This window comes from Cryptomeria japonica, chromosome 3, assembly GCF_030272615.1.
Source record: "Cryptomeria japonica chromosome 3, Sugi_1.0, whole genome shotgun sequence".
Taxonomy (NCBI): Eukaryota; Viridiplantae; Streptophyta; class Pinopsida; order Cupressales; family Cupressaceae; genus Cryptomeria; species Cryptomeria japonica.
In genome coordinates this window covers 708,171,537-708,315,715 of record NC_081407.1, presented here as the reverse complement: position 1 = coordinate 708,315,715, position 144,179 = coordinate 708,171,537, and the positions used below count along the sequence as shown (strand labels likewise).

Here is a 144,179-nt window from a genome sequence, read left to right as displayed (position 1 = left end):
GAGCTTCCTTGGTTATTAACGGACCAGCAAAGCAATGCTATAAAAGAAGTCATACGAAAAATTCGATTTCCCATAGGATTTGCTGCAAACATAAACAATCTCATATCAAAGAAAAGTGAATTTGGGCTAGGGATGAAAACGCATGATTGGCATACCTTCATTAAGGTAATTCATGTTCTTGTATTTTTAGTATGTATTTACGTACTGAGCGTACGTGTACTTTTCATTATGTTACAAAAAAAGAAAAGATAATTTTATAATTGTTGCAGTACGCTCTATCTCTATCTCTCCCAGACGACTTCGACAATAATGTCAAGCAAGTCATATATGATCTTGGAAAATACATAAGGTAAGTAGTGATATTTGTTTAGTTCGTTGTATAGATATTATATTTGCGATTTGTTTTACTTCTTATGTAATATATTTTTTTGCATCTTGAATACCTTGTAGGTGGTTGTCATGTAAAGAAATCCATAAAGATGATATAAAATATTGGAAGAGAAAAATTCCTCATTTAATGTGTGAAATGCAAAAGTGTCTACCTCCAGCTTTTTTCAATGCACAAGAACACTACCTCATACACCAAGTTGAGGAGATTGAATTGTGTGGACCTGTACACAGTAGGTCAATGTGGATGGTTGAGAGGCACTTGAAATTTTTGAAGGCTTTGGTTCGACAAAGAGCACATCCTGAGGGTTCTATGGTGGAGGGATATATGGTATACCAGACTATGGTGTACATTTCTGAATATCTTCCTAAGTTTGTAGCAAAGATCCACGTGGATCGCATTTGGGATCCCAACACCATTAAAAAATTCGAAGGGGAGTACTTGATGGGGAAAGGTAGATTGAGGAAAGTGAGAGGTAATTATAAGATGTTATTATAGTTAATTAATTCTTAATCTTCAAAATAAATCAATTGTAAGACGTCTATTTATTTTTTGTACAGTTGGTTGAGAGTGGGATGCACTAAATTTGTATATTGCAAACAATATTGATTGGATGACAGTATGGATTGAACGTTGTCAACATTCTGGACACACGTTAACATGGGAAGGTGTGGATTCATTGGTTAAAGAGGCACATCGTAATGGAGATTCCAATGTTATGCAAAGGGAAATTGATTTAGCATATGGTTTAAGAGATAAACAGGTACGTATAAATTTATTAATCACCCATATGTTTATCAACTCACAATGCAATAAATTTTACATGTTTGACATATCGCAGGTCAAACACCACAACGCTATGTGCTGCAATGGTCATAAATTTTGCATAAAAAAGTTGGATGACACGAAAAGAACTTGTGATTCTGGCATCACTGCAGTCTTTGAGGTGACAAATATTTCATCGAGAAATGACATTCATCCTCAACAGTCTCAAAATCGATACTATGGCATTTTGGATGATATACTTGAGTGTGACTTTAATTCCTTCAAATTAGTTTTGTTTGTCGTCAAATGGTACAAGCTACGATTGAATAAAAATGATCTTGATAGAACTGTTATTGAACATGATAATGGTTTTATAATGCTAAATACAAGGTTATTTGAACTAGTTGGGGATGAGTCCTATGTTCTTCCAAACCAATGTGAGCAAGTATTTTACTCTGAGGTTCCACATAAACTGGGTTGGTCATTTGTTGTTAGACATGATCCAAGAGGAAGACCAATAAAGTATAATGTGATGGAAGAAGAAGATATCGAAGAAGTAGAAGATGAAGTGGATGATGATCATGATCGACAGTTTCACAATGATAATGAAGAAGAACAAGAAGAAGAAGAAGAAGAAGAAGAAGAAGAAGAAGATGATGATGATGATGATGATAATGATGATGACAGTGATGGTGATGATGGTGATGATGATGGCGAAGACGTTGATGATGATGATGACGACAGCGATGATGATGATGATGATGATGATGATGATGACCTTGATGTTCATGATGATGAGGAATGAAATGTATGAGGAATGCGATTAGTATATTATCTATTGAATATTGACTTCTTGATAGAATATTTTTTACATAATTAATTAATTCTGTTTTGAATTCTAATGCCATTACATAATTAATTCATGATGCACCTTTTAATATGGAGATGGAGATAGGGGGTGTGACTATTTATGTGACAATTTTTAAACTATGTTTATTTATGGAAATTGGATTGTTTATTAGCTATGTGACTATTTATGTGACCATTTAGTTGAGAATCCTGCATAGTCTACATAAAGTAAAGGTAAGGAATTAGAAAATTTACAATGATTTTGGTGACAACATCTTTTTATTATTTAATACTCTTTTTGTCTACAAAGTTCATGTTGTTCATGTTGTGTATGATGTAATTTCGCTAACGTTTTTTATATTTTTTCTTTGTCACAGACCAACATGGATCCATCACATATCACAGACTGAGATGTACCTTGCGACACTTCTACCGAGCAGGTAAACCTCATTGTAATTGTACAAATTAGGTAGAAGCAAACTGTTACATTATTATGTTTTTTTTTTTTAGTTATTTATACTAATTTTGTAATTGTTAATGATATTCTTGACACAGACAGATGTTCGGGGAAAGGGAAAGGGAGTTGCAGTACCTGAGCACCTTTCTATGGATGTGGAATCATTAGGGTTAAGCAATGATGACCCTGAAGATCCCATAGACCTTGTGAAATTCTTTAAAATGCCTCTTATAAAAATTAGAAAAGAGATTGTTGCTTTGACAGTCGTGCATCCTACCATTGATGAGATATGACAGAGGGTGGAATTATTGTATAAGACAGCAGAAAACTTGCAAGTAAGCAGTAATGAAAGCTTTAATTATAACAAAAGTTCAATAATGGTTTATATTTTATTCTCTTTTATGTCATTAACTAAAATATGTACGTATTGTTTTTACAATAATTTATCCGCCCTCATGAAAGTCGTTCCTACGATCAGGGTGTTGCAGGATCAGGTGATGATGATTTTCTTGTATTATCACTTGCTTGGCTTATCACTCTGAGTACCCAAAACACATCATACTTGATACTGTCAATTTTCAAAATAAAGGTTCATCCTTGTTTACAATTCTTGCACTTTTCATATATTTAATGTTTGATTTATTTAATGTATTATTCTTTAGGTGTTGTCAATGTTACTGTGCAACTGCCGACGCCGCCTCATCAGAGGTCACCCTCACCTGTATTGCCGACTGCAATGTCGGCAACACGTAGCATGCAGACATCCTCTAGTGCATATCATATTGGCCCGCCCACTATTGGCAGATCCCTCTTTTTCTCTATCTTCTGTCATGTGTTTATTTCCCTTCAAGCGTTCTTTCTTGAATTCTAATCCATTTCATAGTGGATTCATTTTTTGCAGGAGGAGATGCACATGAGGATGTGCCACGGGTGACTACTACTGATAACATAGCATTGTTTCCTGGATCTTCTTGTATTGCTAGTACGGGAACATTGCAGGCCACATTCATGGTGAGCGATGAAGAAATGCTTCCCTTAAAGATACAAAAGGTTCTAGGTACTTTAAAATTATTATTATATATACTCTAATTGTAATTTACTTTATGATCACTCATTTTGGACTAATATTGATCCCATGAATTTTTTGTAGGCAATGATATTTTCTATAAACATCTTAGTGACATTGCATTTCAGATATTTGGGCCCACCATATGTAAAAGGTGGTACATCATATGTGAACTAACCCTTATCCACTTTTGATTTTATATCATTGCTAGAATACTTTTCCTTTGATCCATTTCTTGAAGTGTAATAAATGTAGCTTCAGTTCATTTCTAAATCTAACAGGTTTGTTTTTGCTTTAAAAGGTGGAATGACCAAGAAAAAAGGTTAAAAGATGAATTGACAAACCAAATGGTTGAGTGGTTTGGAAATGACACCTTTGACAAAACCAAGCTCCTTGAAAAAGCTGGCACATATCTAAAGTATGTGAGGGACCAATATAGGACCCATTTGGAGAGGAACCTAAAGTATGAGCATCCCCCCATGATTCTAGAGAGGGAGTGGAAGGACCTGATTTTTAATGACAAGGAGAGAATTGAAAGGAAAAAAGGAAATACACCAATAGACGCCAGAAGAAGGTACGAGATACTATTAAGAATGTAATTATGTACTAATTAATTACTCTTTATATTTATATAATCTAACATATTTCAAACTTTTTATAGACTGAGTGACATGTCAAAGGCAACCAAGGCAAGGCAAGAAAAGCACAGGCAACACAAACTCAACTCTGGTGGTTACATGAAACTTGTTGCACGAATTGTAAGTATTTCATGTAAACTCCCATATTGTCTCAAAATATTAATAAATTGCAAATGTTTTTTTTAATCAAACAATGCAAGCAAAATTCACGATACCAAGCAAAAATGCAGGGCTCTGAATTCAATAGAGCGCCCACAGAAGATGACAAGAGAATTGCCTACCAGCAAGGCTATTCAGCCGTGGCTAATCGGCTATGAGAATTGAGTGGGCATACACAACATTCGAGTGCATCCGTCACACAGGTAAATATGGTAAATGGAAGTTGTTTCAAATTGAATACTTTACCAATAATCTAATTGATGTTGAGTTCCAACATAAAGTGACTATATTTGTTTTAAATAAGCAAGCAATGATAACAATGTGCATGTCATTGGAATGCAGCCTGCTAATTGTGAAACACCACCTGCACATGAAGGTCCGGATGTGCATCCCAATAGTGGAGGTATTCATTTGCTATTCAAATTTATTTATTTAGCTATTAATACAATTAAACATCTTAATTTGTAATTAGAGTAGTAATTAATGTAACCTTTCTTGTTAATATTTTAGAGCATGTAGTCGGTGGTGAGCAAGTGGAGCATGATCTGGGTACACAACCTCAAGAATGTGATGTTCCCCACTCAGGTGAAGAGGACCATGGTGTTCAGCATGTTGAGGTTGAGGCTACACAAAATGATGTGGCCCCATCAGGTAAAGAGCACAACAATTATGTTCTCTAAATTAATGAAATACTTGTAACAATAATTTTTTTTTTTTTGAATTTAACCCATTTCTTTGTTATTGCAGAGGACCCCCCTTCGCCTCAGTGTCCTCGTCCTCAATATAGGACTAGGCATACATTGAGATCACGAGCAGTTGGCGGAACATCTGCAGAGGGAGGAAATGATGAAGACACCGATGTTCCACTTAGTCTTTTCATAGCTTCAAAGAAAAAACAAAGAAAGAAATGATTGTAATCTAACTTATTTGATAATGATTGATTTTTATGTGTTAGTGAATGTAATTATGTGCTAATTAATGGTTATGGATGATATGTGTTAATTAATATTAATGAATGTTGTGTGTTAATTAATGTTAATCAATGTTATGTGTTAATGAACGTTATGTGATATTAATGAATGAATGCTATATTTTATTAATGGTAGAAAGAATTAATGAATGAATGTTATAAGATGTTAACGGGGAATTTAGAGTGATGTTAGGGGGGGGAAGGGGCCAAATGAGCTTCCACTTTCACATGGTTGGCCCTGTTAAGTAGAGAATATTAAACTATTCTCGAAACCAAGCGAAGCTCAACAAGGTAACACACTTTTCAATATTTCATTATGTTGTACAATTAATCTTATTGAATAATGTATATTGAATCTTAATTGTAGGGTCCAGCAGAGCGAACATGAACAACACCACAAGTTGCTAGGTATAATGAACTCCCATATTGTCTTGTCTTTACACAAACAATATGAGTTGCTTCTAGTGTTGATATCCAAGGTGGGACTGCAAAAGTTATGAATATGCCTCATCCTTGTAAGATTTTTTATTACAACTCCTAATTCTTGAGACTAAACTTTTTGTACTTGATGTTTTTCACTAGTTGTCATAACCTCTGACTTTGATGCTTGTGCCTTAATAGAACTAGATGTTTCTTGTATGCATACTTGGTCAAGGACTGCATTATGATGCTATAGGGCTACAAACTAAGATTATTTATTGTATTGAGTTGCACATTTGACATGAATTTCCCTATGACTGCTATGCACATTTATGTATATACACTATTTATAGTCTGTATATTGATATTAATTTGGAGAAAATATTACAAAACTCAGAGTATTCTCCATAAGACTAGAAAAAAGCTCAGATAAATTTCTGCAGCGTTTTCTTACAATTACTTGTGATCATTTTTTTAGGAGTCCTGGTATCCATTTATAATAGTATGGATGCATACAAGCTTTGGACCCTTCAAAAGAAAGTTTGTGACAAACAACCGGTCGTTTTCAAGAAGCTGTTATAAGTCCTTTTCAATATCTGCGGCTTCCTCTGCTTGTTGTTCTATTGCAACCTCCTGTAACTGCTCCTGAGTATCTTCTTTCTGTCCCATATACTTATCTTTCCACTCCTGATACACATTATCACTAGGCCAAGTAAAACTAGCAATCTTCTGTTTCATATCTTCTAGCCGCTTCCAAGTGACTTGTACATGCCTAATCTTTGTTTCTATGAAACCATAATGAGATTTCACTTTTTCAATTTCCTCAATTGTTTGGACAAATAAGGATGTGTCATCAGTACTAATAACCTGATTGATCCTTAGGGACAAATTGTGGTCCACCTCCTTTAACCAAGTCTTCTCTTCCTTTAGCTGGACAGGACCAATGAAACCTCCTGGAAACATTTCAAATTTATGATTTGCATATTCTTTCCTATAAAGTTGGGCTTTTCTTTTTATACCTGCTCCTTCCACTGAAAGAATATTCATCTCTTTTATAAACTCACATGTGGACCTTAGATTGTCATTCTCTTTTGCATCTGCATGGGAAGAACACATGAGCTCTATCTCTTTACCTCTAGTCACCCACTTATTCAGGATTGGTTCCAAAGTGGCTTCTTCTTCTCTCAATTTGATCAAAATTTCAAGAATCCTCTTCATATTTATGTATGCATTGGAGGTTTTGACTGAGTCAACAAACTTCAAGATGGTGGCTTTCACCTTCTCCTCATATTTGTTTGCATACAATGTCTGAGCTTGTTTCAATACATTTTCAGGTAATTGGGAACTAGAAGGCATAGGAGAAGGGGGATATTCAATGATGGGACTAGTAGGAGGGGGTCTTGCTAGAGAGGAGGCTATCATGAGTGTAGAAGATTCACCGGGATGATATTGACCTGCTAGTTGACTCTGGAGTCTAGCAATTATGCTGTCTCTGTTGGCTATTCCTTCTTTAGCATCATTGTAAGCTTTTAAAATAGTCTCCAACTTCAATTGGAGATTAGCCTTTTCTTGTGCCTCTTTCTCTGCCATCGAAACACTGAATTTTGTAGTCTCTAGGACTGTGCTTGTAGCTTCCACTACCCCTATGTCTTGGACTCTTTTAACTATCATGCCTCCTAAGAGGCTAGAATCTGATGCATCCTTCCTTCTTTTGTTTTCATCCTTCTTTAAAGACCACATGACAAGAGCAGCATTATCTTTGCTGAATGTCACTCCTTCCATAGGCTTTGTTTCTTTCCTCACTGCATCAAGCACTAAGGCATCAACTATATCCCATTCAGGGAGAATCAACACACCATCCTTTGCTACCATTTCTCTTCCTTTCTCAGGGGTGATTGCTTTGAACTCCTCCATCATTTCTTGCTTGACCTCTTCTTCTACCTGAGTTGTAATTTTAAGAGGCTTTTCACTTTTCCTCTGTTCACATCTAGTCTTGAATTGATCAATATTTTGCTTCCATAGAAACTGTATAAAAGCTCCTGATGTGACAAAATTAATGTTAGCTAGGAATTCTTCACTAGCTTACTTAACAGTAAGGTCCATTTCTTGGCCCTTTAACTCACCATCAGTCAAATCCATTTCAGCATTAGGTGGCTCTTTGGGCATCCCCTCTTGGGTCTCCTCATAGGTATAGGAAATCTCACCGAGACTCCCTAACTACAATAATTGGTCAGCCACAACTTGTTCATCTCCAATGTGGATAGGAGACTGAGATGGAGAATATTGAGGCTCATCAGTTTCAATTTCCTTTCCCACTCTCTGCTTCTTAGGGGAATCCTGGATGTCAATGACATCTTCAATTTTCCTCTTCCCTTTTGAAGTGGAAGGCTCACCTGTCACTAGCATTATCACAGTGTACTTTGACCTTTTGTGCATTACATAGTCACCATGTGGGATATCTCTAGCAAAGGCAGGCTTAGCCAATGCCATCTTAGCCTTATCAGGCTCATTTTGCATTGTGGCCTCCCTCTTTTCTTTAAAGGTCTACATGAGATCTTCAAAATAAAGAATCAGGAATTTTATTTTCTCCTCAAATGGATTGAAGCTAGAAAGGGGGTCATAGCCAGTGTCAAATTGATGGATAAAATCAAGGGCTTTCTTATATGCCACCCACTTCTCCTTCCTCAGTTCTTGCTCATCTAGGCTGAATTCATTTCTAATCAGATCTTCTAGGAACTGAAATTGATGTGGCCTACCTCTGCACACTACTCTTTTTCTGAACATGCCATTGAAAAAATCCTCTGTCATGCCCATCTTTTGGGCACGAACGGAATTTTTTTTTTTTAAATACTTAACTAAATACCGGCTAACTATACTAGTATAATCAACTAAGTGTGATTAATTTAAATAAAATAATGCATCTTGAGTTTGGCCTTAACTACGTTTGGTGTAAATCAGGCGATTAAATTCAGCTGGGTGACAAGGTTTACTCAGTCTTCTACGAGCTAAGATGTTTCCCAAAAGGATTAACACTAATCTACATTAATGATTAATTAAAATTTCCAGAATATTGATTAATCCCGAATTAGATGATCTAATTATTTTATTATCTTGCTTAACCACCTAGGTACTAGGATTTAGTTGACCAACCCATGGAAACACCTTATTAAAACAAATCCTTCAAGAAATAAAAATTACTTTATAACATTTGACTTAATTTGCCCTCTTGGCCCCACAATTAATTTGTATTTACACCCTCCTTCTTAAACCTAGGCTACTTAAATAAAAAAAAGTCTTCTTATGAAATTTCCTCTAATTCATTAGAAATTTAAAAGGATAAATAACATTACCTAAATTCAAACAATCAATTAGATGATTCTAGTTAAACGAAGAATTAAGCCCTCCTTGGAAATAAATCCTCTCTCGTAAAATTTATCTACATTTAGCCCATATTGAAGGGCTTGGTTTAACCATTAGCAAATTTAGTCCTTAATGAATACCAATTTAAGATTACTTATATATATATATATATATATATATATATATATATATATATATATATATATATATATATATATATATATATATATATATATATATGTATGTATGTATATATATATATATATGTATATGTATATAAGTTTACATATATATATATATAATTATATTTAATACATTTATTTATGCATTGTATATATATATATGTATATATATATATATATATTTAAGAATATATATATATATATACATATATATATATATTTGCGTTTTATATAATCATTTATAAGTCTAGCTATAACCTCATATAACCAAGAAATTCTCACATGTTTAATTAATTTGGGGGTGTTGCCCTAACCCGAACTAGGGTTAGGGCGAATAGATTAACTCCCCCTTTCCTTTTTTTTAATCCCGAGAATGGTGAAGCAGGCGCATTCGGCGGCCGAGACGGAAACGGCCCACGAAGCACGCGGTGGCCGAGGGTGTTTGAAGGGAAATGCAGCGTGGGGTTTGGCGGAGCGAAGTCTCAGACGCGGCCGAGAGCAGGGGTATTGGTGTGGCGTAGCAACCAGCGGGCGGGGGTTACCCCCGGGCGCCGCTGTGGTTGCCCACAGTGGCGGCCGAGCGCCGCTCACTGTGGGTAACCACAGTGGTGGCCGGGCCGCTCCCGCGCCCCCGCCAACCACTGTGTAAGTGGCTCGGCTCTTGCTCGCGCGTTACATGTTTTTTTTTTTGCGTTGGAATTTAAACGGGTTTCCAAGGTTTTTTAAAACCCGAGTTATGCAATCACGAAATATGGTTTTTTTTTGTTTAACATTTACTCTATAAATATATATATATATACATATGTATATATATATGTATATATATACATTTAAATAAAGATATATATATATTTTTTTGAAATGAAGAGCTCATCACATTCTGTTCTATGTTCAGGGAACTGGCAAAATTTCTTTTTTTTAGGGAATGAATATATATATATATATATATATATATATATATATTTTATTAAATCATTTTATCAGTTTTCCCTCTTTTTGTACACTGAAATAATTACCCATTTCTGATAATATATATCCCTGTTTCTCTTTTTTTTTTTTGGATCAGACATAAATATATATATATATATATATATTTTTAATAACAACATAACAGATTATCAGTTAATGAGATAAATATATTTAGATGAACATACATAAATGTATTTCTTTTTTTTTTTTGCTCTTTATAATTATATTTTATTTTCATATCTAACTATAACTCACATAACTCTTTTATGAGTGTGTTATTTTTATGAATAACAACATAATACATTTAAGGAGTTTTCCTTCATTCATTATTTTCTTGTCCCTAAATTAATAAACTAGAAGCTAAATATTCTTCTTTTCTTTTCTTTGCATAGAATAGACTATTATAACAATATGTTTCATTTCTGCAATAAACAGAAAAATACAAAAGACTGAATTTAAATAAATTTACAGCAGCAAGTTCAACTAAAAAGGAACATGGAATTTCAGCTAATTATAATTTTCAGGTTTCTCAAAAATACATACTTTTTTTTGCAAAACATTAAAAATCAAGATGCAAACTAACATTTTAATTCCTTTTTGCAAAACTACCAAGTAGGGAAAAGCAGGTTTATTCATTGACTAATATAAATACAAGGTTGATAAGGGTACAACATAAGTATTAATACAAATGGGATGAAATCCCAACAATACTTTTTTTAAAAAAAACATAATAACTTGGAAATAATACAACCCCCCTTTTTTTTTTTTTTAAAAGAATACTACAACATTGAATCCCTTCCATTTCTTCCCTATTTTTTTTTTTCAAACATTTCTTTTTCTGCAACACAAAAACAGCAACATAACCCTTTGATTCTTCCTTTCCCATTCCCATGCAACCTGCAAAAACAACACATTTTGACCATGGGAAGCTCACCTCCCAGCCTAGGCTTACTAGAAGCCACCCCCGAGCTTGGAGAACCAAGCACTAGACGGGTTACAAACATGCAAACCCCACAACAAACATAAAAACACATTTACATTCAAATATCCCTTCCCAAGCTACACATTCACCACTTTCATGGTGACTTTTCCATGGGTGGAAGTGGACCAAGTACCAATGGGGAGAATGCATGCCAAAAACAATACTACATTAGCCACCTCATGGCAACACAAATACGACCCAAATACTTTCACAAACCTTATGCCCCCCAAAAAGGCTCAAGGCCATATCTGCTCCCCTTATGACCCCCAAATGCATACACAAGGCTATGCATCAAGGGTCACCAAGGACTCCCTTGAGAACACTCTCCATAAGGAGAGCCTCTCACCCATGGCTGTCAAACTCCTTCCACCCCAAGATCTTCCTACCCTCCCAAGGATAGGAGATCTTGGACACTCCCAAAAACAACAAGAAAACACAAACAAACACATAGAAAAGAAAACTACTCATTTTAACTTCAACACAAAAACTTCATAAAACACAATCTTTCAAGCAACTCTTTTCTTTTACAAAACAACGTAAACTAACATTTACAACATAACAAGAAGAAGAAGAGAGTAACCAACCTTATTCTGCCAATAGGTTTGCTAATTTTAGTTGGGGATGAGCTGCCCAATTTCCACTATCTTTTCTCCCAAAATTCCCACCAAAAATGCTAAACTCCTACTAACTTTTTTTCAAACAAGCAAAATCTCCAAGAAAGGAGAGTGGGTGATTACTCACTAAGTTTGCAAAATCTTGCCTAAGAAGGCCTCTCACACAATTCCCAACCCCTTGGGTGAGGTGTGAGTTCCCATTGGTTGCCCTTCCCAAACTCTTGCACTTTACTAAAATTGGAAAGGGAAAAGGTGGAAGAGGATGGGGAAGAGAGTTTAACTCCTAAGGGGAAGGTTCTCTACCCTAGGAAGAACTTTCTAAGTTCAATTTTCGTGCATCTTGAAAACACCACTTTTTGAAGTGACTTCATAGGCACATGGGAGAAGCCACATGTTGCAAAACACCCCTAACCCATAGGTATACCCTTAGGACCTTTGGAAAAGCCTAAAAACTTACCCTAGGAGTCCATTAAACCCTTTGGAAACCCCACTGAAGTTTACCTACGGGTCAAGCTTGAGTTGACCACTCCCATGACTCCCTACCCAAGGCAGATTTGGGACCACACTCAAGTTTTTGAATTGGCTTTGGTAGAAACAAAACTCCCTCCAAGAGACAAGTCAAATCAATGACACTTAATCAGCACGTGTCAAGTGACACAACAAAAATACAATATAAAAATTACACATGGAAATTGTCCCTTGAAGGATTACACATTAACATATAAATTAAATTTTACACTCAAGCATTAAACACATCACAAATAAAATACATTACAAGGGGAGGGGTGTTGTCTCTCCAAATAGACAACTCCCGGCTTAACAAACGCACATTGGTCTAGGCTTGGTTCTCCATTAAATTCCATGGTCACATGGATAATTTTTCCTACGCATCTCAATTAACACATTAGGAACTCCAAATAATCACAATTGTACGTAATCAAATACATGGATTCCATTTCAAATCAAACACTCATACATTAGGCAACAATAATTCAATTTCTCATTTGTTTTCAAATTCAATTTCACATAAGCAATTAACATAATTTCCCAAAATTGAACCATTCATAATTAAGCATCATTTTTCTATCATCAAAATGAGATCCTGCAAATTTCCAATAACGACATTCACCATCATAATGTAATTCTATTCTAGAACATATCTAAAGTTTCATAATCATCATGCATGCAATAAAACATCAACAATGTCAGTGTGATCCAAATCATGGAATCATATAAGTTCTAAGTCCATAAAGCATAAAATAAAGCATCCATAATAGTCTCAATATGTAAATAACCGAAAATGTCAAACTGAATCGGGGTAGGGCCTCACATCCTCGGGGTCTGCACATCTTGACACTGCAGTAGACAGCCTATATGGCTTAAATAATTTTTAAAAAAATCTCCATCCACCCTTAGTGATCAAAAAATGGTGAGCCATGGTAATAGTTGGGAAAATAGTCCCTTTACCTCTATTGGTTAGCTCTGCTTCTTGTACTCCCCCAATTTGTCTCAAGACTTCTGCAATCCCTATCTTCAATGGGACCTGATAGGGTAGTAAAAAGGGGGTGCCTCTAAATCCAAACACTCTAAAAATAGTAGATATAGGGTACAAATATATGTCTCCCCAATTGTGAACAATCTTGATATCCTCTGCAAACTCCTTTGGTCTAAGAAACTCCAAAAGAGCCTTAGGAATTCTAGGATTTTCTCTGCATAGAAGAATCCTAATTTTAGATGCAAAGCATCTATCAAACTTTAAATAACTTGCATCTTCTCTATCCCAAGATAGAACAGTACTCCACAATTGCACTGGCATCTCCTCTTTATCCTTGGCCTTAATCAAGTCCATCTCCTTTCCAAAATAATCAGCTCCTTTGAACAGAAACATATGCATTAACATGGAGTACCATCCAAATAGCCTATCCACCTTAATTACCATTTTTGATTCCTACTAGCCCTTTATGAATTCCATTAGCAAGGTATGAGGCATAATCAAATGTTATTGCTAGGGAGGGGTTTAGAATTTGTGCAATCATTAACATATAATGGGTTGGCATATTCTTTTCAGCATCCTCTCCAAAAATCTGGCATAATGCCCAATACATACCCTTAGCTCTCAGAGTGAATAGGTTGAGAGAGAATGGTTCCATTGTGTTGGGGCCTACAACTGTTAACCCCCTTATCTATACAAATAATTCTTTCAATGGGCCACTTCTAAGATGATCCCTTTGTGTGTTGTAAACCTAGGCTAACGACTCAAAGTCAATAGGTTCTAACAAATTGGAGGACTCACTGAGTTTAAACACTTTCCTAAATTCATCTTCATTTATCTCAATCAAGACTGATCCCTTTATGTTCTTGATGCATCTTGCCATAGAGTCATAATTCTGTGCAATTAGGGCTAACAAATCTACATCCATAAAAACACCTGGGACCACAAGCTTTCCTACATCCTACTCCCATATGCCATTCAAAGGAGTTGGGGAATTCCTCTACCCAAAACCAACTTTGAAGAGTCCTAAGCCTGACAATCCTATTTCAGGGACCCTCAACCAATTACCCTTATCATAAAGGCCATCTCCAATTTTTAGATGAGGGTTCTTAGGTACTAGTTCTTTGGCCTTAGCCCCAGCATTGGTGGACATGGTTAATTGCTCTAAAAAATCATCACAGATATTTCGGTCCTGGTAATTCACTTTCCCTGTAAATTCTCTTTTGGGTGCCATTTTGGTCAAACAATTATACCACTAGAAGCTAGCACAGACCTCTAATGAAGTAATTCACACAACAGTATTTGAGAACAAACCAAGAGTTATCAAGAAAAGCACAAGAAACCTGATTATTCACCTAAATAAAATTGCTCTGCAACAATTCGCTCTGCAACAAACTTCGATGAAACAATACTTAGCAATCAAGTTGATGCGAATTGAAAAGGGCAAGTTGGCATTTAAGTTTTTAGAAATTAACTCCACATGCTTCGACTTTCTTTTTAGAATTAAATTCGCCAAATCAAATTCAAAACTAGCTCCAACGGGTCATAATTTCTCTAAGTCTTTCCTCTGTTTTGCTCTTTCGTTACTTCACAGAACATAAAACCCGTGCTCTTATCTTTCACGAAACAACGCTGGCCGTTGGATCTCGAGAAATTACATTGCCTTTATCTCTATTTAATATCTTTTCTTTAGTGTCAAGCCCTACCTCCTTTTCGCCACTTCACGGAGTTTAACTGTCATGCACTTTTCCTTCGTGAGGCCGTGCCAAGTGTTAGATCAAACTCAAATCACCCGGCCTTTAACTCCAACCGGGACCGTCAATCCTTTTAACTAACCACACCTCATCTTGATGGCTAACGGTTTTCGCCATTTCGTTGAGGTTAAGCTGCGGGCATCTTCGGGTCACGAAACAATGAGAAGCGTTGGATCAATCTTGAGATGAATGCCTTTTAAGTGGGCCCTTTATCCGGGAATTACTTACCCCACTTGTTATCCGGTTAATAAATGCCACATGGTAGTCGCCCATTAGCCCTGGAAACTCCTTTTGGTTCCACCCTTAATCCGCCACATGTTCCCTTTTACTATTCCCACATAACTGCCGGTTACACCTAGGCGGGCCCTCAACCACTTTTTTAAACCATGTGTTACGTCACTCCTCCATGTGATTTCCACTTGTCTTTCACGACTTCGCGAACATTATTCTTCATTTGGCTTGCAGCCACGAAACCACGAGAACTGTTAGATCAAAACAGATGTGATCTGCTTTTAACTTCATACCATGCCTATCCCTTGGGCCCATTGGCCTTTTCGCTACTTTGCAATGACTAACTTGCTAGCATCTTATCTTCATGAATTCAAGCGAGCCGTTAGATCTCAAGAACTTGCTCGTTGTTTACTCTTTTTATGACAACCTTGCTCGGACCCACTGCATACTGCCAACTTAGTGCCTTGTCACTGCCATGTCATCACCAATTGGGGTTACCACATTTAATACCACTCTTAGCGGGACCCTCCACCTTTTCGCTATTTCGCTTAAGGTATAGCTCGTTCATCTCCCAGCCACGAAAAAATGAGAAGCCATTGATCTTTTTCCAAGCTCTACAAAAAGTGGCAGCTGTTATTCCACGTCACTCCTCCGTGTGATTTCCACTTGTCTTTTGCGACTTCGCGAACATTATTCTTCGTTTGGCTTGCAGCCATGAAACCACGAGAACCGTTAGATCAAAACAAACCTGATCTGCTTTTAACTTCATGCCATGCCTGTCCCTTGGGCCCATCGACCTTTTTGCTACTTCGCAATGACTAACTTGCTAGCATCTTATCTTCGCGAATTCACGCAAGCCGTTAGATCTCAAGAACTTGCTCATTGTTTACTCTTTTTATGACAACCTTGCCTGGACCCATTGCATACCGCCAACTTAGTGCCTTGTCACCGCCAACTAGGGTTACCACATTTACTACCACTCTTAGCGGGACCCTCCACCTTTTCGCTATTTCGTTGAAGGTATAGCTCGTGCATCTCCCGGCCACGAAACAATGAGAAGCCATTGATCTTTTTCCAACCTGATCATTCTTTAACCAAAGAAGACCGCTTATCTCTGGGACCCGCCAAACCCTTCCGCCACTTACGAAGGTTAAAACACGTTCAGCTTGATCTCACGAAACCACGTTGTCCGTTTGATCAGATGAAACTTGATCAGTGTTTAGCTTTGGTCCAAACCTATATGCCGGGTCCACCTTCACCTTTCACTACTTCACGGAAACTAAGTTTCGAGCACTTTTTGGTCGTGAATCAACACGGGCTGTCAGATCAACAGAAAAACGCATGATACTTATAAGGCCCGACGGACATTAGAAAAGGCAGATTAAAAGCGAACAAGAATAAAATATTTAAAGGGACTGCCTAGGTAAATGACAAGGGGAGAACACTTTTATGATAAATGGACCCATCGCTTAAGTGAATAGTATAGTAACGCCAAATTAGAAACCAAAAGGGCTTTTCTCAGGTATTATTTTTTTTTATATCGATGATAAATTACTTTTTTTTAGAAAAATGATCATTGTTGGAATTACGACAAATACCAAGCTTTCGACCGCCGAATTCTTTGACCGTCGGCAGAGTCCATTGGATTGTCGAATTTACGATGGGCATGGCATCGTCGACCAATCCGACGTCGAGTTTTCGACGGTGGATTTTGTCGACACTCTGACGAAAATTCATCGAAAATATGACAAACGGCCGTCGAAAATCAGCTCCGAATGTACTAGTGAAAAAAACAAACCCCCTTTCATTTTTTTTTATAGTCTCATAATGAGACTTAAAATGAAAATTTCCAGCAAGAAGAGGTTTTCTAAAAATTGAAAGAATTTGTGGAAATACCATCCAAATAAATAATCTTTTTGGGCATGATAGAACTCATTTTTCAAACAAGATACAAGCAATAAGCCAATCTTAATTAATTTCCACTATAATTCTTAATCTTGAGGCAATCAATGGAGAATTTGAAACCCAAATTGCATGAAGAACATTCAAGCCCATTTTTTTTGTAAAATTTAAACAATAACTAATTGATAACCAGAATTCCTATCTCAATAAGCATTCCTGGAAAGGATCTAATGAAGAGCCCCAACCTGCAGCTCAAGAAATCCTTCTCCTTCCAAAATCCCCAAATCTTTCATCCAAAATATTTTCCAAAAATATATTTTTCTCCAAAAATTCAATCTCCCATATTTTCCAAAAGTCTAGGTTAAATGGGAAAGGTTTGACCAAAAATTTTATTTTTGGATTTAAAATTTTTATTTAAAATAATTCACAAAAATCATTCTTTTCCAACTATATCAATAAATTAAATTTGTTTTTCAATTAAAAAATTGATTTTCTCCAATAACTAAAATTAACCTTTCTATTTAAAAAATGCCAAAAGATTAAATTAATTCTATTTCAATTAAATTTAAATCTTTCTTTTCAATAACATATACATAATAAATTTAACATTACAATTAACCATTTAATTGAACTTGCTCCCAATTTAAATCGAGCAATTCAATTTAACAATAATTGCATAAAGAAGCCCTATTTAATTTAGTCCATTAATTTTTAATGCACAAACACATAACAAATTAAATACCAAGGACTAAGTGCTCAATTTAACCATACACACAAAAAACGCAACCCAAGAAGCCAAACAGATAGACGACCCACAAACCCAACCAAAGGGAATACTGACGATGACTGACGATGCTCACTTGAGCACGACTATGGTCAAACAAGGATATCACGACCACCTAATCCAACTCTAAGGATTAAAGAGGTACACTCAAACCTGCAAATTCAGGCGGAGACAAACCTCGCACCCATGTGACACTGTACCTGAAATCTCCTGCAACCAAGAGTCATACATGCATACATATATAAACTTAATGAAAGTGTTAGCCCAAGATAATAACACGAAATAGGAGAATTAATTAACTTGCTTACAAATTGGTGCAAAAACCACATTAATAGATATGCACTGAAATCAAAACATCTGACTATAACATTATATTATGATAAACTAACCAAGGTCAAACCGAGATTAGAAATTGATTAGGGTAGGGGTACTACAAGACATTTAATACATGTGTACATGCGATAGATAGACATATATGTGTGTGTTAGATAGATCTACATTTCATACTATTTTGCACGCGCACACACACACACACACACACACACACACATATAGATAGATTACATTTTTGAAAGTTAAGTGCTTAAATGATAGAATCTCTAAGTCATTTGAATTTAGTTAAGTGTTGTAGTTAATTGTATGTGTATGTGAAAGTTAAGTGTTTAAGTATATTTTAGTTTTTCATTGTTAAACAAATTTAGTCATTAAAATTTAATTTAGTTGTTCATTTTAGTTAAGTGTTTATGTACATGTTTAATGAACTTACTTCAAAAATTTAATGAACTTATATCCATGATGCAAATATCCCCTTAAATCCCCTTAAGACCACTTAAAACACCTTAGGACAACATAATTAGATGAATCCAAACAACATAATTAAATGAAACAATATATGTGTAAATATAAATTAAATGAATGTACATAGATGAATAAAATGAATCCATGCATGTGTAAAGATATAAAAGAATCAATGACAAAAATATCCCCTTAAATCCCCTTATGACCACTTAAAACACCTTACGATAACATAATTAGATGAATCCAAACAACATAATTAAATGAAACAATATATGTGTAAATATAAATTAAATGAATGTACATAGATGAATAAAATGAATCCATGCATGCGTAAAAATATAAAAGAATCAATGACGCAAATATCCCCTTAAATCCCCTTAAGACCACTTAAAACACCTTAAGACAACATAATTAGTTGTTCATTTTAGTTAAATCCGCTTAAATCCCCTTAAGCATACAAATTTAGTCGTTAAAATTTAATTTAGTTGTTCATTTTAGTTAAGCATTTATGTATGTTTAATGAACTTATATCTATATATTTAAATTTAATGAACTTATATCCATGATGCAAATATCCCCTTAAATCCCCTTAAGACCACTTAAAACACCTTACAACAACATAATTAAATGAATCCATACAAAATAATTAAATGAAACCATGCATGTGTAAATATAAATTAAATTAATTCATAGATGAATAAAATGAATGCATGCATGTGTAAAAATATAAATGAATCCATGACACAAATATCCCCTTAAGACCCCTTAAGAAAACATATATATAGAGATGATCTCTTGGATCATGCATATCTATAAAGGAATCGATACATGTATACATACATTTAAAAATGATTTAATAGGTGATTCACACATTGAAAATTCAAGCTACTTGTGTAACTATATATACATGCATAACTATATATACAACATAATTAAATGAAACTATACATGTGTAAATATAAATTAAATGAATACATAGATGAATAAAATGAATCCATGCATGTGTACAAATATAAATGAATCCATACATGTGTTTAAATGACCCCTTAAGACAACATGTAATGGAATGAATCCATACACATAAATAAAATTAAAAATTAAAATCAATATGTATACATGTTCAATGCATAGACACAAAATATTTAATTTAAGAATAAAACATGTAAAATCAACATAGAAAACGTAAAATAAATGCATCAACAAAACTAAATTTCCACAAGTTATCCAAATTGCTACACACACACACACACACACACACACACACACACATATATGAGTTTATCAAAATAAGACCTATCTAATATAATTTACTTGTTCAAACATGACAAGTGAACTTAAAGCTCGTGGTACATATAATCTGGATCCTCCCTATCTTTTATAATTTCTAAATTTTTTTCATGATCTTCAATAGGCAACCTCCACTTTTGGTTGCCACCTCCTCTTTTTGGCAATGTCTCCAACTGCAATCTTGTAGCTATTACTAAGTGACTGTAGTGTAGAACTTTTTGGCTAGGCATATAATCAATGAATGTTACACCATTTGTATCTATCTTTATTTATTGATAATAGGTGCCTTCAACAACAACTAAACCATGAGATATTGTTGCCCATCGTCATCACTGACTGATTCCAATAACTTGCATTTCGGTTGTGTGCATCTCAGTAGATAATAATCTACACTTTCAGTATTGTCAGGATCAACAATCATTGCAAAAATATCACCTATGAAAATAGACCACATGTATATATATTTCAAGCAATATTCGTTCATTACACATTTTTTAATTAATTTTGAACAATATTAAATTAAATAAGAATTAAATTTTTTCGTACATGTACAAAAATAATTTACAAAGTATGCATGCACGCACCTGTAACAACTAAATCAGAAACACGTTCATAATCAATTGAATATAGAGGATCATGAATATCAATAATGTCACTATCTTCATAAGGAGGCATTGTGTAAAATTCTTTCATTTTCCATTGTAAATCATATCCATTAGCAATATTTTGACAATGAGTATCTGTGTTGTTCGCAATGCAATCAACACAAAAGCATGATTTTCCTCTTGCAAGAAAAACACGAGGCTTGCTAAATCCCATAGTCATGACTTGATGAAAACTTCTAATACCATTAATTGATTGACAATTATAAGGATTTGATCGATCAATATCTGATAATACAAAAATTATTTAGTCAATTTTAGTTCATTTCACACATATATATATACACACAAATTTTAAAAATAATTCAAGAACACTTTAATGTTTAAGAAATTATATATATATATATATATATATATATATATATATATATATATATATATATATATATATACCTTTAACTTCCCAAAAATAACGCTTGTTGTAAGTTGTATCACGACTAGTAAAATGATTTTTGCACCATTCAATAATATCATTAGAATTACGTATGGTGGTATGTGTACAAAAGCTCTTTCTTTAGAAAATTGGACAACACATGTACACACACACACACACATTTAAACTAATCTATGAAGAGAATTAAAACTGTGCACAAATATGAAGAGAATTAAATCTATACACAAATATGAAGAGAATTTACCTGCAAAGTTCTTGTTGGCGAAGTGCACGCTTCACACATGCTCTTTCTTCACCATGCTCTCCTTTTCCATGTCCACTCTCAAAGAAGTTCCACAAAAAATTTATGCTAAGTCGAGCATGTTGTAGGGATAACCAGTTAAAAGATTTTGCATCCTTATATTGCCCTAACATGAATAACACACACACACACACACACACACACACACACATATATATATATATATATATATAAACTTTTGACCTGTTATATACAATCAAATCATATATAAGAAAAAAATCAACTTAAATAATCAATTTCAAATCTAATGTACTTACCGACACATCCATCTAACCAAATCCAATGTTGTGTACATTCTATCCCATGATCTTTAATTTCTTCAAAAAACATTCCAAAACAATGTGCTACATAGCTCCTATCATGACACGTATCATCACTGATATAGAAATGAACCTCCTTGATGATAATGCGTTCATTTTCAGTACTCTCTATACCATCCACATGAAATTGTGCATGTCTATAGAAAACTTGTACAAATATTGCAACTAGATCAGAATGATAATATTGACTTTGAATTTTTGTGTGAGGACTAAATGTATAGTTCTCAGAGAAATCTACAATTGAAAGAATACAACCTGGGGAAAACAATTCTTTGAATCACGAAAGTGTTTAGCCCGCCATCTTGCACCATGACAATGTTGGATATGTGGATATATCATATTATGAAATCTATCTATAAACTGAATGTAGGGAAATTCACTCTCTTTCAACATAATTTTTTTGGATTCAGTTCCTGACTTACTTTGGTATGTCTCATATTCAAATCTCTTTCATATAACTAGTGCATGCATATCAATATTCTCAGTTTACAACACAAACTTACTCAAAAATTCACAATCATTGCATTCACCTTTTATACATTGCATTTTGAACGCATCTGAATCTTCTAATTTATCACATAAAATAGACTTCACAAATTGTGTTGTACTTGTAAGAATGACTAGATTTAGATTAATTGTTTCCATGAACTTCTTATATGACTGCAAGTGTAGATGAAATTCAACATGATTTCAACAACAACAAGTTTCACGTACCTTATTTATGTGTACAAAGCAAGGATGAAATCTCTCAAACATCCTTTGGCAAATCTTTACATCTAAAAATTCTTGCTTGAATGCTTCAAACAATTTACTTTGTGTTGTATCTAAGAAATGTTTTGGATGTGTAATCTTTTTACCATCTTAATCTATCATTTGTATAGTGTCCCTTCTATTGGAAGAAACACGAGATTGGTTGGTCCAATAATCAATGACCTGTCTTTTTACATCTTAAATTTTTTTGTCTTTTCTAGGAACCCTACAGATATTTACCCAATTCTTTTCAATGTTTTCATTCAACATATTTATCTTCCTAATGTATCTTTGAACACTTCTTCTAGATACATGCATTAATTGAGAAATTGCATTAACTTGTTTTCTACGAGTCAATTCCTTACTAGTAATCATAGTCATCAATGCTCTACGTGTAGAACTTAAATCAACACCTCGACTTGTGTTGTCAATACAATTCAATGCTTCTTGTAAATTTTCAATTATAGTTTCTTTTACTAATGTATCAGGAGAACTTTCTTATTACCTAATGAATAATGATGAACAATGAATACTCTAAATGGTACTAAGAGGGGGGGGGGGGGGGGTTAATCAATACATACAAAACTTTCTCAACAACTTATCAAGTTAAAACAATGCTAACCGGTTGTCTTCATTACTGAACTTAACCATGGCAATACCGATTAAACACAGTAAGACTTCAAACAACATAAACAGTTAAAATTGAATACTTCAAATACATTCAATACTTGATAACTACTTCACCCATAAACATATGCATGTGGTATATCAGCAATACCATAACCATTGGCTCTGCATGCATAATCACTTAAACAAAGAATACTTAATCATCACATGAAAATGCACAACTCATGACACACAAATTTTTTTCACGTGGAAACCCAAATGGGAAAAACCTCGGTGGGGATGAATACCCACAAGCTTGTTTTGAACTCTTTTGAAGCTCGCTCTGTTAGGAGCCTAGTCTGATTAAAGACTTTGCAATAAGGTTCTGCTAGGAACCGACCCTGTTAAAGATCACCTAGTTAAGAGATGGCTATATACCCTGTTAAAGGTTACCTTGCTAGAGGATTTAAAGAGCTCAATGAACTTGAGTCACCTAGTTAGAGGATTTACAGTAAGCCTGTTAAAGCTACCCGGCAAAGGGATTTTCATTCTGTTGAAATGGTTAGAAGACAACAGGTAAAACTTTGATCTGATAACAACACTATATGCTAAGGCAGATCCTTTTCAATTCCTCTACTCTGTAATTACAATCTGCAGTTTTCTCTCACTGGTTTGACAAGTATCTCATCACTCAGATACATACACAACTTTTGCCAACAACCCACAATAACAAATATCATCGACCTTATAGACAACAATTAGGTCGGTAGCATAAACCCTAAACCCTAAGCATTTAGGTTTACAATTACAGGCGGTCCAATCCTGACCGTCCAAACACTTTTCATAGAATGAAACAATCTCAAACATATCACAAGTCATTTTGCATTGTCCATTCTTCACCGCACATAGAAATCAGTTACCCATCACGCTTTCTTCTCATACCACTAAGAAGAATGTTCATTCCTAAGGTAGACATTTAATGCAGTCAATCTTCACATGCAAGATCCTCAAGGAAATCCTTCACGTGCATAAAATGTTACTACTTACTAAGTTGCCATTAGTTTTATGTCCAAAGTCATTCTATATACTCTAGTCGGTTATTACTACCGAAACATTCAGTCGGTAAGCATAGAGCAGTCAGTTATAGAAGAAAGTAGTCACAGAGCTTATTATACACTGAGCTATCCACCGAGTAACACTCCATGTCTACCGAGGAACAAAAATGATATACCGAATGAACACACACCGAGTGAAACATGGTACCAGATTCATTGAATCTAGACACATATGGGAAACGTGTTACAAGATCGAGGAACAAGGAATCATTATCACTTAGGAAATTGCACCTTAAAGATTTTGTATGATCTTGAGGTCATCTATCCAATGAAATATTTTGTATGGTTATTCATTCGATGAATCATGTTTGTAAGATCGAAGCATGAATAGATCACCGACATAAGAGATCTATTTATTCAACATGAATTGAGGATCAAAAAATAAAAAGGTGTATGAAGCAAGACATGTGTAATAGATAAGGAAGCACTGAGTATTGTGTCTGTTAGAGACACAAAGGTCACCGAGAAGGATTTCAGAGAACAGTCAAGGAACAAAGTAAACAAAAGGGTTTACCGAGTTAATCTATGGATTACTGAGGTATGCTATAAGCAAGGTAATCTCATTTTGAGCACATAGAATCTGCTATAACATTCCAGATGTGAAGTTGCAGATATTTTGTAATATTGTGTTGTAATATTTTGAGTTGTAAGAGAAACCTTTAACAGGGTAAAAGACTAACAAAGTCTATAAATTGTAAAGTCTTTAACCAGGTGCAACATTTAGAATAAGTGTTGTAAAATCCTCTAGCAAGGTAGATCTAACGATCTTGATACTCCTAATAGGGTAAGCTATCAAAAATAGCTAAACATGTAGCTCTAAATGAGCAACCTTTATTATTGCAATAGTGAAGTTGTGGGTGCCATCCCCACCGCAGTTTTTCTCTCTAACCAAGAGTTTCTGTGTAACCAAAATATATGTGTTATGGAGTGAATCATGTATGATTGTTATTTATTTGTTTTAGCATTATATTATGTTACAACTGTTTTTGGTTTATGCTTAATAGTAAAGTTGTTGTTGAAGAAAAGATTTGAAGTACTGATTCACCCCTCCCCTCTCAGTACATTATCTTTCCATATTGGGCCTAACATAAAATTGATGTGGCATCTCAATCTCATCTTCATTTCTTATCTAACTCATCGCAGAATATCATCGGTTGCATTGCACAAGCTAGATTGCCAAACCGGAAACCCTAGAGCTGAGACTACCAACCGGTAGTCACACTTAGTGAAACCCTGACACCAGTTCACTACATCTCTTCATACTGGTTCTTCAACTTGATCATCAATAACAACTGCTTCCAATCTTCATATCGGTTGACCTATACTTATTGACATCAATGACAACATACATTATTATCATATCATCATGTGCCAACATACCGGTTCATCAAATGCCAACATTACCAACACCCAACAACTCCAAAACAGGTTTCATTTCCCTTTTCCTAAATAACTTAGCAAATAATTGTGCTCTTCCAATAATAGACTTATTTTTAAAATAATCATCCCAAAATTTCTTACAATGCAATTTTAATGTGCTTTCAGGTATCATATCTTTAGATGGAATTTCATTGAAAAGACTATCTTCATCCATTTCCATCAAATTTTCCATACCATAAATTTTTTTCTTCATCTCGTACTTGAGTAGATGTTTCTTGAACATCATCAGGTTGATCTTGAACAACAACGGATTGTTGTTGACTACATTTTGTATGACCTTTCATCTTATCATCCCTTTTACGATCATACAACCTTGATCTAGTCCTCTTATTCTCCATTGCAAAAAATATTTAGATCTTCAAAATTTTGTGTTTTGAACCTAAAAACAAAACATGCAAATATGCAGATCTTCAAAATTTAGTGCTTTGAACTAAAAAGGTTATATATCTAGTTATTTTTCCTCGGTTCTTAACAAAAAAATTGTAATTAGTGAAATGTATAAATAATTTTGCATTCTTAAACTTAACATGTGTAAATTTTATCCATTTAGATTATTTGACTTGAAGTCCAATTTTTATAATTTAGAAAATTAAAAAATAAGGCTCAAGAAATTTAGGAGCATTGATAAAAAGTAAGAAATTAAGTATACTTTAATTAGATACATTTTGACTATATGCAATGTACATATGAACGTGATTTAATAACATTAATTGCTTGAAATCACTTAGCTAATATATAGAGAATTTGAGTAAAATATTAGGAAATAAAATATAATATAATTCAGTACTAAATAGTGTTGGATATATACTCAAATTCATTAAAGTGTTTAAATATATTTTACAAATTCAATATTTAGTTAGATTTTAAGTATGCAAATTTATAAGAATTAATCTACTCATATAGTAAATAAGTTATATTTAGTTACTTTTCTGTGTTCTTAACAAACAAAATATGATTAATGAAATGTATAAATAATTTTGTTTTCTTAAACTTTTTAAATTGAATAAATGAAACATGTGTAAATTTCATCCATTTAGATCATTTGTCTTAAACTCCAATTTTTAAAATTTAGAAAATGAAAAAACAACATTCAAGAAATAAGAGCATTGATCGAAAGAGTAAGAAATTAAGTTTACTTGGATTCTACATTTGACTATGCAATGTACAATGAACATGATTTAATAACATTAATAACATGATTTAATAACAATAATTAAAAAAATAATTTAAGATAACATAATTGAAAATAAATGATTGAAGCGCAATTAACGAATAATAAAATTAAATTTTAAATTTAATCTAAAAAATATTTAATTTCCAAAAAAACATCTAATATTGTAAATTAAGCATGATTGGAAAATAATTTAAAATAACATACTTGGAAAGGGTAGACGACTTCCGATTTTTAAGAAAAAATCTTTGCCCCTTTATAAAATTAGAAATATTCGCCCATTTATAATCTTCCTACTCGCTCCAAAATGCCACTTTATTTGAGAAAAAAAAATGTTTTTTTGCAAAAATAACTCTTATTATTTTCGCACTTGATTGTTTTGGATTTTTGAATGGGAAAAAAACTTTTTTTTATATGTGGTTCAAGCGACTGGTCGCTTGTACGACCGATCGCATCCACCCTCACAGTTCCAGCTGGAAAGGGTTTCGGTCGAAACAACCTATGTGGAATGCCAAGTGGTAGCCACATCAACAAAAACGATGATTTTCTCAAACTTGTCACTTCTGCAACAAAATTCAATAGGTAGAATTTAACTTATTAAATAAATTAAAAATACCCTTTTGTAGAAATCGAAGTCACGTTTCTACTCATATAATTTTTTAATGTTTTGATTACATTTAATATATAAAAAAATAAAAATACTACAACTAGGTATTCTTTTGTTCGATAATAGGCTGCTTTGAAAAACAAAAGAAAATATTGAATCACTTCAAAAACATTTGAAAAAAATATGGTTCACTAGAAGAGAGAGTCTTCTCCAAAAAGATATTTTTAGTTTTTTTATTATCATAAATTGAATAGACAAATCGTTTTGGGAGACAAAATCTATCAAATTCTGGTGTATTCGACTTCCAAATGCTATAACAAAGAAAATATACATCAAATTTTTATTTTTTATTTTTCATGCACTGTATAAATATGTGATCTATAACGGATATCAAAATAGGAAAAAAAAAAGTTGATTTACATTTTGTTTTGAGGTGGGAACTAAACCCCCTGTTTTTCAGCAGTTTTTAGCAATAAAAAAATGGACTTTAAAACTAAAAAAAACATATAAATTATTGAATTTTTTTTTTCGAAAAATAATAAACTTAAACTTCAATAAATTTTACACATTTAATCAGTTTACATAATCTTCAAATTCAAAATGCAAATGACACTTTTATGGCGATGAAATTGAACAGTTATTGTTGTTTTAGCCTTAGGTTTTTACTTTTACCCTATCATCTACACTTCCTGCCCAATCACTATATGTGTAACCAATCAGCCTAAATTCATTTACAACATTATATAAAATGCCATATCCCTTGGTGCCATCCACATACATTAGGATTCTCTTACCCACTTGCCAATGGATGTCCTTTGAAGTCTCCATAAATCTGGAAATCAAACATACTGCATGCATTATATCAGGCCTAGTTTCTATCAAATACATCAAGCTTCCAACCAAACTCTTATACCTGGTCGGATCTACACTATTGCTACAATCTTCCTTACTCAACTTAAGACCTATGGCTGTTGGTGTTGGTGCAAGTGCAAGCTTGCTACCATGCATTCTAAATCTCTTCAAGATCTCACTAGCATACCTTTCTTGAGAGATAAATATACCATCATGCATTTGTTTTACTTCTATGTCTATAAAATACCTCAAGAGACCTAAATCTATCATCTCAAACTCTCTTTTCATGACCTCTTTAAAATCAACAATGAGGAATTATCATCCCTAATGAAAATTAAATCATCAACATACAAGACAACAATGAGAATCTTACCGTTAGCTGTCTTGATATAAAGAGTGGGATCACCATCGCTTTTTCCAAAGCTATTGGTCATCAAATATGAGTCAATCTTTCTATACCATGCCCATGGAGCTTGCTACAACCCATAAAGAGATTTCTTTAGCCTATATGCCTTTCCTTCATAACCCAGAACTTAATAACCAGGTGGTTGCTCCACATAAACCTCTTCTTTCAACACTCCATTAAGGAAGGCGAACTTCACATCCATTTGAAGTACCTTCCATTTATGTTGGGCTGCAATAGCTATGACCACCCGCACGGTCTCCATCATTACAAAAAGGTCATACATCTCATTATAATATCTCCCAAACTGCTATTTGTACCCCTTGACAACCAATCTTGCCTTATGTCACTCTATCCTTCCTTAGGCATTGCTTTTCGTCTTATAGACCCATTTAACACCAATGACTTGCTTGTTGGGAGACAAATCAATTAACTCCCAAGTGTCATTCCTCTTTAGAACATATATTTCCTCATACATGGCCTCACACCATTTCTCCTCTCTAATAATATCCTCAAAATAAATTGGATCACTATGAGATAATAATGCAAAATTCACATTCTCATCAAAATCTTATTCATGCCTTCCACCTTGGTAGATCTCCCTTAGACTCTTGGTCTTCTTTGGCATTAGGGAGGTGAGAGTGGGGTCTAAACTCTCACTAATGATGTTGCTCTATTGTGCAAACTCTGATTTGTACTAACAAGAACATTCAGGAGATGATTCTCTGGCTGCTTACCTTTCTGCCTGTTTATGTCAGGAGCCATCCGATGTTGTCCGGAGCTTTCAGGTGTTGTCCAGATCTATCAAGGGCTCACTAAATTCTAATAATTATGTGACAGTCTACTTGACTTCTTGTCCACATTAGGAGCTATCGGGAGCTATCTAGAGATTTCAGGAGCTTCTTCCCGATCTTCATACTCATCATCATCATTGATGGGCATATTTGTTGAGGTGGATGAAGAGGTATCCATTGAGCCATCCCATGACTCATTCTCCAAGTAATCTATTGGTATTTTGGATGTGTTGCATTGGTTGTCATTGATGTCAACACTTGTCAACACTTATCAACACTTGGAGATTCTTGATTATGTTCACTGATATGTTCAGTGATTTATGCACAGTCACTGGTATCTGGTTGACTGACAGGTTATATTGTTCACTGGCACTTGGAATGACTTAGAGACTACTTGGTTATGTCGAAGGCATGATTTGATCACTTGGTTTTGGTGATTTGGTTATTTGATTTATCCGGGTTTGCATATTTGTTGTTACCGGCAAATAGGTCCAGGTTATGCACCGACAAGCATATCTATTCCAGATCTGCATGACACATTATGAAGATGATTTATTATTATTGTAAATGCATGAGCCGACATGATGCATCACATAATGATTTATTTGTAAATGATTTTATTATAATATCTTTAGTGAGCCGACCTACTCAATTGGTCTTAGGTTATGGTATAAATGTAAGATCTCATTTGTGAGATTGATATGCGATTGCAAAAAGGATTGTAATAAGGTATATGTGAAAATAAGCAGAGCTATACACGCAGACGTCATTTGAAGATTGAAGGAATGTATTTGAAGAAGGCATATCAGAGCTAAACCGACACTGAATCCAGCATATGAAGATGCTATTTTGAGAAGTACATTATCATTGGATTTAACCATCCAATTGTAGTCAGTGTGATTCCCATTTTGTGATTGAGTAGTGAGCTCTAGGCAGATGGCCTTTCTGCATATGCAGACTCCATATTGTACACACATACTATCTACAGTAATATCATTTTATTGTGGGTAAGGCTTCCCACTGTGGTTTTTCCCCTTATAGGGTTTCCACATACAAATATCTGTGTTATGTGCTATGGATGTTATTGTCTTTCTGTTTCATGCATTAATCTTTATCGGTACTGCAATTAACTGATAAAACTGTCTACCTACATAAATTTTGGTTTACCGACATTATGCATTAAGTTTTGGTTTAGTTGAATTTGGTTTGAATTTATTGGACAACTGATTCACCCCCCCCCCCCCCCCCCTCTCAGTTGTCTCCGGGACCTAACAATTGGTATCAAAGCCTAGTCCTCTTTTTGCAGAAGTTTAACAGCTTGAGGAGATCCAATGTCTTCTAACTATTTCAGGAAGGACAGTCCAAAACTTGATAGAACCAACTATGGCATATGGAAGATCAGGATGGAGACACATTTGAATTGCATTGGAAAGGACATATGGGATGTTACAAAGAATGGTTATACTGCTCCTACTCAAGGTCAACCTAATTTACCAAACTTGGCTAAAGATGAGGAAAATGATTGCAAAGCAAGAGAAGCACTTTTGAGCGCATTGTCAGATCAACAAATCATGGGATTATCAGATAGATCTACTGCTAAAGCTATTTGGGACAAATTGGAAACATTGAATGAAGGAGATTCCACAGTCAAAATTGCAAAACTTGAATGCTTCTGGGTCAGGTATGAAAATATGAAAATGGAAGAAGATGAAAGTGATAGTTCTGATACTTATGTTAAGTACAAATGCCAAACTAATAAGATGAGAGGGGGGGGGGTGAATCATACAAATTTAATCTTCCATAAAAACATCAGATTCAACCTCGGTAACCTATACTTTAGTAATATAACCAAAAATCCTAAACATGCAAACTCAAAAGCATATAAACATCATAACACTCATAACACCAGATTTAACGTGGAAACCCAAATAGGGAAAAACCACTGTGGGATTTCGGACCCACTAAGAAATATACTCTTCTAGAGTATGCTCGGTTAAAAGAAAATCCTGTTAAAGATTACAAACACATTGCTAGATGTGACCCGGTTAAGGGATTTCCCTCAAATCTGTTAGGATCTTCACCTTGTTAGAAGTGACCTTGTTAAAGGATTTCAAACACTCAATCAAAGTGTCACCTTGCTAGAGGGTTTTACAAATAAGACTGTTAAATCCACTCGGTTAAAATTTTTTCTGTCACTTTACAAAATGACAGTAATAAAAATCTATCTGCAACTTCACATCTAAAAATGCTAAAGCAGATTCTTATTTGCTCAATATAATATAGACATAGAACTAATCTTGTCCTTCTGCTGGGCTCTATACTTTGTTATTCAAAACAGGTCTTCAAGCTTCTGTGCTTGGTAATCACTATGTAGCATCCCTGTGCATAGACTTGCCCGCATACATTGTTTATCATTCAGTTTCTTATTTATAAACAATTCACCAACCGCTTAATCTCCTTGATCACATTTCCCATGATCAATCATAGCCATCAGATCTTCAAACTTTGACCAGGTTCAATGTATCCTTCGATCTGAAAATGTTTTACCCCGCCTTGGAACTTGTATACATTTCTTGGAACTTGTGCTAGGGTATTGCGGTTCAATCTGAGCTGTAGATCTTCCTGCTGATTTTCCTTTGCCATAGATTCTTTAACAAACTTCATTCACGACATACCAATCATTTAATCATAGCCAGCTCATCAACTTCCTTCATTAAATAATGCATGTAATCATTTAATGTATTTTGTTATTACGCGGTTGCAACTCGGTAAATACTAAACTTCACTCGGTAGACATTCTGCCTTCATTAACCGATAGCGATAACCTTAGGGTTTACCGACTAGGTTCCTTAGGGTTTCCCGACTAGGTTCTTTGCTCGGTAACATAGTGTAGTATTAACCTTACAATCAATAACATATGTATGATATCAAAACAATCTAAACATCATGATCTTATCATTGTCTAACTCGATAATAGTTGCCCATTGAATAACTTATTTCTCTCCTTATTCATCATATTCTTTCTGTGTCTTTTACCGACATCTTTATACTCATCAAAGCATACTTCTCAAGATATGGCAACATCATATTGAATTAGAAAATCAATTTCTTCACATCAATGACAAAATAATAATATTAAGACAGTAAATATCCTTAATCAGTTATATCCATAATCATCAATAACCTTCTCAATATCCTTATTGAAAAGCCAACAATCTCTCCTTGTCTATTATAATGCCAAATGCCAACAATCTCCCCCTTTGGCATTGATGACAAAACCAATTGATTTGACCTTATTGATTCGGATTGTTGTGAGATTCTAAAATGCTAAAATGCTCTCCTCCTGTCATCAGAGTTCTCCGCCATACATTAGTCTTCTCCTCTTTTCTCTTCAGTCTTCTCCCCCTTTGACAACAATGCCAAAAAGTAAAGAACTAAAACATAATTTCTTCCTATATGAAGTGATTTTCTATTGTTGTGTGTCAATTTAGTCTCGGTCAGAGCATTTATGTCTTCAATTCCTGTTCCCTGTATTGTTTCCTGTATTGTTTACTGTACACCTTTAAAAAGCATCCTAAAGTGTGTAAATCAACATCAACTCCTAAAAGATATTCTGTAGAGTCATTGAATTGATGCTTTCACCCAAGTCGGTCAGTGAGTAGAAGATAGGGGTAGGACCCCTAACTTACTTCTGAGATACTCAAAAGTGTCCCTTGGCAATGGCTTGGTGAAGATATTTGCTATTTGTTCCTTTGTGCTAACATACTCCAACACCACTTTCTTCTCTTGAGCTTCTTCTCTAAGATAATGATATTTGATAGAGATGTGCTTTGTCTTAGAGTGCATAACAGGATTCTTTGAAATGTTAATGGCACTAGTATTGTCACAGAATATAGTTACTGGCTCGGTAACTTTCTCATTTATACCTTCCAACAGTTGTTTGATCCATGCTATGTTGGTACAATTCAATGTTGCAGCAACGTATTCAACTTTTGTTGTTAACTGTGGAACACATCCTTGTTTCTTGCTAAGCCAACTCACTAGTCTTTCTCCTAAAAAGAAAGCTCCTCCACTTGTGCTTTTCTTGTCATCAATGTTGCCTGCCCAATCAACATCAGTATAAACTTTTAAATCAAAGTCATTTCCTTTCTGATATACTAAGCCATAATCCTCAGTGCCTTTCAAGTATCTAAAAATTCTCTTGATTGTTGTCAAGTGTGTTTCCTTAGGATCTGCAGAGAATGTTGCAACTATACCTACTGCATGTGCTATGTCTGGCTTGCTATGAACAACATATTGCCACTTTCCAATCATGGATTGGTAAAGTGTCTCATCAACAGATGCAGATTCATCATTCTTTGATAGTTTATAGTTGGTACTCATAGGAGTACTTGCTAGTTTTGAATCCTCCATTCCAAATTTCTTCAAGATTTCCTTTATGTACTTGGATTGAGTAATGAAAATCTCATTTTTCATTTGCAGTATCTGTAAACCTATAAAATACTTTATCTCACCGATTAATGACATCTCAAATTCTTTGCTCATTTCATTTCCAAATTTCTTGCATAAAGAGTCATTTCCACAAAAGATAATATCAACAAATATGGCTGAGATCAGTATTCCATTTTCATCATTCTTCATATACATGTTACTATTTTCACTTGTCCTTATAGAACCAATCTTGATCAAATAAGAGTACAATCTCTCATACCATGCTCTAGATACTTGTTTTAGACCATATAAAGCTTTGTTCAATTTACATACCTGATCTTTATTCTTGTCTTCAAGAAATCCTTCAGGTTGTTCAATAAAAACTTCTTCTTCTAATATACCATTTAGAAATGCAGATTTGACATCCATTTGATATACCTTGAAATTTTTGAAAGCAACATATGCCAACAATGTTCTTACTCCTTCAAGTCTAGCCACAGGTGCAAAAGTTTCACCATAATCAATTCCTTCTTCTTGAGCATAACCTTTGCAAACTAGTCTTGCTTTATTTCAAATGACCTCACCTTTTTCATTCAGCTTGTTTCTGAAAATCCACTTTGTACCGATTACATTTTTGTCCTTCGGTCTTGGGACTAGTGTCCATGTGTCATTCTTCTTGATTTGATCAATCTCTTCTGTCATAGCATTTATCCAATCTTCACTGTTAAATGCCTCTTTCATTATTCTCGGTTCAAATTCAGATATCAGACATGTGTTCTATCTCAGTTTGTTCCTTGTCATCACTGGATCATCCTTATCTCCTATAAACTGACTTGGTGCATGATGTCTTCTGACATATTTGGCTAATATAGGCTCGGTAGGCTCTGTATGATCTTCTTCATCACTCGGTAACTGGATATTCTTTTCATTTCCTTCTGTAGTTTTCTCAGTAAGACTTGTCAGTTGAACATAGACAAATTCATCATAATCTTCTGGTTCTTTGGAGTTTCCTTCATCATTTCTTTCTGCAAATTCATCAATTTTCACATTTGCACTTTCTACTATTTTGTTAGATGATTTGATCAGACATTTAAATGCTTTACTTCTAGAAGAATAACCAAGAAATGTTCCTTCTTCACTTTTCTGATCAAACTTGCCATTTCTATCATCTTTGTGTACATAGCATCTACTTCCAAAGATTTTAAAATAACTTACATTAGGTTTCTTGTCATACCAGATTTCATATGGTGTCTTCAAAGTACCTTTCTTCAGTTGTACTCAGTTCAGGGTGTAAATTGCTGTGGTTATTGCTTCTCTCCAAAATGTTTGTGGCACTTTCTTTTCAATCATCAAGGTTCTGGCACAATCCACAATAGATCTATTTCTTCTCTCAGCAATTCTATTTTGTTGTGGAGTTTTCGGTGTAGAGAGTTGTCTTTTAATACTATGATCATTGCAAAATAAGTTGAACTCATCAGATATGAACTCTCCTCCTCTATCTGATCTAAGACATTTCAGTTGTCTTCCTATTTCATTTTCAACTCTTGCCTTGTACCATTTAAACATTTGAAAAACTTTTGATTTTTCTTTTAAAAACATTACTGACATCATCCTTGAGTAATCATCCACAAATAATATGAAATATTTATCACCATAATAAATTTGAACTTTCATAGGACCACAAAGATCAGTGTGCACAAGATCTAAAATTCCCTTAGAAGTATAAGACTTACTTGTAAAGCTTGATCTTGTCATTTTACCCATCTGGCATCCTCAGTATATAGCATTCTCAGGTTTTTCCAAACTCGGTAGACCTCTTACTCGGTGCTTCTTACTTATTTTGATCAGATTATCAAAATTTACATGACAAAACCTTTTATGCCATAACCAGGTATCATCTATCTTTACATACAAACATTTATTCCGAGTTGAGTCAAGGTGAAATGTGTTACCTTTTGTTTGTGTCCCAGTAGCAGCTAACTTTCCATGCTTGTCATGAACTTTGACAATTCCTTTCTGAAATTCTATTCGGTATCCTGTATTGTTTAGCTGTGCTACATTCAACAAATTATATTTCAAACCTTCAACCCAATAAACATCATTGCAGCTTGCATTTTCAAGAAGTGTTATGGATCCTTTACCTTTTACTGGACATGATGCATCATTACCAAATCTTACATAGCCTCCATCATAGTCTTCTAGCATAACAAACTTGTGTTTATCACCTGTCATGTGATGTGAGCATCCACTATCTATGATCCAAGAATCATTAGTATTTATGTGAGATATTAGGGCTTTTTCTTCATACCTTTCTTCATTTGATCTATCTTTGATAGCCAAATAAACTACTTCCTTTGTATCAGTTTCATCTGATTTATCATCATTGGATTCCTCATCGGCTATTAAGCATGACTTTCTATCTCTTCTTCTGAAGTCTCGGTGTCCTTTATAATGATTATCTTTCTGTCTATCATCTCGGTAATCTCTCTTTTCAGTAGAATCTTTGTCAGGACAATTAAAAGCCATATGTCCTATCTTATCACAATTGAAACATTTCAAAGGTAGTTTTCCTTTATACTTACCTTTGCTTCTCGGTAACCTTCTAGCTAAAAGTGCTTCAAACTCTTCTTGCTTTTTGATTTCCTCATATAGTTTGTGTACTTCCTCCATGTTCTTGCGAAATATTTCACTTGCTCCACTGTGATCCCCTTTAGTGTACTTATTCATTCTATCATTGTAATCATCAGATTCACCAATATGAAAAGAACTAAATGCATATTCAACTTTATTTACTAATGACCCACTATTATCAAAGTTACTTAACTCAAATGCATATATCTTATCAATAGTAGCATCCAAATAAACTGGCATATTGGGTATAGACCTCAATTCATTGATTGCAGAGACTCAGATTGCATAAGCTGGTAGAAGGGATCTTAACAACTTACTTGTTATATCCTTTTCTTCAATGGTTCCACCTGCTCCTTTGATTTGATTGGCAATCTCCTTTAGTCTTGTACTGTACTAGGTTATGTTCTCACCTTCATTCATCCTCATAGATTCAGGTTGTCCTCTTAGACTGTCCACTTTTGCTCTTTGTACATGTTCATCACCTCCATACACAGATATGAGTTTGTCCCACATTGTCTTTGCATCATTGCAGCCTTCTAGATCATTAAACTCTGAATCTGTCAATGTAGATGTTATTTCAATCATTGCTTGAATATGTTCTTGCTTTGCCTTTATCTCTTCCATTGTCAATGGATAGGTGCTCGGTGTGATGAAATCATTATCTAGATAATATACAACATATTATCCAACTCCTGATAGGTGCAACTTCATCCTTTTCTGCCATGTAGAGAAACTTGACTTGTTCAGCTTCGATGCATCTCTCTTATACATCTTTGGATCTTTTCCTCAAGTACCTTTAAACTGTTTCTTCCGGAGTCCAAAGCTCTAATACCAATTGATAGTTCTGATACTTAATGTTAAGTACAAATGTCAAACTAATAAGATGAGAGGTGGGGGGGGGGGTTGGGGTGGGGGGGTGAATCATACAAACTTAATCTTCCATAAAAACATTAGATTCAACCTCGGTAACCTATACTTTAGTAATATAACCAAAACTGCTAAACATGCAAACTCAAAAGTATATAAACATCATAACACTCATAACACTAGATTTAATGTGGAAATCCAAATAGGGAAAAACCATTGTGGGATTTTGGACCCACTAAGAAATATACTCTTCTAGAGTATGCTCGGTTAAAAGCAAATCCTGTTAAAGATTACAAACACATTGCTAGATGTGACTCGGTTAAGGGATTTCCCTCAGATCTGTTAGGATCTTCACCTTGTTAGAAGTGACCTTGTTAAAGGATTTCAAACAATCAATCAGAATGTCACCTTGCTAGAAAGTGTTTTACAAATAAGATTGTTAAGTCCACTCGGTTAAGAGATATTATGTCACTTTACAAAATAACAGTAATAAAAATCTATCTGCAACTTCACATCTAAAAATGCTAAAGCAGATTCTTATTTGCTCAATATAATATAGACATAGAACTAATCTTGTCCTTCTGTTGGGCTCTATACTCTGTTATTCAAAACAAGTCTTCAAGCTTCTATGCTTGGTAATCACTATGTAGCATCCCTGTGCATACACTTGCCCGCATACATTGTTTATCAATCAGTTCCTTATTTATAAACAATTCGCCAACCACTTAATCTCCTTGATCACATTTCCCATGATCAATCATAGCCATCAGATCTTCAAACTTTGACCAGGTTCAATGTATCCTTCGATCTGAAAATGTTTTACCCTACCTTGGAACTTGTGCTAGGGTATTGCGGTTCAATCTGGGTTGTAGATCTTCCTACCGATTTTCCTTTGCCATAGATTCTTTAACAAACTTGATTCACGACATACCAATCATTTAATCATAGCCATCTCATCAGCTTCCTTCATTAAATAATGCATGTAATCATTTAATGTATTTTGTTATTACTCGGTTGGAACTCGGTAAATACTAAACTTCACTCGGTAAACATTTTGCCTTAATTAACCGATAGCGATAACCTTAGAGTTTACCGACTAGGTTCCTTGCTCGGTAACATAGTGTAGTATTAACCTTACAATCAATAACATATGTATGATATCAAAACAATCTAAACATCATGATCTTATCATTGTCTAACTCGGTAATAGTTGCCCATTGAATAACTTATTTCTCTCCTTATTCATCATATTCTTTCTGTGTCTTTTACCGACATCTTTATACTCATCAAATCATACTTCTTAAGATATGGCAACATCATACTGAATTAGAAAATCAATTTCTTGACATCAATGATAAAATAATAATATTAAGACAGTAAATATCCTTAATCAGTTATATCCATAATCATCAACAACCTTCTCAATATCCTTATTGAAATGCCAACAATCTCTCCTTGTCTGTTATAATGCCAAATGCCAACAGAAAAGATTTCTACTTTTATGGAAAGAGTAAATAAAATTGTTTTGGGTATACAATGTTGTGGAGGAACGTTAAGTGAAGATAAAATTGTTTCTAAATTTTTAAGAGCTTTGACACTAGCATATAAAATGAAATTTACTGCTATAAATGAATTGAGAACAATGCCTAATACATCAGTATCTAAAGACACTTTGGTTGGAAAACTTTCAGCTTTTGAACTTGAGTAATTTGGTCTTGTTGCTACTATAAAGACAAATTTACCTTTTAAGGCATCATCATCACCTGCATCATCTGCATCATCTGAGAAATCTGATTGGAAAGCCTTTTATGCAAGAGAACTTGAAGAAATCAGGAATGAGAATGAAGAACTGGAAGAGCTTGAAGCACTATTTGCAAGGAAAATGCCTAAAGGTCCAGTTGGAAGTAAGCATGAAGGTAAAAAACCCTTTAAATGTTTTAACTGCAATAAAATTGGTCATATGGCTTCTAGGTATCCTGATAGACATGCAAGATTGAAAGAAGAAGCTAAAAGAACATATAAGCCTAACCCTGATTATCAAAGATACAAATTCAAGAAGAATAGAGGCAAATCTTGTTATTATGTTGATGAAGAAGTTATTGATGATTCTGATGAGGAACCACCAGACAATGGGTGGGCTTTTGTTGCTATAACAAAAGATCAACCGACACCTACTATTCAACTGATAGAGCAGGCCCTGGAAGCTAAAATTGAAGATAAGGATGAATGGATCATTGATTCAGGATGTTCGCAACACATGACTGGTGATAAGAGTAAATTCTTAACCTTTCAGGAATACAATGGAGGTCTAGTGAGATTTGGAGATGATAAAGCTTATATGATCAAAGGAAAAGGAACTATATCTTTTGATGGTAAGCACAATACTAATAATGTTTACTATGTTGAAGGTTTGAAGCATAATCTTTTGAGTGTTGGTCAATTAGTTGAAAAAGGATTTCAATTACAATTCAAGAATGGTAAATGCAAAATCTTAACCAGAATTGGTTTGGAAATTGCAACCGGTAATCAGACTAGAGGTAATATCTTTCATTTGAATAACAATGACAAAGCATGTTTGATTGCACATATTGATGAAAGTTGGTTATGGCATAAGGGACTTTGTCATGTAAACTTTGATTGCATTGTGAAAATCAGTACAACTAAGGCGGTAAGAGATTTACCTAAGATTGTTAAACCTCGCAATCCAGTATGTAAGGAATGTCAATTTGGAAAGCAAGTTAGAGCATCTTTTAAGAGTATACCAGATAAATCCAATAATACTCTTGATTTAATTCATACTGATTTATGTGGTCTAGCAAGAACTAGAAGTATGCAAGGAGATAGATATTTTATGCTAATCATTGATGACTATTCTAGAATGTGTTGGGTTACTTTTCTCAGGGAAAAATCTGAAGCATTTGGAAAATTCAAACTATTCAAGGTAATGGTAGAGAATGAAACCGGTAAGAAAATCAAATGTTTGAGATCAGATCAAGGAGGTGAATTCACATCTAAGGAATTTAATACATTCTATGAAGTGAATGGGATAAGAAGACAGTTATTAGCGCCCCAGACACCCCAGCAGAATGGAGTTGTGGAAAGGAAAAACAAAACTATTTTCAATGTAGCTAGAAGCATGATATCAGAAGTAAATCTACCTCATATGTATTGGAGAGAAGCAGTGAATACAACAGTTTATACAATCAACAAAGTTCACATCAAAGTTGAAACCGGTAAGACCCCTCATGAACTATGGTTTGGTAATACTCCTACTCTTAAATATTTCAGAATATTTGGAAGTAAATGCTATATTAGAAGAGATGAGTATATTGGAAAATTTGATCCTAGAAGTGATGAAGGAATATTTCTTGGTTATTCATCTAAGAGCAAGGCATATAGATGTTTTAACAAAAGATTGCGGAAAATTGTTGAGAGTGCAAATGTGAAGATTGATGAACAATTTAGAAGAAATTCAAGGTCAATAGACTTTGAATCGGCAATAGAGATAATCACAAATGAACCTACTATGAGTACACCGTTACAGAATGTTGATCCTGTTACACCGGCATCATCTGAGGATTCAACAGTCACTGAAGAACAACAAGAAGTAAAAACACCCAGGTATGTAAGATTGAATCACTCTGAAAGTCAGATAATTGGAAATAAATATCAAAGAGTTATGACTAGAGGAAGTGGTGCAGGAGCACCTTCACAATTTTGGCTACCATTGCTTTCCAGGTGGCTATTGGTTGCTTACCTCCTTTCACTCTTTCCTCTTGGATGAAATTCCACCAAGTTAAGGCTGCCCCTCTCAGCCTTGATTTTTCTACCTTAACCTTTTGTGCTTCAGTTACTCCATCACATTTAAAATGGTTTTCTAGACCTTCAATCCACTCTATAAGAGCATCTGGATCCATCTTCCCACCGAAAAGAGCCACTCCCTCTAACGTTTTACCATTCATAGCTCTCAAGGCTTTCAGGAATGGTTCTTGCTCAATGACAGGGTCAGGCATGGGGACCTCATCCTCTATTGCCATCATTTTACCCTGATCTCCAACCTTATTATGGACTTCTTCAGTTTTGACTTCTACTTCAGCTAGTTTCATTGCTAGTTGATCTAATCTTTCTCTGAGTGCCCTATTTTCCTCTTCTTGGTCCTCAACCTTCTTGGCTAACTTTGCATTAGTCACCATGTTTTCCCTAATGTTCATTTCCTCCTGAATCTTTTGTTGGCTCTGATACCACTATGATAGGGAGTATGCTAGGTAAGAGCTCAAAAGGCCAATTTTGGTCAAGAGGTTCAATTTGTTACCCAAAAAATTGTTTGAGGCTACTGTATGTGTTTACAAAATCATTCTTGTGGTTATAGTGCCAAGAACTTCATGTATCACTTCCCTAAAGGTACAATACGGACTATGGAGCTACAGTACAGACTGTTTCACAAAGGAAGGAAAAACCAATCATAAAGCCCAAAATTTCATGATTTTATTAAAAATCTCTTGCTCATAAAAAAACCCAAACTATTTACAATGTTTGAAGTATCCTTATATAGGCACACTCAAACTATTTCAACCCTTATGGCATCTATAACTACCTTGTAGAGTGATTTTACAACTTTTCTCTCTTTTTGTCAAAATGTTGCTTGACAGCATTGGCAATTTTTGACTCAGTGCATTTTTTACCTACAAGACAAATATCTTCCACCTAACCATTTGAGAAGGTGTAAAATCAATAAATACACCTACTCCAAGTCCTTTCTAGGCTTGTTACAAGGTTTTGAGCATATTTTCACTATAATGCCATTTTTGGCTTAGAAGGCACTATGGGCCAAAATTGGAAAGAAAACTTGAGAAAAACTATCTAAACACTCTAAGATAAACCTAAACCATAATGAAACCTTAAACACACACTTGAACTCTTACAATAGTCCTTTATTCAATTCATGATCCCATCAGGATCAAACAGGCCAAAATTGTGAAGGTGCTCCTGCACCACACGACATCTTCGCCCTCCATTTAAGAGAATAGTGCATGGTCCGGAGCTATCTCCGTTTCCTGCTCCATTAACATGCCTTGCATTTGTGCAATGAAAGATTCATTGTCCATGCCAAGGGGTGCGTAAATCAAGTCATTTGAAGCCATGCCTTGGCTCAATTGATTAGCATCTTTTTTTTGTAAATTACCTCATGGGAAATTTCTTGGGGCGTGGGCATGAAAAACATAAAGAATTGGTATCATCTGCTAGATTATTCTGTCACACTGTCAACTCTTTACCGGTGTTAGGGTAGACAACATGCAAAGGTTTGGGTACTAGAACTACCTGGCCATTCGGCTGACTTGGGGAAGTTCGATTATTTGCATATTGGTTTTGTTGATATGTAGGCCTACTCCCTTGGAAATTTTCTTGGAAAGGGGGTCTAGCTAGTGGGATTTGGGACCTTTTCAGACTGACAATTTTATTCGAGAAAGATATCAACAAATTTTTCATGTCACTAACCTCCACAACCAAAGATGAAGGAGGAGGCAGACTTGCTTGTTGGGAGCTAGGATACGCATACATAGATTGGGAAGCATATGTGCTGGGCAGGGCTAGTTCCGGGACCTGATTTGATAGCTCAGGAAAGACCAACATGAGCGATCGTGGCACAAGCTTCCCAACATCGATTAGATTATTTTCTGCTTTGACTGCCAAATCAAACACTTGCAGGAGGGTATTACCTCCTAGAGACTGAATCATCATAGATATATCTGAGTTGAAAGCCTTCAGATAAAAAATGAACGCCATATCCACGGGAGGACGGGCAGACAACAGTATTATTTGCCAGGTCCTCTGAAACTTTAAATTGAATTTTATCATCACTTTCTGAGGGGCTCTCTTTATGGTAATCAATTGATGCATCAAGGATGACCTATCAACGTTGTCGAAGAATCTCTGAAACAAGCGGTCACCCAGCTGATTCCAATCAGCTATAGAACCTGGACCGAGGGATCTGTACCAATCTAGAGCTCTCCCTTTGAATGATGCCACAGGAAATCTGAAAGCTATATTTTGCTCAATGATATTATGGACAATGCAGACATTGGCTACATCTTGTAGGTGCTCCCCAGGGGTCTTGGGACATTCTTCGGTGAATTTAGGAATAACTTTTAGTGCGGTAGAGGGAATCGGTCCCCATCCTACAGGTGGAACAAGAGGAATGAGAGGGATTTCATTGTTCCATGCCACAAAGTTTCTAAGATGAATCTGAGCCATTATTATAGGAACGACTGCAGAGAAGATAGGTGGAATTTGGGAAGAAGAGGTTGCAGACGAATGGACGTTTACCAGTGGTGGAAGGAGCAAACTGGGATTCAAAGTTGTCTGACTCCTGGTAATGGGTCTATGCCTCATAAACTAGCTTAGGCTCATTCAAAATTTGGGTCCCATCGGGTGTGCTAGAAAAACAATTGTTGACTCTTAATTTTACCTTAAACGTGAACAACCTTATGGGAAATTATGTAATGGGAGACCTGTTGCACGAAACTCACTGACTGACCTCCGGGTTTGAGAAGTCAGCTCTTCATACAATTGGGGGGAGAAAAGGGGAAAGAGAAAAATTTAAAACAAATGATCTACACTACTTAGGCAATACGCCAGAGCATTTTGCACTAGTACATTTGGGCCTAATTTCCGACGGCTAATTGTCGGACTTGTGACGACACCATGTAGGACTTCCGACCAACTTTACCATCGAAAAAATCGCCATCGGGCTTCCCGACGATGCCATTTGTGTCGGTTGTCCGACGACGTTATTAACTCCTCCGACGACGTCTATATTTGCTCCCCTAGCCACAAATTTCGGCGGATTACCATCGGAATTCCGACGGATGCTATGTATGCTCCTCGACGACTATCCGACATGGAAGTGACGTCGGATATACAACATCCTTGTCGAATGTTTCTTTAGTTGTCGTCAGAATTCCTACGGTTAGAAATGATGTGGGTCAAACGGCTTTGTCGTCGATGCATGAAAGCATTGAACGAGTTCTACTTTTAAAAATTTCATAAAACATTTATTATTTATTTGATTCAGTGTTATTTGCAAAAAAGGATTATCAATGATGTTTCCTTTCTCAAAGAATTGTCTAGGATCTTTCCATCAGATAATATGTAACATCGAATGACTAAATCTTTTTCTTTACAAATGCTTATTTTTATTTAATTATTATCTGAGTGTGAATTAAAATTTATATCTGTACGGAAGCAGAACATACAAGCTGAAGAGTCATGTGCAAGTAAATTTCATAAAAGAAAGCAAGTAGGCATTATCTTGAATGACATGGAAACAAGCTCATCAGCTGCCTAGAAGAGAGCAATTGGAGAAAAGCAGAAGAAAGTGTTAAAGGGTGATAAATACATAGAGAGTATGCAATACAAACAAACAATGTCTGGAGTGTGTGATGTGACGTCTCTAATTTATGTCTGGAGGGACTAACTGGTTTTGGAGTTCCTGCGAAACCTATTGGGCCACGCTTGGAAGAAATCAACGTGTTCATGCAAGGAGCACCTTTTTTCTATTATGAGAATGATGCTTTTGCACCAAAGGATATTTGGAAGGCAATATCCAAAAAATTCTATAGTGTGGAACCAGAGTTGGTGGACTCGAAGTAATTTTAAGCTTTCAAAAAACCAAGAGGTTATGTACACAATCTCCCAATAGAAGGGTGATTTCAAGCATTTCCTCTCCCCCCCATGACTATTCAGGAAGCACTTCCTCAGACAAAGGACTATTGGTCTCCATGGGATCAAAGAAAAAAATTGAAGCATAGACTCTAGACAATATGGTGGTGTCCTTCGCGAAGAACTCTGTACTATAATTGAAAATTCATGATGGAAACTACAAGATAGTGAAGAGAAATATATTCTTGAAAAGTGGGAAGAATGGATCTTGGTTTGGGTGGGGCCAAGTCAGGTGGCTCCTCTAGAGGTTGACGAGATAGAAATCATATTAGGATTTGAAAAAGGTCACACTCGTGGAACTTCGTGTGCGACTAATCGATTGCACTGTTTGGGTAATGCATTCCAAATAGATACAGTTGCATACCATTTATCTGTCTTGATTAAAGCCTTTTATCCTGATGACATTAAATTAAAGTTCTTTCTCTTCTATCTGGTATTGGTGGAGAAGAGGTTGCTTTGCATCGACCTGGGATACAATGCAATGCAACCTCTTCTCCACCAATACCAAATAGAAGAGAAAGTACTTTAATTTAATTCCATCAGGATAAAAGGCTTTAATCAAGACAAATAAATGGTATGCAACTGTATCTATTTGGAATGCATTACCCAAATAGCGCAATCGATCAGTCGCACACGAAGTTCCACGAGTGTGATCTTTTTTAAATCCTAATATGATTTCTATCTCGTCAACCTCTAGAGGAGCCACCTGACTTGGCCCCACCCAAACCAAGATCCATTCTTCCCATTTTTCAAGAATGTATTTCTCTTCACTATCTTGCAGTTTTCATTGTGAATTTTCAATTATAGTGCAGAGTTCTTCCCGAAGGACACCACCACATCGTCTAGAGTCTATGCTTCAATTTTTTTCTTTGATCCCATGGAGGTAAATATTCCTTTGTCTAAAGAAGTGCTTCCTGAATAGTCATGGGGGGGAGAGGTAATGCTTGAAATCACCCTTCTATTGGGAGATTGTGTACATAACTTCTTGGTCTTCTGAAAACTAAAAATTACTTTGAGTCCGCCAACTCTGGTTCCACACTATAGAAATTTTTGGATATTGCCTTCCAAATATCCTTCGGTGCAAAATCATCATTCTCATAATAGAAAAAAGGTGCTCCTTGCACGAACACATTGATTTCCTCCAAGAGTGGCCCAATAGGTTTCACAAGAACTCCAAAACCAGTTAGTCCCTCCAGACATAAATTAGAGACGTCACATCACACACTCCAGACATTGTTTGTTTGTATTGCATACTCTCTATATATTTATCACCCTTTAACACTTTCCTCTGCTTTTCTCCAATTGCTCTCTTCTAGGCAGCTGATGAGCTTGTTTCCATGTCATTCAAGATAATGCCTGCTTGCTTTCTTTTACGAAATTTACTTGCACATGACTCTTCAGCTTGTATGTTCTACTTCTGTACAAATATAAATTTTAATTCACACTCAGATAATAATTAAATAAAATAAGCATTTGTAAAGAAAAGATTTGCCAATAACACTGAATCAAATAAATTAAAAATGTTTCATGTAATTTTTAAAAGTAGAACTCCTGCAATGCTTTCATGCATTGATGGCAAAGCCGTCTGACCCATACCATTATCCATAATAGAACAAATCAATATAATAGGTTATTATAAAGAATATATACAAAAATATGAAAGAACATAAAATTACCATTACAAACCCATAAACCATTAAATAGTGAAAATAGATATAAATTTGTAAATGTCTCCCTACAAACACCACAACCATAACCAAAACAAAAAAATTCTTACCCGCAATAACTAAGTAGCTGGTGAGTTGCAAGTCTACAACATCTCTCAAATGATCGAACCGTTTCTTAATTTTGTTCTTCTGATTAGTTAATGGATTTAGTTGCATGTACAAGTTTTCTATTTGAAGCCTTTCGTTTCCCTATATTTGAGACTTAATAAAATTCTTGTGAGTAGAATGGTGAAGTTTATCACCCAAACAAATCATAAGCAAGGGAGACAATCACTTAAGGTCCATCTGATCTTGAGACATTGATGCCCACTTTAGCATGTCACATCCTAAATTGACAAGACTCATGATTGAGACCCAAAATATGACCCCTCATTTCTTGTGTGAGGATTCAAGAAAGATTCATCAAGGTATCATGTTCAATTTTAAGCATTTTTATATTAGATCTAAAGGGATCATTTTAAAGAGGGAGGAAGAGATCTTTTTGTAAAGATGTCTACCTCCAAAAATAAAGGAGATATTTAATAAAGATATCATCTTTTAAATTAAGAAATGGACAGGAGATTAAGAATACAAACCTCCCATATTGCACACTTCAAGGTATATTCAAACCTATTTGACCTAGGAAAGCCCCCATCAACAAACTTATTTTCGTCATTTTGTGTGTGGGAAATTGATTCAGGAATTACATGTGAAGAATTTGGCAAAGTAAATGATGACAATCAAACTCAAATTTTATCTGTCTTGAAATCCTTTTATCCTGATGGCATTAAATTAAAGTTCTTTCTCTATTTTCTGGTGATCTCTGGAGCAGAGGTTGCTTTGCATTGACCTGGGATACATTTAACTTGTGTTGTATCTGCAGAAATATGTATCATAGGTCGATGCAATGCAACCTCTGCTCCACCAATACCAGATAGAAGAGAAAGTACTTTAATTTAATGCCATCAGGATAAAATACTTTCAAGTCATTGCTAAAATCAATTTAAAGTGTATTCATTTAGGGACCTTTCATAAAATATTCTCAACTTACACATCATAAAAGGATCTTAAAATATTCATTGTTTATAATGATAAGAATTTGGTTGTTCCATACACCTTCCTTTACTATTTTAAAAATATCATTGACCAAAATATTGTGCAACAGTAGTATGGAGTGCATTTCATCTATTTTAATCCCAAATATTTCATCATACCACTTTCTTTTCAAAGGTGACTGATCGATTGCGTTGTTTGGGTAATGCATTCCAAATAGATACAGTTGCATACCATTTATCTGTCTTGAAAGCCTTTTATCCTAATGACATTAAATTAAAGTCCTTTCTCTATTTTCTGGTGATCTCTGGAGCAAAGGTTGCTTTGCATCGAACTGGGATACATTTAACTTGTGTTGTATCTACGGAAATATGTATCATAGGTCGATGCAATGCAACCTCTGCTCCACCAATACCAGATAGAAGAGAAAGTACTTTAAATTAAAGCCATCAGGATAAAATGCTTTCAAGACATATATTAGGTATAAAAGGAAGCCTACCCTGTCATTTGAAGGGGTTTACCTACAATTCAAGTGATATCTTAATTATAAAATCAATTCAATTCCAAGTGAACAAGCAATCAAGCATTCATCAAGAATTGAAGGAGAATTCAAGTTAAAGCACACCATTTTGCATGACATCCTAAAACCTTGTGTGAGGATTCAAGAAAGATTCATCAAGGTATCATGTTCAATTTTAAGCATTTTTAGATTAGATTTAAAGGGACCATTTTAAAGAGGGAGGAAGAGATCTTTTCGTAAAGATGTCTACCTCCAAAAATAGAGGAGATATTTAATAAAGATATCATCTTTTAAATTAGGAAATGGGTAGGAGATTAAGAATAGCAATGGTGGATGTCATGTGAGAGAATCCATGACTTAGCACTTGTGTTTATTCACCCTCTTGGAGTAGCCATGGTGAACGTCATGATGAGATGACGACATCACGCTGAGTGACTCCATGGTGGGCACTTGTGTTCTTTTGCATTTTCATTCATGGGAGTAGCCATGATGGACCCACCCTCTGGGAGTAGCCATGGTGGATGTCATGATGTGACTTAGAAATCAAAGACTCCTCCCTAGCTGAGAGGGAGTGTTGATGTTTGTAGCTAGGTCAAATTCCTTCTAAGGCCGACCTAGCAAATAAATGCCTAATTGGCCTATCGACCTTAGTCATTTAAATGAGCTAAGATGAAATATAAAATACAAAGTTTGTAAGGGACGACTCATTAAGTCCGCCACCCTATGAAAAGTCACATTGCTTTGAGGACCCTTTGTGAAAGGGTGCCTCTCCCTCATTCTATATATATATATATAGTGCAATTTCATTCTTTGTATTATCAATCAACGAATTAAAGGAATAGATCAAATATTAGTAAGGTAGATCGAATACATACGTGAAGGAGCAAATCGCATAATACTTGAAGAGCATATCAAACTCATATCATTGTGACCAAATTGAACATGGATTGAAGAGCAATTATATTGCAGAGCTATTTGAGGAGAAGACCGAATCATTTGCTTTTTACATTCGACTTCTTACAACTGTCTAAGATCTTGCTTATTTTTTAGCAGATTGATATTATAATTGCCTCATCATTGGGCCACATTTTAACTGAGTTAATCCAATATATAAGAGACATTATTGCTCCCTCGAGGACGGTTTTCCCAGGGTATCTTGGTGTGTTCCTTGTTCATTGTGTTGGTTTTCCTAATTGCTATTAATTTGACCATAAAAAAACGACTAAATTTTCTTCATAATGTGGATGTTAAATTTTTATATATTCTTATGTTTTTTTCCAAATTGTTGATTGAAGTGATGCTTAAAATATAACAATAATGTATATAAATACATGCAATCTATAACCACTCTTAAATTATTGAAGTTAATTATTTACAAGAATATCATTAAAACATGTTCAGACAAATGCATTAATCTTTTCAATTTTAATCTTTTTATCTCTACTAATTATATTTTTTTAGGAGAAGATCTAATAATTATAATATAAATAACATGTACAAAACAACAAAATTTTAATTCAAATAATTGTGTCAAATGATTTTAAACAATTAACTTATAAGAAAATTAAAAAATAAGATCAAAAAAATCAATATAACTTATATATTAGATCAAATTACCTTATTATTAATATACTATATAATAGTACATATTTTTTAATGACTTCTAAAAAAGCATTATTGATAGCTATAATTTGAATAAAACTCTCATTTGATGTTCTAATACTCTTATAAATATTAAACCCTGCTCAAAAATTGGAATATCGTTCCTAGTTTACCATGCAATTATTTTGGTCAGCTAAGTGACACGAATCTTTGTTAGCCCTTACCCAACCTAGACTTAGTGAGGTAAATAAATTGTTGTGAAGTTTTACCATTGGCTTCTTCAATTACAATGTCGGTTCACTTTTCCTAATCTACAACCTGAAATAATGTACCATTAATATTTTACCCTAAACCCTATACCCTTTGACTCTATATTCTACACCCTATTTCCCTAAAATCTATACCCTAAACCCTATAAATTATGTACCCTAAACCATATAAAGTGGAGGGAGAGGTAACGACCTAGAGAGGGGAGGGAGGGATAAGAGGAGAGACAAGAACAAAGATAGAGAGACGAGTAAGAAGGGCATTCGTAAGATTGTCTTTGTTGGTTTGGAATAATCAGAAATATAAATTAATTTACTATATCTTCAACCTCCAACTATAAATGTCACTTCAGCTATTCAATATTTATGCATGCTCCCTTCATTTGGAAATAACTCAAAAGAATACATATCTGACCTAGAGTTAAAAAAAGAATTTTGGACTTTCATTAGAATGTGCATTGCCAATCAATTTTATCGCATTCTTTGATTGAATAGATTTTTCCTCTGCCATGATTGAAGATATGTACCATCACAGTTGCTTAGCCTTTTGCACCTCTTGTACATTTTTTATTGTCAAGAGTGAACTATGGAAGTCCTAGTTGGACTAGTACACTACTCAAGAAAAATGTTTAAATCGGAATATTTCAGTATATTTACTTGGCAATGAGGAAATATTTTAAAGCTAGCGGCTACCCATTATAGCAGTCAAAAACCTCATCTTTGTTGGTTTAGAATTATTGACACACACAAATCAGTTCAATGTAACTTCAGTTGTCTATGCACGCTTCGTTCCATCTAGAAATAACTTGATGCGGATAGTTCAGATAAACAGTGAAAAGGAAATTCAAAATCTCATTATAATGTGTATTGCTCATCACTTTTTATGAGCATCCTTCTACTGAAGAGATTTCTTCTCCCACAATGAAGTACGTACTATGACAGTCACTCATGTGGCTATGATTCGTTGCAGTTTTTGAAGGCTTTTACAAATTTATATTCCCGCTTTAACAAACTATGTATAACCGTTAGTGTACGTCATGACTTCACGTAGTCAAGGCTTACTGATTAATTGCTCTCAAAATGTACTTCTGTACGGCAATACATGTTAATGAATATTCCGGTTCTGCTTAAGTAATCATAACCATCTCAACCAGTTCAACAATTGGCAAATTAAATTCAAAATGTTGTCAATGTTTACAAAACTGCTACCGAACGGCAAAATTGGGTTCTCCAACGTATGATTGTAGAGAGAAGCACTGCAGCCTGATAGCTACTTTCATAAGACAGACTTATACCCCTGCCGTTTGCTTTAGCACATATGGATCCCCAGGGCTTACCTGAAAAAGCATTATACATGGAAGTGAAGACAAACTTATAAAAATGATCTTTACATCGCTCAAAGTTCAATTATACTTGTCACTGAATAAAAGAAGCCTGCAATAGCTCTTTAGAACAAAGAGTTATCATGGAGTTATTATCTCTGCTTTCAGTCGGGTGAATACATCTGAACAGTTATAAGTCCCTCAAATGGCAAATTGCGATTACATCAAGATTAAATCCATTCATGTACTTCACAAGCTCGTGCAGGTGGGTATGATGTGCTCTCTTCTATGTTTGACGAACCACGAATGAAATGCTGTGAAGTAGTTCCCATTGATTGCATCTCTTATAGCTTGGAAAAATTCCAGATAGTGATGAGTGTTATGTCTGCACATTGGAGAAATCATGTAGAAAACCATGTCAAGTTAAACAAATAATGTCACATGCTTAATTCACTACCAAGGTGCTATTTTTAATTATATCAAAAACTCAGATGACAATTTCCTTCAACAGAAGACAAATTAAAAAGATAAATTTACAAGTCAATTCGGGAGGACAAAAGGAATACATTTCCAATAATGTCTGTGCCAGCATTTCATGTGTACTTAACAAATGATGGATGTAAGCTTTTGTATGCCTCTGACAAGTATAACAGGTGCAGCTTTCCATGAGTGGCGAGGTGTCATTTCTGTAGAAAATACACAGTAAGTCAATTAGACTGAAAACATACATCTGCTAGAAGGGGATAAAGGAAATCTAGTTGTATCCTTGCATAAAACGACCTCTGAAGAAATACAGTGAAATGGCCCAAAAACCATGTTAAAAACACAGTGGCATGCATTTATTCCTACCCAGAGCTTGCATCTGTGTGTGAATGTGAACTGTTTCTTCAAACTGGCAAAAAATTGACAGCGATGTATGAACTTGTAAAAGATAAAAACCAGTGTCTCCTCAAATTAGCATAAAAAGGAATGCGATTTCATATACTCATTAACACGCAGATATCAAGAGGCTCCAATTTACATGGAGGAAAGCAGGCTTCTAAGTTTATACATGGTACAATGTGTATAAGTGTCTGCTGTTTCCTCAAGCAGATGCCTCCAAAAATGATCTGCTAGCAATTAAATACAAGCTGGTAAAATTTTAGCCCATTTCTAGTTTTAGAAAGGACTAAGCATCAATGCTGTTTTAATCTCAGACTATTTTGGCAATAAATAAACAACTTTGATGAGGAACGCAATGCTTCTTAATCACTTTAAGCGTGGCATAACTCTCTCTTCCTCCAAAGGTATTTTTATATTCTCCAAATAGCCCTCAAATGGCCATAGTCAACTAACACCAGCAGAAAGCCAATGACAATATCATGAGTTTAGATCTCTATGTCTGGAGTCTGCAAAATAGAGCCAATGACAATATTAAGAGTTTAGATCTCTATGTCTGGAGTTTGCAGAACAGAGAGATTATAAATAACATTACAACCCAAAGCAATGAGGAAGAAGAAACAAAAAAGACCAAGCTTTCTTAAAATTATAGAACTAAAAAAGTCCATTACACATGTACCTTGATGAGGTAGATTAGCTTAGAGAGGTTGCAGATGGATGAAAGAATATACCACATTCATGAGGGAAGGCACTGAGATAAAGCGTATTCCATCTGATTGGAAGAAGTGAAGTAGAAAAACAAATGCCTTCCAGTTTAGACAAGGAACAATAACTGCTCCACAAATTTCTAATTTCTCTAAATTTCTAAATCAGTGTTACAAGACTCGGACTCAAACTCAGCAAATTGAAAAGCCCAAGAAATTCAGAGATTTTCAAGGATCAAAAATAATTCTGCATCTTTCCACAAGGATCCCCTTTGTCAAATGCAGGTCTTCCAAATTGACATGCTCTCCCAAGACTGTGATGCAGGAAGGTCTCAGGACTTGAGCAATTCTGCATCAACTATATGTAATTTCTCTTTATTTTATTAGTGATTAAGGACGTTAGAGTATTTGCAATAATAAAGATATTCGCAGAACTGAGGTACTTTTTATATCTATATATGATTTGGGAAATAAGGTTATTTTATTCTGAATATTCTCAATTATTACAAGGAGTCCATGGGAAAAATAATAAGAGTAGAATCATCAAATGTGTCACTAGGAGACATAATTGAGAACAACAATCTTGGATAAGAACTATTACAAGGTTAATATTCTAATGGAGAAAATAAAGGCTACATCTCTCAGTACTGGATGTAGCATAATCATGGATGCGTGGATAAATATCAACCATTGCCCACTCATCAACACTATGGTCACATGTACAAAGGGCCCTTACTTCCTTAGAGCTATTGAGTGTTCAAGGCATTGCAAGGATTCTAATTTTCAGTTCTAAATCTTTAGATATACTATTGAAGAGGTTTTGGCTAGAGAATGTAGTGCAAGCAGTGACAAATGTAGCATATGTCTACAAAATTGAAAGGAAATTGATTGAGGTAGCCTGCAAGGATATTTGGTCAACTTTTTGTTGTGTGCATGCCATGAATAATGCACTCAAGGACGTCGCATGGATCAAAGAGGTGGCTAATCATGCTACCGATGTGTAGATGTTTATCTAACACCAACATATTTCACGTGTACTATTTAAGACCTCTAAGGATAACTTTGTTCCCTTGGAGAGGATGCTAGAGTTACAAGAGACATTGCGAGTAATTATCATGACATCAGAGTTGAATTAGTGACTTAATTTTAAGTTAGAGTAGGGAAGAAAGGTGAAGGAGGTGGTGGAGAGTGACACTTTTTGGGCTGATATGAAATACATTGTTGCCATCATTATTATAGTCTTCAAAGTTATTAGATATAGGAATGCAAATGGACCTAGCCTTGAAGGAGATGTATAAGTGTGTTGACACTATGCTTGGCCAAATGAAGGCCGTTGTACAAGAGAAATACCAAACATTAAAGTTATATATTGAACATATTTAGTCGACCATTCATTGTTGATAGGAGAAGCTTACAAAGCCCTTGCACATGGCTGCCTATGCATTGATCTAGAAGTAGTATGTGCAAAGACCTAGCAGAATAGCCCCTATACAAAATGCCACTCTTAGGGGATATTCAAGAGGCCAAAGATGGAAAGGACAAGGAGACTATAGCAAAAAAGGATCTAATTCTATGGACTATGTATAGGCCTAAATATTTGACAACCACACTAGCCATTCATCTATTGTCCCAGATTTCTAATTCTACTATTGAGAGGAATTGGTCTCATCCACTATTTTAAGAGGAATTGGCTCATCTCTAGGAGGGCAAAGGAGCTTGTAGTTGTACATAGTGCCTTGCATCTCACTAACTACAACACGCTTACATACAAGGAGAGAGCATTAGCCTAATGGGATGAAGAGCCAACATCCAAGATGTAGCTTCTACTCTAGGGCCTAGGGTGAAGGGTATTGGTTTGGAAGGGCTTGACGTCGAGGAGTCTAATAGTTTAAAAGACGAGGAATTTGACACAAACTTTGGGGATGAATGATGATTTTAGAAACAAGGCTATTGGCCAAATTGTATTTAGATTTTTTAATGTAATCATCATTTTGAATATAATATAAATATATTGATATTTAAAATTTTCATTGTTGAATGGAATATGTTTGAGTATTTCAAATTCATACATTATTCCTTCTAAGTTTTTTAATAACTATCTTTTTAAGTATATACATATTTGCAATGTCATCCCCTCGCAATCCCCAAATCTAGGCCCTTGGTTCCTTTGTCCCCCCATCGCATGATTCAATGGAACATAGTTTCTCTCTTTGACATTCTTATTCCCTTTTTAGCATCTAGATTCCTTTTCAAAACACTTTCCTATGTTACTTTTCTATTCACAATCTTACTCTAACTCTTCTCTAGACCTACTCTTCCTTTCACAACACTAATCTTTATTTTAACTTTTTCACCCATTCCTTTCACCTTTGTTCTTCTCCTTCATTCAAATTGTAGTCCCTAGACATCCACCCACCTACTTGTTCATGCTCCAATCCCACTCTAGTTTAGTCTTTTATGTTGTAGCCTTTGCCTTAATCCCACAATGACTAACCTTCCTCTTCCTACTCCTAAAGAAGAAAACATTTTTTCTCCTTTTAATGATGCTTACTACGAACATATATAGAATCCCAAAAATGTCTAAGGATCATCTCACAACTACAAATCCTCATAAATGAATTTAGCACCCATGAGAATGGTATAGACACTTCTTTGGTCAATACCTTGAGCCAAATGATATTATCTCATTCGTCAAGACTTGACATCTTGTAGTGCATTAGTCACATTGTCCATACCAATGCTTCATCTTCCCCGCTTCTTGTCCTCAAAACCCTTTTGATGCATCCACTTTTGTTCTCTCCTCTTTCAGAATACCTCCCTCTTCTTATCCATCTATTGTTCCACACAATCCTCACTCCCAACCACAAGTGATTATGTCTCTTACTACAACTTATACTTCACCTCTATTTTCACCACCATACTCGCCAAAGAATAAGCAACCTCAAATTCTCCTATCCAACCCAAACCTCAATCTTGTCCTACCTAAACCAAACCTACGCTACCTCCTACCCAACCAAAGATTACAACTATTCCCCTCACTCTACCCTTCCTCTTCTCTTGCCTACTAAGATTGCACCTACTCTTCAACCACCAACCCATCATAGTCCCTTTTTCCCCAAGCAAACAAAAGAAACAATTTTCATCTTTTTTCCAACCAATAGAAACCTACCCTTCCTATATGCTTTGATATGTTTACCTCTATTGTACCAACTCCCACCTACCATAGCTTTCCCATCTATACTTCTTGTTGTTGTGCAGCCTTCTACTTATGCCTATGATGTTATTTCCCCTAAGTATCTTCTTGTTCCTACTTGGATTCCTCTTGTTTTTAATTATAGATTGAGAACCCCTCACCAAAACAAACTAAGATAAAGCACTATGCATAGCTAAGCCACACCCAAATCCAACAAGATACATGACATCATGTCCCCATTGGCCCTCCAAAGCCACTAAAAAATAGGTATACATTCTCCTGGGGTAATTATAACAAATTTATATAGTTAAAAATCTAAGGACATGAACAATGTCAACAGCAAAGTGCTCCCCTTAAAGGTAAATCCCTCATGAGGAGACTAATGGTGGAGGACCCTCCCCCATCCAACCAACCACATAAGATTAGAAAATGGTCCAGGACTCAAAAAAATGCTAAGGACAAAGAGACAAAACCAATCCTCACCACATCTTCCTTAGCAATCACTCACCCATCAGGAAGTATAGAAATGGTCTTCTAGGTCCCACACATGTTGACTCAATTAAAAGGGGACATTACAAGTCAACCCTTCTTAGAATTGCTTTCCCATAGCAATGAAATATCAAATGTTCAAGTATCTCTAGCCCCTCCCAAATAGCATTCTCAATGTTTAAGCTCCTCTAATGGAACAAATACTCCACAATGATCCTATTCTCAATCTTTTCTATCATGTCTCAATAATAGAATTTCAAAACTATACATGTATCCTCTCATCATCTAGGGGCAGAAATTCAACTAATGGTGTAACATATTATCCAAGTTCCTTTATAATGAAAGGTACATGGAAAAAACTGTGAATCTAACTACCTATTGGTAACCCCCAACTTGAAAGCCACCACCTTCAATATTTTGCATGGTTCACAAAAGTAAGATTTGAGCTTTATAGCTGCACTTTGTTTCATGGATGCTATAGGCATAGAAAGATCATATCTCTAACCTCAAATGATCTCTTAGTACGACATTGATCTATGCCAAGTTTTATTTTATTTTGTGTCCACTACAAATGATCTCTAGCTGACCTCAAAATTTCTTTCCTATGCCCCACAAAGAAACCAACTATTGGCACACGGTTATTAGTTAACAACAAAAAAATGGAGTTAGGTGCATTATATCCATATAATGCCATAAATGGTGCCATGCCAATGGGCATGTGGTAATTTGTATTATACAATGCCCTCCAAGGTTTAGCAACTTAACCCAATATGTAACATAATTCCTTAAGTAACTTGCTTACACACTATTAATTATGTCTATCTATTTGTCTAGGCTATTCTGGTACCAATAGTGAGCTTGATGCAAGTCAAGAAACATAACTCCTACCAAAAGTAGCTAAGGAATCTGTTGTCCCTATCACTAACAATGGTCTTAAGCAAGCCATGTAGTTTACATACCTCTCTAAGAAAGAGGTCAGCCACCTATGGTTCTCTTATCTCAATAGGGATGGCAAGGAAATCAGCAAATTTAGTTAATCAATCCACAGCAACAAAAATGCAGTCCCTGCCATTCACTTTAGGACCTATGGTTAAATTTATAGATATGCATTCCCATTTCTAGTTAGGAATGTGCAAGGGCTGTAGTAAACTTGCTAGGTAAGTGTGCTTTGCTTTATTCCATTGGCAAGCAGTGTCTCTAATATGCCTACAAACATCCTTCTTGAGGCCCTTTGAAGAAAACCTCTCTCAACTAACTATAAGTTTTGTAGAAGCTTAGTGGCCAGCTATAGGTGCATCATGCAAAGTCCCCACAATCTTGGACTCATGCACAAGGAGTATTTTGTTCATATACACTTTAAGATATGCACCAAAACGATCTTGTCATCCTTCATACTCTTATACAAAAAACCCATAGCAAAGGCATTCTTGACATATTCATCCATGATAGAAGCCTTCCAATCATCAGCAATAAAAAAATATTGCATAGAGAATAGGCATATGGGAAAGAGCATTAGCAACCACATTCTTCTTAGTCTTCATGTACTTAATGTCAAAATCATAAGCTTGAAGCTTACCCACTTTTGTTAACAATCACTTGCAATCCTTCACCACTGAAAAAAATTAGCAAGCTTGAGCAATGAAAATTTTAAAATTTTGGAAAGTTGGAATGGTAGATGTAGTCTTTTTGTTTTACATGTTTACACTTTGAGGTTGTATATAGCTTTTTAGAGTTTTATTTTTTGATTTAAGGATCCTTATAAAAGGTTGTAGTTTGCTTAAAATTTTAAGGTTGTTTGGCTTGTAGATCTAATCAGGTTTGTACAGGTCATAACTTTGACAGCCCATTTCCGAGTGCGTCCGAGATGTATTCAGGTTGCCCAGATGAACTTGCCCCTGGAACAGACCCGATGAACCAGGTACAGGGGCTGGGAGAAGCAAACCCAATATCATACATTATATTACATGTAACAATAGGAATTATAATGTAACATAATATAATATTACTTCAATGTTTCTCAGTTAGTAACCGCACCTATAGTTTATAAATGATGCAATTATGTGGTTTTGATTATGAGAAAAAATAACTAAAAATCTTGCTATTGATAAATGGGTGTTAACTCCCAGTCTACTGTAAATGTCACTTTCTCTTCTCTTGCAAACAAGGGATTAAGAAGAGTGCTGATAATGCTAGACAGTAAGCTTTACATTGATATGACGAGAAAAAGTCCAATAAGAGCACATAAATCTACTTCATGCCATTTAGGAAAAGAAAAAGCTCAACCATGTAAATAGGTCTAGTAATCAATTTCTGTGCAGTTTACACTGAATTCATTCCGCAACCATAGATGTGCATCTGGTATTAGTAATCAGATAAAAGTAAAACAAATTTGTTACAAGCCTCAAAACCATAACAATACACTGTCAAATTGCCCTTATGTCAATTTCAATTTTTTTTGCTTTTTTTCACCCATCAATTAATAATTTGTTAAATTGCATTTATTGTCCATAAATAAGAGGTAATGCATATTTAATGACACAAATATGCACTAGGAAGAGGCAAACAAGACTGTAATCCATATTCCTAGGTTATAAGTTCATTCATTATATATTTGATAGAGCATTCGTTTTCCTTTGCTTTTAAGTTTTTCCTTGTCTATGCAGATTTTCTTTGAATTACTACCTAAAGGAATCCTATGGCTTTAAATAGATAAAAGTCAGGACTGTTTGAAGGTTGAACAGACAAACTCTACTGTTGATAATATATTTACATTAATATGCAAAGAAAAAGAAACTTCACTGTTATCAACCATTTTTCTCCAAAAAAAATTAAAATGAAATTCAATAAAAAAATGTTTAGGATTTATTATAATGTTAAGCTAACATAAAAGAAAACATAGTGTAATCTTTAGGACAGGAAAAATTTAGCTCTTTAAATCACAAACCTGTACATTGTTGCACGTAAATTAATTTTGGATAAATCAGCTCCCATGTCACTCAATTCCATGTGCGATGCTTTTATGACATTGTTGTCCATGTTAAGAGGAAATGTCATAGCATAACCTCCTATTGTAAGAAGATAAGGATATCTGGATAAAATTAAGGATTGCTTTATAGAATAAACTGAAAAGATTTGCATCATTTGACTAGGGTGCAATAAAATAGAGTTTCTTATGAGGAATGAGAAGCTACCCAATATATCCAGAGATGAAATAAGTTAAAAAGTAAATCACACAAATCAAAATTAATCTGTACGTATGCCCCTTTGGATACGTGCTATCAAAAATATCTACACCAGCTGCCACACCCTGTAGTACCTCTTCTGAAGCAAACCACAAAACAATTAGTTCCACAGATGAAAATTCTCTCTTAATAGCATAACAGAAAAGGTCAGGCTAAATACCAAAACGTTTCTCCCATACACCAATTTTGGTTGATTATCTTTAACTTATGTTTCCACAAATTGAAGGATATACAATAGTATGAATCTGGGAAAAATTAAAACTTAATCAATTTCATCCCTGATTTAATTAAATATAAATTGGTATATTGAGAATTGAAGTATAATATTGAGGTGAGGTTACCTTAAATCAATTAGTGTATCGATGCTTCATTCGCCCTTGAAATTTGTGATAAGTGTATCGATGCTTCATTCGCCCTTGAAATTTGTGATAAGAGGAGTGCAATGTAGAAAAGTTATACAATATTTTATTGTACTTACGACATTATGTGATAAAACTGAGACCTAAATTACTTCTGTTATTGTTAAACATCAACTCTTCCCATGGTCAATGATAAATTGGTTCTGTTGCAGGTCATTGCTATCATAATTCTTGCACAAATTTCCTGTATATGGATCTGATTTCCAAAGTGATTCAACTTGATTTTGCATATTCTTGTTTTCCAGCTGTAAACTAACAACCTTTTGAAATGCATATTTAGACATGTTAGCAACTTCCTTAGATAATCTGTATACCTCAAAGATTGTCCTTGCTCATACTTGTTGTCTTTTCAAATTTTCTTTGTAAAGTTATGATAAATGAACATGTACGCATGGTAAAAAAAAATCTCTAAGGTAGCAAAACTGCTTAGGAAGGAGTTTGTGGTTTTTGGTGCATAAATCAATGAAGCAGACTCCAAAAAGATAGACTTGGCTAGGCCAATTTCTTGTCCTCTGGCATATCACTTTTCATCATACTTTCAAGTCAAAATAAATGTAGCCATTCCTTATAGCATTATCCTTCAATTGTCATCATACCTCACTAACCAACATGAGATGAGCTTACTTAGACAAGCTTTCTCCATTTTTAGAATTTTCTTTTTCAATACAATTTTTGCTACTTGCTTTTTTCTTTTATATGTTACATTCTCCCACCACCCTCTCTTGGCCCACCCTACTTTTTCACAATATAAACTTTCCAACTAAAAGCCCTTTACAGACATTATTCACCTATTGATAATATTCTAACAGACCAGAATAGTGTACGACTATTAATTACCTCTTTCAATGTCATACCCCTTTAAAAAATTTATAATACTTGGCACATTTCCTAAAAACATTCTTTACAGTCAAGTAATATTGCAACGTTCTTTGCCCCCCATTTATGGGGATTTCTGGGATCATCCGATCAATAGGCTTAGAGCTAATGCATTGTGATCACGGCAAAAAAAATTCCAAATGGAAGGAACCAAGTAGAATTTCAAGCTACATTGATGGGAATTCGATTGAGAAAAAAATTCAATTAAGAAAAATATGCATTAAAGGGGACTCCCTCATTATGATCAACACCATAAGGAGAAAGGAACCATACATTGGAAAATCACCAAATTTATATCCCCAATTTGGGAGTTACTGACACAATTCAAGGGCTTTACCATAGACATGACATGGTACACAAGATAGAAATCTTGCAATTCACATACAAGACAATGTTTTAGTTGTTGACACATCAAATGCTTGACATGAGTCTCCTCTGATTCTGTAGGCTATCACAAGCTTGCTAATTTGGCATTTGATTAGGATGTCAAGCTGCTATTTTTCATGGAGAATATGTGGAAAGGACTAACAACTAAATTCCCTAGCCACAAAATAATGAAACAATTAAAATCCATTCTTGGTGATGGTTTACATGTTGCATTCTCACTCATGGGAGTTACCCACAATCGTATTGCATTGAAGTGGCGGAATGATGAATTCATATTCCACTCCCTTTGAAATGCTTTTTAGGACAATGACACTTTTCATACTTCTAGTGTGTGGATACTATGGTGTGCCAATCTAAGGTGAGACAAAGCTATGTCTAAAGAAAGTCTTTAAAACAAAAATCTTGTGTTCTTGTATGTAAAAAAGTTTGGTTTTGGGGGATATTTACCAGTGTTCCACGGGGACGCGTCCCCCCCCTTTTGGCCACGTCTCCCCGTAAGAAACGTCTCGGGGATAGAGGGACGGGGACGCGACGTCCCACGCCGTCCCGCCACCACCACCCAAGCGCCGTCGGGACGCCGAGACGTCTCCATGTCTCCCAGGGAGACGTGGAGACGTCCCCCAAGAGATGTCTGGGCGTCTCCTTGGGAGACGTTTGGGCATCTCCCTGTCTCTCAAGAGACGGGGAGACGCCCAGACGTCTCCCGTCACCCACGTCAAAAGCAAACAGAAAAAGCATTTTTTTTAAATTTTTATAAACATGTGACTTTTTGGGGGGTTAAGGGGTAACCCTAATTGGACGTGGGCCAATAGAAAAATAACACTTGGCGATGCCCCTTGACCCCAACTTGGGGGCACTGCCCCCAAACCCCCGTTGAAAAATATAGGGGGAAATTGCGCCGATAGAAGGGGGGAAAATTTAACCTCCGAGTCTGATTAGGCTCCATATAACAACACAAATAGCATTGAAGAAATCTTGGTATTTAGATATAGTATTTCAAATTTCCTATAGTCTCATTTGAAAATTTGAAATGTAATTCTTATACTGTAATACTGTCATACATCTTTTCAAAACTAGTTTTTCAAGTACTATATGTATATGTATAACTATATCAGCAGCAGCACCCTGCCAGCCCCCCCCGCCGCCGTCCCCCCACCGTCCCCAAACTTAGGCCCTTGGTCCCCCCGTCCCGGAAACGCATCCTCGCATCCCCCAGTCCCCAATGCCCGTGGAACACTGATATTTACATGATGTCTGCGCACAGGCATTGGGTGAATTTGGATATTGCATCCATGTTTGTAGTTGTGATGCTAGAACTTGGTGAAGAGAAGGACTGCGTTCACTGAGTTTTTAAAATGCTAATAAAGCCAATATGGCATTGGGGCTTAAAGAAAATGGTGGCTGATGCAGTGGTTAGTTTGGGGCTTCATCCAGACCTAGGCCCTTGGCCATCCATTCTTCAAATCACAATGGGCCCCAAGTTCCATTTATCATCAATGCAGTAAGTGGTAATGAGGATACTTGCAAATAAAAGGTCATGTGGAGATTGGAATTCTTGAAAGTTGTGGCTGCTATGTTGACTGTTGATGGTGTGGATTGGTCCTTTGCCTTGGACCCAGAGGACTCCTCCCCAATCATGGAAAATGATGCAACAATCGAAGAAAGTGGTAAATAGCTATGTAGTTTCATGTAGTTTGCTCTCTGGATATGGTATCAGAATATATTTAATGTATATATGTTTTAGAGAATTTTTTTGCACACTGCAGAGTTGCCATTTTGTGCTCTATATTCTTATCCTTTTCAGTTAATATGCAAGGTATGGCACTCCAATATTGATTTCACTGATTAAAAAATATTAATACTCCCTTATTTGACCTTTAAACAAATATGGAGTAACACATTGGCCTTATTTTCATATTTTTTTGCAAAAGCCACTTGATTTTTTAATTGACGACTCCAATTATAAAAAATATAACAATTGCAACACTTTATAAAGTTATAAATAGGTCAAGCTACTTATAACCACAAGGGGTATCTAATCAACATGGCTGGAACCCCAAAAATATGGTATAGTACTTCATAATAACCAAACCAAAATACATAACAAAACATGAGTCTAGGATAATAATATTGTAATAATGAAATTTGCATACCTATACCATTTCCCATATAGTTTTGTGCCCACTTTGAGATAACCGTTTAATACGTTATGTGTTTAGACCACAGGTAACACTTATGTTGTAAACTACCTATGCACACTAGCATGCAAGTGTTTCTCACCTAAAGCAAGCTTAGGTTACAATATTCTCAGTAGATTGTCTGCAATGTTAACACTATGAACATCACAAATATAAGACTAGAATGCATGATAATCCATAGATATTTCATGCATGAATTATAGCAAAACTTTGCTACTATATTCTATTAACTCTCTATTTCAATGAATTATATTACGAGATATTATAGGCACTTTACCCCAGCACTCCAAACTTATAGTTTTGCACGCATTCAACACAAATCAGAGAATAAAACATGTTTCTACATGGTGAAATTCTAACTAGATCATACATACACCAATTGCAAGACACATCCTAATCAATAGCACTACACTATTAATACTGCATGTTTATCCCTTCAAAATCTTACGAAACAAATGTGCAAAATTTGAAAGGCACATTATGGTGCCAATACAATCTCTTGTGAAGTTGGGCTGATTCCCTTCGCCTTTACTTATATCTATTACACATTTCCCACATTTATCTGCACCTTATCATCTATCCATATAGACCACAATTTATTGCACCTACAATGATCAAATAATTGTTTTGTGCACAAATTTCACTAGTTTCATCATAGCCACTTCTATAGTTGTGAATTTGATCTGACGACAGTAGATCTGACTGCCAAATTTCCAAAATTTAAATTCAAGAATAACCAATTCCCATCAATTTCACTAGCCATTGTGAGCCAACCAAACACACAATCGTACAATTCATTTCTATTCATTTGTATTTAAAGGCATTCAATTGCATTCATTTTATCATCCTTTAATATTCAAATTGGCACACTAAAAGGAATCAGAATTCAACCAACCTCTAAAGGTATTCTTAAATACCATCAATCTTCAAAGCATAACAAACATCAAGAAATTTGGCAAAATTAGAAAGCAGTGATGTACAACAAACAAAATCAGTTATACACAACAGGGGACAAATCTGTAGACACGGAAGTGATCAAGTAATATGGATTCGACCGAATCAAAGGCACAAATCTTGTGTGGAGTTTGAGGAAAACCAAAAACTAGAATGTCACATTTCCTATAGCAAGGAAGTCCAAATTCCATAACTAAAACAAAGTTATTCTCTTCAAGCCAATAGCTAAGTGCTAATGTTACACACATTTACTTTTTAAAATTAGTATTTAATTCAGAATTATCACACCTGTAGCTCTCATATGTTAATCCAGGTTAATTTATGCTTATGTGTATGCATCCTATTGGATTAGCCTAGATTAAGCTCATGAAAGGTTTGTTTTCCTTTAAAACAAATAAAGTTTGGATTAGGAGCATAAATAGTAACAAGCAAAAAGTATTTTCTTGTATATTGTGTGAGCTAAAAAAAAATCACTAATACCAACCTTGATTGTAACAAGGTTGTGTCTATCTCACATTTGAAGAATATCAAGCTTGTCACATTATCTATTAGAGGTATTCGGAATAAATTGTTGATTTCAATCATTTTTAGAGTATTACCTTCTCCATTATAACAAGGTTGTGGCCATCTCACATTTGAAGAATACCAAGCTTGTCACATCATCTATTAGAGGCATTGGGAATGAGTTGTTGATTTCAACCATTTGATAGGATTGCCTTCTTCATACAAGAACTTACAAGAGAATTTATAACTTCCTCACAAGCTAAGGGGTGCCGCTTTTGATTAAATTTGTGAGTTTCACAACATGATTGAGCTTTTGCCAAAACGAAATTGCTTTGAGACATTTTTAGTGATGAGAGAGTAAACATTCATCAAGTAATACAAAAAAAAAAAACCTTTCTTGGCACTATCAGATGATTCTCAAAGCTTCTCATATTGATCAAGGTAGCAGGAAGGTTTCCAACAGATCAACATAAAATGTTGTAATTTTTAGGATCATAAGGTGTTAAAAACAATAGGACAAAGAAAAGCATTAGTGCCTTGTCTACGGTTAAAGTAGTTATCTAACCACAATAACACATAAAAACCGAGAAACATATTGTTGGCCCTCCAACCTGCTTTCAGTTTTTCCTAAGAGGTTGCATGTCTCTATGATCAAAACCACTACGAGAAAGGGCCAACAAACGAAAGATAGCTAGATCTCTCCTATACGTTTGGCTTTGCAAGACATAGAGGCCTGCACTATCAACATTCAGTAGATTACAGATATGCCAATATCTAACACAGTGACAAGCAGATAAATTGCTCATGCATACAAGGCAAGGGTTGTTGAAATATGGCTCTGGGATGAACAAAAAGAAAAGAAAATTAAAATATAATTTATTCATAAAATCAATGTTGCATGGACACGTATCGGCATAGGGTATTGGACACAAATACGGCCATTTTTTAAGAGCCCCAATGTGGATACAGCTGGAAACGACATTCACAAGAAACACATACACATATATTTAACACAATTTTCTAAGTTATTAGAGGAGATTTTCATTACTTCAAAACCAATATAGACATATAATGACTACATAAATAATTATAAATTGATTTAACAATTTACAATATGCAAAAATAGTAGAGTTGCATTGGAAGATAACCCAAAAAATGGGTCACTGAAATAGAAAATCATTTCATTTGTCTTCCTCATTTGGTGTAGGTTTTGTTTATACCAATTTATTTTTTAAACACATGAATGAAGTTTTCTTAAATTATATTTAGGAAGATTTACACCAAAATTAAAAAAAAAAATCAAATCACATAGTACTCGGCATGTTTGGAAAATCAAGGTTTTTTGGGCACGCATAGGTACAGTATCTGACGTGTGTCCAGGCTGTATCGGATATAGGGATACACGTGGCTAGGGAGGGGCAAAGGAGCATCCAGCTACTTTGCATAAAATATTTTCTCATTTATTAATTTAGATTTGGCCAACCTTCAACTATCAAACCAGTGCTTATTCTTGCAAATTTGCAATAACAGAGTTAAACCTGGATAATACTCCAATGGCTAAGCAAACTCTAACGCTCACATAAGCCTAATGTATTTGGCTCTATCTTGTGAGATTAGATTCTCAAATGCCCTTCTACCCCAAAGATGTTTTGCAGACCATGATTCTAAATCTTGCTCAGGCATTTTATCAAACATGTTGTTTGCTTAAAGATAATCTTTTTAAATCCCAAGGCATCAAGATTGGCCCAACCTGGGGAACTTCTCACCAATATACAGTAGATCACCTTAACAGTTAATATGAACCCATTGCATTTTATTCCAAATCTGCGTGGCAATATTGACTAGCCCGTTTGTGCAAAGCTAGCAAAGACCGTGGTCCATGAAACCGCTTTTCTACAAGACATTTGAGTATAGACTAAAAGCCTCATCAGGAATATCAATTTATGAACATTTTCTGTCCCTGCACCAAACCCAATGGAGCTGCCACTTGATAGAAACTGCAATTGACTGATTGTGTTCTACACCTTGCCCGGTGACAGATGGAGAAGGAATCTGCAAAGATGATTCTGGGCTTACCCCTGATATTACAATTGCTGAAAGATCTCATGGACTACAAAGCAAATTCACATTTTGTATACATCTCTATCAGAGCAGTCACAAGTTCACAACTGTAAAACTAGACACATGCTTTTTCAAATATTTTCATGGCTTCCCTCCAAACCCTGATTTTAAACTTTAAAGTTTAAACCTTTGATCTCAGCACATGCTTGAGATAAATTAGCAAAATGTTGTTTTCACGGAGATCTACAAGGATTTGTCAACAAGCCCATCTTGTATTTGTTTCATGAGATCATAGTTTGAGACAACTACAACTTCTGTCAAATCTGCATACATATATTTTGATTGTTCCCCAAAGCCTGTAATGAAGTTCTAACAATGACTATGCTAAAAGAATATGCTACAATTTGACTGTACCCCTTCCAATTGCATTTGCTTAAAGATCTCCAAGGATTTCAAAACTGGCAGATTTTGTTCACATCTTTCTATTATTGCATTCAAAGTCCACCAGTCACCATTAGTAGATCATCACAAGGGAGATTTAAAAGTTTTATAAATTTGAAACTCAGGACCAAATTTATAGATTCCACAGCTTAGCTTTATGTTTTCTGGCAAGTAATGTCCTTATACATTATAAGTGAACACTGCCTATCTACAGATATTTAACCTCATAAAGGATTTAGATTGTTCTCACCTATTTTTAAGTGCTTGACTAATAATCTAAGTTACCAGTTTGGGTTCAGGTTTGAGGTCAGGTACAGGAGTTCACATATGCCGATACAGCAAAAGAAAATTTAGGTTTGATTTCTTTTGGTTAAGTACCAACTTCAAATAACCACAAAAATATAGCTGAAATTAAAAAAGCAAAGTAAATAAATCTATGTATGTTAATAACCACATACTACATACATTTTTATGATAAAACATACATTTAAAGGTTAAATTTGTATTAATTTAGAAAATGTTAATAAATATAAATTTGCACATTAAACTAAATAAATAATTAAATATAAAACATAATAAATAAGCAAAATTTAATCTTACTAAATAAATGCAATTCACATACAAATGCGGTGGATGTTTAAAAGCTTATAAAATGTAAAGAATGTGTAACATGTTTTTATTTAAATGAAGACAGTAACTATTACTTTTTACAGAAAAATGCAGCAGGTAATACTCCAGGACTAACTGTAACAAGATAAACATGCCCAGATTAATGAGGAAGATCTCCTTCTAAAATCAAAATTGTATCCTATAAGAAAACTGTAATTAAATGCCCTAAAATCTAAACCATATCCTCCAAAAATTACTAGTATAATTAAATTACATTAACTATTAGTGTTAACAACAATAACAAGGCTGGATGAAGCGTTGAAATCAATAAGCATATTGATAATATCAGAAGAGCCAAGCAAACAGGTTCGGATGTCTGCACAGGAATGTTGACCTTGCTACCACATTTTTCTTGGCTTCTTAACTGGAATGGTGCTGTTTCATGAAAAAAGTGAAAAAAAATTAAAAAAGGTTTTAGGAAAAAAAATGGCGCCTGATTTCGGTGCAGGTTTGCCTTGGCATGCTGCAGAGCATACCTCGACAAACTCAGGTGACCTCTAAAGAGCCCTGTCCACACCCATGGTGGACTGGACTGGGTACAAACTGGACCTGGATCCAGGGCTAATCTGAGTAAACCAGTAACAGTGCTAATAATCATTCAAGTTTCCTTCAATCACCAGGAAGGCAGATAATATTGCTCTACAAGCCTCAGCCCAGTTCTAGAGCAATGTCCACAATAGCAGTAAATGCACAATAAAGTTACTCTGTTGTCTTCAAGAATTTCCCCAACCCCTGCTAGGTTAAGGTTGCCTTCAGCCACCCTCTCAAAATTGAGTTTTACGTAGACCAGTGTTGGTGGTTCCCACTTTATCTCATTCCTAGTTTTCTTCTTAAGTATTTGTGACACAGAAAAATTAGAAATTTTAGGCTTAAAATTATTTTGTTCCATTTGACAAGTTGAAGAAACACTCAACACAGGGCATGCAGTAGAATTGGCAAAGTTTACAGATACAGCTGATTCTCATGAGAAACGCTAGATATACAGGAACCAATTTTGGTGACTGAGGGCTCAGAGAAAATAGAGAATTTTTTTTCCAGCTGATCATTAGCATGCACAAGATATGATGCTTCAATCCCTCTTCAAAACAGAGTGGACAATCGGAGTGTTTTATAACTCAAATTTAAAATAGACCAATTTGTAAGGAAAAATTCAAAAAAGAATAAAGTGTCTCGATCAATGGAGCTAGATGTGTGTTCTAGGTAAATCTAACAAAAAATTCTCTAATTGTGGCATCTAAGCTAAAAAAACAGCTCAGACTGTCAAAGACGAATTAAAATTCATTATCAAGATGCCAATTTCAAAAAGATAAACCACAAAATTTATTTCAAAAAAACACAAACCCTATCTATCTAAGACTGCATACGCAATGGACAGAAGAATAAAAAACACTTTGTGTACTCTATCTCTTCAGACCCAATGATTCTACCTGTTATCTGACAATGATAGGTGCTATTCCATTTCAAAAGACTGAACACAACAGAGCACTTATCTATTTATTATTTATGGCAAAGAAATCTTAAGGATCAGTTATGGTTTTATGTAGTTAAAATGGCGATTATAAGCGTTTTCAAAAATTCCTTGAAGAACAAATAACAATATAAGCAGTACTCATTAAAATTCTTCCTCACCTGGTAGGCCAAGTCCACTAATACCACGTGGTTTACCCTCTGGCAAGATTCCCTGCAAGTACAATCAAGAAAACCTTTGTATTTGTAAAAGAGACATGAGAACATAAAAGTCAAATGAAATAAAATATATGAAACAGCATGAAAATATATCATGAACCTTCAATAAAAGAAACATGTTAAATTATTAACCAAACCTTAAAAGCAATCTGATATTGAAAGTTGATGCAAGATAAATCATACATCATTGACATACAATATTCATGCAACATAATGTGCTACCAATCCATATTCCAAAGAATACTATTTTTTGTTTTCAATTACAATTACAAGAAAATTGGCACCATGTAAGTATTGCAGTTACTAAGACCTAATGATGTACTTAAGTTTGACTTCTATTGATGAATAAGCACAGTAAACCAGTAAAAGAAGATTTTAAATATTCATCCATTAGATGACAAGGTGAACGAAAAAACAATGATATAGCTTGTTTCTCTTGTAGACACAATACAATTGCATTTGCACTTTTTGATGGCATGGCTTATTAATATATTATTATTTTCAAATTTGTTCATTATGTTGGTTATAGCTTTATTGATATAGGGTATCTATACTGTTGATGCGAGTAAATGATTGGTTTGATATTAGGGATAAATAAATAAAGTCAAATACTAGGATAAACTTTTAATGAGTTTAACCTCAAATTGAACAAATAAAAACAATTTCTTCCAATAAAGTTTCCTTTCCATCCCATTATAACATTACTAACCAAAAAATAAGAACTACCTAACCTAAATACATTTTTGAAATTTTAGTGGAAAATCTATTGTTTAAACATGTGCTTGACAATTGACAAAATAAAATGCTCCTATAATTGACATAAAACTACTTAAAAGCTATGTTATTTGGTCTTCCTAAAAATCAGTTGGGTCTTGATTTGGTTTGAACTGGATCCATGATCTGATCTGATCTACCTGCGGATATGGTCTACATCCGTGAGAGTGGGGTTGTGTTTGTCAATGTCTAGAACAAACCCAAAAAAGATCTAGGCGAACCTAGGGTAAATTCGTCCATTTTTCTACCTCATTTATTTTTAATTTTTCCACCTTTCACATCGTGTTTTCAAAAATTATGAAAACAGCATGCCCCATCAAGGCCTATGTAGTTTTGAAGGTCTTCATTTGGGCATGTTTGCAATGGTGGTCTCCCTTGCCCTGCTAGGGGTGCTACCCCCAAACCCCTTCCTTGATACCAATAGGGGCACTACCCACAAATCCCCATGAAGCTATGTGATATGGTGCTATACAAAACTAATTTGGATGCTTCCACTTTCCAACATGTTACACTTGAGTTCAAAAAGTGAGCACTCTTTTAGTGCAAGTGGTAGTGGCACTATTCGTGATTCTTCAAATGTTCCTACATCTAATGTTAATGATGATGTTGGTGTTGATAATTTAGAAAATCTTTATGTTAATCTACCGACTACCTGGCTTCTATATCTTCTTGCCAGCCACCCCCCGGGAGGACATTTTATAACATTTATCATTTATGTTTTTATTGACATTAGTGTTTATAATGCTTTTGTTGATTATATTATGCTATGTGGTATTCTAAACTTAATTTCTGTTTTTAGTTTGCAAATATATATTATTTGTGATTTTTACATGTTTTTGTACATAGGAACACAAAAGGAACCTAACCCCAAATTTTGCTTTGCTAGAAACACTAAAATAAATATTAACAAAGACAATAAATGTAATGTCCCCTTCTCACACGTAAGCAAATTCATGGCCATTAGTTTATTTCTTATATTTTACTATAAGCTAATTGGTGTGAAAAAAGGGAAAAGTAAATTAAATAATTAAGTTGTCAAAAGTAATATTTCTTATATTTTAAACCGATAACTTATTTAATTATTATTTAAAAAGTGAAAAGCTGTGTAAAAAAGAGGTGTTAATCTCAAGGGGTAAAAAGATCATCGTTTTGCACACTTACAATATTTTTTAAATATTAAAGTCAATATGGAGCCAAAAAGGAAAATCGTCATTTTATTCAACGTGAAAGTTATAAAAAGAGTTGTGAAGAGAAATGGGTTACCATGATCATATCTTCTTTTTCTCTGAGTTTGGGAGTTTTTTATTTCTTGAGGACGAAAACTCTATAAGAAATACCAGTTTCAAAGATGAAAACCCTCCTAGTTGGACTTGGTGTCCTGCAAGTGAAGTTTTCTCAATTTACTAATTGAAGATAGATGTATTTGACGTATTTTGACGAGTTTGGTTTGCAAAATTCATTTCATGCTATTTGCATAAGCTTCTTTCAGTTTATGGACATGACTAAAGGTGTTGGGGCTGGTTGCACTTCTCCTTATGCTGGTCATACTTATTTATTAGGGCTATACCAGTTATAGTTTCTTGTTTTTCATGAAAAGGTGTAGCAAATCATCTTTTCTGCCTGTACAAAGTTGTCTTTGCTGTCCACGCTTCTTTGAGGTGAATTTGGAGGTTTGGGGAAGCCATACCATTGTACTTGTTGGTCATACAAGCTGGTGAAGGGGCATGTGAACACAGTCGATGAATCATTGCATTTTGGGAGCCCTTTCCATCATGTTTGGAGGCGCCTTATGACTGGATGTTGCTTCTAAGTTGTTGCTAGGTGGATAAATGGAGTTATGAGAGTTTCTATGACCTTTGTACTTGTTGTACTAAATGTACCAAGTTACCAACAATAAAAAAATTCACTTTCAGACCCATATCTAGTCTGCTATCTATTTCAGAATTGCAAGGTTTCATTTTAGTGTGTGTTTGGGGATGTGAAGAGGAGTTTGTAGCATAGAAACGGGACTCGGACTCGGCAACGCCGACCCGGACTCAGAGTCAAACTCAGCTTCAAACTCGGCTGGACTCGGGAAAGTGAAAAACTCAAGAAGTTTAGAGATTTTTAAAGATTTAAAATTTGTTTCATGCACCCTTTATTGAATACACCTTAAAGACACAATAACATCATCAAACTCGGCTCATTTGATTACATACACAAGTATACATCAATCACATAAGCATAAACGCAAATTGTAGGTGAAGGAAATAACAAACATAGATTTATAAATATTGTCAAATGTATACAATATTACAAAACTCATGGAATAAAAAATCCATATTATCATATGATCATCATCAAATGTTCCATACAAATACCAAAGGTAAATACAACTACAAGCCTATGGCTTAGAGGAGCCTGCACCCTCCGGCCCCGACCCAGGCCCCCTGTGAAGGCATCTAAGGTAGGTCCTAGATGATTCGACAGCCATAGCCGCTCCCCGTGACACCATGCCATGCTCACCAACATCGGGAACATCTGTGTCACTATCTACCTCTGAATCTAATGTCTTTGCTCGTGCTCTCCACTCCTCCTCTGCCATGGCTACAGTCTCAGCCACTGTATCTACCTGGTCGATCCAATCAGTGTCAAACGCTGTTTCCCCCCATATTTTTCAATGGGGGTTTGGGGGCAGCGCCCCCAAGATGGGGTCAAGGTGGGGTCAAGACTTTTAGTATTTAGTAAAGGCATCAGGTGTTATTTTTCTATTGGCTGATATGTTGTAACCCTAATTTTTCTCATTCTCAAGCGGAGATTGTAGTGAACAAAGACGAGATTATTCATTTAAAAAAAATTTTAAATAAGCATTTTTTTGGCCTTTTTTGGGCCTTGCTGCCGGCCGAGTCCTAGGCACAGGACTCACCGCATTTGGCGAGTTTATGCCAAACTCGCCAACTCGGTGAGTCTGGCGAGTTCGCCCCCTGGACTCGAACGAGTTCGAGTTCGAGCTCGCCAGACTCGGGGGGCATAAATCGTACTCGGACTCGCCAAGTTTGGCAAGTCCTGGGCGATTTTCCGATCTATGGTTTGTAGTGTGTTTTCAGTTATTTGACAGTTTGCTGGTTTTGGTGTTCTTTTGAGCAGTGTTTTTTGCATGTTAAAAGCGTGTTTCAGACCTGTTTGACAGAATGAGAGTGGTTACAAAGTGATATCAGACTTACATCTGCCTCTTGTTTCATCTATCAAAAGTATACTTCATGTTGGTTACTTAAATATTTTTGATCCATGTTATTTGGTCTCATTGTAGAAGTTGCAGTAGTTTAAATTTGTAAATTTGTAATCGGAACTTTGTATCAGCTTACATCAACATTTTATTGGCCCAAATGTTGATTAATAACACACTTTTATAAATACCTTGTAAATTGCAGATGGTAGTACCACTTAAGTCTTTCATTTAAATGCATTTTCATTTTGAAAGTTGAACTGTTTACTGCCAACAATTATAGCATTTCACATTCGGACCGTTTTAGCATGAACAAGCTACTATTATCAACCAATTTAGCCTAAGTCAAGATTAAAAATTCTACCAATAACATTAAATTGCATACACGCAATCTGCTGAAGAGGTGCTGATAAGCTGGCTTTGTGAAATATCCCTCTATTTTTTTCTCATTTCAAAACACAAGGATTTCCACCCATTACTGTTAGCATAATAAAATCCAACAAACTCAACCACTTGTTCAGTGGGAGTATTAGATAACAACTTGGAAAAACATACCAAAAATGAAAGAGAATACAACTTGGCGGTATAACCAGCCACTTCCACTTCTCAGCAGGCAATACAAAAACTAAACTCAACAACTTATTCAGAGGGAGTGCTAATATCAAATGCTTGAAAATAATGCAATAAGAAATTGGCGGTGAACAAGCCACTTCAACTTTTCAGTGGGGGATGCAAAAAGAAATAACTTGAAACTTATTGTAGCAAAAACTTGGCTGTATAACCAGCCACTTCCACTTATTCAGTGGGAAAGAGTTAGCTTTCAAAACTGAAATAAGCAAGCTGTTTTGTACTGCTAAATCAGCTGATACAATAAGCTAACTATGGAAAAACTCAGAGATATTGTTACAATATCATGGCTAATCCATAGAATGTCTAAACCAAACCCAATGCCAAATAAAATATAATGCAAACAGAGAATTTGGACAGCATTTAGCAACACTCTCATTTGTGAGAGCAATACTCTGATTGTTTTGAACAGCTACCCAAAAAATCACTGTTATGTTCATATCTCTCTTGAATCACCTTCGAAAGAGCCCAAACTAGAAGTAAATGAAGCACAGAGGCTGGACAACCAAGTAAGGAAAGCAAGCCGCCCCAGAGATCAACCCAAATAGATGACACACACTCCAATACAGCCCCCCAAAAGTGCTATGAACAGCAAGTTGGGCTGATCAGCTTTAAAAATCACACAAATTGGAGCAAATGGATGCCTAGGGCATAGGAGAAGAATGAATCCGTACCCACAAAAATCAGTTCAATCCTCCAACCAAGGTGAGTAAAAACGTGAAATCAGCAAGAGGGTATCCAAAACTAAAAAATCAAGAATTTCTCTGTTGAATCCAATGGCAACCTCTGAATGAAGCTGCTCCAATCAATTAGGAGTTATCTTTCAAACTTGAAACTGCAACAAGCTAGGAAGGCATGCAGCCCCAAAGCTAAGACTTTGAAAACATTTCAGCAGCACTTCATTATCTCAATATTCAACATACCCAAATGAGTCTCTCAAACTTGCTTTTATAGCTTTCGCAAAGGAATCAAGCCTCTTCTCCAGGCCATGTCGGATTAAAAGTTTACTTTATTTTAGTTTCCTTTTCATGTGCACAAATAACTTAATAAAATTATTAATAATTCTCAACTTAGACGACCACATGAGAACTCCAAGAAACCTGAATAAACCACCCCTCAAACAGGATTGCTAGAAATAGAAACCAAGTGTTGTACCATACTGCTAAAAACAGTACTTTTCTAAAATAGTACTTACTAAAAATAGCATACTGCTAAAAATAGTGTCTCCAATCTCCATTTGAATATTAAGTCCGGAAATCTTTTTTGATGATCTTGCATGTCATACCACTCTGAAGCTCTCGAGAAACCCCAAAAAACCAAAAAGGCAAACTGCCAAACTCCAATAAACACCCCTTTGAAATCCACCTTGAAGATGGAAACCCTAATTTAGTCTCTGTTTAGCCTACAGGTTTCCAAAATAGGTTAAAAATCCATCTAATAATCTAGAGCTGAGAAGGGGACATTACACTTTGCAGCTTCCATGTCCTATTACACAATCCACCAAAGAGGTGTTGATTAATTTGGCTCTGTCATCTACATATTCAAGTTATCTTGCCACCATTTCATATTTAACTGCATTCATCTAGATTAATTGTGAGGATGTAGGCACCATATGCTCTCCACCTTGCCCACTCTGGGTCTAGGTGATTAGAAAGTGTTGAAGACAATACATTGCATTTTTATATTGCAAAAATAAAAGGAAAAAGTAGGGCAGGTTGTTACAATAAAGTTTGAATTCTTGATATAATGAGAAATCACAATTTTTTCTTCAAATCGGAGAAAAAGCTAAATAATTTTGAGGGGAAATCGGAAGGGAAACTTGCAACTCTTAAGCTATAATTAGTCATTAATCAATTTCTTCAATTGTATAAAATTAAACTATGAGTATTATATCCAACTTTTTAATAGATGCCAACTAGCAACACTAATTTTCTATTAACTCTACAAGCTATAGGTGCCACATCAATTCAATTTTTCAACAACCATAATTGCAAAAATACTAGAAAGGCATAGCATAGAAAAGTTTCTAGATCAAACATTATAATAGTCCTAAAATTTCTTGAGATTAGATCTTCCCCTAAAGTGTAAAATCAAACTATAATACACATACCATTACTGCATCTAATAGAGAAGGACGTTGTTCCACACTTTCTCCTAGTCCGAACCCTCCCAACCAAAATCCTGTGATTCAAGTAACAATTAAGAAGTAAGTCTGGAACACAAGAAGGATTCAAACAACAAAAAATATTTTATATGGGCATGAGAAAAAGTTAGACAATGACCACTATGGAATAAATAGCTTCATACTCAAAGAAACTCTATAATCTCTTCAAAGAAAACATACAAGTTCCCACAAGATGTTTAAGAACTAACATATGAAGTGAACTATTGTGCAATATCATAGCACAGAAGTAAACATCTTCAAAGTTACATAAGGTTATGCAATAACAAGTGGATATACCATGATTACTACAAAATAGACAATAAAACTCCAAACAACTCCATGGCCTATTACCAATCTAACATACAAATTCCCATTGAACCTTTAAGATCTATCATATTAAGTAAATTAAAATATTTAAGAAGATTATTTTATCTAAAATTTAACTTAAAAAATATCCCTCAATGTTAGTCAGCATTGATGTATAAGACCGAAAAAAAAATTCACTATTATTCTACAAAACAAACTAACATTTAGCTTATTTATTAGAGAAAAAAAAAGAGTTTATAAGGGGAATATGTTGGAATATAAGGCTTACCTTCGTAATAAAGTCACTAAAGTAACTTACTTAATTTGCTAGTATTGCTATTTTTAGCAATTAAAATCTAGGACAAGTGTCACATGTATGGTTACATCTCACAAACTCTATATAAGGAGATGAAACTCAAAAACAATACTGTTCTATTTTTTGGAACATAGTATCAAAGCTTGAGGTCACAAGGTCATCTAAGGAATCACAAGTTACAACAAACAAGGTTTTCATCAAAATCAAAGGGCAGTTTTGTTAAAGAAAATCTTAGGCTGGAAAAAACAATCACAATTGCATCCATTTTAAGCAAAACACGAGCTGAAAATTTGCCAAAAAATCCTAATAATCTTCTGCAAAAATCATGTAGGGTTGTAGGACAAACCTTCTGGCACATGCAGATGAAAAAATACAATATTTTGGATGTGCATCAATTATACAAGAAAATAAAAATAAAATTGTAATTTTTGTATCTACAGTGTCAGGGATTTACAATATTATTCAAGGAACTTGAGCATAACTTTATGCAGGTTCCAGTCAAAAATAACCATTTTCAAAAGTTGTGCAACTTGGGCATTTTTCATGTGATTTTTATCACACAATTCATCATTTATCTATTACAGAAGTCCCAACTAGGTTAAATACAACGAACATCAATCTTTTCAAGTATTTTTATTCTAAATTCAAGATTTTTATTTTTTAAAAACAATTTTCAATGTTTCCAATAGCTTTCAGAGAATTTTCAAATATTTACGAGGCTTGAAAAATAATTTGGTTACATATTTAAAAAATTTTAGGCATTTTTTATTTTTATAGAAATGGAAATTTCATTAGATAGAAATTCTAGCCTGAACTTCCATACCAAAAAATTAAAACCAAGATGAAGCTAATGCACAAGAACCTTTTGACGAATAATAAATAGAAATAAGAAACCATCTATAGATGCCAATAAATCACTAGACTGGCAAAGTAGAGATGATAAAGCCAAAGCCATTGTGAGTCTTCCTCTCTTTGATTCCAAATACATAAAATTGATCTTGCTAAATCATCCAAGGAAGTCTAGGACAATTTGAATGCACTATATGAGCCAAAAGTGGTTAATGTAAATTTTCTCTAAAGCTTTATCTTTTTAAATTCCACACGACTAACGGAGTTATTATGCCTAGTCACAAGCAACTTGAGATCTTTCCTTTGACAGGTAGCAGAAGTCAATGCTTGAGAGGATGACAAGGATGCCAAAGCCATTTTGTTAACCAATTTGCCTCCTAAATTCAACAATGTCAACTTTACTCTTAGTTAGCTATGTTCTCAAACTCTAAAAGATTATGATTTCAACGAAATGGTTGCAGGAGATAGAGAAGATGCTCCTTGAACTAAGATGCCATTATTCACAAAAAATAATCATAGAAAACCAAATAAAAAGAAGGGGGTATTAAATGAAGCTCAAAGAAAAGCCAAATGAAGCTAACTTAACCATTGTTGAAGACTCTAGTGGTGAATAATTCGCTGATGAAATATATGTATAAAGCTTTTTTTTTTAAATAGGAAGGGATCTATTGGAGACAAAACACAGCATAGTCAGTTGCCAAAGTAGTTCAAAAGTCTGTGGATCCCGGGAATCATATCCTTACAATGGTCAGGAGGCAACTTGATGAAGCACTCTGGATGTAGCTTAGCATGGATTATTGTGATTCAGAAATATGGAAAGTGGTAATTGTAACATCAAAAATTGCATACCTTTGCAATTTTCACATAATATTTTGGGGTTACTTTAGTGTTCATAACCCTTAGTGTGTTTTAGGCTCATCTGTCCCTTGCCTTAACCTTTCCCACCTTCGATGTGAAGTTATGTCTAATGTTTTTGAAATTCCTCAACTTTTTTGTGTAAGGCAATATCTTTTACATGCTTATCTTTTGATTTTCTGGGATTTCTATCATGTCCCCTTCTCAAGAATAAAAGAACTAATTGAAGATCCATAGTCCATTTTTATTTCCTATAAGCTTAGGAACAAAATAAAGTAGATAATTTAATAATAGTATTTTAAGTCGAGCCCAATCTTCTATTCTAAAGGGCAACTTAAATATGATTATTAGAGTGGCCACCTAAATAGATATTATAAAGTCTATGTAGTACTTTACTTAAAATGTTTTTTTAAACGCTTGAAGGGGAAAGGTAAAATCAAATTGAAAGCCCAAAAATGAGGCCTATAAAGGAAAGGCAAATGCTCAAAGCAAAACATCCATTTGTCATTGAGTTTAATTCCATTTCCAAATTGAAGGATTCAAGGAAAAAAAGTTAAAACTCTTCGTGTGTGAGATCCAAAGGATGAAAACCCTCTTGGTTTCCATTGTGGATTTGAGGATGAAAACAGTCATGTTCGTTGGTGACAATTTTAGTCAAGAATAAAATTTGAGCTTATTGTTGTGATTTATTTTAACTAGAACAATTAATATTTGTAAGCAAATCATCATATCATCAATATTTATCAAGGTTTGTAGATCACATATTGTTGTGCCTAGTGTATGCTTTGCTCCACATTTAATAGAAGACCGATGGGTTTTTAGGCATTTTCACTCCATACCAGCTGACATTGTACTGCCCTAAGGATTTCATACAAATCCTTTTGACTACACCAACATCTTTCCCAGTAGTTTCTAATTGTCACAAACTAATTTCCAGTCAGCACCATTCTGAGTGAGCCATACAAGTTCATTTGTGTCAATTGATAAGGGTTTATGCCTGCCGTACAAGTTGTGGGATTTCCTCATTTTTCTGAGCTGAAAACAAGTAAAGACTTCTATAATTTATTCCAGGTCTATTCATGTGCTGTCCTAGGTTTTCCATACTGTTGAAGTGATTTATTATTGATTGTCTAGTTGCCATTTCCAGTTATAATTATCAGGGATCAAATATAAAGGTTTCCATAATTAATTTGGCATCATTAACCATTGAATTTATTGTTTAATCTTTAATGTTTTAATTTAATAAGAATTGAATTAAATTATGAAAATTATTATTGCTGATCATTATTTGTACAGGGTTAGTTGCATATTTTTAACATTAATTTTCAAATTTCATATAAACAAAATATAAAAAAAATTGTATTTTTTTAAGTTTCTGTTGGATTAGTTGTCATTGATGTCAAAGGATATCAAAGGTCAATGGAGATCGGTGAAGATGAAGATGACTCATCACCAAAACTCATTGAAGTTTGGTGGCCAATCATGGTACCCATGTTGGTGAAATAATCGATGATGCTGCTGTGATTATTCCCTCAACTTGGGTAAAAGTAAATTAAAAAATAAGATTTGAAATTTAATATTGGCCAACCTCTTTTGGAGGTATTCAAACTTGCAGATAATAATTTTATGCAATGGGCCGACTCATGTTAAGAAGATTTAAAAATGAAAATAAAATTACACTTTTCTAGGACCAACCAATGTTAAGAGGTTTCAAAATAAAAATAAAATAATATGTTGCTACGGCCAACTTCCCTAATGGAGAGCCCAATTTTAGTATGAAAAGGTGCATATAAATTAAAAGTTGCCACCCCTTGCAAAATGATACGTCCTTTCAATCAAGTTGGCCCCCTTGAGAAGATATAAGAAGAATTTATGAAGAGTTTTGAAGGCAAGCAATTATTGAATATCTTTCCATTTTTTAAACATATCTAACGGTATAAAAACCAAAAGTTTTAGAGAAAAAATATTGAAAATTATATTGCATATTTGTGAGCAAAAATATTTAAAGTTTGTGAGCAGATATTAAGGCAGATTTTTGATGAAGTCATGAGCTGATTTGCAAAGGAAATTTAGTACTGATCCAAGAATAAGTATCAAATAATTATCATATTATTCATTTGGAGGTTGTTGCCTCCCAACTGAGGAGATCGGGAGGTTGGTGCCTCATTAAAAGAAATTGGTGTCCCCTGCTGGGTTGGTGCTCAGTTGTGGGGATCGGTGTATCAAATGGGTTGGTGCCACAAATCATCAAGAGGGCATTGGTGTCTCCTGTGAGTTGGTGTCTACAGAATTTATTAGAAGGTTTTATACAAGCAATATTTCACCATGGTTTTCTCCAATCAGGGTGTGGATTTTTGTGCTTGCTTCATTGCGATTATTACAGTTTAATTAGTTATAAATTGACTTATATTGATTCAGCCCCACTCTCAATATAATTGTGTGTCTGTTAAAATACTTGTCATTGATGTCAAACAAATGATTATGGGCTGCACAAAGAATTTACACATGGTTTTATATTCTCAGAAATATTTTTAGAATAATCGTATTTCTGGTATACAGAGAATCTGAAAATATCTTACCTTCAGGATTCCACATTTTTTATCTATGCATTTGAAATCTGGTCTGAGTGAATATGACTTCACAGCGAATGTGGAATGATTGTGATTGCCTCAGCACCAATTATTTGCAATCCGATTAAAATATTTCTGTGTATTTCTGATCTCATTTGGCTATATCTGCAGGCTTCTTGTATCGAATGCACAGAAAATAAGTTTCAGACCTTCATGAAGAAGAGAAGATCATTGCTCTTAATCTTTTATTTGTTTTGATTCGAAATAATTAAAGACTATTGATTTTGTTTGAAGAGAGTTTTTATAAGGTAGATTGTTGATAAATAAGCCATAACGAAGAGAAGTTTGAGTGTCAGTTGGCAGTTGGAAATTGGTTATAACTACTTAGTGGTAGTTGGCAGTTGGTAGTTGAAGATTAGTAGAATTAGAATTCTTGCAAATAGAATAAGGGCCAATAGTGGTAGAAGAACCCTTTCATCATCAAATAAAGAATGATTTCTACACATTTCGTGATGAATAGGAGCTAAGCCAAGACAAATCCAATTTTGGTATCGTATCAAGAACAAGTACAGGGTTCTAGTAGACTATTATGGCAAAAATAATTCTTGGGTATGGTTTTATTATATATATATATATATATATATATATATATAGAATTGTAAATAAATGAGACAAATATATCATATAGTGTTTAATTTCAAATCTTTGATAGTATGATACTTCATCATCAATCAGTGGTAGCGATAAAGATAAATGTCAACTGATAGTTAAAAATTTCAATATTATGCCATGTATCAAAAATGTCTATGATGATTTAAATGAAAATCACTAGAATTACAAAATTTGAAAATAATACAATCAAAAATTTCTATCTCGGTCTTCAATATCCATCAAAAGAATCTTAAATCTAGTCGAACCTCTCTTGTCAAGCAACCAAGTGATTGATCAAATGCTACTAATAGTTAAAATGACAAAAAACTAAAACTGGTGAATATGGAGATCCTTCAGTAAAATTGTTGATGCTCAAGTGTAAAAATACTTCTGGAAGATATTTGAGAAAATTGGGCAAGTTGATCATTTGGTCCCTAACATTTCAACTTGTGGGTGCAAATCAACAAGGTATTAAGGTGCTTGGATTTCTAGTGGGTGCAAATCAACAAGGTATTAAGGTGCTTGGATTTCTAATGGGCCAAAGGAAAGCATACAACATATTGTTTGGTCAAGGTTGGCTACTAGCAACCAAAGCTGATCACAATTGTAAAAAGAATAAAACCTCCATTAAGAACAAAGGTCAAAAGCATATAATCAATTTGAAGCAACTGCTTTAGATTTGTCATATTCAAACTACCAAGAAGAATGGATGGAGAAGCAAGATGAAGGTCCGATGGAACTGAGTGATGAAGGAATTTTGAAATTACAATCATGTTCAGATGAAAGGAATTCTCCCCATCGCCAGTTTCATTGACAGATGGAGGATTGAGATATTTCCATCAAACTGTAAATTTTTTAAGCTACAGAGATCAATGAAGAGGATAAGGGTTGTGTGATTCCAAGCAATCTATAGAGAATGACTGTGAAAAGTTGGATAGATTATGTATGCAGGACACAATACAAGGTTTCAAAAAGCCTATTTTGTTAGAGTTGAGGAAATGACTATAATGAAGGTATGTCTCAAAATAATGATATTAAAAAAATAGTTGACTTGGAGCCTATAAAAAAGTAATGAAATAAACTGTATTATACAGTGGGTCAAACATAGAAGGGAAATTCTTAAAGTTAAGAAAGAAAAGAAATATACAAAAATAATTGTATGCAAAAAATTAGAAGAACAATTAAAAGTAATGATTTTCCCTTGACCCCATACAGCCACATCTTAAAATTATTTAAAGGCAAAAAAAATTATGTCTTAAAGTACAATCAGTTAAAAATCCTATATATTAGCATACGACTTCTTCAAAAAGGCCATTGATTTTCATTTTTTGTTGTCATACTACCCCCAATTAACAAGGTGTACAACCAACCTTTGCTTTAACAAAATGATTTAGCTTGGGCATTTCTTCCATCTGTTTCCCACATATTCTTGCACAACTTACTATAAATACTATCATACATGCTGATATCTCCTACACCATACAAGCTCTTCGGTAAATTCATATCTTGATCCTATTGTACAACTTATCTTCATTTTCTTTAGTCATACGATTCAATCCCCATCCAACTATCTGTAATGTCCACTACTAAGTTTAGGCCTGTTTTAACCATAATTCATCCATCTCAACAGACTTATCGCTTAAACTAAATTGATTAGGGGACCAAAACTATCTTAACATGAATCCAGTCAGTGATATTCCACGGTTCAATCAATAAATTGTTCATTCAATTTACTATTTCTAAATATATGTTTATCTATTTATATATTTAATCTATTTAATTTATTTTCAGATAGTATTATAATATATACATTTTACTGCAGAGCCATTCTTATAAAATATTATAATAGTTATAATCATTATATTATTTTCTGTAATTATATTATTATTAAGTTCTGCATAAGAACATTATCATGCTTCATATTTTAAGCATTCATATTAAGCACATCACCGTACATACCACCAAGAACAAAGACGTTTACTGCTTCTAAGCCTTCTAACTATTCCCCCCTTTTCTCTCCCTAATATGGCAATATCAATATGCTGTTAATATTTCGACTATCGCTTATAGTGATGAAGGCATAATTGTTGTTTCCGATTTTTGCTTGGGGAGCATGCAATGGAGTGGTGAATAAAAACCTTAGATCTATGCAACCAGAATTGGCCTTTTGAGGTATAATGCCCAATTGAGCAAATCCAATAATATATATAAATGAGATTAAATGACAAGTTCAATGATCCTGAATGGAATGGTATTGACCCTCTTAAGTATCCCTTCATTAAACGCAGCCCTTTGTTCTTCATCGCACCATTTCATAATTAACAAATCCGTCTTTATCGCACCTTGACAAACATTAATATAAACTTAATTAATTGGACTTTATTTTCTCTTAAACATGTTTTCTGTTTTTGACCCTCTTAACAGATCGCACTCCTTATTTTAAATGTTTCTTAATAAGTCTCTGACTCAAGCATATAGATCGCTGATCTTTGCCTTTCTTATTCCAACCCTTCCCTTTGACAAAATGAATTGTCTTTTGTGCATTATAAATCGTTTTTCTTTATTCTTTATCACCAAATCAAATTTTATTATTGCAAGTCAGTCTTTCCAAGATATTTGCTTCTCACAGGTCGATTTCTTCTTATTGTTAATTGCCGTTTGAAATGCATCAATCAAAGTATACTTAATCGCTGTCTATACTCCTCTAAAACATTTCGAGTATGTGCTATTCTATAATTCTCTATCGCTGCCTCTTAATGATAATTAATTCTATATTAGTAATAGCATCACTTAGTAATATTAAATATATAAATTATATATTTATTATTTTAAATATATAAATTGTGTTTACAATTAAAAATATGTAAATTATGTTTAAAATTTATAATATATATTATGTTTATAATATAATATTAATTTATTTTTATTTGAATATTTCAACAATATTATTAGTAATAAATATTAAGTATTAATTAATAAATAAATAAATTTCAAATAATCATTCGTTTGTAATTATTATATTAATTAATAATAATAATCGTTTCATTTAGAATATATATATAACGATCAAGGAGGGGACATGACACTACCATACAACTTACCTTTTACAGCCTAACACCTTTACTCCTATCTCCAAACTTCATTGCAATATCCCCCTTTCATGGCCTTTCTAGTATCTTCAAGACCTCCAACTTTCTTGGAGAGTGCCAATCTTTTTAGGAAAGGAATTTTGACGGGTGAATGCTAAAATATGTTGATCTAGATAATGAATACCATCAGTTAAAAATCCTATATATTAGCATACAACTTCTTCAAAAAGGCCATTGATTTTCATTTTTTGTTATCAAGCTACCCCCAATTAACAAGGTGTACGACCAAACTTTGCTCCAACAATATGATTTAGCTTGGGGATTTCTTCCATTCGTTTCCCACATATTGGTGCACAACTTACTATAAATACTATCATACATGCCGATATCTCCTACACCATACAAGCTCTTCAGTAAATTCATATCTTGATCCTATCGTACAACTTATCTTCATTTTCATTAGTCATATGATTCAATCCCTATCCAACTATCATACAACTTACCTTTTGCAGCCTAACACCTTTACTCCTATCGTCAAACTTCTTTGTGATATCCCCCTTTCATGGCCTTTCTAGTATCTTCAAGAACTCCAACTTTCTTGGAGAGCACCAATCTTTTTGGGAAAGGAATTTTGACACTGGTGAAAGCTAAAATATGTTGATCTAGATATTGAATACCATGACCATGAAACTATGGGAAACCTTTTCTCAAATCATAGAATATATTATGGCTTTTTGTAAAAGCAAAAGGAGTAATGTTAGCTCCCCATTGCAAAGGAAGTGGTAGCATATTTTTTGCTATTATTATTGCAAGTGGTAGCATTGTTCCAATCAACCATTGTTTGCAATGGCACTTTGTCCAACATGGAAAAGAAATCAATATATTGAAGACGACGAATTTTTACTTAGAGGTGGAGTATGAAACGTTTGTAAGACAAGATTTAAAATACTTGCCTTCCATTTTGAAATAGTGTAGACCTTATCTACCAAGATAGAAAAGTTTCAACAAGAGGTGATAAGACAAACTTTTAACCAAAAACCCATTATCAATCTAAAATGGTTCATCTTTCAAAGCACCATTTGAATAAGCAATTGATAAATGTCATCACTCAACACATAAATAAGTTAGTGGTTATTATATGTTGCCAACCATAGTTCGCAGACTCGGACTTGGAGAGTACTCGGCAAGCCCAAAAATTCTCAACCTAGCAAAAACACAGCAAATACACGACAAAACTCAGCAACTTAGAAAGTAAAAAAAAAAAATCTCTTAAAGAAACATTTTTTTTTGTAAAATTCAATTACTCAGTTACCGGTTCTTCCCTAAAATGCCCAAGTTCTGGTCCTGGTTCATGCCCGGTCCTGGTCCGAGCCTGGTTCGACCTAGGTCCCACCCGGGTCCTGCCCAAGCGGCTGGGTTCCCTGTGTGTCTAGGGAACCTAGCCACCTGGGCAGGACCCGGGTGGGACCCAGGTCGAACCAAGGAGGACCTGGGTGTAACGTCCTAGGGTTATTGTGACACTATCCAAACTTCACTGACCTTTCAACACAACAAACTACAACTGACAGATATTATTCCCGCTAGATTCACATAGCTAGATTGCAACTTAAATTAATTATAAAGGAGCAGATAAATAAATGAGGACAACTTAACTGTTTTATTATTATCTCTGGAATAACAGAATTTCAACTATCTGTTGCTCTGCAAATCCAAAGTTAGACCAAGTATGGAAACCTTTACAGTACTCTAAAAAATTGTAATGAGATGTATGAACAGTCCCCTAGTTAAGCTGGATGATACCTTGTATGGATTCCCTGATCTAAAATATTTTCTACTGTCCTTAGTTGCCTAGCTGAGTGTAAACAAGGGGTTATTGAATGTGCTTGCCTCAGGTATGAGGGTCATGATTTTTCTTTGGGTGTGGTGCTAGATAGATTCGATAAGCCAACCTGATGAAACTGGTTTCTCTCATTCAAAACAGCTAGTCTAAAGTTGGCTAGATTGTTGATGGACTAGGAACTGTGAACATATATAATTTTGATGTTTGAAGTTTGAACATATATGTATATATATAAAAAAAAATTAAAAATATATATATATGTGTGTGTGTGTGTGTGTATGGCCAAACCCGTACCCGTACCCAGGATTTTTTTTTTTTGCCGAATCCGTACCCGAATCCGAACCTAAATCCGAACCGGAACTGGTAACTTAGACAAAATGTATTCAACTATAAATTGACATCCCAAAAGAGCAAATGCATGGTTTTATATCAAAAACATATGAAAAATGCATTTTAACCAACGTTTTCCCTGTGTCGACATTTTTACCCATGTTTTTTTTAGTCTATAAAAATGTGAGTTAAACTTGTGAAAACTTGCCGAGCAAAAAAAAATTGAGAGTACTCACAAAGTTTTCAAACTATCTTACCAACAAATCACAAAGGATGAACAAGAGAAAATGTGTGTGGAATCACCAAAGCATAAGGGTTCAAGAATAGACTGCACTCTCAAGAGATGTGTGTGCAGGAAACATTCTACATGCACTAAAGAACATATGCATGCAACTTCAGAAGCCAATGCATGAGAACAATCATACCAAAAAAAATCTCCAAATAGCATAACCAATGTGTTGATAAAGAACTTGCACCCAAAACATATCAGGAAAAAAAAAATGCTCACAACCAAGAGTAAGGCAGCATACATAATTTTGGGTGATGTAAGATTCACAACCCTTAAGATGTTTTCACATCATGAATGAACAATGCTTGGTAAGTTTCAATATTGGTAGGTATAAGAATGAAGTGTTGTATGATATCATGCCAATGGATAAGTATCAAGTGTTGTTGGGAAGGCCAATGGCAATTCAAAATGCAATGCCTGACAATTGCACCAATACTTACAAGTTTGTGAAAGATGACTTATGACATAGCTTAAATCAGCTAAGAAATCCAAATGAGTAAAAAATCAAATCCAAAGTTACGCTGATTTTAAGAAAAGGGCCTTGCATTTATTGTGAGCATCATAGAAGAATGTGCAACAATGTAATAGGAGCTACAAAATGAGATTAAGAGCTTGTTGAAGGAATATGAGGACATTGTATCCAATGATATGCCTAAGGGGCTACAACAATAACAAAGCAATAATCATCATATGTACTTGACTCTAGGAGCAATTTTAACAAATAAAGCTCTGTATCGAATAAAGCCATGGGAGAATGAGGAAATGAGCTAGCGTGATCCCACAATACTAGGTTACACTTTTTGGTACATCTTGATTTTTGCTGAAATCATACATTTTTAAGAAAATATAATGATTTAAGCTTTAAGAGATCCCATTTGAAATAATTAATAGAGGAGAGTTAGATCAAAAGCTCTTAGATCAAAATTTCTTGGATAGAACCTCTCTACTTCTAGATCATACCTACAATGGATTCTCTTTCGCACCTATCAAAATGCTAATAAAAAACCACTTTTACATTAGCTTTTGGGGGGTCAAATAAATTCATTTAGAGGTTTTTTTTTAAATATTTAGTCCTCATTATAAACTTTCCAAATAGTATAATTTTTAATATATTTAATTTCATTAATATATTTATGTTTTATGTCTTATGAATGTAGGTTTTTTATCGAACAATTACCTCTATCCAAATTACAATTACTCTGTCTTCAAAAATTAACTAAATATATATATATATATATATATATAAAATAAATAAAAAAAAATATCTATTCACTAGATATTGGTGTGACAATTCTATATTTCAAAAATTAGAATTTCCTTCTTGGTATAAAAATTGTTATGCATTACCAAATAAATGTCACTTCTGAAAAATGTTGATTATTGTAAATATTGAGTTATTAAAAGTTATATAACAATATAAACAAACTAGTAGTTTACTTCATCTTCAAATTCTTAATGGTTTAGCTGCTATAGGTTTTAGAAAGCAAAGATCTGATGCAAAATGCTAATTTCAGTGTCAAGTTTGGCCAAAAACTGTAACCCAGTATTATGGGATCACCCGCTAATAATTACAAAAGCTTCTACCAAAAGCGTTAAACACGAAAACCCTGAGTCCCTATAATATATTGGTCATGTTAAAGCCAAATAAGGATGGAGAGAAAATAACGTATACAAATTATATAACCATTATCATGATCACTGTTATCACTTTCCACCACCAAGGATGGATGACTGATGGACTACCTAAGTGGAGTGTGATATTTAACTAAAAAAAATTCAAAAGAAAATATCATCAAGTCTACATTGATTAAGGGGATGCACGGAAGATAGAATTCAAGATAAAGGAAGAGATGCATGAGCAGTCACTCATGCCCTTCTTGGCCTAACCAACATGCCTAGTACCTTCATGGAGCTTATGAATGAAGTATTAAAACCCTTTATTGGAATGCATGATATTATATTTGGATGCTATGTTGTAGATACACCGAATGTAATTCATAAAGTTCAAAATTTAGAAAACTTTTTAAAAAATTAAAAAATCATTAGAGTTCATACAAAAAATGGCTAGGTTTCTTTATTTTAATATATTTACAAAAATAAATTAATAGAGTTTCTCTGGTGTTTTCTATAAATTAACACATGTAAAAACACATTGAGCCTTGCTGAATGCTTTGTCCTAACTTCGTATTGTGACTCTACGAAGAAAAAGTTTTGTTCATTGGATACTCTCTAAAGACAGGGTAATATTGGCAACATTGCCATAGTCAGTTTAAGACCATATTGTTGAGTAGCAACTTTGGCATTTGTGTGAAATCTTGAATCAGCATTCAAGGTTGGGCATCAATATCAGAGGCCATAGCTTAATTCTTCTCAAAATTTCTTTTATAGAAATGGAGCCCCTAAAATCACATAGTAATCTGACGAGGCATGTGCATCTGCAATTGCAATAGGCGATTGTAGGAGGTGAAATACTATTTGGTTTTGTTAGTTTTATTCTTTGTTGGCTATTTTTATTTAAGGTTCACTTTTTCATCTTAGGTTTTTGTTTTAATAACTTTATATAAAATTTAATACATTCAATTTTAAAATGTTTAAATTTTTATTTTTATTTCTATTTTTTTCATCAGTGAAGCACAAGGATTTTTAGCTTGGCCCTTGCTCCAGGAAATGTTTGAATTTTTTTAATATTTTAAATATTCAATTTATATTTTTAATTATATATAAAATTAACATTTTAAATTTATTTATATTTGAACATTTTTAAATTTTATATCTATTCTAATTTGTTGCATTGAAAGGTGTAAATTAAAATTCTAACAGAGTTATTGAAATTCAAATACCATACAGTTACAAATCAGATTAAAATCACCTCAAACACTTTTTAAAAATGAACTCAACACATTCAAATTGAAAAGTGGAAAATATATTCCTACGTGCTGTCTGCAGCTTTTTTCTCACAAATTGAATGGAAATACATGTGTAAGGTTATGTAGCCACTGGAATTATTATGTGATTCTAAATACATTCAATTTTTATGAGGAATACTGGGGATACAGAAAGATTAGATTAACCACTTCTGCTTGCAAGTATTCTTGGCTTGGAAAGAAAGATGGAAACTTCATCTCAGCTTGAGGCCTTGAAGTGTAGTGAAAAGTTGTTTTGTAAGCATAATTTCAGTGCTTTTTCTGCATCCCCCTATATTTTCTGTGTCCAGTAACTTTTGGTGTTGGACATTCCAAGTATGATGCCAAAACTCACCTACAGGTCATCTACTAGACCCAACGAATAAAAACGGCAAATACATAACATGAGAAATTTTCTGCTGCAAGTTTGCTAACTACGGTGCGATGTGTGTCTTTAGTGATCAGGATGTGTGTGTGTACAATTTATTTTAATGTTTTATTGTATTTACTAATTTTTTAATTTTTTTCATTACCCTTACCCTAAACTGGATACAACACCGAACAGTGTGGTACCATATCCACACACAAGATATGGCCTCAAAATGGGCTCATCTATGCATACATGCAGATAAAGTATCCATACCATATCTGGAAGTATCATATTTGTAACTCATATCTGATACGAGGATACATGTATTTGAGTAGGGGAGTGGAAGTATCCTGCAACCCTGTTTCCTAGATAAGTCTCTCAGTGTATTTGATATCTTCAGTTATATAGGTATTGCTGTTAGCATACGTTGCCTGTTTTTTATGCCATCTATATGATTGATGAGATACAGCTGATATAATGCTCCTAATATTTTTCTTTTATGAATCACCTGATTTTATGTTTTGGTATTTTAAACATATCAATATAAAGCACTTGATCATTATTTTAAAAAAGATGGATATTGTTGGCATTACATCATCGAGTTATTGCAACCCTTAGCCTTTATTTGGATATTGTCACTTACTGGCATTGCTAAATATTTCATTTATATCAGGTTTGAGCTGTTGTTCATATAAGTCTCACACGGTTGTGAAAGAATACTCTGGACTAAATGTATGTTATCATGGCCTCAACATGTTCGGCTCTGAATCAATAGAAATACTAAATAGAAGCTGCCTCAAATTCAAATTATGTCATGCTGAAGAAACCAATGGATTGAACCCCTTTATTATAGGAAAAGATAAGATAGGTATATTGATTAAATGCACTGGTTCACGAACTCTACCATAACTAACACTAAACCAAATATTACACCAACGGTCATAAGCAGATTTGAACAAGCATCCTTTACATGCTTTTAAGTCATTAACTCAGCATTAATAAGTGCATGTAACTAGAATTGACATACACAATGACTCATAGATGTAGACTCTAAAGAAAAGCACAATTCCTTGACATAAACCCTCGCAGAAGATGATGCAAACAATCAAAGATTTCGCATAAACTCCGCTACCTGAGTGTCTCCAAAAATCTACCTGGTGGATTCAATGTCAAATTTGTAACCATTCAAGGTTGTCTAATCTTCTGTCAAGCATGTTATGAGTTAAAATAATTTACTTAGTTTCTTTGAAGTGAATTAAAATTTAATAAGTGCCTTCAAATTCAGAGTGTCCAGTGAGTGAGAATGAATTCGAAGTAAAAGGGTTAGAAAATTTGCCTAACTTATTAAAACTGATGTAAAACAAAAGCAGACTAGTTGCGCTTGAACAATAACTCATAACCATATCTCATCATTGGGAAGCATGTTCGCTGCTAAAAATGTTTTTAAATTGTTGATAACTTGATAGCACACATGGAAAGCATTGTAAGCTGTACCATAATCATGCATTGTGAAAAATTATCATTTAAAGCAGAACTATGACAACTGAAAAGGAACCAGACTGCAGAAATTGACTGAAACATTAACCCAAGATGAGAGGCCTTAAAATGACGATCTGATACTATCTGGCATGCATCAGAAAGGAGGAAAGAATACAGATTCTTCTTTCTGCACAGAATGGAACATGGGACTTAACAAATTACACAATGTTTAAAGAGGCTATGTGTTTAGAATTGTCAAACATATTATGCCAATGGCATATGAGGCACTATACAAGACATATAATGACAAGCATACAACATAACATTGGGGATCACGACTTACTTTAGAATTGATAACATTGGGGATCACTATACAAGACATATAATGACAAGCATACAACATAACTGACTCTTAAACAATCTTTCTTATCATACAATCATAGTGTTTTTCTCCAAAGTATATTCAAATGAAATAACAAAAGGCCATGAGATACAGCCTCCATTAAGAAACCCCAAGAAAAGGAATGTCTTTTGAGCATTAACCTTTTCAAATACCAATCATGTCTTTAGAAATTCTGAAATAACAATCATGTCTTCTTACCATACATTAAAGAGTATAATGCATTCAGCTGACTCACCTCCCTATAGCCTTGGCCACAAAGACCAAGTACAACTCCACTATGAACCCACTTTCCTAACAAGCACTTTCCATAAACAAAAAATCCAATTGATACAAATACTCAGATGCAGCCTGTCCTTATATGCTATAAATCCTTTGAAAGTAATCATGGAATTTTTGAATAGGGAAGAGACTGTGTATCTCTGAATGCATATTGGACACCAAAAGACAACTTATTTGTTCTTATTGTTTCACACCTAAATGCACCCATAGAGTAGAGTAAGCAAACCTGAAACATTACGGCTTGCAATATCCTGAGCTGAACGTATACGCTCTTCCAGACTAGTACCTCCCACAATTGATCCAAGAGCAGTCTCCACATCCATCTAACCAAAAAAGAAGTATGAAAAAATGTGAATATCCAAATTTTTTGAAGGGTAAAACAAAAAATATTTGACATCCTTGTAGATGAAGACTGCATTTAACCACAATGCCTAGTTTATGTTAGAATCTCTTGACAATTGATTATAAAATAGTACTGAGCCATTTGAAATAAAGATTAAAAAGGCATTGAATTTTATACACAAACAAACCAGCATAGGGAATTGTTTCAGGAATAGATTTAATTGCACACAACACACATTTTATTTACAAGTTCACCTCAATCCCAAAATTCAAATGGGTAACAAAAACAATGGTCAACCAATCTTGTAGTTCACAACTGCACTGACCATACAAAATACTATAACAGAGAAGAAATGAAATTGCAATAAGTATCACATATATTACTACATGTGAAATAATATATATGTTATTTCATACAATAGAAGGATGTGATGTCGACACTTAGCATGCATTACTATAACTCCACATTGGAAAACTGTGTTAAAACTTAAAATAGATAAATTACTATATTTAGTCTATGAATGTAACCAAATCTGCATTACATCACTAGTACAACAGAATATTGAATAAAAATAAGCACAATGATAGATTTTACAACTTAAGAATTAGTCATAGAATGGATGGGACCAGCCATAATCATTAAGCATATATATTATAAATAATAAGAAAACATACAATTGCTTGAATTCGAGTCCTCTAAAATACTTGTGCATTTGGGTATCATCTCAGTCAGGTAACATTTTGCTGCAGTGTCAGTCTTTAAAGATGGTATAAGTGGCTGCAATTCAGATTTTGGATCCACAGAGGGTATGGTTGCTGAATTTTTGCATGTTGAGAGTCTTGTGCCAACTACAGGTTGCTCCCTGGAGATGGATCTACATTCACGATGTCAATGCGGTGTAGCCCATTTACAAGGTGGGTTGTGTCTTGAATAACATCCATATCTCTCAAGAAAGTAATGGTGGATGCATTGCTACATTTAGAGAGATCCAACTGGGTAGATTTGTAGCAGTCCCTGTTGCATCTAAAGGAGACATTTGGGAGAGCTCAATATTGATTCGGGTAGATTTTGAATCCTTTTTGGATATTTTTAAAATTTTGTTTTTCTTCTACATTTGTTTTTATTTTTATTTTACATTCATGGAACAAAGAACAAACCCCAACTATCATCAGTATCTTTTTTACCTAGCTACTTTTGTAAGTATTTTCTATTTAATAGCTACAAATCCTTATTATTTTTACTTTTTTTTTATTTTTTTATCTGAATTTAACTAGAAACTGTAAATACTACTTTATTTTCCATTTTTTCTTATTGCAATAGGAAACATGCCATCCCTATGAAAATAAAAGAGGAAATAACTTGTCTTCATTGCAAGACAAAAATGCTTGAGGGAGGCATTAACCAATTGAAATATCAAATACCATGCGATGATGCTAAAATGTGCTCAAAAGTGCCCCCAAAAGTTGTACATAAGGTACAAAGCCAATTAAGATCCTATGATCAACAACAAAAGCTCAAAAATAGGCAAAACTAGCAAAGAGAAGAGATGGAAGCTATTCATTGAAACTCTTCTTCCATTCCTCCATTTCTTGGATCTTTGAGTAATGGCAAAGGCATTAACATTGATAGTTTTAGTGTTGGGCCTAGTGTTCAGAGATTTAAATTAGATTCATATATTATACCACCTTACTTCATGTTCCCAGCTATTACTTGAGAATATGAGTTTGAATACAAACAAACATTATGCTTGAAAGAGTACAATTCGAGACTTTTGGTTTTATTGTACCATTCCATTTCACATAGCCAAATAATTGATTATTATTTTTGTTTTGATATATATTGTTTCATTTCTTTGTCTCTTGATTTATGTTAATTTAGGGGCTTGTAGAATTCGAACTCTAGATTTTAAAATACTTACTTTGTTTAATCTATTTGTTTTGGGCTATGTTGTCAATTCTGGTTCGGTTTCACAGATTCAATTCATGGATCAAGCAAAAAAAATTCAGGGTTGGTTTCATTTTGGGTTCATATGTACAAAAAAAAATTAATATATAAATATTAATAATATAATATTAACACTTCAGGTTCCATCCTATGATTCTGCAGATTCTATGTTGTTTCCTTCCACCTATTAGCCATAAAAGGCTCCTTAACATATCCAATCTCCACGGAGCAGATTCAATCCTAAATGACTTTCCCGAGTTTGTGTCATAAAATATGGTACTGTAGTAACATGTGGCACTGTGGTGACCTGCTTAACTCTATGTGACTATACAAGGATTCACTATATATTTTACTTAAGCAAGAGCTTACTTCAGCCTGTGTATCTCATGCAGCACTATTGACAAAACCAATGGTGTTCACTATAATGCTATAGATTTCGCAAGCTCTCAAACACACATAGACAAAACAAGCAAAAATTCAAAATGCATATAGCAGACCCAAAAGACAACAGCTAATCCATTGTGCAGTGAAGGACGAACTAAGATGCCCCCTGCATCATGAGGGACGGGAGAACGTCATGGCCTCTCCTACCAGACTCTGAAAGAGAAGATCTAGTCTTTGCCATACAAAGATCTCAGCAAGGGGGTTGAGAAGCTACAGGAAACTGTTTGGAAGGCTATTTGAGCATGGAAGGAATGGTCGGTAAAAGCTAACTGTTCTGGATGAAATTAGTTTTACCCCTTGCATGATGCAATTATTATGTGGAATACCTTCAAGTTATCTCTTATATTCTCTAAGCAGGACTCATTCAAAATGCAGGCAAAATCAACAATTAACTTATGTGTTTTCTAATGAATCTTTTAGTTTTTAATTTCTATAGGTCCCAGAAGTGTAGAACCAGCTTACAATAACATATTTACAACAATTTTTATCTAAAAGAGGGTATAATTAACAACTAATTCCTCAATTATCAATATTTAATATATAGACATAACACTCTAACCAGTAATATATTTTAGTCCCCATACTTATTCTAATTTCGCACACATTAAAGCAATTCAAAGAAATTAAAACTTAAAAACCATTGCATGCTAGAAATCAAGGTCATCAAGTTACAGGTCGCAGAGTAAGGCATTCATCTAGCCACCGTGTTGTTCTGTCAACTGAAAGTTTGTTCCTCTTGTCTGAGACCCATGCAGGAACTTCATCAGGCAAGCTAGACCAAAGGTTTGGCCTTAATGCAGATATACTTTCCATATACTGTACAGGTTTGACCTGTGCAACACAATTTAAAATATAAGAAAACGGTATGATGTCTGCAATAGAGCAACCATCAGCCAAATCTAATGCATTTCTAACAACATAGCTGTGTAAAGATTTTTTCATATATTTAATAATCATACCATCCGGTTTCCAAATGGGGTCTCAAATGAAGCTCCAAATTTGTTGCTGCCTTCAGCATCTGATATGCATGAAACTGAATCCCTCAGAATGGCTATAAATCCATATTCAGGCATGCTCAGCATTTGATGTACTCCTCCAAGAGCTACCACAGTGCTAGGGGAAGGACACTCCCAGCTACATAGAATCACATTCCAACCAATTCACTATAATGGTAACTCTTTAAATTAAAGAGATTCTACCATAATGATGACTCTAAGCATCAGAACCCTAACTGCTTAAAATATAAATGAAAAAACTCTTGGATAACAAAAACTCAGTATGACATTATACAGCAATTTTTATATTCAGCATGTCATTATACATAGAATAGAACTCCAAAATTATTAATCTCAGGTAAAGAGACTGACCAAATGAATAATGCCCAATGCATACAGGAAGTCTGGGTTAACATGTTTGAACCCTATCTTCATATTTAACATTTAGAGGTCAACCTTACGTACAATACAAAAAGTGTAAGTGCTTACCACACCATGAGAGATCCACAGCAAGAGACAGTGATTAACATGTGGTAGATTTCTCAACTTTTGCTGGTCCAAAGAACCAAATAAATTCACTCACAAAACATTCTATGGAATTTCACTGCACAAAAAAATTCCATAAATCAAAAGCCTAAAGTAGCCACATGTCAACCCCAGTAGACTTCAATAATGCATCCCAATTCACGTGACTCTTAGTTTTCACCAGAAAAGAGAATTCATGCAATATAATATACTTGATGTCTCTAGCTGGCCACAAAAAGGGTTACATGCATATGTATTTATATATGTATATTTATATTGTTCTTTAGAAAAATGTGCGTCTGTATGTGTATTATACAAACGTGTGTGTCTGTGTATACATGAGCTTGAAACATCGGACATATTTCGTCTATTACAAAATACTATATCATCCAAAAATGGAATCTTAAAACTAAACAGACTACTATGCTACCGGCAGTACCTTGAAAAGGTTTTGCTGATGTTTTGTACTAGACAAAAATCTGCAACAATTCAGTAACCATCAAGCTGCAGACCTTACAAACTTTTAAATTCCAATCACAGTAACTAATATTCTAATGCTTAAATAAACATTAAATTAAACACAAATCATTGAGATTTAAACAAAAATCATTGAAATTAAATTAAAGACAGAAACTCTTTAAGTTCACCAGGAATAGGTCTGACGATCCTATGAGGCACTGCAAGATGTGCGAAACCATTCGGATAGCATGCGGCCAGGAAAATAAAAACTATTGGCTGATAGCGTTTTCAGCAAAGCTATAGCGTATAGCTATTGACTGGTTCAAAGAACTTGATGAAGAATCTAAAGCCTCATGGGACACCATGAAAAATACATTTGAGGCAGAATTCAAACTATTGAGAGACGACAATGAGATCGTGGCAAAAATTTACAACAAGGGAAACACAAGAATGTAAGAGCTTACAATTGTAGGCTCAAAGAGTTGCTGGTAAAGTTGGAGAACTAGCCAATTGATGGGCTTAAGAAGCAATGGTTCATTGAGGGATTGATCCCCTCCATGCACAAAAAGATGAAAGTGGTCCCCCAATCCTCGTACGTTCATGCTTATAATCGAATGATGGACATCAAGAGTGAAAACAACACATCCTCCCAAGGGAAGAGGAAGACTGACGATGACGAGAGCACCGAAGGTAGCAATGAAGAAGAATCTAAAATGGTCTAAGCCCTACGGTAGGCTATGATGAAAATGATGAAAGAATTGAATGCAGAGAAGGGAACTGTTGTCACAAAAGTTTGCGCCCTTGCTGAGTTATCAACTCAGCAACCTTGTGAAACATGGAAACAACCCCGAAGTGTGGGACCTTGTGCAAGGGGGGTTGAATCTCCGGAGAAGACCGTCTTCCTTCTCAACCCAAGTGCAGGTGTTGAACCAACTCAACACTCCAAATTCTATTTTTAAACCAATCCTAACAGCTTGCAGAGGAAAAGGGAAGAAGGAAAAGCTAAAACGAAAGGAGGTGATGCACCAAGATAAGAGGTGTTTCTCTCCCTACCCAATAATGACACAAAGAATCAATCAAAACACCCAGGAGATGCACAAACTTCAGTTGCATGAATGACCCCAAACGCATGTATAGAGGTTAGAATTTGCTGAATGTCAAAGGGGAGAAGATTTCCCACAGTCACACTCAAAAACAAGTTAACATAGCATATATGTGAGAGAAGTGTCACAAAACATACACCTATGATGAAGGTAAGGAAACATAGACAGCATGCATAAGTTGAAGTAAGGCAAGAAAGATGATTTCAATTGATTATAAGGCCAATAGCCAAACTTATAGTTGCAGAAATGCAAGAAATATGCAAGTCTTCAAGAGAAGTGAAAGAGGATAAGAATAGCTCAAGCCAGTAGGGAGAGAACCCTTTACAATGAGGCTTAACAACCTTTATATAGAAAACTGGTTGCAAAGGAGAGACCATTGGTCAAGGAAGAGAAGCCTTGACCCTTATGTGTCAAGAGGAATGTCAGTTAGGGAATGCAAGGAAGTGCATGGACCTGACATGGTGTACATGCAAGCAACTCGGCCATACCTTGACAAGGCAAACCCAAGAAGAAAAGTACTTCTAGAAGGTGGATTGCCTGACATTCCAAAGTCAAAGCATGCAAGCCTGACATGAAGGCCATCAAGTAACCATAAAGAAGCATGGCCCTGAACTCCACTTGATGGCAATCCTGCAATAACACTAAATGCGCCCTTGTAGCTCCATGAATGAAAGTGTACAAGTTGCAAGAGTTGGAGTGTTGAGAGCTTTGAGTGTTAATCATGCCATCTAGAAGTGTCGCAAGTTGGAAACCTGGGATTTTGGGGTTTGGAATACTTGAGAAACTTGGGTTTCTGGAGTTGGAAGACTTCGGAAACTTAGGTTTCAAGATTCTGGTGGTCAAGGAAGGTAAAGGCTTGGGAACTTGAGAATTTTGGGATTCCGGGATTACGAGGTCAACTAAGGCAAAGGCTTCGGAATAGGGAATTTCGAGATTTCGAGATTCCGGTGTCAAGGAAGGCAAAGGCTTAGGAACTTGGGAATTTCGAGATTCCAGGATTCCAAGGTCAAGGAAGGAAAAGGCATGGAACTTGGGAATTTCGGGATTCCAAGGACAAATAAGGAAAAGGCATGGAACTTGGGAATTTTGGGATTGCAAGGTAAAAGAAGGAAAAGGCATGGAACTTGGGAATTTCGAGATTATGAGGTCGAGGAAGGCAAAGGCTTAGGAACTTGAGAATTCTAGGATTCTGGGATTTCGTGGTCAAGGAAGTAAAAGGCATGGAACTTGGGAATTTCGGGATTCCATGGTCAAAGAAGGAAAAGGCTTAAAAACTTGGGAATTTTGGGATTTCGAGGTTAAAGAAGGCAAAGGCTTCGAAATTGGGAATTTTGGGATTTTGAGATTTCAGGGTTAAAGAAGGAAAAGGCGCAAAACTTGGGAATTTCAAGATTCTGAGGTCAACGAAGGAAAAGGCATGGAACTTGGGAATTTCGAGATTCTGAGGTCAAGGAAGGCAAAGGCTTAGGAACTTGGGAATTTCGAGATTCGGGGATTCTGGGGTCAAAGAAGGCAAAGGCTTGGAACTTGAAAATTCGGGATTCCAGGATTTCGGGGTCAAGGAAGCCAAAGGTTTAGGAAACTTGGGAATTTCAGGATTTCGGGGTCAAGGAAGGAAAAGGCATGGAACTTGCCTCCCAACAAGACAACACTTCACATCTCATGATTCCATTGGTTCTTTCCTTGATCAATTGGGGCAGCACTAGTCCATAGAACATATCTCTAATCAATTTTCACTAATGAACCAAGGGTATCATGAAAATGATAACAAAAACCAATAATGAAACTAACAAACTATGGAGTACAAAGTGTAAAATTGAGTGGTAGACGAAAGGTAATTGTCCTAGAAAAATGTTTTGTAGGATTTTTCAAGTTATGAGGCATTCAATAAAGGAGAGGCATTCAAAAGTCCTCACACAGGGAGAGTCATCCACCCCATTGAAGCCACGCAATGCATCTCTATGCAGTTATCAAAATCAAAGAGGTTGAAGCCAAATAGAATATGAACCCAAAGGATGCACTTTCATACAATGTCAACAATGTAGTGAATGGGGACACATTGCAACAAACTGCCAGAATAAGAAAGATAAAGTATAATTATTGTGCAAATGATGTTAACCAGGTGACCATGAAGACATCAACTACCCAAAGCCAAAGCGTATAAATATGTTGGTTGTGGAAGAGCACGACAAAGAGTTCTGATAATTACCAAATCAGATACAAAGAAGGTAACTTACCCAGAACCTCATATGAAGAAGGAACGACTTTGAAAAAGCTAGAGAAAAAATCAAACAAGTGAAGGCACACGAACTAAGAGCCTCCAATGAAACTGCAAGTAAATAATTGTGGTCAAAGTCAACAAACATAGTACGACAAGTGTTAAAGACAACCATACCAATCAAGGTGACAAACCTTCTTCAAACCATGTGGCAGCTAAGAGTGGCAATTACCAACATGGTCAATGATCACCAAATTCAACGACTTGAAGACCCCAAGTAAAGACATCATAAATGAGTCGCCACTCAAAGGTGAACAAGTCATTGACCCAATGCTATTCATGGTAAACATCGAGAAGAAGCCAGTTGTCACTCAAATGGAAATCATGGGGAAGAACCTGACAAACACCAATGTTGATGGTGAATCAAGAGTCAATGTGCTACCATAAGATACCTGGAAACGCCTCAAGAAGCCAACCCTTTGGTTGCTGACATTCCAACTAGTAGGGGTCGACCAGGATGGCATCAAGTCATTGGGGATGTAAACGGTACAGAAGATAATAATCGGGACCCAACAGTTCCTCTTGGATTTTGTGGTCATCCTGTTTGTTGATGTTTTTTTATGACACCTCGAACACAGAATAAAATACTAAGTATCTTATCCTCTCTTGAACAAAATCTCCTCAAATGCTAAACTTTGTGATCAAAATAAGGTGTCTCCAAGATTCTAATAGTCAAGTCTTGACTTTATACATGGATAGACTCAATGATATATAATGTGATTTTGTTGGAATCAGAAGGGGAACTTACGTTGAACATAAATGTTTCTAGAACGTGTTAATTTACTTGATTTGAAAAAAGACAAAAAGGATTAAAGGTTTATAGAAATCCAATCTACTCCTAAGTTAAATGATAGCAGTGGATCATGTTTGGATGGACACATTCCTTAAACCGAGCTTTGTTTTTCCATATTGCAAACAACTAAACAAAACTGACGCAATCTTCCAAGGGAAAAGAAATATTTTCATATCATGAACATTCATCCAAATATGCAATACGCTTGCGCAACTTGAATAAACATATCCACAATTGAACTCAACGCACTTGAAGGTTCAGGCTAAATATGTACTGTAATTGAAAATCATTCAAACACAAATAGTATGAACGAAGAAATTATCAACATCCACACATTACTCCATCACAATCAATGAACTTCATCTAACATGAGGATATAACAAGAAACCATACAATATGCAAAAGAAACACCACCATTCACCATAAATTCAATGAAAAGTATGTTTATTTACATGCTTGGCAACAATTTCTTCTTTCTAATCCTACTCTACTCTAACTGCTAACTATTAACCTTTACAAATGAGGAGAGCAAGCCTTTTATAGAGCTCTATTTACAAATGAATGGCGAAGATCAAATCCAAATCAATGGCCAAGATTGAAAGATAGAAACCCTAATTAGGATTTGTTACAGCAATCACATAAAATTTAATGCTTGACCAATGATAAAATTACATTTTAGGACACATGTCCAACATTGAATTCTAACCAATAGAAATCGAAGTTAGGTAAGATAAACAGTATTTGATGAAGTGACATGTGTCACTTGCTCCACCTTTGAATGACCTAGGTTCGCTAAGCTTAGACAGGGTGATCTTGATTGATGAATGAAGGTGAGTTGTCGCCACCTCAACCACTTGCATGCCTTCTAACTCATCACAAGTGTGTAGTTGACTACACTTGACCTTGATCATTGTATTGATGATTGATCTTCCATGCCTTGCTGAAGTGTTCCTTGATCTTCTCTAATGTGATGAAGTCTTCCTTCATGATTTTGATGCAGATTTCGTGACATCTATGATGGATCCTCCCTTTGTTCATGATGTGCTTGGATAGCTCACCTTGATGTGGGTAAGTATCTCCATTGCATCATTGTGGAGTTTTCTCCCTGCTGTCCATGAAGATAGATGATGTTGTATCTTGCACATCCTATCCTTCATGCTTTTGAATCTCAACCCCTTCACCACCTTGTTGAGTCCTACATCTAAGAATGAGCTGAGCCTCTTTATTCACTACGCTGATATCCTTCCTTGAACCTTGGCCTCTGCAAGGTGATGAGATGTCCTTCCTCACCATCATTCAATCATCTCATGCTTCTCTCCTTGCATTCTGTTGTTTGCTGATGAAGCTGTCTCTAGATGTTCTTCCTCTGCATTGTTGAGTGTGATCTTCCTTTTACACCTTGGAGTCTTGACTTCCATCATTCCACATGCTTACTCCCTACATCAGACCTAAAAAGACAAAGAAAACTCTTTGATCATGATTGTGACTTGATCTTAAACACATAAATGAATGCTAACAAACCCTCCTTTCCACAAAATGAATGTTAATACATTCTGATTTCATCTTTATTAATCTAGCAGTGATGCTACATCTGCTCATTGGTCTGAGTTGCCCTAGAAGTCTGAGTTGTGTGTTTTAAGGCCTGATTTTATGCCTTTAGGACTGAGCCTTTACCTCTCAATGCTGGGCACAAATAAGGAACCCCTCTGCATAAACCCTAAGCATATGTATGCACAAAAGTGCATGTGAATGTTGAGTGCATATAAGAAGCCCATTTGCAGAGCAGATTTTGCTAGTGAGCCTGCATAACAAATTACTGATAAAAAGATCATAATTTGCTTTGCCCGGCTTAATTGCATCAAATGATGAATTTGCCCATGTCTGATCCTGATGCTATGCGCCTAGATCAGCTCGCTCTGCTTTCTGCCTTTCATCTGCTGCGAATTGACTCTTTAATTCTGACTTGATTTGACTCCTGACTTCTCTTTTATATAACTCTTAAAAACTCTCATCAATTTTGGTTTACGTCAGCTAAGGGGATTTATTTTGATTCATTTCATCTTTTATGCACACATTTTGAAGGAACAATCTTACCTTTTGCCTAGGTCAGCCAGCACAATTCCAACCCTAAGCGCTTGCATTCACATTTTTGAAAGGTTCTTTTATTATTTTTCTCTGCCAAGGTCGGCTGGCAAAACATGTGTGAATTTCGCCTTGTTGAAGGGTATTTATAGGGGGCTAGCACTCAACCTTTCAAACACCCAATTCACGCTTCGAATCTGAACTTACTTAGCTCTGCTTTGATTGTTAGGGCTGCAAATTAGGGATAACCTGCTCTGCACTTTAGGGTTTCTGCACCTGCGAATTAGGTCTCTGCCATGAGATTCGTGGATTTTGTGCACTCAAGGATAAATTTGATGCAACTTCATTTTCTCGTGGATTTTAGGAGGTCATGGATTCTTGCAACTCATGGATAAATTCGCTCACTGACCCTCTTAGATTGTGGATTTTAGCAACTCAAGGACAATCTTGCTAAACATACCCCGCCTTAGGTTGTGGATTTCTCCGAGTCAAGGATAAATTTGATGTAATGTCCCCTTTTCAACATAGGATTTAAAAAAAAATAATAATAATAAAATTATATATAAAAGAATAAAATTAAACATAACCATAACAAAAATTTAGTTAAGATTAATGAATGGTCAAAAGGCATAAGATGAAAAGTTGACTCCCTCAAACATGAGATATAAATGGGAGAAGAGAACTTCATTTGAAAGGCAGAAGATTAGGAATCAGAACTGCAGACCTAATTTAAATAAGTGGTGCAGATCTGATTGTGAAAGGTTGTATCCCTTTCAAAGGGGAGAAATAATGAAGAGTTGCACTCTTTCAAAGGGTGCTAATGGTGGAAGTGTGTGTCTCTTGCCAAAGGGCATACATGAGGAAGAGGTGTGACCTCTCCCTCACATGGAGAGATATAAAGGAAAGGAATCAAAAGCATCCAATGACATCACCACTGATCAGATCAGATCTGAACTGCTATTAAGTTACAGGCAGTAACATCCTTGTTCTAAGTGGTAGGCATGGTGATGTGCTTAATGTGTATGCTTAATATATGAAGCCTGATAATGTTCTTATGCAGAATTTAGTAGTAATATTAATATAGACTGCAATATGTATGACAGTCATACTTAATTTCATATACATAATGATTATTCCAGTACTGATCATTGGAGCAATGATTGGAGCGCACAGCCTGGTATGCTATATGTCTTTCTGATGTCTGTTAAATAAACACATTTACAGAATACAATAATCTATATCTATATATCTGATATAAAAGACGTTCCTTTAAAGAATCTAGTTATAAGCTGTGCATTGGTCTATAGATATAATATCATATGTATTCATAATGTGTGAATTGGCAAATATATATATCAAGGGCCTGATCCATGATTCTTCTGCTAATACTTGGGCAAGGATTGTAGTCCCAGGATGCCCTAAGGGCCTGCATCTGGAGACCTTCAGGGAGCCTGCTTGTTGATTGGTCTCTAAGCACCCTACCACAATAATTTTCCCTCCCCAGTTTGGGTTAGAGAAGTAACAAGGATAAGACCTTGATATATAGGGACATGGAAAAGTATTATTAAGAAGTAAATGCCTACTAATCTAAACATTTAAATTAAGATGTTATAATATTTAATGATGAATTCAATAATATAGATTAATTGTTGATAAACAGCCTGCCTCCAAGTAGTGGTTGTCACATTTGATCTTTTCACGTCTCATCATCTTGAGCACTAAGGACACTACATCATGGATTTTAGCAAGTGATGGATGAATTTTTTCACTTCACCTCAAAATCTTAGATTTCATGAGGTCACGGATTTTGGAGATCCATGGATAATTCACTTGCTTCATCAAGTCATGGTTGCTTTGATCGCTTCACTCTCCATCATAGTTAGTCGCATATTAGGTCAAACATCATCATGTTGGGAACATCTTCATCAAGTCATGGATTTTATCAACCCAAGGATAAACATCAATCAATCTTGCCAACTCCAATACTTAGTTGATCAATTCACTTTCATCGTGACATTGATCCTCATTCTGCAAGTCAAAGATTAAGTAAGTTCACCATTTCTTCTTCACTTCATGGATCAACCTTGCCATATTCCTGCTTGAGGCGTGGATTTTAGCAAGTCATGGATAATCTCAAGTCATGCGTTGATCGCTAGCATTCACCTTCACCATCAGGATATCTTCATCAAGGTATTGGGATAGCATCACTTCTTCATTCATTGTTACCTTAAAAAAATTTCAAGTCATGGATCTCCACAAGTCATGGATTTTGGCAACCCAATGATAAAAGTTTTCACTCACCGTCCAAGGTCGAGGATTTGAGCAACTCAAAGATAAAATATTTTGCTCACCTCCTAGGTCGTGAATTTGAGTAACTCAAGGATTAAAAGTCTCCTAGGTCGTGGATTTGAGCAACTCAAGGATAAAAGTCTCCTAGGTCATGGATTTGAGCAACTCAAGGATAAACTTTATCACCTCCACTTCAAGTTGATTTCATCATTCCTTGCTTCATCTTTTCTCTAAGTTGATCATTTTACCGCGCTTGTTTGCAAATTTGGAGGATTTGAGGGGGTAAACTCACTCATTTGCGCTTCCAATTATCCCCATCATCAAGACCTTCAAGGTCTTGTATTTTGTGAGTCAAGGATAACTCACTTCAGCCTCGTCACTTATTGATTTCACCAAGTGTAGAGTGACTTGTTCATAGGGTTGACTTGGTGTTCCTTTCCTTTTATCATCACCTAGACCATGATTGATCCTCACTAAGCATTTCATCTCAATCAATCATCACTTCTTGATCATTCCTCACTTCTATGCTCTAACTTAAGAATGTCCACTTGCTCACTTGATTGCTCATTGCACCTAAGACTCACCTTCACTTTACTTAGAGGTTGCATTGTGAAGCATCACTTAATGATCATCTTAACCTCTATCCATCACTTCACTCTCACCTATCATTGCACCTAAGACTCACCTTGACTTGACTTAGATGTTGTATTGTGAAGCATAACTTAATGATCATCTTAACCTCTATCGGTCACTACTCTCACCTATCACCCAAGCACTTGAAGCTGGGAAGACCCCAAACTAGTCTAGAGGGGTGCCTAACTACTTCTAGACTGCCTAACTTGATCACATCCTGACCACAAGGCATTATATCCCCTCACAAGCAAGAGGTTTAAGACTCGAACTATTGCCAAGCTAGACAACTAAGCTAAGACAACTACACTACCGAGAAAAAAAGTGGGGGTCCCCATTTGCAATGGAGCAATGTGTGAACACATCACAACACTGTTGCAAAAGAAAGAATACATTGCACTACTTGGGAGAGGATGGTTGTTAGCAGCCAAGGACAATCAAAACTAGAAAAATAATACAATCTCCATTAGTAACAAGGGTCGAAAGTATGTAATTGATTTAAAGAATTAAGCCATGTGTGAGGAAACGGCTTCATTGGATTCATTTGATTTAGACTTCAGAGAAGAATGGATGGAGGGTCAACATCCGATAAAACCAAACGACTAGGGCATTTTGGAGTTACAATCATGCTTAGAGGATGAAACAAATTCTCTCTGCAAATGGAGGATTATGACATATTTCGATCCACTTGTAATTTTCATGAGGCTACAACTCTTAGCAAAGAGAAATTGATAAAAGCATGCCAAATTATGGACGATCCATTTGCTAATATTATTAGAATATTTAATTAGTATTTTAATGGTCATTAGTGTAAGTTTTGCTTTATTTAGTTTTCTATTTTTTGCTATCCGATTGTTTATTCAATTAATTTTTCATGGTATCAGAGCCCAAGTCGATGGGCTTTTTTAAAGTTTGGCGAAATTTTCAAAAAAATTTGTGGCCTCCTACCTAGAAATAATTTCTAGGAATTTTTTTTAAATCAATTTTTTTATGAAAAAAATTCTTGGTGTTTCCGGCGGGCTAGGGTTTCTAGTTCGAAGTTTTTTTTCCAAGGCAGTCTTTCTCTGAGATTATTTTTCGTGAGGATTCATGGGCAAGCTTTTTGCAGTTCGTGGGTGATCTATTTTGCAGGCCTGAATTCCGATTAGGGTTTGCAAAGATTTTCACCGTTTTTGAAAAATCGCGGTGTGTTTTTCCACCACAATTTTTGAACCAGTTTTTTCTCCGAGGAAAGCGCGATTTTTACTGCAAATCGCATTGGAGTTTTTGGCACTTTTTTGAGTTCTATGAAGTTTTTTGAGTCGGGCCTACAAATCCCGTAACTTTTCTTCTAATAGCGGCATTTTTTTTCTCCCTACCAATTTCCGCAACTTTCTCTTTCACGTTTTTAAAAATTTTCGGTCTTCACGTGATTTTTGGCGAAGAGTTTTTTATGGCGTGGGACATATTTTCTATGCTTTTTAGCCCGCGAACATCGTTTCTAGGTGTCGCGATTCTGATCACGTGTTTTTCACGACCTCTGGGATTTTTTGGGCGGTGGCAATTTGTTCTGCAGTTTTTTCCTCCGGTTTTTTATATATTCGTAAATTTCACGATTTTTTCAGCAACTCTGACGGTTGTTTTTGGGGTTCTTTTTTTCACAGCGATAGGTTGACATTTCTGCAGATTTTCCAACGACGCGTTTTCGTGTTTTTCCAGCTCATTTTGTGTGTTTCCACAGTTTAGGAGTGCTCATTGATTTTTATGGGTTTTTATAAAAAAATTTCCTTCAAAAAAATATGTTTGGGTTTTATAATTTTTATCCATAAAAAATTATTTGCTAGGTTTTAATAGTTTTTTCAACAAAAATTATTTTTTGGGGGTTTTACCATTTTTTACAAAAACAATGATTTGTAAATCCAACTTTTAGGGTTTTCAATATTTTTTTCCTGAAAAAATTGTTTGTGGGTTTTCTGATTTTTCTCCACAAAAAATCATGGGAGGGTTTTGCTTGATTTTTCCCCAAAAATAAGGGAGTGTTGTTTTACCAGGTGATGTCTTCTATTTCGCCGCATGAGGTTTGTTGTTTTACCACATGATGTTTGTTGTTTTGCCATGTGATGTCTGATGTTATGCCATGTGATATATGGTGTCTTGCCGCATGATGACTAGTGTTTTACCGTGTGATGTTTGGGGTTTTACCACGCGACGTTTTAGGGTTTTTACCCTTTTTTCCACAAAAACTGATGATTTGTATCTTCAGTTTTGGAGGGTTTGCCGATTTTTTCCTCAAAGTCGTGGTTTCAGGTTTCAGTCTGCTTACCCAACATCAGGTTGGATGGATTCTGGCATTCTTGATCATTCACACTTTGCAGACCCTGGGAGGGTCTCCACCGCAGCAGACTGTTCTTTGCATTTGTGATCAAAAGACCTGTAGTGTCTTTTGTAGGGTAGTTCGTTTATATAATGACCATTAAGGGAGGGTATAAGAATATTTATTATTATTTAATTAGTATTTTAGTTGTCATTAGTGTAAGTTTTGCTTTATTTAGTTTTCTATTTTTGGCTTCTATTTTTAGAAGCAGTTGTTTCTTTTTAAAAACATCACCGCTTGTAATCGCTGATTTAAACAGCTCTGTAACTTAATAAAGTTATCCGATTGTTTATTCAATTAATTTTTCAAATATGGAGAGCAAAATGTTTAATATGGAGTGTCCAAATAAATGTCAAGGGAAATAAACTTCATAGAAAAGGAAAAACAAGATTATGAAACAATTATGAAGTTATGAAGAAGGCAGCAAGAAATAATATTACAATATTAAAATTTCGAGAGAAATTATAAAATATGGCCGACTTATTATTGTCAAGTTCAACCAATATATTACTATAAGGGATGGCGAAATTATGATGATAGAAGGCCGCAAGGAATAAAATGTCATGGACTTGGATTGTGGTGGCCACATAACAGGTTTATTCACACCATACACCCTAGCACAACCAGTGGATATTCATTTCGCTTGCTCTAGTGTACAACATCCTTTTCTCTTAGTCATGCGACAATCATACTGCATTGTCGGAAGCGAGATCACCAGATGCTTCAACTTGAAAGCTCAACTAGTTCCAGCTTGCTTCCTTATTTTCGCAAGTCCAACTGATGATCCAGCGATCACCTTCCTTCTCTGTATCACTTCCGTCGAGTGTTGAAGATGACTTTCCACTGATCTTCCTTGGATTCAAGAGTTCGCATTCGCTGTCAGGCACTACTAATTTTGTTGAGCGTGGGAGAAGGGTAAAAAGCCTTAAGATGATTTCTTCAAATGTAATGTGACTTGACAAGATCCGACTTTCAAATGCTCAGCCCTCCTTCTAGCGCCAATTTTGTTGACGTGTATTTTGTACACGACCAAACACAAAATAAAATACCTAAAGGTACCTTATCCTCTCTTGAATAAAGCTCCCGAATGCTGAAGATATCGCAAAAGGATCAATCGAAGAAGCTTCAAGGTTCCTGTTATGTAGGATCTTTACTCATGGATAAGCTCTTTGTGGTATGATGTGATTTTGCTGGAATCACAAGGGGACTTACACTTGACGACCTAAACGTCTGATTTGCTAGAATCATAGGATTTCACTAGCCTAGATTTTGAAAAAAAAGGAAAAAAGGATGAGGGCGAGGGAAGGATCTAATTCTAACACTAAGAATGTAGGAGCAATGATTGATCTTTGATGAAATTCTAACTAAGTCTTGTTTTGACATCCCAAGACCATCTCCACAAGATTAGTGCGATCTTCAGAGGAAAGCTTTATGATGTTCAGATCATCGCTACAGGCGTAGGCACCATCAGGCTGATGCATGTCAATGAAGAAGTGACAATTGACGTTAAGCTTAAGCTGAATGATTCCAGTTGACTACACAAGGCAAGTCTGCAATCAACAAACTGCTAGTAGCATGGATATACAAATTTCACCATCAATCAAACACATTTCTTCCACTCATCTAATAACATGAAATCAAATATGAGAAGTATAGAGACCATGCAAATTGTTGAATCGACCCATAGATTTCACCATTTCTTCAATGAAGTTTTACAAGTCTTTTACAACAACATCTTGGCAACAATCTTTGCCTTCTTTTTCTATTCTATTCTAATTGCTATTCTATCAACTGACTATTCACTATTAGCTAACTATTCACCTTCTAACTACTGACTAACTATTATTAGCCTTTACAAATGAAGAGCCAGGGCTTATATAGTGCCCTCAATACAATTCAATGGCTCAGATCCTCTTAAGATCAATGGCCGAGATTTTACAATGAAAACCCTAATTAGGGTTTGTTACAACAACTCAATTCTGGCCAATGAAATAATTGCATTATTTGAACACATGTCTTCTCTGGAATATTCGACCAATGGATAGCCAGGGTAGGTACATCGAAGTTAGTGCCATCTTTGATGAGTCAGGTGCATTGAATCTGGACATGTTGAAGTGGACCAACCCGACTGGAGGAGTGATGACTGGGATGCCACCTTGTCTTTCCTTCAAATGTTGGACTGGAAGAGGTCGTCCTTGATGAGGCTGGGCTGGAGAAGGTCGTCCTTGTTGATGCTGGGCTGGAGAAGGTCGTCCTTGTTGATGCTGGGCTAGAGAAGGTTGTCCTTGTCCTGGCCTGGTCTTCTTTCATCTGCCAAAACAAACCAAAAGATGATTAAGGACACATGATAAATTCATTTCAACATAGCATTTTCAACTTAAATCATCAACAAAAAGGATATTAAAATGAAACTTACCCAAGATTTTCTCCAGGAACAGACCCTATAAGAATTTCGCCCTGGACCCTCTGGAAGGGTCAGGAGCGAATTTTGTATTCCTGGCTCATTTAGACCTCCTTTCAATGTTGCTTCACAATTAGCTCCTCGCCTGGCCCCAACAAGGTGAAAAGTAGTAGTTTCAACGGATTTCACCCTGGACCCTTTGGAAGGGTCAGGAGCGATTTTCATCATTTGGCTCAATACCTTCAAACTTGATAATTGTTGACCATTCAAGGACATGCCCAGAGGCACCTCTAATCTTGACCCATACTAGACTTAGCATAAATTTGAGGGAAAAGATAGTTTTTGAGAAAATTCGCTCTGGACCCTTTGGAAGGGTCAGGAGCAATTTTCTCTTTTTAGGTCAAAATTCATCTTTGCTTGATCATTAACCTCCTCCAAAGCAATCTCCAGGGTCTATTTATCTCAACCAATAAGTTAGCTCAACAGGATTTTGAAAGAAATACTGCTTTTTAGGCATTTTCGCCCTGGACCCTTTGGAAGGGTCAGGAGCGAAAATCTCATTCCTGGCTACTTTTCCAATCTCCTTCACTTCAATTCATCAACATTCGCTTAGTTTGAACTTACTTCCCAACCTACTAGCATTGGCTTAATCTTCACAAGGCGAAAAAAGGTCAGTTTTGCTTAGTAACCTAGCCAGGGACAGGACCTATCCAGAATTTCGCTCTGGACCCTTTGGAAGGGTCAGGAACGAAATTCTCTCTTGAGCTCAAAATTCACATTTTTTGAAGATCCAAATCTTTTCAAGGCATTCCAAATGGCTTTTTTTTACTGCAATCCAGGCTTCGTTTTACTCAAACCTTGAAGGAAAAGGTGACTTTAGTGTTTTTCGCCCTGGACCCTTTGGAAGGGTCAGGAGCGATTTTCACCTTTTGTAGCTCATTTTTTATCATTCCAACTTCAATCCACCTCACAATGTTAGGAAATGTCTTTCTTCTTTCACCCAATCCAAGTTTGATTTCGTTTTGCAAGGCAGAATAGGAGATTTTAGGATTTTCGCCCTGGACCCTTTGGAAGGTTCAGGAGCAAAAATCCTCCTTTGGCCTAAAATCATCACTTTTGGAAACCAACATCAAGTCAAAGGTAGTCTCAAGGGCATTTCTTACCTCAACCAAGCCTTGTCTTAGCATAAATTTGAAAGGAATGGGTAGGTTTTAGGATTTTCACTCTGGACCCTTTGGAAGGGTCAAGAGCAAAAATCTTGTTTTAGGGCTATCTTGCCATCCTTCCAACTTCAAATCACTTCCAAGGCATAGAACATCTTGTCTTTCTCCTTCCCATGGTATAAAAACCAAAATCTTGTCTTGAATTGCAAGGAAAAAGGGGAATTTTAGAAATTTCATTTTGGACCCTTTGGAAGGGTCAGGAGCGAAATTTTCATTAAGCTTCAAAATTTGCATTCTTGGCGACCAAAATTCACTCTAAGGCAATCCAAATGACTTCTCTCACCCTTGTCCAGGTTTGACTTTGCTCAAATTTTGGAAGAAAAGATGGTTTTTAGGATTTTCGCTCTGGACCCTTTGGAAGGGTCAGAAGCGAAAATCACTTTTTGGGTTGGATCCTTGACTTCATTTTCACATTTCTTCATTCAAACAAGCGTTTTTACCTTCATTCAAGCCTGAGAATGCGTTAGTTCTAGGTTTTGGTCAAAATAGAATGTCTTATGGAGAATTTCGCTCTGGACCCTTTGGAAGGGTCAGGAGCAAAATTCGCTTTGGACTCTCCGTCAGGATTATTTTATGGAATATAACATTTAAGTATAAGTTCTTATACTTTAAGTTATATTCCATATATACTTTCAGGATGTTTGAGAGTGGTTTCGGACCTCCAGGAGTTATATTGCAAAATCTAGTTTTTGGAGGATTCTTCAGTTTTCCAGACTTAGTCAAATTTCAGGATCAGGACATTCCAGACTTAGCCAAATTTCAGGATCAGGGCATTCCAGACTTAGCCAAATTTCAGGGCATTTGAAGATCAGGATGACATTTCAGACTTCATCACCCACCAACTCGTCCTAGCTCGGACCTTCAAGAATGATATCCACTCACAAAGCAAGACACAATTAGCAACGAGCAAAACCAGGCCCCAAGGAAGACTCTCAAAGAAACCCTAATTCTGGGGCCCTGTGGACTCACCCTGGCTCAAGCAAAGCCTGTAATCCAACGATACCCTCGACAGCACTCATCCTGCAAAGGCTAACAGACAAAACCCTAAAAGACCTAGAAAACAAACCCTAGAAAGCAAAAAGCAGGGGTCCCCATTTGTAATGGGGCGATGTGTGAATACGTCACAACAGGTCTCACAATGACATCACCCTTGTCCCTATTGACGTTAGCCTCAAGGATGCTTAGGAAAATGCAGAAATTTTGCTGTAGGTTGTCCAAATCTGATTCTGATATCTCTGAATCACACCTCCAAAATGGTCCCCAAAACCTGATAACAATGGGCACCTCTCAAAATGATGTGCTAGGGAATCAAAGACCAAGGCCCTTCACCAAAACACACCCTACAGACTGGGTGTAGCCCATATGTCTCTCCAAAACCAAGGGTACTCAAAGGTTTCAAGCCTCAAGCCAAGAAATTGCAGCAGCAATAGAGAAAAGTATAACCACATAACGAGTTCCAAGCTGAGCTACCAGGTTCGCCCCTTTTGCCCTCCTAATGCTAATCAAGTCCGCCCGGGTCCCACAATCCCTAGGATGAACCCTAGTCGGACCCAGGCGAACCCAGGCAAGGACTCGAGCGAACCCATGGGCTGGGCAATGTCAAGTCACCAAAAAGTGACTTTGCATATTAAAAACTAATTTTTTTTGAGTCCCTTATAATTTTTTATTGTCAATCTTGTAATTGTAATGATTTTCATTTGCATCGTGAACTTGGACATATATGAATCTATGATACATTGATATATATTATATGGCATATGAGTATATGACATAATATGATATTATGGAAATCCTGAACTATCAATTGAAATGGCATTTGGCATTGATCAATGATGAAGTAGCATACTATTAAATGTATTTAGATTTGTGATTTTGTATATTTCTTAAAAATTTTGCATCTATATATATATATATATATATATAAACACACACGAACGAACCCAACCCACGAACCCAAAAGGCAAAAAAAAAAATTCCCGAAGCCACGAACAGAGTTCGCGTCAGCGAACCTACTCCCGAACCCGAACCAGTAACTTAGATTCCAAGAGAACCCTTGTTAATGCATGGTAGCTTATGCAAGATAAGATCTTCCTAACCTTCCTGTTCTGTTATTCATCTACATGCTTCATGTCTGATTTATATTAGATATGATTATCGGATTGTACAAACATTGCTTATCATTAAGTTATCGGGTTAAATTAGCCGATACATACTTGCTATCAGATGCATAAACATTGGCACCGATTCACATCTGTTATCGGGCTTAATTATATCGAGCATATTTGTTATCGGGTTTAATGAATACACCGCTTCATTTGGCATTAAACATTGGTTAACAAATGCACCGGCTGGATTATATTCATCGTGCACTTTGAATCATCGATGTTTATCTGAAACGATTCATTAAATAGATCAGTCATTATATTATGATATTACAATATGCTATTCGGGGTTTTTGAACCGATAATCAGCATTGTGTTAATGGTATAAATGTAAAGGCACCGATCAATGGGTGCATTGATTGGTCATGCCTAAAAGGCATGACCGGTCAATACACCAATTGACCGGTTGCCTAAATGATATATATGCCAATTGAACTCATTTGGAGAAGACAGAGAAAATATTAAATGATCTCTCTCCTTCAGACCTGCAGATAAAAATCAGAATTATTAGACATTGACATAATTCCTCATATCCATATATAGCATACGTAGTTCATAACTTGTTCTTTAATTGAAATTGAAATAACTTTACATGGTATCAGAGCCAAGGTAATCGAACCTTAGGCTATTCAATTTTGATAAAATTCAAGGACTAAGTTACAAACTACATCACATTTCCATAATGGCCAACGCTATCAGATTCGAAGATAGACTCGGAGGTAGCGAAGATTTTTCAGCTTGGAAGTTTAGAATCAAAATGATTTTAAGAGAAAACAAAGTTGATTCATATGTCCAAACTGAAAGTGCACAACCAGAAGATGAAACCGAGAAATCCACATGGATCGAGGGAAATGATAAGGCTATTAAAATAATAGTGGATGGGGTAAGAAATAATATAATGCCCATCATTAGAAAGCAGGAGACGACTTATAAAATGTTCAAGGCACTTGAAAAGACATTTGAGATATCAAATGCAAGTCGTACTCTAGCACTAAAACGAGAAATAAATCATATCACCATGAACAAAGGGGAGACAATCAACGCCTACTTCATGCGGATATCAGTTCTAAAAGATGAACTTGCAACTCTGGACTACGAGATCCGAGGCAAAGAACTAACACTCATTGCTTTAGATGGGTTGCCTAGTGGATGGAGCACATTCGTCCAAGGCATCAGTGCAAGGTCCAAATATCCTAAGTTTGAAAGACTAAGAGATGACTGTCTACAAGAAGAATCCCGATTGAACAAGGTAGGAATAAAACAGAAGAATATAGATGAAAACTTGCAAGTCCTAAATACAAACATCAATAAAAAGTACAAAAAGAAGCAATTCAGGAAAAGAAAAGCTAAACAAGGCAAGAACACTTCTAAGAAAGACCTATCACATGTTCAATGTTATAGGTGTGACAAATTCGGACACTATGTTGCAAACTGTCCGGAGAAAGGGAAGCAAGCCACATTTGCAAAAGTGAAGAAATCTAGAAAAGAAAATGACTCCGAGAACTATGTCCTCTACTCAGCACTTACAAGCCATACTTCAAACAAATCTAACTCATGGGTGATCGACAGTGGTTCATCCAGACACATCACCGGCTTTAGAGAAATACTAGACTCCATGATAGAGAAAGATGATGAGGAAGTAACCATCGGAGACGATTCTTCACATCCAGTCAGAGGAATTGGAACCTGCACCATCAAACTGAAGTCAGGCATGTCACTACGACTTGAAGAAGTACTATATGTTCGAGGCATAAAAAGAAATCTAATCTCCATATCAGCACTAGAAGATCAAGGATACAGAGTGACCTTCATGGAAAACAAGGTGTTGGCTTGGCCAAAGAGATCCTCCATCAAAGACGCTAAGGTCATTGGTCGAAGACAAGGCTATTTGTATGAGCTATGTACAGAGCCCAATCTAGCATTGATCCATGAAGCAACTAATGCAAATGAAGTATGGCACAGGAGATTAGGCCATCTGAATTATAGAGCTTTGTCAACCATGGGAAACCTTGTCATAGGTCTACCTAAGTTGAAGCAATATCATTCAGAAGCATGCAAAGGGTGTGCCTTAGGTAAAAATACCAAAAAAGCATTTCAGAATAGTACTAGGAAAACTAGCAAAGTTTTGGAGTTAATTCATTCTGATGTATGTGGACCTATGTCCGTACCCTCGCTAGGGGGATTTTTGTACTATGTAATTTTTGTTGTTGACTACTCTAGGAAGACGTGGATCTACTTTCTGAAATGTAAAGAATCAGAAGAGATCCTAAGTAGGTTCAAAGAGTTTAAAACATTAACAGAAAATCTCTCTGAAAACAAAATTAAAACCTTAAGAACTGACAATGGGGGGGAATACACATCAGAACTATTTAAAGACTTTTGTCGAAATTCTGGGATTAAGAGGGAGTTGACAATACCTTATAATCCACAACAAAATGGAGTAGCTGAAAGGAAAAATAGGACCATAGTAGAAGTTGCCAAAGCCATGATACTAGATCAAAATCTAAACTTGAACCTTTGGGCAGAAGCAACTAACACTGCTGTGTACATACAAAATAGATGTCCTCATTCACACCTTGAAGATAAAACTCCTGAGGAAGTCTTTACCAAGACAAAACCAGATATCAGCCATCTTAGGATATTTGGGTGTCCGATCTATATTCATGTACCTAAAGAGAAAAGACTAAAACTAGAACCCTCTGGAAAAAGGGGAATACTTGTAGGATACAGTGAAACTTCTAAAGCCTACAGAATCTATGTACAAGGGCAGAGAAATATTGAACTCAGTAGGGATGTAATCTTCGAAGAAGACTTAGCCTTCAAAAGGGCCCGAAATACAATAGAACCTGAAATTCATAATCCTACTCCTGACCTAGAAGAAGGACCTACTCCTAAGCTTCAGAGGGAGTATCTTGAGGAAACTATAAGTGAAACACAAGACCCACCTATAGATAATCGCAAGAAAAGACCACTATGGGCCACCAAAACTATAGCAGAAGATCAGAAGTTCGCTGCTCCTTCAGGAACCTTCAGGGAAAGCAAGAGGCCTAATAAATTCATCAACTATGTTGCACTTATGAATGATCTCTCTAAAGCTGAACCTAACAATGTTTCAGATGCACTCAAACATCAAGTATGGATAGATGCCATGACTGAAGAATATCAATCCATTATGAAGAATGATGTTTGGGAGATTGTTCCTAGGCCAACCAAGAAGTCTGTCGTGTCTTCTAAATGGTTGTTTAAAATCAAGCATGCTGCAGATGGCAGTATTGAAAAACACAAGGCTAGATTTGTAGCTAGAGGGTTCTCACAGAAAGAAGGAATAGATTACGAAGAAACATTTGCACCTGTTGCCAGGTACACATCAGTAAGAGCTGTCCTAGCCATTGCAACAGCAAAGGGGTGGAAGGTACATCAGATGGATGTTAAGACAGCATTCCTAAATGGCGAGATCGTGGAAGAAGTCTACTTAGAGCAACCTGAAGGGTTTGAAATTCATGATGCAAAGTCTCATGTGTGTAGACTCAAGAAAGCTCTTTATGGGCTCAAACAGGCTCCCAGAGTTTGGTATGAAAGAATTGACACCTATCTCTCAAAGCTGGGTTTCTCTAAGAATGATGCAGATCCTAATCTCTACCTCAAAAGAAATAAAGGTGATATGTTAATATTAATTTTATATGTTGATGACTTATTAATTACAGGAGATGATCACCTAATAGATCAATGCAAGAAAGATCTATCCACAGAATTTGATATGAAAGACTTGGGGCTTCTTCATTACTTCCTAGGATTGGAAGTATGGCAGAATTCTGATAATATTGTACCGAACCAAGGGAAGTACACCTTGGACATATTGACAAGATTTGGAATGCTAAACTGCAGACCCATGACCTCTCCTATGGAAACCAACTTCCATAAACTTAAAGAAGCAGCAGCAGAATCAAGACCTACTGACCCCACTCAATACAGGCAGATGATTGGGTCCTTGATGTATCTAGTAAATACAAGGCCAGATATCTGCTATGCTGTTAATGCCTTAAGTCAGTTCATGTGTGAACCTAAGGAGATACACCTGGTTGCAGTAAAGCATATAATGAGATATCTACAAGGTACCCTAAAGCTTGGTCTCAAATATGAAAAGGTTGACATAGATCTACATGGATTTACAGATTCAGATTGGGTTGGCAGTGTGACTGACAGAAAGAGCACTTCAGGGTGCTGCTTCAGTTTAGGGTCGGCCATGATATCCTGGATCAGCAGAAAACAATCTTCAGTAGCTCAGAGTTCCACAGAGGCTGAATATATTGCAGCTTCAATGGCTGCCCGAGAAGCAGTATGGCTAAGGAAATTGCTCGTGGGATTATTTGGAGAACCTATGAAACCTACAGTCATTCAGTGTGATAATCAAAGCTGTATAAAACTTTCTATAAATCCAGTATTTCATGACAGGTCCAAACATATTGAGATTCCATATCACTATGTACGAGATATGGTTGACAGGAATGTGATAAAGTTAGAATATGTGTGTACAGGAGATCAGACTGCAAATATTCTGACCAAACCACTTTCCAGAGTGAAGGTTGATCATTTCAGAAAGGGTTTAGGTATGATAGAAAGATAATCTGCTTTGTAATCTATACTTACATATATTTAAGATGTTTAAGGTGTAAACTTCTTTGTCATGTTTGGACTATCTCTTGGCTTCTTGCCACCTGTGTTCATATCTAAGAGGTGACGATCTCTCAGATACTGAACACTTGTATGTAGACATCATAAGGTGACGATCTTATGATAGTCAAACCAGTAATCATGTTGGATCACTGGTAAGTCATGGATGTGCCATGACTACGTTGTGATACAACATTTGTACAAATGTTATTGCATTATCACAACTTGGATATGATGAGAACTTAGCACTTCTCATATGGTTATCCTTGTGTTGCATGTTAGGCAATACTGATATCACGTGTAGGTGATATCTCAACCATTGATCATGTTGGATCTCTGGTAAGTCATGGATGTGCCATGACTATGTTGTGATAAACATTTATAAATGTTATTGCACTTATCACAACTCGGATATGATGAGAAACTAACCTTTCTCATAGACTTATCCTTAAGTATTGCGTGTTAGGCAATACTGATATCATGTGTTAGGTGATATCTTGATGAATCTTACAAATCACATGTTTTTGGTGATTTCTCACATGATCAGGTGATGATTCTCTTACTTTTATCACATGTTAAAATAATACTTTATGTCACATGCTCAAGTGATGTTCTTCTATTTTGTATCATATGTCTTGATAGTACTTCTCATGTATAAATGATTTTTGCTGACTGACATTATCTTAGTTATGAAAAGGAAATGTGATGCAGGTTGCCTTATCTATCTTCCAAAGCTAAGAGGGAGTGTTAATGCATGGTAGCTTATGCAAGATAAGATCTTCCTAACCTTCCTGTTCTATTATTCATCTACATGCTTCATGTCTGATTTATATTACATATGATTATCGGATTGTACAAACATTGCTTATCATTAAGTTATCGGGTTAAATTAGCCGATACATACTTGCTATCGGATGCATAAACATTGGCACCGATTCACATCTGTTATCGGGCTTAATTATATCGAGCATATTTGTTATCGGGTTTAATGAATACACCACTTCATTTGGCATTAAACATTGGTTAACAAATGCACCGGTTGGATTATATTCATCGTGCACTTTGAATCATCGATGTTTATCTGAAACGATTCATTAAATAGATCAGTCATTATATTATGATATTACAATATGCTATCGGGGGTTTTTGAACCGATAATCAGCATTGTGTTAATGGTATAAATGTAAAGGCACTGATCAATGGGTGCATTGATCGGTCATGCCTAAAAGGCATGACCGGTCAATACACCAATTGACCGGTTGCCTAAATGATATATATGCCAATTGAACTCATTTGGAGAAGACATAGAAAATATTAAATGATCTCTCTCCTTTAGACCTGCAGATAAAAATCAGAATTATTAGACATTGACATAATTCCTCATATCCATATATAGCATACATAGTTCATAACTTGTTCTTTAATTGAAATTGAAATAACTTTACAACCCTAACATGTTATATAATGACTCCCAAATGAATGATCTAATCTCAACCATAGATTCATTACAAGCCACAGATTCTAAGCTCAAAAAATAAAACCCTCAGAAATGAGCCAATAGGCTCCTTATTTTCCAACACCCCCTTTGCCCCTCTTTGCACATGTTTGATAAAAATCTCTTAAAAGTCAGAGTTCTGTGACTCGCCATGACTCAGCGAGTCATAGGCCGAGTGACCCTCGGCGAGTCCTAGGTGGCTCAAACCGAGACTCGGCGAGTCATGGCCGAGTCATGGCGAGTCATGGATTAGACGCCTTTGTAGGAATGACCCAGGCTCCTCTAAGCCATAGACTTGTAGTTGTTTTACTTTGTATTTCATATTCCATGAGTTTTGTAATATTTTTACATTTGACACTATTTATATATCTATGGTTATTGGTTGCTATTTCCTTCAGCTACAATTTGCATTTATACTAATGTGATCGATGTATACTTGTGTATGTGATCAAATTAACTTCTATTTGATTATGATATTGTGTATTTAAGGTTTGTTTAATAAAGGGTGCATGAAACAAGTTTTAAATCCTTAAAAATCCCTAAATTTCTTGGGTTTTTCACTTTGCCAAGTCCTGGCCGATCCGAGTCTCAAGTCGAGTCACCCTTGCCGAGTCCGAGTCTCGTTTCTATGCTTAAAGTACATGTATCTTAAGTCAAAAGGGAAATAATAAGTCTTTAGATTACGAGTCACTTAAGTTGTATAAAAAACATGTGCCCACAATTTAAGATCACTTAAGTAGCATAAAAAGATGTGCCACACAACTTAAGAATAGAATAGTAAGCAAGCCAAAGAATACACTTACCTAATCATTCTCTAAGTCCTCTTCCTCTTGGGTAATCCACAGAAAGGACAGTCAATGCATAGTTAAGCCTTATGGCTTGAGGTGGGGACATTACATAGATATGCAAAGATCATTGTCCCTAGAGATATGTTGATTGTTTCTGTCATTGATGTCAATGGTCCGTTGCTGAGTTTCAGAAAATTTGTATTTGAGCCGGTTATCTATGTGTGTGTTTCTGTAGTATATGCCATGTAATGTCATGTCATCAGGTGTATTTAAGGTAAAGACTTGGATTTCTTCGAAGTAAGTTTTCGGTTATCTTTGACATCTCTGAATGGGATTATCTATGTAAATGCTTTGACATATTTTGTGATAGCCGACCTTTCATATTTTTGTTTTTCTCTTCAAATTCCTCTGTTAGAGGTGTACAAATTTTTTTTGGATGGAGTTTTTGTATGACAGAAATAACTGAGTTGGGGTTGTCACGACTTTCAATTGTTTTTCAGAAAACGTTTTTTTTCTGCCCAGTATTTTATGAAACTGTTAGTGTTGTTTCGTAAGGAGGTTTGGAAATATTTCTTTGGCAAAATGTGTTTCATAAAAGACACCTTTCTTCAAATACAGCCATGTGGGGTATTGAGTCTTCAGTGAACTTGGTGTGGTGACACGTAAGATCACACAGTATAAGATCCCTTGACTAATCTGACCTGAAATTGAGGATTAAACCCTCAAGGAATATTGTTGAACACTTTGCATACAATGCCTGAACTTGCTGTTATGAGTTTCTGTTCGTATTATTTTAGTCTTCTATGCTGCAATTGATGTTTTTGAATGCCTCTAACCATGAATGATTGACTAACAATGTCATAGAAATGGTAGGCCAACTGATTTTGACTTTTTATGTGCAAATGAGTGACTAAAAATAATAGCTACAGCTGCTTGACAAATCATCAAACACTTGGCATGCATCTATTCAACCCAATATGAGGTACAGCAAAAGACACTTACAGCTAATAGACATTTAGACAAACATGTGGCATACAAACTATCTCCTTAAGATGCAAACAAAGTATAATGCTGATATACAACTGATCTAAAAGCAATGCCAATAGGCATTTTAACTAAGTTACCGATTCGGGTTTGGGCACCGGTTCGGGTTCGAAGAACCCGGTACGCCGGTACGGCAAAATTTTGAAAAGGGGTTTGGGTTCGTTTGGGTTCGTTAGTACAAAAACATGTAAATTTTTTGTATATATATATATATATATATATATATATATATTTGTGAAGCCTATAAGCATGAATTAAAAATTTGCATGTCACATAGCATCATATAAACAACAAAACAAACATCAGTCTTCAACTCCTCCTCTTTGATCTTGGAAGCCAAATTTTGTTCACCCTTTCCTCAACCTGCTCTCATAAAACATATGTTTGCAACACAAATGAGGTGAAATGAGTGAATATAATGTTCTAAAAGTCATTTTTAGGGTATAAGTTTCACTTTTTAGCAGGCTAAATTCAAAAAAAAAAGAATTTGCATATAATTTGCTTTTTTGGGCTGCCCAACCTCCCGGGTTCGACCTGGGTCCGCCTGGGTTCAACTAGGTTCGACCCGGGTTCAACTGGGTTCGACCAGGGACAAGCCACCTCTGGGTTTTTCGAACCCTGGTCGAACCCAGTCCGAACCGCACCCAAACCAGGAACCCGTTCGAACCAGGACTGGTACCAGGGGGGTCCAAGGGCGAACCGAGTAACTTAGCATTTTAACAAACACTTAGCATGCAAACTAGATATTATATGACAACATCATAATGAAGTCTTTTATTGATTATTCTCATGCCAAATAGTTACAAAGATATAGCATGTAATTCCCAAAACTTATGACAGCAAAATTAGAGAACCTAGTATGTAAAATGCCTGCCACAAATGATGGTCTCCAATCTACAATGTATATAATCTGCCAATTAAACACGTCCATGTTGTAGCTGCATATAATTTGCCAATTAATGATTGATTTCCTAATGTCTAATGGTAGCCAATATGAATCTCAAGGTCTGCTGTAGATATACCTTCCAATCATTCAAAGCCTAGATGAAATCTTCCACCTGTTAGCACGAATTGGACTCCTCGATGAAGTCCACAATTAGGCAATAATCTCAGATGGTATCTCACAGCCTCAAAATTGCAAAAACGTTGAAGAGTTTTCGTTCTCCAATGCTGGAAATGATTGAAACCCTTGTGTATTTCTACACACAACTCTCATATCAAAAAGCACAAGTTTATAATCTTCCAGAATGAAAAAACATTTGCTTTTTGAGTCCTTTTATAACCTCAATCTCCTTAATACCATTTAAATCCACTTTGGGGTTTGTATAATAACTTTATTTAATATTCTCAAAGTGTTGGAATAAATAATTTATATATTAATTATTCACTTAATTGCATTAATTCACTAAATAATTTATTATTTAGTTAATTAATTAATTAAGAATAATGAATCAATATTTATCTCCATGCATAATGCAAACTATGTTTAGATTTTCGAGAATTTCATGCATTAACTAGTCTATTATGCTATTTGTGCATACACAACTTATTCATGCATTGTGTTTCAAACTCTCAGTCTATCGTGTAGACTCCACCATTTAGGGTTTCTATCTTTAGAGTTAGATTTCTTTATAAGGATGTCATATCCATCATTGTAACTCAAGCAATAAGCAATAAGCAATTCCAAAGCAATTCAATCAATTTCATTGTTATTGTCTTCAATTATTTTGTTGTTCAATTATCTCTTTATGTGTGACAGGTATTCTTGCAGAAGACAACTGAGCTTATGGGATTCGCATTTCATGAGTTCTAACATGGTATCAAAGCTACAGATCTGAATATTCTTGTTCGCAGTTTTTTTGGAGATTATTTGTATGCACAACAAATTGTTCATCTTGGGTCAATTTGGATCGCACAATTAGTTCTAGAAGGCTCGAGATAGTCAAGATTGCCTTTTGTTTCCCTGAAATCGAATACACAAAGTCCATTTTGCAAGGGTTCGAAGTTCGAGGGTTTCCTCTATTCCAGAGAGTACCTGAAAATTTGGAGCTTTTTGGGCCCAAAAGGACCTCACGATTGGATTCAGAAGGCCGATTCAATGAATTTTGATATATAATTTGCCTATTTTTGGTGAAAGGGGCATCTAGGACATTTTTTTTATTGGCACATTTTTCGAGGCACGAAAATCCGTACGGTCATACCTGCACTTGCATCAAAAATATTTTCAAAAAACAATCAACTGCTTGCAAAAGTACCTTGAATCAGCACTAATGTCACCATGATGTCATGGTGATGTTAGCAATACAGTCAGCAGTACGAATGGCTTGCATGGCCCCTTTGGACCCTCTTGGTGCCCTAAAAGAGGAAGTTGGTATTTTGCTCATAACTTGAGCATACGGAGTCAAAATCGAGAAAACCATATAATGTTGGAAAGCTCTTTTCGAGCCCTATCCAGATATGGGGGTATTTTTTTCCGATTTTTCTATTTTGCAAGTTTTTTTTTCCAGTTGAAGTCAGAAGTTGTTGTTTGCACTCGTGGGGGCATATCTTGTGCATCCGGACTCCATTTTCGCAAACGAGATATTGTCGGAAAGACGATTCAGAGCTCTATCTAGATCTCAAGTCCATTTTTGCAGATATATTACCAACCCACTGTCTCTTCCTTCTGAAGGCAACAATGTTTTTTTTTTTGGCCCTATTTTGCCCTTCCTGTGATCCGAGCTCCACCTTTCTTGTCTTAGATCTCTACTTTTTTCAACATAATGGAGAAAAACATTCAGATTCTCAATACCTATCATACCTCCCCCTTGTCAACATTATGGGGGGGACTCTACTGTTGGTGCTAATGCTTGCTTGGTTTCACGTGGGAGTGTTCTACGTATTCAGTACTTGTTCCTATGTACTAAGAGATGCAGCGCGACCATTTGCCCATGGATTTCGTGAGATGGAACACTTACCATATCAACACTCTTGCATTCCTATTTCTGGAGGTTATTTTTTCAAGAACATAGTAGTCTTACTACGACAGTGTTTACAACTTCTTCATGCTTCTATGTTTCTTCATCTTCATCTTTTGTTTCTCTTTTGGAGAGGAGTTTTGTTCCCATTCAAGGTTTTTTCCTTTGCTCTGTTTCTAAGAAACTTCCATGTTTGTTCATGGGTACCTCATCAAGCTTTATGTCGAGACCCATCTTGCATTCATCTTTGCATGTTTTTTTCCTACATCTTTTTGCCTCCCTAGTTGTGCAGTCAGGGGGGTGTTGGAATAAATAGTTTATATATTATTTATTCACTTAATTGCATTAATTCACTAAATAATTTATTATTTAGTTAATTAATTAATTAAGAATAATTAATTAATATTTATCTCTATGCATAATGCAAACTAGGAAAAAGCAAACTATGTTTAGATTTTCGAGAGTTTCATGCATTAATTAGTCTATTATGCTATTTGTGCATACATGACTTATTCATGCATTGTGTTTCAAACTCTCAGTCTATCTTGTAGACTCCATTTAGGGTTTTTATCTTTAGAATTAGATTTCTTTATAACTATGTCATATCCTTCATTGTAACTCAAGCAATAAGCAATTTCAAAGCAATTCAATCAATTTCATTGTTATTGTCTTCAATTATTTTGCTGTTCAATTATCTCTTTATGTGTGACAACTATTCTTGCAGAAAATAACTGGGCTTGTGGGATTCATATTTCATGAATTCTAACAATAAGTGGATGCCCAAGACTTGCATTATTAGATGCACATTAATATCAATTAAAATGATATTTTATATTTATCCTTTGACTTTATCAAATGCATCAATAAATAGGCCTCAAATATTAAAAATGATTAATTGCACTTTAAATCACTTAATTGAGGGTCATGGCCCCGTTGCACATGAAGTGACTTTAATAACTTTATAATATGCCTTCAATGATTAATTATTAATACAATAATAATTAAAATAACATAACTCCATAAATACTCCTTATTTCTCGATTATGTCTGAACCAGGGAGTCAACCACTGCATCCACTACGCATCCAACTGCCCTATTAAAAATAGTAAGGGTCGGTCTCAAACAACCACTGACTTACTATAAATAGTAAGTATGTGAAACTGAGCCAAACGAAGAGCAGTCCTGAACACTTCTGACCTCGCGAATGGAAATGAGCCTCCTGCACTGCCAAGTGGGACCCTCTAACCATCAGTCTTAGCCTAGGAGGGCCAATAATAGGCTAATCCAATCATAAAACATATCATCCTAAAAAGGGTACATTACACAGGTCCATTTTTTTAAAACAATTGTTGTGCGTTCAAGGTATGTGCGATGGGATTTTGGAGATGCTTTAAAAGTCTTGTGAAAGCTTTTGTGCGTTTTCTTTAAGTTGGAATTTCGACTGTTGATAAAAGACGAATTCTTAATAGGTTTGGTGAATCTTCTTTGCCGAAACGGATGAGAAAAGTGGAATACGAGGAGATGTGTGTGTGGTCAAAGTTTGAAGTGTTACATTTCCTTGTAGCAGTTAAAGAATCAATTCATTTTTTATGGGCTGTATATATGTGTTTGTTTTTTTATGAAAAAGATTGAAGAAAAAAAAATAATCTTTTGGGTTGAAAAGCGTTAAATCAATTCACTAGTTTTTTTTTTTTGAACCTTCTTAGTATCTGAAATACGTGTAGTATTTTTTATGAATGTGAAGGTGAATACATGACTCTGAAGTGAGACGGGCATATTGTTTCCGAAAAGCTGAGTGATATGCTGCTATGAGTATATAGATATATATATATATATATATATATATATATATAAGTGTGCTCGAGGCAGTGCGATGTACTGTTTTTGAGTGTGGAACACAGTGAAAGTTAAAGAAAAAGGGGGTGTACGTTTGGATTTTGAAAAATGAAGAGATGTGATGCAGCGAAATTGATGAAGATATTCTGAATCTGTACTCTTTCAATAATGAACATGTCAAGTTTTCTGTCTCAGTATTCTTATATGATATTACAATCAGTCTGAACTTTGATGCAGAATATTCAAAATTATGTTCAAAGTCTTACACATGGACTGAATTCTGCATTCAGAGAAATGCTTCAATCTGTAGCATGAGTTGTTCTTCATTACTCTATTGAGCATTACTCTATTGAGTTTGTACTAACACTAAGGTTGGTGCCTTTTGGTGCTTCAGTCATACAGAGTTGGTGGTCTGATTTGTAATTTGGGTTGGTGCCCATTGGGTTGGAACCCATTTGTTTTAATTAAGCTTTTGATGCCATGGTTTTTTACCTGAAAGGGTTTTCCACGTGATAAATTCTGTGGCTTCTTGTAACTATTTATTCGTCTCTTTTCTATCAGCTCATCTTGTTTAAAATTTTTAAAATACTTATTCACCCCCCCTCTCAGTATTTTCTATGAGTTCTTCAATGTAATGTCCCCTTTAGGGATTTACCTTAATTTAGTCCTGAAACAACAATTCTAACTTAGAGAGAGAATTGTAACACATTTATAAATATAATTTCATCGATTCTAAAGACATTTTACTATAATATTTAAATCATAATGGTAAGAATAATTTTGAAAGATGGAACCTATCTTGATAACTTTCTCTGACTTATGCTGATCATAAACCTTCCATAAACTGATTACCATCTCCTTACAAACTGCTCTAGAACTCTTACAATCTCCTCATAAGTCCTTCATAAAATTCTTCACTATTTCCTCCTATCTTATATATTGGTTGCCATATACTCAGAAATCTCTCATTGCACATAACCTATTCATACCCATCACAATCTTATTATATATCCTTTTAAAAGAATGAATGCAAACATCTAATAATGATGTCCTTTCTTGGGGGTCGCCGCCCAAGATGCACAACCATTTGTAAAATCTTTAAATAGTTTTCAAAATATAATCGCTGCATTTCAAAGGTATTAATTACTACATAATGCAATTCTCTTCCTTTTGGTTATATGTAAATTATCAACCATTGATCAATCTGATCCTTTTTCTGATCGCTACATTTTATATAATCAACCCGTTTATCTTGTTGCCTTTAGTTATCTCTTCCTTCATGTCTCCGATTCCTCCCCCTTTTTTAATATCATCGCTGATACCCTTCCATATGTATCTTGCACAATGAAATGGTTGTATCGCTTGGTGATTGAAGAGACCTATCTTTTCCTAATCATGTCTCTCCATAAGCAGATCACATCTCCTCGGTTTATTAATGATTGTTTGTTAATGAATCGCTAGCCACACGATAGTCTTTATTTCATCACTGTCTGTAGATATAATCACGTTCGAATATATTAGTTTATATAGATTACTTGGGATAAGATATGCCCCTTAATAATATTACTATATTCAATCAAATAGACATATTCCACATTGATGCTGACTGCAATCATCTCATGGCCAGTAATGGATATTAGTTTGATTGCTTCCCTCAACCGGACTAGCTGATAATATAACAATCACTCATTTCCTTATTCATTCTGCTTAATTAGGGTTCATACATACAGATTACACCATAATAGACTAATCATTATCATTCCATTAGTTTCCTTGCCCTCATCGATCCTTCTTGTGCATTGGTCAAGTATCTTGATCGATTCCAAGCGAGGCATAATCATTTGTATCATTGATTTGTCTCCATATATGATTGATAAGCTTAGATGATCGCTGGTTGTTCATACACTGATACCAAGTCTCTTAATCACGGTTTGTTTGAAATAAACAATCCTCTGCTACGTGTTGTATTTGTCCTCATGTAATATCACCACTATGATAGCGCTCATCATGTGTATTATCTTGATGAGTCAGGCCACTTTCATAGAATCTCTTAAGAAAATATCGCAGACTATGGTCAAAGGGATTGGCCCCCAACACATAAAGGCACCTCACTTTCATCATTCCCAAAATCTGCGTTCAGATTTCTAAGATTCAGAAATAGAGAAGATTTTCTTTATCACTGTTAAGTGTTGGTTTCATCATTCAAGACATGGATAGATCAATCTTCGATATGCCTTCGATTTATGTGGTGCTCGATATAATGTGATTGCTGAACATGACTAAGTATGTGAGCATTTTATTACTGCTCTTATTGAGTCATTGCTTACATTTTATAATTGCTTTCTTTAAGATCGCTTCCTCATGCATCGTTGTCCTTAAATCTTACTTTAAGATTTAAGAAATTAGTCTTTATTAATTTTTTCTCCATCTTTCATATAAATGAATTAAAACTTCATTTCACCATTGCCTTCGTTACTCCCCTTTCATTTGTCATCCACTTCATTTATAAAGATAATACATGGACCTTTCTTAATATTAACATTAGTGGACGGGTCTTGTTTCATTTATGCTATATATAACGACCAAGGAGGGGACATGACATTCAAGATATGCTATACTTGCAAATCTTGCCAAATATATTGGAAAGAGTGCACAACATCTCTATTTACTCGAAAGGTTTTTCATTCTGGAAGAGGATCGTCTAGAACCAATACAATCAACTAATTTGTGCTAATTGTTTAGCTGCACAATTATTCCTACCCACCTAAACCTTGTATGCTCAAGACAAAGATTCCATGGCTTTCAAGATATGAGTTGCCACCATTGGAGACTTGACTCAAATGGAGGGGTTGATACTTTTCGCAACCCATTAACGATTTTATCTAGTCAATATGTTTCTTTTCATCCATAGATGGATGGGTAAGTAATTTTGTCTTTCCCAATATTTGTGATGTTGTACGTTTTTTCTTGTTTCTTGTAATATGTTTATTTATTGTTTAGATAAGTGTTAGTTTTAATTTGACTCTGTTACCCACAAATAAGACACTAGAAAACATTTCTTCCAGAGATTCGGAGGTTTTCCTATGATCCAAATATGTCCCATGGTCTCCAAAAAGAGCCACTATTAGTACCTTGTGGAAATATGTTTTTCATCTCATTCTTGTAACATTTCTCAAATACACTAACACTTGTCCTTCCAATCAATGTCAACTACGTTATCCTCCCCATCTTAAAGGTCATTAGGTTTTGATCAATGATTGTCCACTAATAATACTTGTAGATCAATCAAAGACGAAGAAATCAAGCTAGTGGATGTAGATAGCATTGAAGAATGATGGATGGAATGTCAAAAATGTGATCCTAAATGCAATAACAATGAGATGAAACAAATTTTTGATGTCTTTTCAACACTATCTCAAAACAAGTGAACGTTAGTAACAAAATTACAAAAAGTAACTCAAATGGCAATTATAGTTAGAAAGTGTGATAGTTAAAACACTAAGTTACGAATTCGGGTACGAGTACGGGTAATTTTTTTAAGTTACGAATTCGGGTACGAGTACGGGTAATTTTTTTAAGTTACGAATTCAGGTATGGGTACGGGTAATTTTTTTCTTGGGTAGAGTATGGGTATGTGTATAAAGGTAACCCAAAGCCGCAAAAGAATATATTATATAATATAATTATAAACACTCACAATCAACATAATGCACTAAACCATAGTTGAACTACTTGCGACTCGGCTCGACTCGCCAAGCCCCTAGGAAAAAAACTCGGGGAAAACTCGAGAAAAACTCAGCAACGTAAAAACACGATTTATTTTAATAAAAAATACATTTTTTTTGCAAAATTTAATGAGAAGATGCATCCAATGAGTCAATAAATGATAACACAAAAGAAACAAGCTGATTCTAGATATATTTAAATGCAAAGTGTCTACAAAATCGCATCCTTATGAGGAATGCTGATGGCTGGAACCAAAATAGTAAATAGTTTTTGTAAAACCAAAAGTAAATACATCATTACAAATTTACAATTACAACTTCCTCTTCCCAGCTCTAGGTAAAACTAGAGGGTCTAGTCCTAGAAGTCTGTAGTGGGCATGACTGTGCCTCCTCGCTCAGTATGGCTGGCTCATCCTCCATCCTGGATGAAGCTATGTCTCCACCTGCTTGTGGCATTGGCAATGACTCCTTATCCTCATCCTCTTCCTCCTCAATGTCATCCAGCGTGAAACCAAATCCACCCCCTTCCTCCTCCATAGCTTGCCTCTCCAAATTAGTGTTGTCATCCTCAGAAAACAATGGAGGCTGCTCCTGTGATGTCCAATCACTGTAAGGATCTATATCATCCAAGTCAAGTGGACCACCTACTACTTCCTCTACCTTCCTTACGCGCAATCGAAGATTATATTGCACAAAGACAAGGTCATTGAGGTGTTTTTGAGCTAGCTTGCTCCTCTTCTTCGTGTCGATGGCTTCAAACAAGCTCTAATTGTGGTCACAACTAGATGAACTACAATGTTGACATAAGATTCTGAGGGCAAATTTTTTGAGATTTGGGGTATTTCCACCCCAACTTTGCCACCAAGCACTTGCAAATTAAAATTAGGTTGAAAGTAGCACCCCTCGCCAAGGTCTGAGGGTGAGAAAAAGAGGGGTAGAGAGATAGGTCTAGATCTTGGTGGAGATGTACAAATGCGCAATATTTGAAATTTCATCATTCATACTAGTTTCAAACTTTCAACTCTAAAATGTATAATACCAAGATTTCTTCAATGCTAATTATGTTGTTATATGGACTTGGAGCATAATCAGACTTCATAGGTTAAATTTTCCCTACTTCCATCAGCGCAGTTTCCCCCTATATTTCATGTGTATATTCTGTTGAAGAGAATGAAACTGACCTGAAAAAACAAAAAATGAAAATTTTTTGACATGTTTGGGCCTCTTGTTTTAGTCTAGCCACCAAAAAAAACAAATGACAATGAATTTGTCGATGCCGTTTCCAATAAATTAGTTAAAACATATGTAAAAATGGTGAAAATGCTAGTGATGGCCAAAAAAATGCAACAAAATGAAAACAATTTTGAATCATAATTTCTGTTCACATTTTCCTCATGGCTTAGCCATGCAAAAATGGAGATTCAAATGGTAATGATGGCATAAATGTGCAACCATCATAAAAGAAAACAAATGTTAGGAAAGATTCGCACATTTTACATGGCTCGCCAAAGGAAAAAGTAGACTAGGATGGCAGCACTGGATAAAATGTGCAGCTAGCTGATAAAGCATAAAGTCTAATAAAAATTTACACATCCTAAATGGCAGGCAACTTACAAATGGCAACTCAAAGTGACAATCCATCCGCAAAACTGCAACCAAGAATAAAAGGGTTATTGAAGTTTTTTATTTCACCTTTCATTTGGCAATGCCACTTTAAAAATGTGAAAAGGTTGGTCATGACAAGAAGAAAGTGTGACAAGCAAACGTTAAGTGAAAAACATAAGTCTTGTCGCATTTTTAAGGTGGGAATGCCTCCCTAAAAGAGTGACTACAATGACAATGGTAGATACAGAGACTTCCATTTGAAACTTAAATTCAATTCAATTCATTGTGTTTGTGTTTAGCAGAAGTGGTGAATATAAAGCTTATAATACAGAAACTGTTTAGTTGTTATTGTTATTCAGTAATTGTTAAACTTATGTTTTTAAATCCCTGAAGTAAACTGAATTGAAAACTTGGTCACACTTAATGTTGATGCCCACTGCTCATTAAGGTAATAAATTTGCTTATTACTTTAGTAACTTATCTCAAGGAACCATGTCACGATTGTTCATTCAGTAATTCCCTATGCTGATGCTAATATTCTTGTCTCTAATTTAGCCAATAACTGGCATCTTCTGGTGTTATTCAGTTGAATCTTTGTTTACAGTTGAACACAAGTCTCTGTTTCAACAGGTAAAAAATTGTGTTTATTTGTGTTTACTTACTTAGTCCTCCTTAAATATAAAAATCTTGCTGCAGCTTAAACTGTCGATAATCCAGCATTTCATTCAAGGCAAAAGAAACATAGTTAAGGTAGATATTTACATTTCATACCAAATTTCAAAGGATAATTTGTACAATATGTATATTTCTAAAACTAAATTCTTTAAAAAATTTAAGTTTAGTGAAGTCTCAAATAGCTTCGCCTTATAATTTCAATAACGGTTCTAGCATAAACACTATTCCGTTTTTCTGTTGTCATGAAAAAAACACATTAAAACACAGACAAATTTAATCTAATTTAATATACCTAGATTTTTGCCCACTTTTTCGCCAAGTTCGAGTTTAGGTCGGAGCCTCATATGGTCTTGCCCAGCCCAAATCCCAATATTCTGGAGAACTTGCAGCCAAATAGCTAATAGCGGTTGCTCTAGTTCGAATGTTCTAAGTGTGAATCGTAGCTTACCAAGCCCAACCGTCAAATTCTAATTGTGTAACTCGATACAATACTACGAAATGAAATCCCATTTTTTAAGTGCTTTGCGGTATCAGAGCTTAATGCTAAAAATTTAGCTAAAAGAAGAGCGCTTACATATGAAGAGGGGAGAACTGCAGAATCCGTGCTTGAGGATGAAGAGAGCAAAGAAGATCAGGGGTGATGAAATGGGGGAGGCCCTTCCTGGTAGCGAGCAATAAGCAAGGAGTATCCAACGAAGTGGCCTGACGGCCCAGGTAAAGTGTTCCCGTTCTGGCTCGTGTGCCATTGTTGCATGCTTTCACAATAAACTTCATCCCTCAGTGGCAATCTTTATCAGTACTGCGCCCGAAAACCAGGTCGTTCCGAATCCCGCACTAATAGAGATAGCCAAAATCCTGCACAGAACGGTAAAACTGAAATAGTATCATAAAGAAAAAATAATTTTTCTCATGGGTTCTCTAGGTTAATTAATTTTTAAAAATAAACAATCATAGGTTGATTATTAATAAATATAATCAATAAGTAGTTATTAATTTAAATAATAAAGTAGCTAAACAAATATTACTTATAGGAAATTAAATTCTAATTATGAGAGTAATTTTGGTGTGTTGTGCATAAGAGTCATAAAACTAGATGTTCTACATATCACTAACATTAGATCATTGTGACAAATTTAAAATTTTGTGTATATTGAATTTGCATTATGCAAAATCAAATTCACATGTTCAAAAAAGTTTTGAGACATGGAATTGATCTTATATTCTATTTATTTTTGTGACTTGGTTCACTAGTATCTTTGATATTTATAGAAGTTGAAGGACTAGCAATATTAAAAGATACTTTAAGGAAATTGTTAGATTCTAAGCATCATTCTCTTAGGTCAACCCCCTTAATTAAACTAACTTTGTGGTTATGGAAGAAAATAAAAAAAATTCTTATATATGTAGGTGTCTAGATGATTTAATCTAGATTTTAGTTCTAGTGCTCCAAGACAAAATGTTCCTACAATGATTTCTCTTTTCAATACATTGGAGTTTTTCTTCATAATCAATTATGATTTAATGTGTACCAAATGCCCTTAAATATCAAGACGTAGTAATAAATTGTGTAAACACGTATCAAGTTGGTTTAACATCTTATAAAATAGGTGGGACTCAATAAACTTTGAATTTAATTATTTTAATTTTAAAGTTCAACATTAAATGGCATGTTATCAAACCCACATGCCACAAGATTGAACTAAGAGAGGGAAGCTTGAATATAAAAGAGATATGTTGATCATGGTTCATAACATCTAATAAAATAGGTGGGACTCAATAAACTTTGAATTTGATTATTTTAATTTTATAGTTCAACATTAAATGGCATGTTATCAAACCCACATGCCACAAGATTAAACTAAGAGAGGGAAGCTTGAATATCAAGGTAGAGAATCTCCTTGATATTGATTGTCTCATCACACATCCTATATTAACCTGTTGTACAATGATATTGTATAGCACATAGTTCAAGTTGGTTCATAACATCTAATAAAATAGGTGGGACTCAATAAATTTTATATTTAATTATTTTAATTTTATAGTTCAACATTAAATGGCATGGTATCAAACCCCCATGCCACAAGATTGAGAGGGAAGCTTGAATATCAAGGTAAAGAATCTCCTTGATGTTGATCATCTTATCACATAGCTGTAAAATGATAATTTATATCACATAGTTCAAAAGTGTCGATCTTTTCATCCTTGAGATCCCTTCTTTCTCTAATACTCTATTTCTAATTCATAGTTTATTATTTCTTCTTCCATTACTAGTTCTTACAACATTCTAATAAATCATGTAAGGTGTTAGGTTTAATCAACATTAGAATTTTGTGATCGCTCAAATTCTAATTCTTTCTAAAGACCAAGTTTCCAATGTGGGCAAGGTGACAGCAATACGGAAGGGACTCTTCTTCATTTGACAAAAAGGAAACAGTCATGCATGGTGTAGACACTCCTCAACTTTTAAACTAGTAGCTCTACTAGCAAGCGTAAGAATTGATGGGAGGCCTTTATTTCGCAAATAGACGTCTCTTTGAGCTTTGGAATTTGGGTCGGCAAACGGGGTGTCACCAATTTATCTTTATTTCTCTTTTCATTTGTTTTTGGGTGGTTGTGGTGTTCGTTAACTGCTTACTGCTTTGGCAGTTTCTGTGGTTCATTTGTTAGTCTCGTGGACGTTAAAATATATTCTTCTTCTTCTTCCTACTAATTTTGATGATTGGAGTACGACCTTTACTAGTTTTTGTTTTGTCTTTTAATGGTTGGTCTTTCGCCATGTTTCCGGGTTGTGCTTTCTTTACAGGCTTATACCCGCCGGCCTTCATCCCTCTATGTTTTCTTATTGTTGTATGTGTTTTGATTTGCCGGCTCCCTTCATAAATTATCAAAAGCAACACAGAGAAATCTTAAAGCTTATATAATTAAATATCTCTGTGCATAAATGAATTTCCCTATATATACTATCATCTCCTATCATCCCCAAAAAATGACTCGTACTGCCATCCCCATTCTAGAAATGCTTGGGAACATAGATCAGAAAATAAAAAAATTAAAATTAAAATTGAAGAATTTTAATGATAAGACAGTACAAATTATAAAGTTGCTTTCACTGGTAAGAACAGAAAAGATCCATCAGTTGTAGGTTGGCTGAAAATATGATTCCTTATGCTTATTCCTTAATCTTCATTGGAGTTTAATCTGCCTTTCCAAAGGAAATCCCTGGACATCTTGAAAAGGTTAGACATATAGTGCTCCCACCAGCAAGCTTCTGCCATGCATTCACACCAAGAAAACTGCAGCCAAAAGGCTCATTATTGTCAAAATTGTCTAAAGCAACTTGCAAGAAGAAGATCAAAAAGAATATTTGGAAGATAATACTAAGAGATCGGAATTCTCATTTACAAATTTGTGTTAATGGAATTATCCATGGAATATTGTACCAGCAACTCAAGAAAAAGCATAGGGACCAAAAACAATCCGATGAGGAGATTCAAGGTTATGTCATATTCACCTTTGCAAAAGAATCGAATCAAGACCTGATCTTTGAGAGGGGTACTTGGTTTGGAAAAAATACAAACTTATCCAAGAGAGTGCATATTCCAGCTTTGATTACATCCCCATACAATTGAAAACCACAAAGATGATTATCCCTGCATCATCTGTTATCTTTAAAATCAAGGACTCTCAGCCCCATTGTGCAATTCAAAAGAAACAAAAATACAAGCTTGTCCAAGAGAGTGCATACTCCAGCTTTGATTACATCCCCATACAATTGAAAACCACAAAGATGATTATCCCTGCATCATCTGTTATCTTAAAAATCAAGGACTCTCAGCCCCATTGTGCAATTCAAAAGAAACAAAAATCCCAAACATTAGGTAGACTCCATACAAGTGATGATTCGAATGGAACCCAGAGTAGCAATAGAAAATTACTCACAGCTTGGTCCGATTTTGAAACTCCTTAAAGTGATCATAGGCCCATGGGCTTGTTTTTAACAAATCCATTACAATTTTATCCACAAAAACTAAAATTTTTGCTAGATTTGAATTGTTTGAAGATATAAAATAGAAAGAAACTATTAGGAGAAGCGGAAGTGAACCAATCAAGAGGTCTAACCATCATATCAAACGCTGACAAATTAAATTCTCAAAGGTTGACTCTTCTCAAGACCAAATCACTTGCAAAATTGTAAGGAGACTCGAGAAATGCACATTGAAGAACATATCATAGAAGGTAAGTTGCTTGTATGCTCAAGCCAAGAAGAGATGGTTAAAGACAAGATAGATAGCAAACCAAAATATTTTATTACTTCACAAAACTAAAACAAGCCTAAAACTTACAAAATTCAGCTTCGTTGATGATTCGGAAAAAATGGAGTTCATAAAATAGGAGGCAGTGGGTCAAATTCAGAGGTTTAAAAATTTTCAGTTAAAAACCTCTAGCTAGAGTCCTTGCTCCAAACCACTTGACAATATCACAGTCCAGAATGCTCTCTTGATATCTTACTGATTTCCATAGTCCCAGTCAAGCAACGACTTCAAAGTCCACAAAGGAACAACATGATCGGCAAAGCTTAGAAATGGATCATTGGTGTCACCTCCAACATGGTTTTAGAAATCAAGGAAAAGAACCAACAGATTCTTTACAAAACTTATTTGAGGGCATTCACCTAGAATAACCAACAAAAAGGCAAAGATCGCATTGTTGAAAGCATAGCAACAAAAAACTTTTCGGGAAAATATTGGAAGATTTAAAGATTTGGATAGTTTCAAAAAATTGGGATTTAATTGAGAAAAAATCAAATTTTCAAAAACCATAAAGAGCAGAAAAGAAAAACGACAAAAGCATGTTGTTTTGAAGCTTAAGGCATTTCTATTGTATAAAGATATAGAGAGCCTGTGAAATTGTTAGTTTAGTCCATGAGGTGTGTTGTCATTTGTGTTCATATTGTTGTAATTGTTAAATTATTTTAGTATAAAGACTAAAATGTTGTTTGAAAGGGTTATGTTAGGGCATTTTGCTTATCGTTATGCCAGATGGTTTTAGTTGTAATCACTAGATTAACTTTATTGTATTCCACACAACCACGCATCCTTTAGGAGGAAAATATTGTTTTGGAAATGGTGGAATTTTATTGTTTTGGAAGCTTTAAGGTTTCCCATCCACGGAATTTGAAGAAAAAGAGGTTATTTCTGTTTACCTAGCTGCCTTCATTCCTGGTGCAAGAGCAGCAGATGCTGGTTTTTATTAAATCCATTTAGTTGAAGAGCATAGTCCTGGGGCACATAGCAATGAAGTGGCAAGGGTTTCTTACTATTTGGCACCAGTGGTCTCCACACATGGTGTTTTGAACGAGTCCATGAGAAACAAAGGCTCCACATTGAGGGATCAAATGAGAAATTTCCCACGTTGCAGAACAGAAAGCAAGAAGAATGGCACGTATTTGGGCAATTTTCAAAAGGTTTCAAAGGCATATTTACACCTTGCCTCATGCATTCAAAGCCTAAATTGTAGTTTCAAAGTGGTATGTTCTTTAAACTTTAAAGATAACTGTTACTTAAGTTTTGTATAACAAGCTCTGTCAAATTTTTGTTGTCTTTGTCAAGTACGTCTGAAAATCCTTTAGAGGTATATAATTTTTTTTTGAAATCATAGGGTTTGTATGCTCATTAAGGAGGATCTAGAATAGTTACATGGTAAAGAAATGGTTCTAAACTATTTAAAAAAGAATTTGAGCCCTTGAATGTGAAGGGGCTATTTAAAAGCATTGACAACAGATAAAGAGACAAATAGTAATGAAGGGCCTTTAGTAGAGAAAAATGGAGTAATAAGTAAGATGTCAGAGTCTTCTTTTGAGCAGATCCAGGACAGCACATAGATTATGATGGTGACAAAATCATTGGATGCATGTTAGTGTTGAAGTCAAGAGGACAAGTTTTGAGAAAGCTTGAATGAAAGAATATGGCACAGCTATAAAGGTCTAGCTTACCAGGTTCGCCCCTAGACACCCCTGGTTCGGGTCCGGTATGGTCCGGGTCCCTGGTTTGGGTCCGGTCCGGCCTTGGTTTGACCAAGGTTCGAATTTCCCAGAGGGGGTTCGACCTGGTTTGAACCCGAGTGGACCAAGATCGAACCAGGTCGAACCCGGGCAGACCCAGGTCAAACCCGAACGGCTAGGCCGCCCAAAACACACTTTTTTATGCAAAATTTTAGGTTTTTTTGAAATCTGCCATGTAAAAAGTGAAACTTATACCCTAAAAGTGACTTCTAAAACATTATATTCACTCATTTCACCTCATTTGTGTTGCAAACAAAAGATTTATGAGAGCAGGTTGAAAAAAGGGTGAACAAAATTTGGCTTCCAAGATCAATTAGGAGGAGTTGAAGACTGATTTTTGAAGCTTCAACAAGTGCTGCAGCATCATTTCCATACATTTGCAAGCTCCCATTGCCTACAAGAGGTAGATTTTTTAACATTTTTTTCCAACTATTTTCGTTTCCCAAATTTTCAAACATGAAACATTAATTGTTTTTCATTATTTTGTTTTTGTTTTTGAATATGTTTATGTTATTTCTTTCCATAGGAACTAGAATGGCATCTACCTCTTCCTCTGTTGGCAATGAACAAACAATTACAAAACAAAGAAATGATCCGAATTCTCCCGTATGGAAGTATGTTAACATTTTAAACCCACTTCCAAGAGGTGGGGGATTCCATTGGAGATGCCAAGGATGTGGTATTGAACGTAATAGTTCATATTATCGGGTAGTAGGCCATTTGTGTGGAATAAAAGGAAGAGGCGTCAAAAATGCCCTGGAAAAGATGGTAACCCTATACCAGATGAAACAGTGATGAAATATTTTAAGAAGCATGAGGAGGTAGAAGAGAGAGAAGCCCGTAGATTGACTCAAACCTCTACAAAGAAAGCAAGGGGAATTGTAATGTCCCCAACTAGGTTCAAGACAGCTTTAACCATAATTAATTGATTTCCAATATATTTATAACTTAACTAAATATATTTGGAGACAATTCCACCTTAACGAGCATCGAATCAATGATATTCCGCAGCTCAATCAATTAATTATTAATAGATAAATTGTTAATCTATCATACATCCATAATAAATTTACAGATCCACGCCCTTACCTATCTCGGGACCATGCCCTCAAGGTTTATGGGTTGTTGATCCCTACTTTGTCTTGGGATCCATCCTATTAATTGGATTTAGACCGCCCTTCTTTGGAACATCTCAATTCCCAACCTTATGAATATTGACAGCAGTAGCAAGGATTATATCCAAACAATATTCTTCTTACTGTTTATTATCTTATGAGTTCTTTCTTATTTACAATCTAATATTTTTATGTCTGATTACAGCATTATATTACAAATATATGTATATGTTTATTTATATCTATATGCATATTTATTGATATTACATCATTCATATAGTATTATTACATCATATATATAAACAACTAAATACATTATATTGTATTATAAATCATTTATATATTTATTAATTACCAATTATCATTATATTTACTAATTACCTTTTTGTATAAATCACTGATACCACCACTGCCTAAAACACAAATTGTTAGTATAAGGGTGGCTGTAAAACAGACAGATCTGACATGCGTTAGATCTGGTCTGCCACTAAATATCTCATATGAGTGTCATGCTTATTGCACTCTACTTTCTCACAATTACCGATGCCTCCATATATTTTTCACATTGTATAATTCCATGCTTCACACGTATGAGAACTTCTTTATTTTCTGCCTTATATTATAGTATCAAATTACTGTATTAAAACAGATTTGCGTAGGCAGTAATGTATTGTATTCTTAGCCCTTAGATTATATTGGCAACATAATGTATTGTATTCTTAGCCCTTAGATTATATTGGCAACATAGGTTATATGATAAATATATTTTAATATGTGTGTAATATATTATTATCTTATGTCAAACCGAACCCCATTATCTTCCGATCACAACAATCATATCGGACTGTGCTTTTGGCATTCTCTTATGTTATATTAGTAATGATATTTCTCAGATTCGTACCTATTGCAACTTCCTATTTACTACCACCGCAGATGTTTTCTTATCTTTTTCTCCTTTCTGTGTGACGGTATGCTGTGTATTAGTAGGAGAGGAAGGGTCAATGGTATTTAAGACCATTGACCGGTTGTGACCCCTCCCAAAAGCCCCGCTTCTCCATATGTGTCTCACAAATGGGTCATGTCTATTCTAATTAAATGCAGATCGGTGCGTTAAAATGATTGACTATCGTGGGTAAGGGATGGGTAGTGAATATTAATAAACATGAACATTAATAAAATGAATTAATAAATATGAACATTAATAATAATGGCATCAATTATTAATGAATTGTGGATACTCATTCACACATTAATAATAAATATGATTATTAATAATAATGAACATTAATACACATGAATATTAATAATAGGCATTAATAATAACAAGGGTGTTAATAATAAACACTAATAAACAAGGATATCTATTAATAAATTGTGTTTATAATATAATATTAATTTATCTTTTTATTTGAATATTTCAAGATATTACTAGTAATAAACATTAATAAATATTAATTAAATAATAATATTTAATAAATAAATAAATTCCAAATAATCATTTTTTGGTAGTTATTATATTAATCAATAATAATTATGTATATATCTAGGAGGGAACATGACAGTATTACTATAATATTAATATTATTTTTATATTAATGAATGATTACTATTACTATTAATATTATTAACATCAATTATTAATTACATAATAAATGATAATTTATTATTATGATGAAGAATCACAAAATCTATTATTAATTACATCACCAGGATGTGGGGTTATGACAACCCTCTCACTTTAGAGGAAAATCATGAAGTCTCATAAATGAGACAATTTTTCAATATTATTAAATGTTAATTAATAAATGTTTTAATTATCGTACTTATTTAATCACAATAATCCAATGTCCAAAGAGGGGTTATGAGAGGAATGCAAGCCCCATCTCATCAAGTTGTTGTAGTACAAGACCACCCCTTCTTTTCCACAAATGAACCTGAAAATGAACCACCCTTGACACGCAAAAGAACAAAGGGGCCTTTAGAAACCGCATTTCAAAATGAGAGTAGAGACTGCTGACCAAGATATAGAAAGGTGCATTTGTGCAAATGGGTTGGCTTTCAATGTAGTTCGCTCCTCATATTGGAAGCAAATGATAAAAAGTGTTAATGAAGCTCCAAGAGGGTATAAGGGCCCAGGTTATGAGAAGGTACGTGGAACATTATTGGACAAAGAGGTGAAGAGGGTTGAAGATGCATTGAAACCCATAAGGGATTCATGGGCAGAGACAGGTGTAACAATTGTTTCAGATGGGTGGAAAGATGCTAAAAATCGTCCCTTGATCAATGTCATAGCGGTGTCCCCTAAAGGGGCAATGTTTTTGAAAGCTGTGGATTGTGAGGGCCAAGTAAAAGATGGCCAATTTATTGCAGAAATTCTCATCTCCGCCATTGAGTTAGTGGGACCCCGCAATGTTGTCCAAGTCATAACGGACAATGCAAGAAATTGTAGAGCTGCTGGTTTGTTGGTTGAGGAACGCTATGATCACATCTTTTGGACACCTTGTGCGGTCCATTCACTCAATCTTATGCTACAAAGGATTTGGACTAAAATAAAATGGATCAAAGATGTGTATGCAGAGGCTG

The 144,179-nt window shown here is 35.1% G+C and overlaps 1 protein-coding gene across 2 annotated transcripts; it reads right to left on the bottom strand.

Annotated features, from left to right (window-relative positions):
• Window positions 1–51,431: 51,431 nt before the first annotated feature.
• On the bottom strand, window positions 51,432–138,061 carry LOC131066522 (uncharacterized). Of its 2 annotated transcripts, XM_058001296.2 has the most exons (12): window positions 137,932–138,061; window positions 137,510–137,713; window positions 134,995–135,275; window positions 97,291–97,465; window positions 97,004–97,162; window positions 93,827–93,923; window positions 77,018–77,088; window positions 70,245–70,296; window positions 60,137–60,185; window positions 59,809–59,952; window positions 52,166–52,285; window positions 51,432–51,984 (listed from the first exon to the last, which is right to left on the bottom strand). In XM_058001296.2, the coding sequence occupies exons 3-12, from the start codon at window positions 135,192–135,194 to the stop codon at window positions 51,849–51,851; spliced, it is 1,203 nt and encodes a 400-aa protein (XP_057857279.2). In that variant the 5' UTR covers window positions 135,195–135,275; window positions 137,510–137,713; window positions 137,932–138,061; the 3' UTR covers window positions 51,432–51,848. The 2 variants fall into 2 exon arrangements, with proteins under 2 accessions (XP_057857279.2, XP_057857280.2); XM_058001297.2 differs by lacking the exons at window positions 137,510–137,713; window positions 137,932–138,061 and having other exon boundaries at window positions 134,995–135,318.
• Between the last annotated feature and the right edge of the window lie 6,118 nt (window positions 138,062–144,179).

Excerpts from the sequence above, each read along its gene's own strand:
- LOC131066522 (XM_058001296.2), bottom strand. The coding sequence starts at position 135,194 with ATGAAGTTTATTGTGAAAGCATGCAACAATGGCACACGAGCCAGAACG. Across the intron at positions 97,466-134,994 it reads CAGTTCTCCCCTCTTCATAT|CTGGGAGTGTCCTTCCCCTA; the intron begins GTAAGCGCTCTT and ends GATTCTATGTAG. Across the intron at positions 59,953-60,136 it reads GTAGATATTTTTGATAGCAC|ATATCCTTATCTTCTTACAA; the intron begins GTATCCAAAGGG and ends AATTTTATCCAG.